The sequence below is a fragment of the Myodes glareolus genome, chromosome 1 (assembly GCF_982192425.1).
Source record: "Myodes glareolus chromosome 1, mMyoGla1.1, whole genome shotgun sequence".
Taxonomy (NCBI): Eukaryota; Metazoa; Chordata; class Mammalia; order Rodentia; family Cricetidae; genus Myodes; species Myodes glareolus.
This window is the reverse complement of record NC_142026.1, coordinates 135,080,174-135,205,658: the sequence shown is the minus strand read 5'-3', so window position 1 is coordinate 135,205,658 and position 125,485 is coordinate 135,080,174. Positions and strand designations below refer to the sequence as shown.

Here is a 125,485-nt window from a genome sequence, read left to right as displayed (position 1 = left end):
ATCAAAATACCAAAGAACCCAATTTAAAGATGGGGTATAGGTCTAAACAGAGAATTCTCAACAGAAGAATCTCAAATGGACAAATGACATTTAAGGAATTGTTCAACATCCTTAGTCATCAGGAAAATGCAAATCAAAATGACTCTGAGATACTATCTCACACCTGTCAGAAAGGTCAAGATCAAATACACTGGTGACACCTTATGCTGGAGAGGATGCAGAGTAAGGAGAACACTCCTCTACTGCTGGTGGGAGTGCAAACTTGTACAGCCACTTTGAAAATCAGTATGGCGGTTTCTCAGAAAACTGGGAATCAGTCTGCCTCAAGACCCAGCAATACCACTCCCGAGAATATACCCAATGGATGCACAATCATACCACAAAGACATTTGCTCAGCTATGTTCATAGCAGAATTATTTGTAATAGCCAGAACCCGAAAACAACCTAGATGTCCCTCAACTAAAGAATGGATAAAGAAAATGTGGCACATTTGCACAATGGAGTATTACTCAGTGGCAAAAACAATGACATCTTGAAATTTGCAGGCAAATGAATGGAACTAACAAAAAACCATCCTGAGTGAGGTAACCTAGGCCCAGAAAGACAAACGTGGCATGTTGTCACTCATAAGTGGATATTAGATGTAAAACAAAGGATACACAGACGACAGTCCACACCCCAGGGAAGCTAACTAAAAATGAGGACCCTAAGAGGGACACACATGGAGGGTGCCAGGAAAGGGAAATGGTTAAGCTCTCCTGGGCAAACTGGGAGGGGGAGTAGAAGGGGAAGGGAGAAGGGATGGGAACATGAAGGCTTAAGATCGCCCAAGTTGGGGGAGGGATGGAGAGGGAGAACAATGAAAGAAATATCTTGACAGAGGGAGCTATAATGGGGTTAGGGAGAAATCAGGCACTGGTGAAATTCCCAGGAACCTACAAGGATGACCCAAGACTCCTAGCAATAGTGGAGAGGGTGCTTGAACTTGCCTTCCCCTATAATCAGATTAGTGACTGCCCTAATTATCATCATAGAACCTATATATGGTAACTGATGGAAGCAGATGCAGTGATCCAAAGCCAAGAACTCGGCTGAGCTCCTGGAGCTTAGTTGAAGAGAGAGAGGAGGGATCAATCATGTGAGCAAGGGGGTAAAGATCATGATTGGGAAAACCATGGACAGCTGACCTGAGCTATCGGGAGCTCAGGGACTCTGGACTGACAGCTGGGGATCCTACATGGGACCAAACTAAGTTCTCTGAATGTAGGGGAGTTATGTCTGTTGGGAGGGGGCTGGCAATGGGACCAGAACTTATCCTAGGTGTATGAACTGGCATTTTGGAGCCCATTCCTATGGTGGGATACCTTGCTCAGCCTTGATACAAGAGGGAGGGACTTGGTCTTGCCTCAACTTGGTATCCAGACTTTATTGACTCCCCAAGAGAGGCTTTACCTCCTCTGAGGGTGGATGGGGATTGGATTGGGGGAAGAAGAAGTGGGAGAGTGGAGGGAGGGGGAACTGAGGCTAGTGTGTAAAATATAAATTTTTCTTCTTCTTCTTTCTCTGCTCCTCTCCCTGCCTCTCCCATCACCGCTTCAACCCTCCCCCCAGGTCCCCATGCTCCCAATTTACTCAGGAGATCTTGTCTTTTTCTACTTTCTACTTCCCATGTAGAATAGATCTATATAAGTCTTTCTTAGTGTCTGCGTTGTTGTCTAAGTTCTCTGGGATTGTGGTTTGTAGGCTGGCTTTCTTTCCTTTATGTTTAAAAACCACCTATGAGTGAGTACAGGTGATAACTGTCTTTCTGTGTCTGGGTTACCTCACTCAAAATAATGTTTTCTAGCTCCATCCATTTTCCTGAAAAATTTAAGATGTTATTTTTTCTGCTGTGTAGTACTCCATTGTGTAAATGTACCACATTTTTCTTATTCATTCGTCGATCGAAGGGCATTTAGGTTGTTTCCAGGTTCTGGCTATGACAGATAATGCTGCTATGAACATAGTTGAGCACATGTTCTTGTGGCATGATTGAGCATTCTTTGGATATATACCCAAAAGTGGTATTACTGGGTCTTGAGGAAGGTTGTTTCCTAATTTTCTGAGAAATCACCACACTGACGTCCAAAGGGTTTGTACCAGTTTGCATTCCCACCAGCATTGCAGAAATATTCCCTTTTCCCCACAACCTCTCCAGCATAAGTTGTCATCAGTGTTTTTGATCTTGGCCATTCTTACAGGTGTAAGATGGAATCTCAGAGTTGTTTTGATTTGCATTTCTCTGATGACTAAGGATGTTGAACATTTCCTTAAGTATCCTTCATCCATTTTAGATTCCTCTGTTGAGAGTTCTCTGTTTAGGTCTGTACTCCATTTTTTATTGGATTATGTAATCTTTTGGTGTCCAATTTCTTGAGTTCTTTGTATATTTTGGAGATCAGACCTTGTCTGATGTGGGGTTAGTGAAGATCTTTTCCCATTCTGTAGGCTGTCACTTTGTCTTGTTGACCATGTCCTTTGCTTTACAGAAGCTTTTCCGCTTCAGGAGGTCCCATTTATTGTTTCTCTCAATGCCTGTACTGCTGGGGTTATATTTAGGAAGTGGTTCCCTGTGCCAATGCGTTCAAGTGTACTTCCCACTTTCTCTTCTATAAGGTTCAGTGTGGTTGGCTTTGTGTTGAGGTCTTTGATCTATTTGGACTTGAGTTTTGTGCATGGTGATAGATATGGGTTTATTTTCATTTTTTACATGTTGATATCCGGTTATGCCAGCACCACTTGTTAAATATGCTTTCTTTTTTCCATTTGATATTTTTTGCTTCTTTATCAAAGATCAGGTGTTCAAAGATGTGCAGATTGATATCCAGGTCTTCTATTCGGTTCCATTGGTCCTCCTGTATGTTCTTATGCCTGTACCAGGCTGTTTTCAGTACTGTAGCTCTATAGTAGAGTTTGAAATCAGAGATTGTGATGCCTCCAGTTCTTTTATTGTACAGGATTTTTTTTGGCTATCCTGGGTTTTTTACATTTCCAAATGAAACTGAGTACCATTCTTTCAAGGTCTTTGAAGAATTTTGCTGGGATTTTGCTGGGCATTGAGTTGAATCTGTAGATTGCTTTTGATAAGATTGCCATTTTTACTATGTTAATTTTGCCTACCCAAGAGCATGGGAGATCTTCCCACTTTCTGGTATCTTCTTCAATTTCTTTCTTCAAAGATTTAAAGTTCTTGTCATACAAGTCTTCCACTTGTTTGGTTAGAGTTACTCCGAGATAGTAAAATATAAAAATTTAAAAAAAAAAAAAAACATTGCCTTAAGTCTCAGAAGAGACTTTGGACTTTTGAAGTGTTGAGATTGTTAATGACTATGTGGGGACTTTTGAAGTTTGACTCTAAGTATTTTGCATTATGATATAACCATGAAGGGTGTCAGAGGCTAAACATGGTGGCTTAAATGAGAAATCTCTCTCATGGGATTTGAACACTGGCCTTCCAGTTGGTGGTGCTGTTTGGGGAAGCAATGAAACCTGTAGGAGGTAGAGCATTGCTGGAGGGAGGGTGCCACTGGGGGTGGTCTGTAGTCTCACCCTGCTTCCTGTGTGCTTGCACATGCTCTCTCTCCTTCCCTCCCTCCCTCCTTTTCTCCCCCCCCCCCCCCGCCCCTGACCCCATATGTAGATTACAACGTGAAATGTGATCAGTCAGCTTCAGGCTCCTGCAACTATAAGCTCCTTGAGTTGCTTTTTGTTATGATGTTTCTATTACAGCAGCGGAGAAGTGATAGATGCCACCCTACACATGCACGCAGAAACACTGGGCAAATAGCCTCACAGACGACCCAGTGAGTCCGTGTTTCCAAGGCTCTTTGTTCCATGGAACTCAAAGAGTAGGTATCCACTGGCTGGCCTACTCAGAGCTTACTCAACACAGGAGAGAGCCAAAGCTCCTACCTCGCCACTATCTTTCTTCCTCTTCCTAAGAGCTCAGTCTATGGTCGTCTGGAAGAGCTCAGCACATCCCCGGAGGAGGAGGAAAGCAGGAGCGTGGGAAGGTAGGCATGAGGGATAGGGTGGGAGAGAGAGAGGGAAGAAGGGCACTTACAAGTCCCACCTCAAAGAAAGGTCAAGTGTTTAACTCTGAGTAGGATACTTGTCTTTTCTGAGCCCCTAAGATGTTCACTTTCCTGAGACGTGCCCTCATTTCTGTCGACCGGCCATTCAACTTGGAATACACACCAGAAGAGAACAGAAACCAGCATCCCCACACCCTCCCACCACACTGGGTCCCTTACCCACTTTTGACTCATCCTGGTCTGAAGAGGAACTCTGCCTCCCATTCGTTGAGCTGGCTCAGACCTTCTTTCTTCTGTTTGGACCGGGGACCAGGGGTTCTTAGCCTGTGGTTCTCTGTGTCCTTACTCAGATCCCTGTTTCCAGTCCACATGCAAATGTCCTGATATCCCAGGCAACTTAAATTGCAAGACTCCTTCCTGAAAGGGACTCATGCTCTGATGAATTCCCAGGCTAACCCCTTGAGAGGGACCCATGCTCTGATGAATTCCCAGGCTAACCCCATAAGAGGGACCCACGCTCTGATGAATCCCCAGGTTAACCCCATGAGAGGGGCCAGTGCTCTGATGAATTCCCAGGTTAACCCCATGAGAGGGACCTGTGCACTAATGAATTCCCAGGTTAACCCCATGATGGACCCACACACTAATGAATTCCCAGGCTAACCTCATGAGAGGGACCCATGCTCTGATGAATTCCCAGGTTAACCCCATGTTGTAGATAAGAACTCAAAGCCAGAAGGGCAGATGCTATGGTTTGGATGTGTTCTTTTGCCAAAGCTCAGGTCGATTTTAAACTGTTAAAGGAATGGTATTGAGGTGTGGCGGGGCTGTTAAGACATAGTGGGTATTGATTAAGGCAGAAATTCTCAACCTTCCTAACGCTTCAACCCTTTACAGTTAGTTCCTCATTGTGGTGACCGCCAACCATAAAATTGTTGCTACTTCAGAACTGTAATTTTGCTGTTGTGAACCGTAATATAAACATATGAGTTTTCCAATGATCTTAGGTGACCCCTGTGAAAGGGTCATTTGACACCCCCCTAAAGGGTCTCAATCCACATGTTAAGGACCACTGGACTGAGGTCATTCCCAAGAGACAGGTTTAGTTACTTCAAGAACCACCTATTACACAGCACCCCATACCCATCGTCCCCTTTCACATGTGCCCACTGGCTCTTCTTTCTGGCATGAGTGAGCAGTGTGGGGACACACCAGCTCGATATTCTTGAACTTTCCTGCCTCTAGTGTGAGTCCAATTGTTTCCTTTAGAAATTACTAGTCTCCAGTGTTGTGTCATATGCAAACAGACTAAGATCACAGGTCACCTGCCCTGAGTCATGTCTCAATAAATCAACTCACCAGACACCAGTGGTACATTTTCCAAAACAGTCTATGCATCAGCTCAACTCACCTAATGTCCAACTAGACACAAATTCCACATGAGTGCTTTCTGCCTCAGTGTACTCCCGGTACGGGTACCTTCTGGAGCCAAGGAAAGGACAGGAGTTGAAACAGATATAGGAGCAAGAACTGAGGCTGGGTTCCCCGGGAAAGTGAGAAGCCAGGCTGGAGGGTAAGCCTGGGTCCTATGAAGTACCGACTTCCTAGATTATTCTAGGTGTGACTAAGGAAATCCAGCTGACCTTCCTAGTAAAATGGGAATGACCTAGTTCTGCCAAAAGGACTAGTGGTAGGCTTTGGGGGACACGCTAGAAAAAAAGTCGGCAATGACTCAGCAGGAAATGGCAAACAGGCTTCACTTCAAGCCCACCCAGTGAGCCCCAGGACAAGGAGCAGTTGGTCTCCCTATGTCCTGTCATTTCTCTCCACATTTTTCTGAGACTGCCCCAGAAGCTGCTTGACCCTCCCAGGGCTGTGTGCAAAGGTAGCTCCATTCTATCTATACAAATCAGTATGAGCATTGTGTCTCTGGTAAACACCTTGCCTGCTCCCTCGAGCCATGTGACTGTGTGGTTGTGATCTGGCGTAACTATGGCCAGAATCTATAGGAAGCTCAGGCTTAGGGTGAGAGTTCAGCAGAGGAGTCCTGACCAGAGAAGCACACAGCAGGGCATGGGCTCCTCAAAAAGGCTGAAATAGGGATTCTAGAAAGTCAGTGTCCTCTATACCATATTCCCCAGTCTAAGGGCCATGATGCCGGAGGCAGGGGGGGTGCACAGAAGGGACCAATGGGCCCTTGATTCTTAACCATCATCCACAAGGTATTCTAACGGGGTGACTGTAGCCCTTCCCAAGGGCTTGACTGTATAATGTTGTATAGTGGCTGAAACTGGGGCTTCAAGTGCTTTGCAATGTCTCTGATAACCCATTGCCGCTTCTCCATGAAGCTCAGTGAGGCTTTGCCTGCATCGTCCTTAAATCCCCACTCATTCCATCAGCATTCAACACTCAAGAGGCACAGAAAACCCTGACAAAAGCAAAACAAAATACGAAGGCAGCATTCTGTTCAATAAAATTTTTTCTGAAGATTCAACTTCCTTCTACTTGTTCTTAGGCAGGTTTTGCCAAAAGATTCTGTACCAAGAGCAGGCAAGGATCACTGAGCTATATTCTGAGGCTGGAGGGAGGAGGAGGCAAGGCAAAAGCATCCACACCTCTTGGCACATCCTCTTCCTTGTTGAGGGTCAGAGCTAAGCCCACAGGACAGGAGACAGCAAAGTCAATACCTTTCTCTGCTACTGAGCTTACCAAGGGGCAATGGCCTCTGCAAAGGTCCCTGTGAATAGAGAGGAAAGGAGAATGACTAGAACACCCCCCACCCGTAGACAGAGTGCCTGAGCAATGGGCTAGAGATACAGCCCAGGGGTAGGCAGATCTTGTCCCATATCACAAAGCCCTGGGTTGGTCCCTAATACCACAAGAAGTGGGCATGGTAACACACATCTATAATCCCAGCACTCAGGTGGAGGCAGGAGCCCAAAGAATCCAAGATCATCTGTGCTACAGAGCAAGTTCTAGGCTCCACGAGATAGGCTTCGTCTCAGAAGGGGTGTCAGAGCAGTCGGCATATGCACCATAGCATCGCAGGGCTAATGCTATGTCCATGGTAAGTGACATGGATGCTGACCACGAAGTGGGTGACTGGTGCAGAGGACACATACACAGGACACAGATGATTCATACCCTGGACATTCTAATGTGACACACAAGATGTCTTCCCGTCACAAAAGTTCTATTTAAAACACAAGAATTATGTCTAGTATCTTCAACTGGTCAACAGACACTTCAGACAGCACATCGATGATGTGCCTACCAGGGGACGACTGGTGTCAACTTTCTGCTTACATCAATTCTCAGTTAAGATAAAGACTCAAGAATTTACTCGGGCCTAGACTGGGCCGCACACAAAGAGGCTTTACTGGTCACTGGAGATGAATGGCAGCTTTGCTTTGGTAGATGGAAATATAGAAGACTTCTATGCGAGAACGGAGCCCTCAGACCCAGGTAAAGCTGACTCAGCACACAAGTGGGCCAGCTCCAGGGAAAGGCACCCCAGTTCAAATGCCTTTTTAAAGTTTACACAGAAAGAAAAACCAGGCAATCAGAATGGCCACTAGCTCGGCAGGTGGCCATAATCAAGGGGGGGGTCATTTACACCTAATTAATAATTTATTTTTTATTGAAATCGAATACTTTATATTACAGTAAAGTTGATTGAAAAAAATGAACAGAAAAATCAATTTTTAAAAATACACTCATGTTGAAATCAAATAAGCCAGCCAAATTGGCATAAACCAAGAAATCTGCAGGGCGGTTCGCTTTATGGTATGTAGATACCACCTATGTACAGTTCTACAATGTGAGAAGTCATTGAACACGTCAAGAAAAGTCCACAGCCAGTGGAAGAACACCGGGCCTGCCTTTCAATCCTGGGACACTGCCCGGGCACAGGTCCACACACAACACTGGCCCACCGTGTTTCACACGATGTCTGTAAGTCACCCTGTGCAAATTAAGGCTTCTTATAGGTCAAATGGGTGATAAACACTTTTTCCCCTTAAAAAAAGAAAACAGCACAGTAAAGGTGGTATCATGAGAACCTGAAGAGACCTACAGCCCAAACTGGAAGTGCAGCTACTGTCCGTGTTGCCTCAACTCCAGTCACGTGTACAGAAGTCCACCTCTGGGTGAGCTGCTGGGAAGGCAGCACCTAGGAGGAGGCGTGCAAAGAGCTGCAGGTACAATGCGAGGCATGGAGCAGGCAGGCCTTCCCAGTCTGGGCACTCGGGGACCTGTGGATGCGTGTGCCCTACAACACGGAAAGCGAAGAGGAATACTGCAGCTCACTAGCGTGTGCATCCAGGAGCCACACGACGGCCCCAGTACACTGCCAGCTTCACCTCATCACACCCTTGCTGGCAGAAGAAACTGGCTTTTTTCTTTTTGTTTTGTTTTTCGCAAACCTGAGTAGTAATTGTCAAAGTCAATAAATAGGGGGAGAGAATTACATTGCTAAAAATATAAATGGTCAAACACCCTATAGGGTCTAAAGCAGCAAGGGTTTTTTCAAACACAGCCCTCTGTGGTGAGATGCATGTGGCCTTGGCACCTGTTGGAAGGAAGCACACTGCAGCTATGCTTGGAAGTGAGGACTTGGGGCAAAACCCTGGCACGAAGTACCGCCCTTTGGCCAATTCAAGCAACACTTGTTCCACGCCTGTAAACAATCATGAAGGAGTGGTGCCACCTCCTTCGCCCTCTCCCCCGTCACAAAAACTCTTCCCTTTGAAGCAGTTTTTGTTAAAGGCAAAATGATAGAAGCATCATCGAGTTGCAGTCTTATTTGGTTGGAGGTGCTTGGCTGTCCCATGGCTCTGCGTTCTCCTGCAGGCACCGCGGGGTCAGATATGCAAGAGATCTTCGTCGCTGTCGTCATGGAAGGACACCAGCGTGGCAGAGGTGGGGGACTTGTGCTGTCCAGGTCTGGACTTCCCTTTTCTGGCCTTCTCTCCTCGAACCAGCCCCACCCTATCGTCCTCCCTTTCCCTAAGGACCTTGCGCTGTGGGTTTCTCCTGGGCTGTGAGCTTTCTACCTCAGGTCCTCTGCCCGAGTGAACTTTCACCTCTGGAATGGTCAGGACTTCGTCCTCACTGTCCTGGTCATCCCCGTGCAGCGAAGTGAGAGCATCTGCCTTCACGGCCTTGGTGGTGATGTGGCCGTTCTCCTGTCCCTCTTTGCCCGGTCTTGGGGCTGGCAGCTGGATCTCTTCCATCAGCCATTCTGTTTCATTCTCATCTGTCTCCTCTTCCTTGTTGACCTGCCAGGGAACAACAGCAGAGACTGTGAAACCCAGCAAAGACACCCACCTACTGCTAGCGAGCTCTCCTGGTACAGCCCACCCAGGGCCTCTCTGCCTGGCATGAGATGAGAACCTGCAAAGCAGAGCCACTGGCAAGAGTCTCACAAGCAAATGAGCAGGCCAGGCGGACGGGACTTGACATGGCCCATAACTGCTAAGCCGTGCTGGCAGAGAGTGGCTCTTCTGGGCAGCTGTGTACTGGGGAGAGGGCATCTGGTGTGCAAGAGAAGACACAGGAAGGACTTGGATCAGAGCATCAAATTTCTAAATTTTCTGTATTTATGTGTATGCTCAAATGTATGCACATGTGTGTGTACACATAGGAAAATCTTGACTGTCATCCTCAGAAGCTATCCACTATGGTTCTTTTGTTTTGCAACAAGGTCTCCCACTGGCTAGAGCTCACCGAGGAGATGGGGTTGGCTGGCCAGTGGGTCCAGAGTCACACCCTTATGAATCTTCCTGGGCATTCTAGTATGCGTCACCACGCCCAGAGTTTTTTGTTTGTTTGTTTGTTTGTTTTAAAAAAACGGGTTCTAGAGGATCGAACTTGCAAGGCAAGTGCTGTACCAAACAAGCTATCTTCCCGGTCTCAATTTAATTTTTAAAAGTGATTTGGCAATACGTCTGAGGACTAGTCCTTTACAATGTCTGACTACGTATCAGTGTGATTGGTTTAATAAAGAAGCTAAATGGCCAATAGCTAGGCAGGATTTTCAGGGCAGAATCTAAGGAGTCGAGAGGATATGTAGAAAGAATCAAAATGAACATGCCGTGCTGAAAGAAGGTACCACCACATGGCAGAGGGTAGATGAGAAATATGGGCTAATTAAGTTCTAAGAGCTAGTTAGTAACAAGCCTAAGCTAGGGGCCAAGCATTTTTTAATAACAAGTCTCTATGTGACTTTTTGGGAGCGGCGGTGGGACAAGAAAATTTCACCTACAAATGTGTGAGGGCTATAAACACATCTGTGTCCTTTGGCCCCTTTTCAAAGTCTGAGAGAAATTACCCAGATACTTGGTGCACAGGGCTTCATCACTGGGGCTTATTCTAAGAGTTCCCAAACATTTGGGAATAGGTTATCAGATGATGTGAGGAGATCAGCCACAACCATACCGAGAGAGAAATTTAAAGGCAGGAGTCCAAAAAACTGGTGTTAGGGCAAGGTTTCCCTCCCAATGCCACGCTGCCAAGACACTCTATGTCAACTTGCAGGAAGGCTTGGGTAGCACGGACAGCGCTGCAGGGAGCAGCTGCCCCACGCAGCAGACAGTACCTTTGAGTACTTGTAGGATACACCCGAGCTCCTTCTGCAGCAGTTGGTTAGCTTGTTGACCACAGCTTCCCTGTCAAACGGAAAACACAGTAAGAGAACAGAACAATGAGCAGAGACAAGGCACCCAGCCGGTTGGCACAAGTCCAGTCTGCACAGACGCCAGGGCAGGGCATTTGGAATGACTGACGGCACCGTGACAGCACAACTGGGACCACTGGGCTCAGGTCAGGCAGAGATTTGCCAGTCTTGCTCCACCTTGAGACTCACAAGGTCAGCAGCAGGAACACACCTCTGTGTGCCCAGACTACTCTGATGGCGGCTTTCACAGGTGTATATGTCCATTGCTCTGCCTGAGTCCCATCCCTCCCTCCAAGTTCATTTCTGAGCATGGTTGACTCATCCACTTTCCCAGGGCTTCTCTAATGTGTGACATAAAAATCTGACAAAAAAAAATAGAATCATGTAACAAGTCCTTCCTTCACCTAGCAAAGCAAGGCAAACAGGAGAGAGCACCTGACACACAGGAGGTGTTTAATAAATGCTCACTTTGTGTGATGTGGGGGAAGGATAGTCAGTTGATCAGTTAAAAAAAAAATCCGCTTATAAGATTCTTAACTTCTTATCAGTCTTTGGACTTCATAAGTAAGGCTCACGTGTCTTAGACCCATCAGCACCAACTGAGAAGCCTGTGATGTGCACACTCAGTGTGAACTTGAACCACTTCAGCACCTATGAACAACGCCAAAGTTCTGGGCAATCTCATGGTGTGTCATGGAAATTATGACATTTAAAGGCAGTGGTATTTAATGCTTAAAATTTTGAACCTAGATGTTTGCTGTTGCCAGGTTCAAAACCCAAGCCCATAGCTAAGACTGGATGAACTGCTGGCCCGGCCCAGCCCCTCCTCCCTTGCTGCCCACTTTACCTTCTCTCCTTCTTATAAAGCAGCAAGGCCAGCAAACAGCCAGTTAGCGCCACCAGGAGAAGGCTGAGGATGGCCCCAACGGCCTGACTCCGCTCTGAGAGTCCCTTGTACTCTGGTCCTGCATTGTCACCATCCAAGGCCATACTAGAAAGACATCCCACAGAAAGGAAGCTATGTCAGCAGCTGTGTAGAGCAATATTCCAAGGAAAGTAGGTCCCAGAAGCTAGCCCCTACTCAACCCAGACCAGGACACATGATCCACTAGGCTCAGAAAGTAGTATCTAGAGTGTTCTGAGAATGTTTACGGTGGGAACAGGCCTACTGACAGAAATACTGCTTTAGGTATCAGGAAATACCAGGAGCTGAAGACATGGACCAGCCATGGACATCATCTACTGTAGGTCTGCCTGGCCATGCAGAGCCCTGTAGGCCAAGCAAATGATGTAGGAGGGTCATCTGCCTATGTGTTACTTTCATTGGTTAATAAAGAGACTGCCTTGGCCTTTTAACAAGGCAGAAAATTAGGTAGGTGGAGTAGACAGAACAGAATGCTGGGAAGAAGGAAATGTGGCAGACACCATGAAGCTCCGGCCCGAGACAGATGTAGGTTAGGATCTTCCCGGTAAGCCACCACTTCATGGTGCTACACAGATTATTAGAAACGGGTTAATCAAGATATGAGAATTAGCCAATAAGAGGCTAGAGCTAATGGGCTTGGCAGTGTTTAAATGAATACAATTTGTGTGTTGTTATTTCAGGTGTAAAACTAGCCATGTGAGAGCCGGGCAGGACGAAAAGCGGGCCTGCTTGCCTCTTCACTACAAGCAAAGGCAGGGATTCTCCTGTACCAGGCCATCTTAGAATCTAGCCTTGGGGCTTCTGGCTAGGGGGATATCTATGACTGGCTTAGGCACAAACACTGTGGAGCCCGCTTGCTGGTCCAAGAACACTACTATGGAATGGAATAATTCCACCATGCCCACTCAATGGTGCCAGTTCCGAGGGAGGAAGCAGAACATCCAGGATGCTCAGCACACAAGGGAAGCAGTTGTACATGGACACAGGCTGACTGTCCCTTCTGTTGAGGAGAGCCAGCACAAAGGCTTGACACTTCAGAGCTCTCTGGTTTCCTGCCACTCAGGGCCACCAGATGACACAACACAGCAACACAACAGCACCTTCTGCTCCAGAGAAGCTGGGGCAGGGATGAAAGGAGTGATAGGAGGTATCTGGACTCCAAAGAGTTTTGGGGAAAACAGGCTGTTCACATAATAAAGACAATCACATTTAAAGTTTGGCTCCAGAATAATGCAAATAAACTGGGTGAGCGCCACCAAGCAAGAGCTCTGACCGGCTGGTGTGCATCACAGCCACACAATCTCATACTGACACCAGGAAGCCAGGAAACAATGGAAGAGCTTGGTGTTCAGACCGGCCCTAGCCTGCACCTCTTAACCTGTGCTGGGGTGGGAATATCACATGCTAAGGGCAGTGTGGGGAGCCTGCAGACCTCCAAGCCAGGGCTGGGACAAGCACTCAAGCGCAGGTTAAGATGCTCTGGAACACTTTCATGACTGTTCACCTCTGAATTCTTTGAATTCTACCCTCGACTGCTCCTTTACACCAAGGATTACTTACAAATAACAGGTCTTAGTTTCCACATGCAAATAAAGATATGAATGGTCCCTGGACATGAAAACACCATGATTTCCTCCCTCCCTGGCCTGGAGTCCTTGGAACATTCCCCTTCCTGCCCCCAAAACTCCAGGCTCTGGAGCATATTCTAAAGACCTACAAAGTGTTCTGTTTGCCCCAATACAGAAAATGTTTCACTCCAACTGAACTGCAGTCTGCCATGTAAAGTACACGGAGCACATAGAAGGCTGAAGGAATCACAGCAGCCCTGCTCCCAGCAGCTGAGGAAAGGGAAATGGTGTGCACGATAGTGGTGACAATGGCACAGACGAAGATCCATCTTTTGTCCTCATCAGAACACATCCCAATATAACACCAAGGGAAAACACAGAGGCTTAGCCTTCAACAGTGATGGGAAAGGGACATGGCTGCCACACTCACCCCAGAGGACAAACAGCCGCAGTGTACCAGGAGAACAGGTACTGGCAGTCAGCAGTCTCGTGGCTGAACTCTGGGATCCCATCCTTCACCAGAGGGTCACAGTGGAAGAAGATGGTGGAGGAGACAGACTTGGTCTTATCCTTCCCACACTTGGAGGACGAGGCAAACACCACATCCAGATCGCCATCTGTCACCCGGGAAAGGAGACCACAGCATCATTACCACTCACCAAGTGGACACTGCAAATGTCCCACATGCACTCTGTCTCCACAGGTTTGAAAATGACTTGGTGTCCTAAGCAAGGAAAGATTTTAACCTCATCTAACATGAGGTCTGGCCCTTGTCCTTGGCTAGTGATAGGATTTACAGTGGGCTGACCAGGTCTCCTTCAACCTGGAGAGTGAGATCGAGCACCCAGCCACAAGCAATTGTGCCTAGACAACAGAATCAGCGTGCCTAAAAAGCAGTGCTCCAGCCTGTTTCCATAGGAGAGGCCAGAGTGCCTGCACCTGGCTCCCTGTCCTCCCCAGGAGCATCCTGTCTCGGGACTACAGCCTAAAACCTCAACTATAATCAACTGCAAGCAGGAGGACAACAGCTCCAAGAGAATTCTGGGAGTTCTCACCCAAATTTCCAAATGGGAGTGACCTGTGGAAACCACTGAACGAGCCCTTGGTGTCAGAAATACAGGAAGACTGAGTGGACCCTACTCTAACCTCACTCTACCAGCTCCTGCTCTCTTGAAACATCTGGAAACATCTATGTTAAAAGTTAACTGTCACATGGTTCAAAAGCAAATCACAAAAGGTATAAGGTGAAAGATGAGTTATTTCAAACAAAAAATACACACGACCTTGCAGGAACACACTCGTGTGATAACGAGAATGACTCTGGTGCCAGTCAACCTCCCAACACTTTTCTCGCTCAGCTTGAGGGGGTCCTCCAGCGTCACAGCAAATGTCTGGAGGTCAGGTTGCAACTTATGGGAGTCGGTTCTCTCCTTCTATTATGTGAGTCCCACTAATCCCAGGTCCCTCAGGCTTGGCATCAAGCACCCTTACCCACTGAGCCAGCTCCCTCATGAACCTCTTCTTCTCTAATGACTTAGAGTTTCTAAATGAGGAAGCAGCATTCATAATGCCAGGTCACAATCATACTGTGCACCAGGGCAATACTGGCTCTCAAAGGGCTTTGGTTCTGGAAGCAGTCTTGAGATTTCCATGCAGTGGGTTTGTGGGTGAGCACACAAGGCTCTCCCTTTGAAAAGCTGCACAAGAACCATTAACAGGCAGCAGCAAGTTACCTTGGATGTAGTACTTGGTCCTGTCGGAGGTGCCCACTTTCCTGCTGAAGTGCTGGTCATTGGGCTTCACCTGGCAGATATTGGCACCAGAACATGCAGGGTTAGTAGAGCTGGTGATGGAGGAGAGCTGGATTTCATACAGATAGTTGTCCCCATTGGTTCTCATGTCCCCAGAGGCGCTGAACAGCCTGAGGCAGAGGAGAACACAGTGGTTTATAATCCTTCACGTGTTTCTTTTCTCCTGCATACTTCAGCCACATGAGACTTCCATCATCTCCCTGCCGCAAAGTGTCACCTCCTGGAGTGACTACACCTTCTTATACACCGTAGACAGCACATGCAATGCTCTCTGCCCCCACATGGCCAAAGGACCCAAGATAGCCAAAGACACTGCCGAGAAATGGCCCTTTACAACATGCTGGTCAGTCCAGAAGATTCCTTGTTCCCCTATACTTCCCGAGGTCCTTGGTTCCAGCAGTGAGAGGAGAGGAGCCAGGTTTTATAAAGACGCACCATGATGTTAAGCCATGAGAAACAGTACACTTTTCTTCATTTTAAACAGTCCGTGGTTACTCCAGCAACAGATGCAGAAGCACACAGACTACTTACCTTGTAGCACCTCTGCTAGGAAAAGTCTCGTTTTTGTTCACTTTTGACTACGTGTAAAGCCAAAGAGGCAATCCCCCACTTACTTAAAGTAGATGTCGCCGAGGCTGAAGCTCTTGCCGGTCACAGGGTTGGTGAGAGTCCCATTCACCATGCTCACTTCCTGAGGCCTCACAGCACAGGCCGCCCTCGAGTCCCAGCCAAAATAGTAGGTGCAGGTGTCACTATCAAACCTGGGAGGAGGAGACGAGGTCACCACTGGGCTGAAGGGTCCTTGGGAGCCACAGCTGTTGGTCCCCACAGCAGAGTGTGAGTGACAGCTCTGGGCCAGGACAGTTATCTTGGTCCCCATGCTCCAGCACAGTAATACAGATAACATCAGTGGTATGGAAAGGTGGGCACGGATCTGGTGCCTGCTGACCCTGGGAACAGCAGCCTGTGATTCTGGCCTCTTAGGAGGCTGAAGCAGAAGGTGGGAAGTGCCTGTTACAACTACAGAGCAAATATTCAAAGCCAGCCTGGACACCTTAGTGACACCTTGTCCCAAAAATAACAAAAGGGAGCTGGAAATACCTTTCAAGAGCAGAGTCTTGTTTAGCTTGCATGAGGCCCTGGAGTCAAGCCTCTGTATACGAAAAACAAGCTCAACAAAAATGTCTTAACAAATCTTGCATCTATACTTTCAATCTTCACTTTTACAAGCATCTGAGTCTCACGTTAAAAAACCCTTTTATTTGTTAGGGTTGCCTTTCAAAGCGCAGCTTCCAAAGCAACAGCTCACATGCACCCCCTGTTGGCCACACTCCCCCTAGGCACTGCCTGGAACACACTATGTCATCATTCAAGAATATCCTAAAACCTGTTTGTAGGTTTTAGACAGGCTGCTGGTGGTGGCCCTTAGAATTCCACCATGAGTCAGGCGGTGGTGGCGCAAGCCTTAATTCCAGCACTCGGGAGGCAGAGGCAGGCGGATCTCTGTGAGTTCAAGGCCAGCCTGGTCTACAAGAGCTAGTTCCAGGTAGTTCCAGGACAGGCTCCAAAGCTACAGAGAAACCCTGCCTCGAAAAAAAAAAAAAAAAAGGAATTCTACCATGACATTCAAGGGCAGCAGACAGCCCTATACTGCCAGGCTACCATAGTCAGCTCCAAAGCCAGTTTGGGAACATGTTTCTTAAGGCAAACCATGCTAAGGAGCTGAGGCAGCCTGGTTATGGCATATCTTAGCACTCTAGTGGGGGTGGGGTGCCTCCTGTGGGGAAAAACACCACACAGGCAGGACAATCTGCAGCTCTGACCTCTAGGCCCACAGTCTCAGAGTCACAGTTGCCACCTCTGCCTACAGTGACATCCCAGACACCGTCATCTATGCACATTTTCCCACCTCCCATGTAGAAATGGGAGGCAAAGAGCCACAGTGTGCTTGCACTGAGCACTGTCTCACCTCTTGAATGTCGGCCTGCCCACGGTCTTCGCACAGGTCAACTCGATTATAGACGATGCCGTCTTATTCCCACCGCAAGGATAGCCTTTTGAGTAAGTGACAATGACCTTGTCACCTGAAACAAAACAATGAACTGGTGTTATTTCTAAGGCATTACAAAAACATCTGGAGCTTAAAGTCTACTGTAAAGACAAGTGACAGCTCTCTAAAGGTGTCTGCCATGCTCAAAGACAGCCACTGGCCCACACCACTATTGTCACAGCAAAAGCAGGATCATGAGCTTCCTGGCTCCTCAGAAATGCTAAACTTCCACAGCCACACCTACAGGACTACCATCCAACTCCATAGGACTCCCTGGTTGTGCAAAATAGGATTCCTAAGACGTTAAGTGTACACGTTAAGAATTCCCAATTCTCAAGCTGGAAATTTAATTCCTAGAGGGAGGTACCTCTCAGGCCACTTCCTGTCTGGTGACTCTGCCAATCTGTAGAACCTGGGCTTGTGACTAAAGGCCATGGTGATTTCTCAGAATTCACTCTCCATCTCAATATCCATGTCACCCTGTAGCTCAATCAGCACAACTCAGAACCCCACTCCAGCCTGACAGCAGGGCACCATATCCAAACACCCAACACAGTCTAGATATTCTTAGCTAAGAAAGTGAGATGGTCCTCTACCTTCCCCTCAGTGACCAATGGAAGATGAGCTTGTATTCAAACTACTAAAGAGTCATGATTACTTTCCAAGTGCTTGAGAAAGACATGCCAGTCCGTACCATGTCCTGATGTAGGTGGGCCTTCTTCTATGTGTTATTTTCATTGGTTAATAAAAAGACTGCCTTGGCCCTTTGATAGGACAGAAAATTAGGTAGGCAGAGTAAACAGAACAGAATGCTGGGAAGAGGGCAATGAGGCAGACGCCATGGAGCCAGCCACCAGGTCAGACATGCTGAATCTTTCCCGGTAAGCCACCACCTCGTGGTGCTACACAGATTATTAGAAATGGGTTAATCAAGATGTGAGAGTTAGCCAGTAACTAACTCTCTAGAGATAATGGGCCAGGCAGTGTTTAAATGAATACAATTTGTGTGTTGTTATTTCCGGGACTAAGCTAGCCGTGCGGGAGCAGGGTGGGACGAAAAACAGGCCTGCCGTAGCTCCTCACTACAATGTCCCATGCAACTATGGGTTTCTGAGGTGTGTGTAGACATAGATTCAGAAGCCAGAACACAATCACCAGAGGTGTTTTAAACAGACAGGGTGGTCATACCTCAAAGCATACAGATGGCATGTACATTCATGTTCCAGGAAGTAGGTGGAAATGCTTCACTTAGTCACAGAGAACAGTCTCAAGTTTCCACCAAAGCTCAGGTACATCCCCCATCACACCAGCAACAGCCTCACCTTGCCAATCTTGGTACAGCAACTGAATAAAGGATGAGGACCCCAGAGCCTTACCTATGACATTCAGCTTTTGTGTATGAACAAGCCCTAGAACCTGGACTTGACCAGACAGGCTCTTCTTGCAAATGCTGGCCCTTTCAGAGCAGTCCAGGGGCCCTTTATATACTCTTTGACACAGATTGATAAAGTACCTGTGGAAAGACAAAGGGGTGGGAGAAAGGGAAGTGACATCTCTACCCTAAGATACTCCATGCTGCCTTGGAAGGCGGCTCCTAGAGCAGCCTTGGCAGTGCAGAAGGAGCTGAGAGTAGTCCCAGGAGGCAGCTGACTGGGCAGGCTCACATGCAGAGACATGTCCTCAGGTATCCCTGGCACAGTGCAGAAAGAAGAGAGACGACTGTGGAGGTAGAGCAGACACTAGGTCCTCCATTCGCAGCCCTGATCTGCAGCAGGACCTGCAGGGCTCAGAGAGCCTGCAGAGTAAGCACTCCTCACATGGAGCAGCCAGGGTAATTAGCTCAAAAGGCAAAGGCAGAGTAATATCTGGCAAAAATCTTAGAAACCCCATACTGCCTCAAACCTGTGCACCAGGAAGCCCTCGACAACTGCCAGGGTTCCAGTCTCCATGTGAGTCCACCAGAGCTCCCCATACACTATGTCGGACCCACTCAGTGACATTCTAGATCATGTCTCACCGAGAGCCCTGAAGAACACAGTTATGTGATATTCCTATCTGCAAACTTGAGGGACCATGATATGTGCATACTCACGAGGTTCCTTCATGGACAAAGTCCCAGGACCCTGTGAGGGAAGAGAGCAACCGCAAGTCGTAGGTTTTGTGCTTCTGAACGAACTTGCACTCCATCTTCTTTGGAGGGCAGACAACTTTTGTTTTCCACTCAAATGTCACCTCACACCCACGATCTTCACTCAAGACTTCTGGCCTCCCAATATCTTCATTTTCATCACATGTAAATATGATGGCAGACATCCGGTATCTGTTGGCTGGAGAGCAGTGGCATGTAATTATCATACCTAGGGTGGGGCAAACACCTGGACTTCTCCACCTATCTCCTGGTCATTTCCCAAGTGCAGTCCTGGCGGAGATCTGTCTCACCCCTGCAGATCTATCACAGAGTCTCAGTTCCTGCAGACCCCACAACACCTTTATGGCTCCTCCTGGGAAAGCATTCAACATTTGACCATACACTGATGGTGACAAGGGTTTAAAACTTCAGCGCCACCCATGGGCCACAAGTATTATCTGTCAACACAAGCCTCAAAGCTAGTGATCTCCCATAAACCAAACACTCATCCGTGGTAACTTAGAGAGTTACACGGATTCTAAGGCGTTCAAGTCACTCTTCCTCCACCCCTCAGTCACAAAGGAGCCAGGTGCTAAGTCTATCTCTCCGTGAATACCACCCCCACACATGGTGTGTTCAATGGCTTCACACTGCAGACCCAACAGAGAGGAATGACCTGGACCAGAGCAGCATGCTGGGATGTGAGCACAGTGACTCCGCCCCACGGCACGCCCACACTCAGCACAGCTCCGCTGTGGTTCTCATATACACCTGTCTTGCCATCCCATGGAGCAACTAAAATGCTCTCTGTAGCGAACAAGAAGAAACTTACATCATAGAATCATGGCCTTAATTAGTGTGGCCATCCCTGGAACAGCGGCCACCCTCCCATCCCCAGACTCGGTTCCCCACTTACTCTGTCTGCAGAAGCCCCATTCATGGTCACGATCGTAATTTGCAGTTTTGCTACACCACAGTTTTGACCGTCCCTCTAAAGCACAGACATTATAGGTCTTCCTTTCATAGATGAAGGGGAAGACGCAGGGGTCGCCATCTTCCGTTTCTGGAAGGAAGGAAGCAAGGTCATTTAGATGTATCAACGCCTTACTAGATGCCATTGCCCAAGGATAGCCAACAAGGAGTCCCTAAGAAGCTGTCTACCTGCCTGACAGTCAGGATGCTCTCACACAAACACGTGAAGACAGCACGCATGTTCCAGGCACACTCAGTCATACCAGGGAGGGCGCTGCGGCAGGGTGGAGTGCTCAGACCTAAAGCGTCACTCCTCAGGGATTTTCCTGCTAAGTCTAATCTGTTTACCAGGAATCTGAAAATTACCCTACAGTGAAGATTTACCTGGAGGGCAAGGGTCACCATTCACATAACTCAGAATGACTGCTTCGTCCTGGTGCCGGTAATCCAGCTGCATTGATGCTAGGCGACCAAAAGATGCTCCTTTGCTCCCAGCAAGCAGACAGACGCCGCTGTCCTTGCAGCCCCCCTGGTCTAGGCCGTCTGCCGCAGTGCACACCCCTACACTGTATGTGTGAGAGTCGCGAGTAACCTGCAGGCAAACAACACAGCTGGCTGTGGACAGTGTGAGCAGAGCAGAGCTCCGAGGAAGGACAGAAACACTACTGCAGAGCACGTTCCTGTACCTGAATAATGCCATGGCTCCCAAGGCCACCTCCAGGGGCAACCTGTTGGCACTCTAAGCAGTTCCCTCTGGCCACTAGCAGAGGTCAAAATCCCCTCACCCAAGACCAGTCTCCTTTCCCTTCTTGTTCTCTCCCCTGGGCCCAGGCTGCCAATGGGTGCTGTTCAACTGTCCTCTCTAGCTAGATCTGCTGCTTGGAGTTCCAGGATTCCAGGCTGACTTCTTCGGCTGCGCAAGAAATGATGAGCTAAGAAGCTAAGCAGATGATTCCACAGGTAAGCATGAGCCTTGCTGTCTTTACTCACTGTGCACCTGGGGGGGGGGGGGGGGGGCGGCGCCTGTGCACCCCAGGTGCCAACTCCTGAGAAAAGTTAAGAACTCACCAGCTGCCAGGCACAAACAGTTGCTGAGGTGCTGTAGTCCAGTCCATACACTGGAATAACTTGGCAATAACCACGCACCCTCACTGACAGTCCCCTGTCCACAGACACATGGCTGAAGACCTTTGCATAACACTAAGTCACTCACAGTCTCTGTGGTTGGCAAACTGCGGTCTCTTTACCCTGAGTTCAACTTAGCAATTCTCTGTAGATTTCTGTAACCAAACTAATTCAACCCTGGTCCAGGGCTACGTAGTCCAAGGTATGCCCCCAAGCCACCTCCGCCTGTTATCCACCTGTGCTACAGAACTTCACTGCCCGCCTCACCAGTCAGAACCCCTGGCTACGGAGGGCAGCCTTGCCTTGAAAGTGCTTGTAGAGAGGCTGGTCAGGTTGAAGCTGTAGAGAAGCTGCTCATCCGTCACAGCACAGCCCTGTGTCTTCACTTCATCGGGACAGACGATCGGAGTTTCCCATTCAAACACAAAGTCACAGTCAGTGGTCCTTATCAGCTTAGGAGTTCCCTGTGGCCAAGAAGAGCATGAATCTTAAAAAGCCATAGGATGTAAGTTGAAGATCCACCATACTCTTGCCTGGGAGTGGTGAGGACATACACCCCTTCCACATATTACAGAAGCAAGCATAGGCAAACCAAAGCAGGTCTGCATTTTGCCACATCTGGACACCAGGAATACTTAAGAGGGCCAAATATAGTGCAGTCATATACCACACAGACTCATTCAACAGTGGCAGAGAGCGGCCAGTTGTTCGGCAATTCCATTTACTCTTGCTGATGAGACCCTTTCTGAGTGATTCATACAAGAAAAGAGCTTCTACCACAGATGACAAACACTGGGAAGGAAACCTTTTAAAACCTCTCCTGCTGCAACACCAGCAATTACCTGGGGCACTGGGAATAGCATGAGTCCCCCCCAGTGCATCCCAGATGTCACAAGTTCAGAGCTGAGAACAGTTCCACTTGCTTATCTGGTCCTGAGAGATAATAAGACTATATAATGAATGATGGTCGGTGCCCTAAAGTCTGACTTCCTACTCAGAAAACAATGTGGCTTCTCTCCCCAAAGTTTCCATGTTTTTGAGTGACAAAAAGCATCCATGTTAACTCAGACTTCCTCACACCTCAAGTACTTTTTAAATAGTTTCGAGAAAGGACTCAGGCACTCCCCACGGCAGATGCTATGGGTAAAGGTAACAGGTGGTGGCACACACGTACCATGCTGACCCCTCTCTTGCAGTGAAACGTGATGAGCGAGGTGTAGTTCATATGCTTGTCAGCTAAGCAAGGAGTACTGCTTTCAAAATTCAAATAAACTTCGTTCGCCACAGGATTGAATTTTGGAGGTCCTGTGACTCGGCCAATGTCCTAGAACAGGAGGAAGCAACAGTGGTTCATAACCATTCCAAGGTTGGCAGACGAGGGACTCCCAGGGACTGCAGTGGGTCTACATCATCAGCCCTTCGAGAAGCACTTTCTGCTGCTCTGTGACTATCAGGCAAGCAGGTCGCTGGCATGTATACATTCAGCTCATAGTCAGCTTTCAGATTCTAAGAACCAGGAATTTCTCTCCTCATTCATAGCAAGAATGCCACTGTACCCAGCCCCAGAGGAGGAGGCAGGAACCTTGGTGATGCCCCTGCTGGGGTCCTGAGAACCACACTGTCCTGAGACTGCTCCTTACTGTGGGACAATGAATGTTCTTGTACACTGTAAAGATTTGTCACTTGTACTGGTATAATAAAATGCCAATTGGCCAGTAGCCAGGCAGAAAGTATAGGTGAGGCAACCAGAACAGGAGAATTCTGGGAAAGGAAAGGCTCAATCTTTACTTGTCACCTAGATGCAGAAGAAGCAAGATAAAAATGCCTCACTGATAAAGGTACCAAGCCATGTGGCTAACACTGAAAAGAATTTGGGTTAAAATGTAAGAGTTAGTTAATAAGAAGCCTGAGCTAATAGGCCAACCAGTTTATAAATAATGTTGACCTCTGTGTGTTCTTTGGGACTGAATGGCTGTGGGACCGGGAGGGAAAGAAACCTCCATCAATGAAAACAGCCCCTTACCCAGCTCAGTAGTGCCTACTGAGTATGGCCACACAGGGACAACACTTGTTCACTACATACTGTTGCTTAGGACAGCAGCTGACACATAGTGGCTCTTTAATAAGTACCTTGAAGTAAGTAAATGAATGAAAGGCAGATGGACCAAAAACATGCCGGCGCATATGTGTACTATCTGTGTTTAAGTGATGATGAGTGTTGTGTGTGTGTATGCTGGTTCTGAGCATAAGTGTGTGCATATGGACATGTATATGGCAAGGATGTGCCTTTTCTCGTGGTTTTTACTCTTAAATCACCACTATGGGGCATGTTGAGACCACATGACATAATACCTTCACCAATGAAAGAAGGTGAGGCAAAATTTTAATCTTACAAAGGATGGCCAAGCAGTAAGACTCATTAGACTGAGCCTCTGGGAAATGATCCACAGTAAGAATGGCTTGTCAGGATGCTACTGAAGAACTTTCCAGCAAAATGTGGTCATGCCTTAGTCATCCTCTGCACAGTACTACATACACTTGACATCACTTTTAAAGGACATCCAAAGTTCACAACAGAACTCACCACTGAAGTGGGTGTAGAATTTAGAACACTGAAGGCCTTGGCAAACCATGGATACAATTTGAAAAACCCAAATCCAAAAAGCTTTCAAGGCCAAGAATTTAGTTATCATCATAATTGTTTTTCCCTTAATTACAACCCATTACTAAGGAAAGAGCCTACATGCCTTAGGTGTTTTATTGCAGACGTATTTGAAACAAAAACACAAGCTATGCTAGTGCTGTGTAAACACCGCTCCTGGTCAGGTTCCACCCTGAGGCTCCTAACATAACATACAGAAAGCATATCTGGGAGGCTGGAGGGAAGCCCGGTGGTCAAAAGTGCTCTCAGTGCTCCAGCATAGGACCTGGGTTCGATCCCAGCACACCCACCTGTAACTCCAGCTTTCTGGGATCCAGTACTTCTAGCTTCTGTTGGACACCCACTCCCATTTGCATGCACCCCATACATGGATATATACACATAATCAAAAATAAAATTAAAAAATCTTAAAAGAAAAACAATGTATCTGGGCTCCGTGGTTAAGAGCACTATTCGCACTAATCAAAAGTACCCAAAAACACTTTTACCAGCTAGCCCTGTCATGTGACCAACAACCTGCAAACTTAGGAGAGGATTCCTTGTACTTTCTTCTGGAGGATGTTCAAGTTCACAGTTGAGTGCCAATATCAGGGAGGTCACAAGTGCTTGTAACCTCCCCTGAGGAATCAAAACCCCAGTCTAGCTCCACAGCACCTAAATACATGTGGCCTACACTCACACATACACAGATTTTAAAAATGCTTATCAAAGCAACTGTTCAGTCTTCATGTAGCTCAGACTTCCTGGTCAGCACTACTGGCTAGCAGCTCCAAACACTTTTGCACTAATCCTCCTTAGCTGTCTGAGCCTACACTCTCTATCCTTTCTGTTTGAACACTCCTCCGGGAGCACAAAACACAGCACACAGGCTACAATTCACAAAGATTCCTAACCCTTCGCCTTATGCACTTACTATAGGAGGCCCGTTCACAGGAATTTTGCACACTGCAGCCCCTGCAGGGCAGGGCACTCCGTGCATGGGATTCAGAGGCTGGCAGATGTTGATGTAGAAGTCAGGGGTGGTATCAGAGGTACCATCTTCACTTTCATCATATGCTTCATAGCCACCAGTGCGATGAATGAGAGGGGACAAGTCAATAATTGAGCTTCCGTTCCGCACAGTGCATTCCGTCTGTTTAAAAAAAAAAAAAAGAGAGAGAGACTACAGTTGAGTCTGTAAATAATTTTCCTCCAGTGACCATGATGACTATTCAAAAGAACTTAAGAAGCTAACCCCAGGTATGATGGAACATGTCTACATTTCCAGCACTCAAGGGGCAGAGGCAGGAAGACTGCCACAAGTTCAAGGCTAGCCTGGGCTATACAGTGAGTTGAAGGTCAGCTTAGGATATAATGTGAGACCTCTACCCAAGAGAAGAAAAAAAGGAATGAAGATCAACTAAGGTCACCTAGCCTTGGACTGCTGGGGACCCATGAACTGAAGACCCAGGTGCAGCAGCGTGATGCAGCCACATTCTGTCTCCACTCACCACTTGCTCACAGGCCAGGGGTGTGTGCCAGGAGAAGAAGAGTGTACACGTCTGCTTGTCCAAAGAGATGAGCATGGGCCTGTTGGCAGGTCCGGCCTCAGGCCGGCACACAAAGCTGATGACACTCTTATACCTCAGGCCTGATTTGGAGGGACATAGAGACCCTTCCTCATATACCAGCTGCAAGACTTGATCCACGTAGCTCAGCCTCTTGTTGGCCTTACCCACACTGATTTTGGTCTGTCCAAAGCAGGCCCCTGCAATGCACAAAAGGACGAGAAAGTACCAGTAAGGGCCAGTGGCTAATTTCCTAGATTTCTCAGATCCACGTAAATCTGGCACCCACAGTCTGGTTTCACTTGTCATGCAGCCCGTATCTCCTAACTACTACAAGGATGGCAGTGTGGGTCTTGAAAGTAGTGATGGGGCTGAAGCCAGCTCTAGACAGCAGGGAAGGACAACAGGCAAGAGAGGCTATGGCACTCACCCACACCAGGACCACAGTTTTCATTCTCTCCACAGACGCTTATGTAGACCAACCCTTTCTCACTGTAGGAGGCCGTGGTGCCAGCTTTGCCACTTAAGGAACGCAAGTCAAACAGGTGGCCTGCAAAGTAGATGGAGATGGGAGTCGAGACTCGGGAGGGTGTCGCATCGGTAAGGGTCATTGCCACTCCTCACCACTCCCGTACACACTGGTCAAGAGCACCCTAAAACATTCCAACCAGCAGCACGTGCCTGTCACTTGACCACCAGCCTCCAGATTTATGAGAGGCCTCTGTGTACCACAGCAACTAACTGGGGTTCCTGAGGGCCAGATGCATCTCTCCAAGCATCAACAGCCTGCCACCCATGTTCCTTTTAGCACTTAGCATAAAGGAAGGGCAGAAGCCTTCTAGTAGCTATCCCGTTGGCTCTGAAAGGTGCCCAGATCTGTAGATCCTAGCACCAATGTAAGGGTGGTACCAACAAAGTTAGCCAGAAGCACAGCATAAAACAAGATGGAGACTGGCTTTCAGAGGAGAGCAAGGGGCACAAGGTAGCTTCCTCCTAGAATGAGCACAGGACTCAGAGAAAAGATCAAAGATACTCAAACATCAAATGCATCTCCTAGGTCCCTCCCTGTGCAGGGCTTCAAATGCCTGTCCCTCACCTGTGCTGGGGTTGGTGACTTGGCAATCATCATGTATGTTGCTCTTCACAGGACACGCAGCAGGCGTGGGCCAGGAGAAGGTATACTCGCAGTCCTGTATAGCACTGATGAACAGAGGCCTGGAGCTCTAGGGCAAGCAGAGAGTCTGCATTAGAGTAGCTGGTGCAGTACAGGGTGCACCCCAGGAAAGTAAAGAGAAGGTACCTGTGGGCTTTACACAAGGAAGTCAGCAAAATACCAGCGGCAGAAGTCAGCCAAGGGAGCCAGACATTTCCTAAGGATAGCCCCAGAGAGCCCAGGCAAAGGGACTCTACGAGCAAACACTGACCAAATGCTTAGCTAGAGAACTAATACCTGTTCCAGTCAAAACAAAAGGAGCTACTAAGACTAATTCTTCTGGGGCACCGGCTACAGTTCACTGCTGGCCTCAGACACACCCCACCATTTTGGAGCTGAGACCACTCACTCAACTCGCAGCACTCGTTCATTGAGGCCTCCCCGCCCTCCAGGGTATCCTGGGCCATAAGGCATCTGCTCCCTCGCAGATGAGAAGGAACCACGCAGGAGGTCTGACCTCCATCCCTCACTCTGCCTACACACAGGGGGGCAGCTGCAGCCAGATCCTACTTCCCCAGTGCAGATCACAAACAGAATGCATAGGGACTCCTCCATGTCAAAGATAAGCAACCCATGCCATCCACACCTGCTGGATGCCAATATCAGCCAACCAGAGAGGGAGGCAACTTAGAAGGTGAACCCAGCGAGGCATGCCTAATACCTGCAGAAGAGACACGGGCACTTCTGGTCTCTCTTCTACATCTTACCACAAACACAGCCAATGTTAGCTGTCCTTCTATCTTTAAGGAGCCAGACTAGACTCAAAAGAATCAGCCCTGTCCCTGAACGGACCCAAGTAATTAATTGCCTAAGGAGTCAACAAGGGGACACACATTCCCAAACCTCAGACCTTCACAACTAGTGTGCACCATAACCATGCCACCTTGAGCCCTTCAGCTTGCGCCCAAAGGAAGCCTGATAGTGTCACTAGCTCATGGTCCCACATTCTTCTGGAAGTCATTAACTCACCACTTGGCTGTCACTGCAGGTGAAGCGAATAATGGTTGACCTTTTCTGAATCTTGTCTGGACACAAGTCACCATCCACATACTTCAGGACAGTCACACCACCTGTCCACTGAGGACCATCCCTCACTTTGCCAAGGTTCACAGGCTTGGAGCCATCCAGCAAACACACGGCTGCCTCTGGAGGGCACGGCTCTGCAACACAAGACACACTCAGGGTCTGCTGGGGTGAGTGCAGTGGAGACTGCTCCAGAACTACAACCAGCACCGCTTCCTGACAACCACACCAGCACCACCACTCCTTGACAATCACACCAGCACCGCTCCAGGACAACCACACCAGCACCGTTCCCTGACAACCACACCAGCACCACCTCTCCATGACAACCACTACCACCCCCCATGACAACCAACTGTGTTTTCTACCAATCACATGGATTTGGCATTCATTTTTTTGCTCACTGAAATGCTGCATAACCATAAAGGGCTGGGGCAAATGTGAGGCATGGCATACCCAAGACCACGCCCCTCACCCCATCATCTCTAAATACCATGAGGCTAGGTGTCCTCAGTGGGGCACTGTTAGGGCCCACATTCTCACTCTTTCGTCAAGATGTCACTAAGATCTCCAGTGACTTCCTGTTCCCCACACCTGTGCCATATACCCTGAGGAAGGGCCAGGTCTGCACCAGAGTCACAGGCTACCCAGAACACAGCAGAGGAGAGTGGGCCATGGCCCCCATCACACAGTTAAAAAAGCATCACCTGAGGGGACACCATTTGTGCCATGGGTGGTGAGCCTGTACCTCACTCCCCAACACAGGTGACCTTCATTTTCAGCATCCGAGGAATTCCCTGGGAAACTATGTCCTCTTGTCTCCATCTTCATCCCAGACCTTGGGGAGCTCACCCTAAATGGTGCGAGTCCCCTACAGGATAAACAGCGGGCTACCTAAGGATCTCTAGTCCCCTCCCATCTCACAGATTGCTTTCTTTCCACAGTCCTGCCCTGTGATCAGAAAGGTTCCCTGCAGTCCTCAGCATCAGAGCCTGGGCCAGCCACATGGGGACCAGTCACCAAGGCCCTCAGTGCTCTCCCTGCTGCTTCTCTCACTGAGGTCTCTGTCTTCTGTCCCACCGCCCCACCAGGGGAGAAGACTGCTCACCATTGCCAGCCTGTGGAGACAGAGACTTGCACACATTGATGAGGTAGTGCTCAGGGGCTCCTGTCCTGGTCACGGCCTCCCAGTTGTCACTGTACCTCGTCAGTGAGGAGAGGTCAATGGAGTTTCCAGCCCCATCCCTACAGGAAACAGAATACCATGGTCACTGCCTCTAATCTCGACAGCACGCCAGAGTCACAAGAAACCAAGTGATGGAGGCCAGGAGGGCCACCGAGAGCCAGCAGGACGGAGCTACACTGTACGCTCCCTCACCCACCGTGCACCAAGGTGTGTGGTTCCCTCCATCAAACTGTAAGGGTTGAGGAAAGGGCCCACCGTTACCATGGCCCTGGCTCCTGACATAAGCAGTATCTTGAGGAATTGGTAGACAAAGGGCAGTGGACCACCCCATTCCTTACAGCCCCAAGAACCAGGAAGGCTTTGCAGCTCTGCTTCTGTCCCTGTCACCTCTCCATATGCATCTGATGCACCAACCCCAAATGTGGCCACCTGGAGCCAATGTACCCAGTGCCCAATCTACACACTCGCTGTGAAGTCAAATTTTGCCAAGGCAGGCTGACTCAAAGAGTCAACAGACGCATGAACTTACTGGGTGGAACACTCCGTCACGCTGTAGGGTGGGCAGGCGTGCTGTGTTCGCCATTCAAACAAATAGGAGCAGTCTGAAGTCTCCCTCAGAAACACTGGCTGCAAAGTTAAGGTGAACACAGATAAACACGGGAGCACATGCAGGCAGAGGTGTTCCATTAATACTGCATCTTATGGGCTCTGTGAGTAGACCAGCCCTAAAAGAACAGCAGCTGGAGCAGGGATGGTGGTAGAAATGGAAGACAGAGGACCCCTTTGTGGATGCCGCAAGGCTCACCTTCTGAGTACTCCGGTCGCAGTAGAAATAGATGGTGGTGGAACGCTGATACACCTTGTGGCAGGTGTCGCCACCGGTGTAGTTAATTTTCAACAGTCCATTTTCATAAGTCAGCTTCTGAGTCAGGAGCCCTGTGCAAGGGGAAGCGTACCTGTGGGACTCGTGACAAGTGCCCCAGGGCTGTCACATCACACACACCCATGGCGCTGGACTCCTCCTGTCTACATGACATGGCAGCCCACATGTGCAGCCTAAGAGTAACCATAGATAAGTGGCATGCTGTCCTCTACAACCTGAGAGCTGCCACCTTCACTATGGCTCCCACGGGAGCTCATGCTGTCCACAGCAGCCACCTCTGTTCCTTTTAAACATTCCTGAGCTGATTTAAATCTCATGTCCCTGCTGAAATGGCTTCAGAGACGTACTGGTTGTCAAATGGGGGGTGGAGGAACTGTTTGTTAATTGAGACAGGATCTTACTATGAGCCTAAGCCGGCCTCCAACTCAAGATCCTCATACGTCAACTGTGACAATGGCAAGCAAGCACCACCATGCCAAGTAACTCTTAATAGTTTTAGATCTATTTATTATTTTATGAGTGTTCTGCTTGCATGTATGTGTATGTACCACACGAGTATCTGGTGCCCTCAAAGGTCAGAAGAGAGTGTCAAAGCCCCTGGGTCTGTGTTACAGGAGACTGTCAGTCACCATGTGGGTACTGGGAATCGAATACCTAGTCCTATGCAAAAGCAGGCGTCTCTCCAGGACAACCTTGTCAGTTCTATAGCTAAGCCTTCTATGAAACACATTCCCTTTGAAGCAGCCCTAGGGCACACTGCATGCAGATACCCATCACTGGCCCTACAGCTGGCATAAAGAAAAAACTATGGGCTTAGAGTCAGAAATACCCTGCGGAAGTCACCCACACAGGGCCACCGTGCAGTTCACAGCGACTCATTGGAGTCCTAACTCAGAAAAGACTAGCTTACTTCTCTTTACCCTGACCCCAGGCATGCTTTCCCTGACACTCTGGGCATCCTCACACCCACCTGCTATGCACAGCTGCCTGCCTACCTTGTGCTGCCTCCTAAGCCTCCACAGCTGGACCTGCCAGCATAAGGCAAAAGGCACAGCTTTCTTTCCTCTTCTCCAATCCCTTTCTGGCAACTGCCATGATCTCCTCCTTGCCTTGCCCTGTCTTTCTCTTCAAATTCTAATCAAACTGTCTTCAGTAGGCTGGCAAGGTGGCTCGATCGTCAAATCTGCCAAATCTGATGACCTGAGTTCAAACCCCAGAAGCTACATGGTAGAAGAGAGCCGGCTCCTGCAAACTGTTCTCTGACCTCCACTTGCGCTCAGTGATACCCATCTTGCCTCCACACAAAATAAATTGAACATAAACGAAGAGAGGGAGGGAGGAAAGGAGAGAGGGAGGAAAGTAGTTTGCTTGTATTACTCAGCATGTTCTGGCTGGACGTGGCTTGTTCCTCCCATGTTAGAGAAATGTGATCTTTGGCATTATCTCTTGACATTTTACAACTCAAGAAGAAAAGAACAGTACCTGTCACTTTCTGAAATCCCTGTAGTCCTTTCTTTTCCTGGCATGAAGAGACTACCTTGGATCCATCATGGACAGAACAGACATTGGAGGACAGCTTCCCACAGACCCGGAAGTAGTAGGTGTACTCGCCAGCAGTGATGATGGTGTCATTGAAGGACAGGGGCCTCAGGTCATACAAATTGCCATGCCTGGGGTCTTTTACCTGGCAGTTGTCTCCTTCAAGAATATACAGGAAGTCAAGAGAAAATGCTATCACACATGCATTCCTATTTCCAAGGGGAAAGAATTTCTTTTGTAATTAAATTTCTTATTTACTTTGCAGTACTGAGAAGAGAGCCCAGGACCCAGCACGCCCTGCGCAAACATTCTATCGCTATGCACATTCTGAGCTCCATTTACTGATTTGAGATTGTGTCTCATTAAATTACCTACACTAGCCTCAAACTCACAGCCCAGGGTGGCAGGCTTTGAATTTATATTCCTCCTACTTCTGCCTCCTGTGATGCTGAGGTTCTAGGCCTATACCACCAGTCCTGGCAAGTATCAAAAAAGTGGGCTCCGCCCATGCTGTTTTGTTTATGTGTAGGACAGATGGAGGAAGAAAGTCCAAAGACATCAAATTTCAACAAGACAAACCCATCCTGACTGCTTTACTGGTTTAAAGAGAAACCAAAAATTCAATCCAAGTACAGGAGAGAAAGGCCAGTGTTAAAAATAATAAATGACTCAGTACAGAACTCAAGGAAAAGCAGTGATCACCACCCCCTGGCACCTACTAACCCCACCGGCAGCCACCATCACGGGGATTCCTATCTGAGACATCACATGTTAGCGTCGACTACACGGTACATTTTTAGCAACCCAGAGACAGGAACCTGGTGCTCACCTTCCTCTCTGACCACAGGACAGGCCTCCACTGTTCTCCACAAAAACACATACTCACAGTCTTTCAGGAACTGGAATATGGGTGAGCCCTGCAACAGAAGCCAACAGTTTGCTTTGTTTTCTACTTTTTAAACAAAAACAAGAAAGAGCCTTGATTAATATCCAATCTTTCACTTGCTTAAACCAAGTATTCAGTATCTATGAGTATCTCAGTTCCGAGAAAAACACTCTATTCTAATCAACCACTAGCAATGCCTCCAAACCTATAAAAACACAGAGAAGCTTTAAACAACATAGAAGACTTGAAAATGAAGGGGAAATGGAAATAGAAGAAAGGCTGTCATGCACACTCACCGACGTCTGCCCACATTCGAAGATTATCCTGGTGGAGTAGCGCTGGCTTCCACATTTGTCACCATTGACATACAGGATGCTGAGGGAGCCATTTGTGTCAGCCTGAGGACTGATCTGCACCACACCCAAGTTCAGACTCCTGTCTTCTGACACCAAACAGGACCCCACTGCAGTGCCTGAGGACAAAAGAGCAGTGAGTGAGTGGGGCTGTCCTTGACTCAGCCAGGTCCCAGAGGCAGCAGAGTGAGGGCGCCAGCACACCATGACATCTGGGGATGTACGGGAGAGGACTGCAGACACTCAGGTAGAAGATCCTCTTCTTCCCGTCCACCGAGGTGTCCACAGCAGTCCACGGCTGCCTGGCCATGCTCAGGGCACTCAGGTCATACTCGTTCCCAGCTGGGTCTGGAATGGAAGGAAACACCATGGAAAACTGTTTCCTGCTTGTCCTGGCACCACTTTTCCCGTCATGTAAAGACGGCCAGGATGCAGAAGGAGCACCTTGCAAGACACGGAAACCCACAGCAACATACCAGTGTCCCGTTGGAAAAGCCATTACAGGTCAGTACAAAGATTGAGGGTCAGGGTACAGCTAAGGAACTCTTAGGTCTTATACCTTTTTTCTTCCTTATATGAACTTCTGATATACATCTGTATTTGATTTTCTTTTTTACTTGAGTTTTCTTCTCAATTCTTAGGCGCACCTGACCCCTGAACCATATTTTAAACCCTTAATGTATGGGGGAGGGCGTCTCCTCAAGAGAAGCATTTACAGCACTAAGCAGTACTTTAAAACAGGCAACAATCACCATATTACCTATGAAACAAAGTATACAGGCCCCATTGACAAATGATTATCTTGCTTTCAAGCATGTAGACTCTCATAGACAATACACACAAACGCACACACACACATACTCACTCAAACCCAGCCTGCTAACTTCTAGGCCTCACCAGTCACTTGGCAATCTACTCGAGAAGGAACACAAGCCAATGCAGTTTCAAACTCAAAGAAAGTGTTCCGGATCCCTCGTGTAGAGTCGATGTCCTGGTGAAGAAATTTGGCGGTTCCCGGGTAAATGTCATCGTTGCAGATGAAACGGATGATGAACGCTGTGCCTGTGAAGAAGAAAGCCACTATTCAGCAGGCATCTCAGGCTCAGGACAGCAAGGGCAGGAGGAGACCTCACAGCCAACCCCAGGACACACAGCAGGGTAGCAAGCTGTCCAGAGGCAGCTGAACAGAGCAAAGATATGCTACCAGCAATACTGCCTGACATGACAGGCTTAGGCCACGGGGTCATAAAGCATTCACATCTCACACCAGTTTATCAACCTATCAGAAAACAGAGCAAGTTTTATTTCCTGATTTTTCCCCCAACAAACTATACCTACTACTCCCCTGCAAGGCTGAAAGGAGCAGAAGGTACACCCTGAGTAAGTACAGAGACCAGGGCTGGGATAAGGGAGACATTATTTTGCAAAATCATACAGGACAACAGACCACACTGGCAAAGCAAGGAGACCACCCCAGAGCTGACCGCTGTGAGTGTGCTGGCTTCCACTCCAGGTATAGCCTGGAGCCACAGGAGTACTCTAGCTGGGAGAAACACATCGAATCACACACTGTAGAAATGCCACTGGCATTCTTCTGTGAGGCCAACAGCAGGAAAGCCAAGAAAGTTGCTGTGGCAAGGTGGGTGGGGCTCTCATTCCAGAGTTCCCGAGCCATCAATCAGCAGGCCGAGTTCCCATAAAATACACTTCAGTGTCCAGGAGCATCACCACCTCCACTTTGCATGGTTAAAGAGGTAAGAACCAAACTAAGGAAGCACAGTGAGGGCCCTGGCACAGCCTTAGCCCAGCCTAGAGTCTCACAGCAGCCATTAGATGCTCCCCAAGGCTAATACAGCTCGGTCAGGAGCATTTTCAAACTCAAGCCTGAAAGGAACATGACAGAAAAATGATTAGCCAATATTATTTGAAACTAGTGGTCTGCAACTAGAGAGCAAAGAACTACAAAATGAACCACACTGTGGCTTTGTGGATACTGAGGAGAAACAGATGCTGCCATCCTAACATCAGAGACTGCCCGCTCAGAAGAGAAGAACCATGATCCCCCCATATGTCAACCTGAGTTCCTCGCTCAACCCCTGGAAAACTGCCCAAGGCTCTAGTACTAGCCCCTTCTAGTCAGGAGCCCGTCCTGTGAGGTACCCTGAAGCAGCGCTCGCTGGAGACCATGTGCTCACGCAGCCTTTCAGAGCACCCACGGGAAGGACACTGAAGGCTGGCCTGCTCGCCCCCAAGCAGCCAACATAATCACACACTTTGTCTAATTCTTTAGCCAACTATAACGATCCCTTGCAATTGCAGCCATTGGTCCGTGCCATCTCCAGTCCCCTTCCTTCTCTGGTAGAACCCCTTCCAGACCAGGCACTCTCAACCCTGCATTTACTCTTTTCAAAAGTTTATCCAAAACATTTTCAATTAGTTTTAATTTTTTTATTTCTAACTGCCACACAGTAGCTACACATTCACTGGACGCACAATGAATTCACATTTCAATCCATGTATAGGACAGGCAGTTATCAGATCAGAGCAAGTGGGGTACTTATCACCCCCTGAACCAGTCCTGCATTAGGAACACCAACGTTCTCCTCCGCTAGCTACTTAGAAACACAACAGGTGCTGCCAACTCCAACCACCTCTCGCTGTATAGAACACCATTCCTCCTAATCAACACACTCCTACACCTCCCGACCCCAGGCTCTGATAACTACTGTACTCTATGCTCTATGCTTCAAGATCAAGTGTTTGCCACGGTTTCCACACACAGGTGAGAACAGCAGGGTTTCCCTGTGTCCAACTTACTTCACTTAACAAGTTTTCTACTGCCATGCAAACTGATTCAAATGACAGATTTTTCACTCATTTTTAGCAATAGTCCACTGTATACTGATTAGACATGTGATGCGCGCACACACACACAGACACACACACACACACACAGAGAGAGAGAGAGAGAGAGAGAGAGAGAGAGAGAGAGAGAGAGATCTATGCATCTTCAAGGAAACCCTAGCTGATTCCATACGCGGGCTGTTGTGAAAAAAGTCTGCAATAAATGCAAGTACTGCTACCCAATGTGCTGAGTTCAATGCCCCAGATATATACAGCACAGTGGAAAGCTAGATAACACAGACACTGCTGCTACGTGTAACTATTTTTCTTGACTTTTGGTCTTGAGTTTGTGTGGTTGTGTGGCTGTGTGGCTGTGTGGCTGCGTGGCCTGCCACGGAGCACATGAGGAGGGTAGAAGAGAAGTTTGTGGCATCAGTTTTCTCCTTCCACCTGTATGTAGCAGGATCCAGAAATCAAAGTATCAAATCTGTGGACAGCTATTAACTAATTCAGCCAGCCATCTCTTTGGCTCAAGGTATTGAGGTTTTGAAAACAAGATCTTACCTGTACTCCAGGCTGACCTCAAACTTGCAATTTACCCACCAAATGCTGGACACTGCAGCCATTCATGATGCTCTATTGCAGTTTTGTAGAAATGTCCAATACCACTTCCCTAACAGCTCAACGGACCTACCCTTCCCCTGCATCGCCCGCTTCTCTGTCATGAGTAGCAGTCCTGGCTAATGAGAGAGTATCGCTGTGCCTTTGATTTGCATCCCCCCACTCATTAACATTTCAATGTCTTATTCCTCTTTTTAGATTTTATTTATTTATTATGTATGCAGTATACTGTCTGAATACATAGTCATACATGAAAGAAGAGAGCACCAGATCTCATTATAGACGGTTGTGAGCCACCATGTGGGTGCTGGGAATTGAGCTCAGAACCTCTAGAAGAGCAGCCAGTGCTCTTAACCTCTGAGTCATCTCTCCAGCCTCTCAATGTCCTATTCTGATCCTTGCCAATTTTTAATCAGATTGATTTTTGCTGCTGAGTTACTTATATGTTCTGAAGGCTTCTTTTTCAGAATAGAAAGTGTTCCCTTCAACCCAACTGCTTCTCCTCACTCTATTAACTGTCTTTGCTGCATAAAAATCTTTAAGGGTGATGTAATGAATCTACAGAATTTTCCTTTGTTGCCTAAACTTTAGGGATTTTTTTATCAAAAAAAAAAAATCCTTGCCCAGGCCTATGTTTTGAAGTATCTCCCCCATATTTTCCTCTGTTAGTTTTATGTCTCCCGTTTGCCATTCAAGTTTTTGACTCGTTTATTTTTATACATAGTTAAGATTAGGTCGATTCCTTCTTTGTACACAAATTAATAAAGACACTGTCTGATTTCTCTAATGTATATGCTCATACTGTCTTGGTAAAAAGTCCATTGACCATAAATGCATGGCTTTATCTCTGGGCTCTGCACCACTACTCTGTATGCCCATTTATTTGCTGGCCCATGCTATTCTGATGCAGGAACTGTCATGCCTCCTGCATTGATCCTTTGCTCAGCTCAAGACAGCTTTGGTTGCTCAGGGTCTTTTGTGATCCAACCCACCCTTCTTCTAATGTGTATGTACACACCTGACTAATTACATCCATCACCATATGAATGCAAGTGCTCACAGAGGCCAAAAGAATATCAGATCCCTTGGAACTAGAATGACAAGTAGTTGTGAGTCACCCATGGATATTGGGAACTAAACCCAGGTCTCTTTCAAGAACAGTGATGGCTCTTAACGACTGAGCTATCTCTCCAGCCCCTTTTCCTTTGTTAAAAGCATTGGAATTTAAATACACACACACACACACACACACACACACACACACACACAGAATCTGTGGGTCACTGGGTAGAACTGGCTATTTCAGTATGAATATGGACTGTCTTCTCACTTATGTATGTCTTCGATCTCTTCCTCAGTGTTTGTAACTTTCACTGTAGAGGCCATGTACTTAATTGGTTAAATTTATTCCCAGGTTTGGTTTATTATTTTATTTTTGTGCTGCTTATTAATAAAATGTCCTCCTGGTTCCAACTGTCTGACTATCTCTTCTGAGATGAGACATTTTCTACTGGAAAGGGCGGAGGCCCCTGAAACTCTCCAGGAAGTTACAAGCCTCACACAGCCCTAAATGAGAGACAGAGTCAGCAGCAACTGCTGGCAGGGGCTCTGTAGAGCTTCCTGAAGCTGCACACAGCACCTCTGGCAATGCAGTCTCCCCAGGCCCTGAGTCCACTCATCAATTCCAACAGTATTTTTGAAAGCTGAAGTTTTCCCTGTATAAAGTCACCCCAGATGCAAATGTGCCCTCACGACTGACCCTGTAACTGAATACCAATACTGAGTGATGGTGTCTGAATGTTCTGCCCTACTCCTGTTTTAGAGCAGGTTCTTTCCGTTTTCCCCATTCCGTATGATGTAGGTCATGGGTACCTACCTGCCTTGATTTCCACTTTTTGGGGTTTTATCAAGGAGATATGTTGAACTTTGCCAAACACTGTCCTGCACTGAGATAACCATGTGTTCTAGGCTTTCATTAGCTAACAATGTATCATAGTTCTCAATCTGCACTGTGTTAGCCAGTCTTGACCTGTGATAAGTACACTGTTTTAGGTATTGATAGATTTGACTTGCTATTATTTTGTTGAAAATTTGTGTCAATATTCATCAGAGACACTGGTCTGTAGCCCTGCCTTCTGTTATCGGGCTTTGTTATGGCGTCATCAGCCTGCTTACACTGGGGGATGGTGGCCTGGCACCCTGAGTAGCAAAGGATCTCTCCCATTCAGTGCAGCATTTTCAGGGTCCTCCACAGTGCACAGATGAGGCTCAGTATGGAACAATCCAGTCCTCGCCTCCTATCTGCCAGAGACAAATTCTTATTGCTGATTTGATCCTGTCACCCCTTACTGCTGTTCAAATTTTGTGCTTCACGGTCCAGTCCTACCAAGTCACAGTCCCAAGAGTATATCCATTTTCTCTACTGTTCCGATGCTGGCACGCAGCTGGCCACAGCGGTCCTTAGTGACCATTTGCCGTTTGTGGCAGAAGCTGTAGCCAAAGTGCTGCATTTCCAACATGTGTGAACTTGAGATGTGAAGCAGAAAGAAGCAAGAAGACAAGACTACAGTCCTCAGTGCAAATAATCTGGGAAGGCATGCTCCACTGCTTCCCAGTGCCCACTAAGATGGCTGCAGCATGTTGAGCAACATTACCTCAGTCCACTCAGATTCCAGTGATGGAAAGGCAGTGATGTGGGGTCCAAGGGTCACTCTGCTACCTATTAACAATGTGACCTGGAAAGTAACCACACCCCTGGGGCCCCTTTCCTCATCTGTAAGTCAATAGGTGGCAGAGCCAATAACATGATCCATCCCTCTTGGATCTCACTCTGATGTAATTCTTCATGGACCACAGGCTCTGTACCAAACACAAGACCCTTCTGTCTTCTAGTACTGCAAATGTACAACGCAGCAGTAATTGAGCACAAAAGGAGGCTAAGTCGGGTGTGCTGACCGAAGCCTTTGTTCCTAGTAAGGTAGACACAAGCAAAACTGAGTCTGAGGACACCTGGTTTACAGAACCAGGAAAGCCAAGGTCACAAGGTAAGAGCCTGTCTCAAATGGAAAAGAGAAAAGACAGAGCTGGGATGAGAATTCACCATACATACAGAATCTTAACCAAGTCCTGGCACATTTTGCTGCCGAAGCTATCCACTGACACAGATGCTGGCATTATAAAGGGCTCAGAACTGACCTGTACTAACAAAAGATGGTAACAAATAAGTACTAACAAGCTCAACATCCCCAGACTGTTACACAGAACCACCGTGCCCAAGAGAGGAGACAGGAGGAAAGGACCAACTTAGAAAAATGAGTAACTTAGATCGTTACTCATCACTTTTTTAGTACCTAAAGGAATGCAATTAACAACCCACCTCTAAAGAACTGGGGTGCAAGATAAAAAGAAGAGGTGGTCAGTGTGTACACAAGTGCCCCCAAGGGAAGAAGTTGGTAAGGGCTCTAGGAGAGAGATAACAGCATAGTTAGGGGCAGACTTGGCAGAACGCAAATCAGCTCACCTTTGTCTGAGGAAGAAGAAGATCCTTTGTAGGTCAGAGTGAGGAATCCCTCAGTAGACAACTGGAGGCTCTTTTCCATTCCCACTGGCCTTTCTGGTTTCAGGTTCTCCAATTCTGTCTGGGTTCCTGCCTCACAGCCAAAGGCTGGCTTTTCTTTGTCCGTTACACAGACAGACATTGCACCACAGATATTGAACTGGAAGCCAAACAGGAAAAAAGAAAAAGAAAACAAACAAAAACAACCATTTAGGTTCTAAGACTTAACACAGAAAAGCAGCCTAGAACCCAAAGTACTGCTGGGTTAAATATCTGGTTATCACTAGTCAGTTTATCAACTTTGGGACAGCTAGTTTTCAGACACAGAAAGGTAAAACCCCACGTCTAAACAACAATACCTGTGCAAATACCTCTGGAGTTTAGTGCATGGTGTTTTATGATCTTATTTACACAGTGCTCTGTCTGTAAATCTAATTACTACAAGCAATTATGAACGATATACTAGGGAGTGATACAAACCACTTTACAGTGTCTTTCATCACATGGAGAAATTGTATACAGTTAAGTCTTAACTAAACAACTGGAGCCCCTGATTTTTTTTTTTTTTTAAGATGTTGATTCTATTTAAAAAGCAGACATGTGGGGCTGGAGAGATGGCTCAGCAGTTAAGTGCATTGCCAGCTCTCCCAAAGGTCCTGAGTTCAATTCCCAGAAACCACAAGGTGGCTCACAACAATCTGTAATGAGGTCTGGTGCCCTTTTCTGGCCTGCAGGAATACACGCAGACAGAATATTGTATACATAATAAATAATTTTTTTTAAAAAAAAAAGCAGACATGTTTGCTGTAGTTATATAAAGAAATCAGCTCTGGGGAAGAGGCCACCAAATGTGCAGGGCAGCTGGACTCAGCAGGACGGGGGACAGGGCTGGACAGTAAGGGGCAGGAGTCTACAGCCCTGGCTGGGATGTGGTGGCCCCAGCAGACAGGTGACCTGCAGCGCATGAGTGCAGGCGCTCTTCCAGGCAGCTACACCTACTTCTGTCGCCCACTCATCTGTCACCTGCAACCAAGAGCCACAACAGCACACATGCTCCTAACAGCATGGTTGGTGACGAGGCGGGGCCTCGCTGGTTTGCTTCTGGTGCGTTCTTTATGTAGCCCGTGGTCATCTCTTAGCACACCCTCTAATGATGTGGTGCAGCATCTGCCTCTCACACTGATACAGGCTCTGACCTGCTGGAATCCTTACCAATGTGCCACTTGGTACAAAGCACACACTCTGCAGCAGCTGAAAAGCAGCTCTAACACCGAGACCCTTCTATGTCCCTATCTGAGTGTGGAATGGAGAGTCTGTGGAAGCATTCAGGAGAGTGGGGGAAGAGAACAGGGCCGAAAGGACAAATCCTTCTCTAAGTGTGGGGTGGAGAGAGCCCAGTTCTCCAGCTAGGGACAGTTGTCAGGATGCTCCTCTCACTACACTATGGTAGGGCATTCTCACTCACCTTCCTGTTTTCAAAGCCACTGTCCCTAAGATGACCGCCAGAACTTAAAGCAAATGTTTTGGAGGCTCCCTCCCTTCGAGTAGTTGAAGTGATACCTTGAGAAGACTTTGCATCTTATGGCTCTAGGCATTCGCAGAACAGTCTACAAAGGAAGTACCCTTGGAAGAGTCTAGAACACAGCCCTCAGGCCTCCCTTTAACCTCCATTTCATCTTGACTCAAACTTCAGTGAGCATCAAAACCACCTGATGGGCCTCCTGAAGCAGACTCGGAGCCCACCACAGAACTGAGTCAGGAGGCCTGCAGCAGGCCCAGGAATCTAAGTTTTAACGAGGTCCTAACTGTCACTCTGCTGCTGCTTCTTGGGAACTTCTGGACACAGCAGCAGGTGAGGACTGGTGACTGCTCCCATCTAGCTGCATCGGGCCCACGGTGATGATGTCACTTCATTACCCGCCCCCAGTCTGGAGCTTCTTTCTGCCCTGGACAAGCACTAAGGATGCAGCTCCAAGCGCCTCGGATGTGGTGAGCCTCATTTAAAGCAAACTATTGCATCAGTCTTACCAAAAAAGTCTTTCCAATGCCAGAGACCACGTATCCTTGAGAGCTGTTGAGTGGGCTAAGATTAAACACAAATCCACTGTTGGGGTCCCTTATAGAGCAAGCCTATCAGAAACAAGAAAGGGAAATAAACACATTCAAATTAATTCTATAGAAGCACAACAAACATGCAGTCCGGAAACTCACATCAACACTTAGAAGCTGTACTTGCTACTCACTTTAAATCCCTATGAAGCAACAGTGTGTTTGTGCACAGCCTATACCAATGTAGGATGTGTGTGCAGAAGAATGGAACTCACCCCATGGGGACTAAGCTACTACAATACCCAAGTAAGACCACTGTTACTCCTCAGGTAAGTAGTACAGCAATCATTTTTACATTCAAAAATAAATAAAACTTCAGAATTCTCTCTCATTGCCATGAATGCACCTCTGAGAACATAACTGGGTCAACTCACAGCCAATTTCCTCCCTTCTAAGTATACCCTCAGTCTCCCATGTCCCCCAAGTACAGGCTAGCGGTCAGAGCCCTGGGCATGGACAGGGTAGGGTGCCTGAGACGACCACTGGACCTGAGCTGAGGGCATCGCTTTGTGTACCAGTCCAGGTGTCTGTTGCCAGACTCTGCAGTCTGGTAAGAAATCAGAAGGATGGGAGGAAAACACGTCCTACTATAAAGAATGCACACACAGTTCCATAAAAACAATTTACTACAGTAGCCCAGGAGAGCAGCGAAAACTCAGAGAGCAGTGTGCTCTACACTGCACAGGGCAGGATGAGCAGCCAGCAGTGGGGAGACGCTGGAAACAAAGAGCTAGGGCCTTCGGCAGAGGATAACGTATCTGCCATACAGACTTCAGTGTGAGACCCTGGGCTACACACTGTGGGTGAGGGAGGGCACAGCACACAGGTAAGCTCTATTCTGTGTGTGAGGTGCCATGAGTCACTGAGTTCCACCCTATGTACAAGGTCACAGCAGAACACGTGTGCTAACTCTAAGATCCATGAAGCACTGGGTTCCTCCTAGTAGGTAAAGTCACAGCAGACACATGGGCTTTACTCTGTCAATGAGATCCCACGAGGCACTGGGCTTCACCCTGTGGACAAGGTCATAGCCCTCTCATAGGTCTCACTGTATCAGACACTGAAATATTCTGGAATGGAATAATGGGAATCTACAGCCCCCTGGCAGTGATGGAGAGCCCACTAGGATGCACCAGTACAGGGAAAGGATAGTGAGCTGGGTGGTGGTGACGCACACCTTTAATCCCAGCACTCTGGAGGCAGAGGCAGGTAGATCTCTGTGAGTTCGAAGCCAACCTGGTCTACAGAGCAAGTTCCAGGACAGCTTGGACTATTAAACAGAGAAACCTTGTCTTGGGTGGGGAGGAGGGGACATGGGATTTCAGTGAGCAAGGCATAAAGCTGGGGATCCTGAAAATCTAGGTACCAAGGGTAGGGAGGATGCAGAGGGTGGTGATGTGTGAATCAAAAAGCAGGACTGGAGGCAATGCAAAGTTAGTCTGAGCATGGGCAAAGTAACAGCACACATACCTGGTCTGTGTCTGTGATCGTCTGAATAGGGCAGGCAGCCTCTGTGTTCCACAGGAAACTGACCACACATTCCCAGTTGTAAGTGAAGATGGGGTGAGTGTTCTGGAAGGCCACAGCGCAGAGAGAAATCAGCAGGACAGCAACACAACAGGCCAACTGTCTACAGTGGGTCAGTACTTCCTCCCTAGAGCACAACGCTCTCATTGCCCCCTAGGAGAGGTCAGCTCACATGCCTGGACATTAGCACATCTGAGTTCACACCAGCAGTAAATGGGAAAACTGGGATCCAGATAGCTGAAACCAAGTCTACACACCCAGAGTCAAAGCAACCAGAAAGCTACTAGACAAAACTGGTTTGTGTATCAGGGAAGGGTTGAGAAGCCACAGGAAGAGGTACAAGGGGAGCTTCTAGGTGGGATACAGCGTGTTTTGTGACTTGGGTCCTGTTTACACAGACATGCTAATTTGTGGCTATTACTGGCTTTTAGTTTGTGGGTTTCAACAAGAAGTCTCCTCCACAAAACATTCCATCTCCAGTGCTGCTTCCACCCCAGGCAGCAGTGGCTCACTCTTAGCTAGTGAGACAGCACAGCAGAGACTACTGGAAAATGCACTGGAACTCTGTAACCAATAATCACACCCCACATACAAGCACTCTACCTGTAGGCCCCATCCACACTCTCCTCATCAGTCCTGAAAGCAAGCAGAAAGACCCAGGCTTTGCCTATGATAACTCCCATGCGCCTGACTTCCCTGTATCTCCTTCAGTAGTCTTGCCTAGGCCCACAGGACACCCAGCTCAGCCACTATGGGAAAGCATTTGAAAAACAAAGAAGGTTCTGAAAGAATCTTCTGGAACTAAATGGCATTATCTAAATGACAGCCAAAAAAAAAGAGTAGTCTATGACAGGGCTCCCACACACCCAGGACACGGGCTGCCAGGAGTAGATGGAAATGAAACCAGCAGCTGTCCCCCTGTGTAAGGCACGGGCGTGCAGTCCATGGATGGTCACTGGTCTCAGGGACCACAGGCCCAGGATCACTCAGCCAGTGATTTCATACCCTCAGAGATCGGAACAAAGGACAAGTTTCCTGTCTGTGCGATACCTGGATACCAGGCCTCACATCCACTGGACTGGACCCCAGTAGAATCCAAATGCATCTAATTCCTGTCAGCAAGTCAAACTTAAAACTAACAGCAAAAAGAAAAGAAAAGAAAAAAAAAGAAAAGAAAAGAAAAGAAAAGAAAAGAAAGGCAGGCAACTGGGTCAGAGAATTATGGTATGCACCTTTAATCTCAGCTGAGTTTGAAGCCAACATAGTCTACATAGTGAGTTTTCAGGCTAGCCTGAAATCCTAAAATCCTGTCCACCCCCAAAAAAAACAAAAAACAAAAACAGGGAGGGAGGGAGGGAGGGAGGGAGGGAGGGAGGGTGGGAGGGAAGAGGGACAACTAGCAGCCACAAGGTTGTCAAAATAAAAGTTCTATACATAAGACAGGCACCAAAGTCCACACCTTTAACCCCAGCACTCAAGAGGCAGAGCTGCAGGAGCTCAGGGTCAGCCTGGCTGCCAGTGAGTCACACAGTGAGACCCAAATCTCACCGACCCCCAAAAGTTCTAAGCATCTGGTGACAAGTGTGCGACACCAATGATGGACATGATGTTCTTGGTAACTCAAAAATGCCTAAAGTGACCCATTTTATGCCCTAGGTATTTTGCTGCAATTTTTTTTTACAAGCATAGAAGTGCACACACTGGCCCTGCGTGCTTTCTGCACAGCACTCACCAGGCGCCCCCGGCCACAGACGAGATGGATCCTGGTGCTGTAGGTGGTTAGCTGGCCATCACTGGTGGTGCAAGCAGAGCCGTTCACGTATTCTAAGAGGAGGCTGCCGCTCTCCTCCACCACAGGGCCTGTCTTTGCAACTCCCAAGTTACTGATGGATACAGTCTCAGCCAAGGAGCCCTGCAACGCAGTGTGGGTTAGGCTTCTCCTGGAAAGTTTTACTCCTCAGCAAGTCAGCTTGCTGCTCAACAGTGGCCAGAGCCTATGACGTCACCACTAACAACTGTGTGAGCAAGCAAACAAAAGTGAGGAGTCCCCAAGCAGGAGGACAGCTACATTCAAAGGCTGCTGCTCTGGGGAAGAACACATCCCCGTGAGGTACAGCCTCAGACACCTCTGAGCACCAGAGCACACCACTAGGATGTGCTAACAAAGCAAATCCTCACTGTTTCTGCAGAAGTCAACTTCTGGAGTCCACCTACAGCTTTCATGGCCCACCACATGTGAGGACCACAAGGAAATGTACGAAAGTCCTGCCAATGAGAGCAATCAACCAGATGATGAAGTGTTCAACAGTCAGAGTGGCACTGACGCATGCATCTGAGCCATCTCAGCAACTCTGTCAAATCCATTTTTGAGACCTCTGGGCAGCTGAGGTTCCGAGCTGTGGAAGTCTGCAGAGTCACTCGGGCACCTGAATTTGGGTCAGACATAACCAAGAGAGCTCTCTGCGATGTGCTGGACTAAAAGCTGTCAGTGGACATTTTAAGACTGAACAAAGACTCCAAGCCGGCTCAGGAGGCTCACTGTGCGGCCACTCTCCTCAGAGGCTTCAGCTGGGCAGCAGAACTGGCCTGATCAAGAGCTACAAAACAGCTAGCTACCTTCACACACTAAGCCTCAGACTCCAGGGAAAATGTGAGAACAACATACACACCTCCTTGTTTTCGTATCTCATCTGGCAAGCAGAAGCATATCGATCACAGCCAGGCACAGGATTCAGAGGCCGGCACACGTTAAGATAGTATTTCCTCCGTGTAACATGTTCCCGGGAGTTTTCCATGGCATACCAGTTTCCTCCACGGCCACCTTCAGACTTCACTAGACTAAAGTTTTAACACAAAGGTATGCTTTTAAAACTTCGAAAAGTTGGGCTGTTAATGTTTACTCATCAGAGAAATAAAGACATTCTCAAAGGAGACACACTTGAGACACATCAAGCCACAGATGGCGACTGAGCCACAGGACACGCCGTAACACTGACATCCTGAAGCCCCACATGCAGAGGACCCTTCAGAATTCACACACACACACACACACACACACACACACACACCATACACTGAGCTACCGTTTTATTTTTTTAAGTTTAATTTACAATGTTCTTAGGAACTGAGGCCTATTTTGATTTCTTTTTTTCTTAAATATTTATTTATTTATTATGTATGCAATATTCTTTCTGCATGTACACCTGAAGGCCAGAAGAGGGTACCAGACATCATTACAGATGGTTGTGAGCCACCATGTGGTTGCTGGGAATTGAACTCAGGACCTTTGGAAGAGCAGGCAATGCTCTTAATCGCTGAGCCATGTCTCCAATCCCTGAGCTACCGTTTTAGACAATGAAGCTACACATTAAGTCTTTGCTGTGACAAAGATCAATTACTGTCACAAAGGTGATGAGATCAGACCACATCCACCTCCTTTCTGCTGTCTCTCCTGGTCCTGCATCCTGAAGCCAACACAATGCCTATCACCAACTAAACCATTTGCTCACCAGTGACCACACCTGAGGAAGGTCCACGGCCAACTGCTGGCTCTGCTCACCTAGAGAGGTCATACTGTTCCATCATGGAGGGGTCTGTCACCATGCACTCCAAGGGCTCTTCTGGGCAGGCATAACTGGTGTACCACCTGAAGTTGTAGGTAGAGTTGTCCTCTTCCTAATTCCAGGACAAGAAGGAAACATGAAAGGGTATGGCTGGAGTCTACATCTGGAGCATCCCCCAAAGACCACCCAGGGAACCCTGGCCCTAGCTCAGCACTATGGAGCATGATGAAAACTTCAAACACGTGCATGAAGGAGAAGCAGACATGCACAGAGTAGCTCTCTAGCTCTCTAGTTCCTTCCTTGTTCTCTTGTGCTTCCTGGTTGTGAAGCAAACGGTTCACTCACTGTCGGGCCCAAAGCAATGAGCCAACCAACCACGGACTGAAACCTGCAAGACTGGGTGGCAAAATAACCCTTTCCTAAACTGCATACCCGTGTGTTTGCTCCAGTAACAGAAGCTGAGAATGGAAGAAGAAAATGAGATACTATGCAAAGAGTTTTAAAAAGAAAAATGACTATAAGTAAAAGTTACTAAAAAGATGGCCTCATCAAAAACCATAATGGAATCTTGGTAAGGGAAAAATAAGGGTGATTTTTTTTTTAAAGTTTTTGCAAGTTTTCTAAAAGAACAAACAGGGCTGTGGACTAACATTAAGACAGATGGGCCTTTGAATAAGCAGCTTAACATGTGACTAAATACTGCCTAGGCACCCTGAGAACTGTAAAAGGACTAATTACATGACAGTCTGGTCAGAAAAACAGACTAATAATAGCTCAGTTTCTACAGGAAGGGCAAGCAACTGGCCCAGGTCTGCTCAGGCCAACTGCCTGAGACTTTTCCCACCTGATATTCTGGGAAGCCCACTCCAGCGTCTCGGTCACAAAGAAAGGTGATCAGTGTGGCTCTCGGTGTGTGCTTTTCATTGTTATAAGGCGTGCCATCCCTGTAGCTCAGCTGGATCATCCCATCATAGTAAGAAAGGATGGTATTGCTCAGTCCCAGGTTCCAAGACTTCTTATCACTAAAGTGAATACAGAAATGTCACTCGGGAAGTGCCATGGATCAGGAGCTCACCAAGGCTGCACAAATGGGGGCAAATGCATGGTCAGGACCAAGAGACTGCAGTACCTGGGAATCTCATAAGCAGCTCTTTTGACTATAGGAGGAAAAAAAGCAACACACACACACACACACACACACACACACACACACACACACACGAGCCCAACTTTCTTTCAGCACTACTAGCTTACAGTACAGCTCAATTCATTACAACTAACACTACCCAGTAAGGAGAAATACATATATGAATATGTATGAAGTATAAGGCTCAAAGTTCAAGAAGTGGGTATCAAATGAGCCCGGACCTCTCTCCACCCCCTAGGATAAGGCTTGCCTCTACTCTGGGAAGTTCAGCTCCTGGCATCCTGCAGGTTTTTCTGACCAGGTCTCCTCAGTATTTAAATGCTTGTCAAACAATAATGTTCCAGGGGAACCTAACTCAGTGAAACACACACTAGCACAATACCAAAGAACAAATCACAATGAAAGGCCACTTGCCTTTTTGCTACCTGGCAGGCCCCTGAGTTTGGCTGACAAGGGTCCATGGATACAGGGCCACAAACATTTATGTAGAAGTCATACTTCTCTGTCTCAACTTTATAAGCACCATTCTTCTTTGTGAGAGGAGACAAATCAAAAGAGAACCCTAAAACAGAAACAGGGACGTACGTTAGGCCAGTGAGGACACAGGAGACTGGTGACTACACGTGTTCTCTGAGAGCAATCACTCCAGGGCAAAAAGACAGTGAAAAAGAAAGGTCACTCTGCCTTTATGCTGCCATTCCTGCAGTGACTGCCACCGACTCCCTTGGACGCAGGTCCTTGCCATTGCCCTTTTTCATTATGGCAACTCTGAAACCCTATTCAAGCCTGCAACTCCAGATCTCACAAACATGGCATATCCAAGCAAGATGACCAGACTGAGAGGGTTTTCTGTAAAGTCCCCTAACAAGGGGTTCTTGCCTAGGATTCACGCAAAAGCCTTCCAAATGAGGGTGTGGATCTCCTACTGCTCAAGTATATCCAGCCCAGCTACAGACTCAAGATGGGCTCTGCCACAGCTCAGACACACAACAAAAAATGCTCGGCACTCTAGTTCAGCAGCACTAACAGAGTTCTAAAACAAGAACCTCGAACAGTCAGTAAAGTGTGGCCCCGTGTTACGTCAGACAGCAGAGATATGGCTTAGGCACACACCTGCCTGGGCATCAAAGACCGTGCAGTTCTCTCCTTCTGTCTTCGACAGCACACAGGCAGCGGCTGTGTGCCACTCAAATTCATAGAAGCAACCATCAGGTCCTGTAGTTCTCAACGCTGGAGCACTTTCTAGATCACCTGTCAAAGGGAGGGGGAGATCAACCACAAATCTGTTGGTTCTAATAATTTTCCCTGTTCTAGTTGTTTAGAAAGTCCTGGGAAAGATAAGGTTACAAAATGATTCGAAAGAGTTGGGGATGTGGTTCATTTAGTAGAGTGTGTGTCTAGCATGCACACAGCCCTGTGTTCAATCCCCAGGCCTGCATAAAGCAGACATGGTAGCACACACCTATCAATAAAGCCAGTACTCAGAAGGTGGAAATATGTTCTACCAAAATAAAACAAGAAACAAAATAGTCCTAGCATGTGACCTTCTCCCACGGCTGGGAATTTATACAAAGGAAACTTTACAGGATGGATATAGAGAGGATGTAAATAAAGCATCCAAACACCCAGCAATGAAATGTTCTAAAATAGTTAAGACTGCCGTGTCAGTAAGGAAATCCCTAGAAATTATAAATAGAACTGTGCCGCAGAATGCACAAGCACAGCATTCTGAGAACAGCAAAATCAAATACATGCACAGATGCAGATCTCAGCAAAAGGATCAGAAACGCCTCAGTTCAGTGAGAGGTAATCACAGTTGAGAGGGTGAGATCAAGGAAACATTTTAAGGCATTTATGACTCCTCCCGAGGAAGTTCAGCGTTCCATACCCCTTATCCTCTCTCAGGCCTTAAGAACAGGATATCATGCAGAGAGACTCACGCCTCCCCTATGACAGTACCTGGCTTGCACACGAGTGTGATGTTAGTCGTTATCTTCTTATCATTGCCACAGCTGTCACCATCAGAGTAAGAGAGTTGTATGTGTCCTTTCTCTTTTGTAGGAGAAGAAACAAATTTTCCAAGGTTCTTACTTCCATTCTTATCTTGAAAAAAAGGAGGGAACATAAGATATGCTGGAAAAGTCTCATTGCATACACATAAAATTACACCAAAACTCAGCCAAATGCCAGCAAGGTACCACAGCCTCTTCTCAGCCAAATGCCAGCACCTCTTCTCAGCCCACCTTACCAGACTGGAATGGAAACAAGTTTTCTTGAAAGAAAAAACAAACAGTCACCTAAGACCACCTCCTGACTCCGCAGGGACAGGCTGGGACTGACATGTGGGATTCCTCCATAGACACCTTAGGGACAGGCTGGTGTGTGCACCATCACAGTCTGTGAGAAACACTAGTCCACGCCCAGGGCCTCAGCCACTTTGGGACACAGGATGCTGGAAAGCACAGCCAAACCATAGGCTTTACTCACAACCAAGAAGAAACACACATATGTGGGACCCACACTGAATTACTGTACTGGTTCAGCTGCTTTTCAAAGATGTTTATGCCTGAGTCCTTAGTAAGACAAGAACAAACACCACTTACTTTGAGACACATCTCTGGTTCTGAACACCAGGGTAATCCCCAAATCCGACTAAGCCTAATTCCGCATCTGTGTTCCTAACAGATTCTTTGTGCTCTCTTCCTGGCATTTTCAAATTGCACCATAACTGACACACAGCTCTGTGGCACATGAGATCAACAGAGACAGCAAGAACCTAAGACAGGTTGCTCAGCTGGAGGCTCCCCTAACTGTGACCAAGGCTGCTGAAAATTCAGTTAGTTTTCCGAGCACTGGAAATACTATTCTTCAGGTCACAAGATGAAGCCAGATGCTGAGCATTTCCTAACACGGCTCCTGCTGCCTGGGTACACCTGTGCCAACGGGCTGCAGGACCGCAGGGCACACTGGTTCTGACACTGAAATTGCAGAACCTTCAATCATCCTCAGTATCTACATCCAAAGGCAGGAGGCTTACGCAGACTACAACATTCTAAGTCTCTGCCAGTGAAGCGGTTATTAGAAAGAGGATTCCCCTCCGACTGACTCACCCACAGCACACACAGCAGCATCTTCAGGACAGCTCCTGGCCTGGCCCTCCTGCAGCACTCGGTGACAGACATTGATGAAGAAATATTTCTTCTCTGATTCAGCTTGGCCACTATCCACTGCTTCCCAGTTCTTCTCCGATTCTGCAACCAAACCCAACATCTGTTATTCCTTAGTGACTTTTTTCTGACAGTCACATCTTAAAACAGTAACTATGTCAAGGTCAGACAACCCTAGCACACCACAGAAAGCCATGGCATCCCCACTTTGTCACTTAGAGTGTCAGGGACAGACCATTCATTCCCCCCAACCTGCTTCCTGCAGAATTAAACCACAAACTTCTCCCACACCCTACAGAATCAATAGACTGAACCCCATCAGAAGGTCAGTCGCTGTCTTGAGCCTGGTGGAAGGGCAGTGGTCACACGGGGAGCTTCAGGTCCCACAAGGGCCTGTGCAGCTATGAGAGCTACTTCTACGCAGGCTGGCAGGAGCAGAAGGCTGGCTCATAGACGGTGAGGAGGATTCCACTGAATCCAAACACCAAGTGAACAGGTGCTGATGGGAAGTGAGGAGGGGAGGAGCTGGGGGGTAAGGACACCAGGTAAAGAAAAGAGTAGTCCTGAGAACGGGCCTACCATCCCATAAATTGGCACTGCAGAACACACAGGCACACATTCTTATCAGAAATGTTCCCTTGTCAAGTTGGCAACAAGGACTTAGAAGTAAAATGCCACAGCTTGCCAGTGACAACACACAATGCTTTTGGAAAGCTAGGCTCCCAAGTCCACAGTCTTGAAAGATAGTGTGTGTGCCCAAGTTTCCCCCAAAGTGGGCATCGGCTGGAGTGGGCTGCAGGCTCCAGGGCAGGGCTTTCTGAAGCAGCATGGAAAGATTTCAACTAAAACCTTCTGGATTCTTCCAAAGCCAAGCAGTGGTACAAGGTCTGCTAAGGGAATTAGTGTACCTCTGCATCATCCCTCAAGATTCTAATTTGTCTTGTAACAAACTAATACTTAAAATTTAAAAAACCAAAAACAACTGTGCTTCCCTCTGCTCCTGACTGCAGGTGCAATGGGACCAGCCATCCATGTTCCTACTGCCAGGCCCTCCTTGCCACGACAGACTGTATCCCTTCCTGAACTACAAGTCAATATACCCCCTTCCCTCGGGGAAAAAACAAAACCTCATGTTGCTATGTGTGGCTCAGAAGTATACCGTGAGGGAGGAAGGGGAGGGGTGACCACAGACGCCCATCACACTCGTGCTTCCTCTAAAAGGCCAGCACCTGGCAATCTTCCTGAAGCCCATATCGCTGAGCTACACGTCTTAACAGGGTTCTATTCAGAAATAAGAGCTTTTTCCACGTTGCAGAAACCCACCCTTTCATTAGCACATATACCTGGAATTCACCACGGCTTCCCGAAACTATTTTAACTTTTATAGAAATTTCCTGTGTTCCTACAGCTTCCAGGATGCTTAACTACTAAACCATGAAGATGACTTCCTTACCCCTGAAGCAATTAGCTAACACAGATCATTTACTGTGGACCCGGAATTCCTCCAACAGTCTTTCACATAGATGGAACTCAATGACGGGGCAGGCAGCTGCAGCTGGTACTGATGCAAGTTAATTCTGTCTTAGGAGATGCAAGGCTCCTACAAACCTACTCCAGAAATCCCCTAGGAGGGTCAGGTATTTCTGGGCATAAGCTCTCATCTACCTCACCTCTTTTTGGCAAGATGCCACCCATGAAGGCAGTTGGCACGGGAGGCTTCAGCAGTAGTCAGTCACCTCGCACCTTCCCAGTGCCTACCACCTAGCAAACATACACCAAACACCTTCATACTGACATACACTATGGGGCACTACACCATCCATGTTGGACGTTCCTCCCCGATCTACAGACCAGGGACAAGTTGATCCCTTTTTAGTGGAAGCAAAGAGACAATCATACGAAAGGTCAGAACACAGGCTGTAGACATGACGGAGCCCCAGTTTCACCAGTCCCCTCAGTCCCTGTGTTAAATGCAATCACTGCCCTAAAAGGCTGCTGGAGAAAACTGTCTCAAAGCACACAGCACAAGGCCTGGCACAGCTGATCTCTGAAGTTCCAAGTGAACTGGTAAGGTAGGCCAAGACAACACAACTAGAAAAGGTGGGGCTTAGACGCAGGTAGTCTACATCTTAATTCAGTGTTCCTTATAGTTTGTGTCACTGCTAGAAGGAAAAGGGGGCTATGACTCAGCTGGCAATTAAAAATGTTCCCCCAAACCATTGGGATCCAATATCTTGTGGTCCCCAAAAAGGAAAGCAATACCTGAGTGGCGAGCCAACACAGACAGGTCATAGCGGTTCTTGCCATCGGTAGCCCCGCAGAGGAGATCTTCCTTCTCTTTGACACAGGCATATTTAGTGTCCCACGTGAAGAAGTAGGTGCAGTCCACCTCACCTGTGAACACAGGCTCTCCTCTTCCATCTTTACCTGCACATGCAATGCCACAGGAGAACATTCGATGCAGTGATGTGACCCAAACCCAGGACTTCTGAAGAGCCAGGGAAACAGCAGAAATGAGGACCAATGCCAGCTGTCCAGCTAGCTGTCCAGAGACTGGAGTGACTTCAATAAAGCTGACAGTCCACACCGCCCTCCCGTCTTACAGCGGAGCGGTAGGGACTCTCCAGGCTTTACAGAACACTGCTCAGTCTCTCAATGAGGAGATGGGAGGAGAACTACTAAGCACAGGGAAGGTAACGCGGCTGCAGGCGGCAGTCATGCTGTGAAGGGCTCACCAGGCATACGGAAGAAAGAGGACAGACCAGAGCCCCAGGTCCAAGAGTACAGGATAATGACGAGCAAGACCTGAGGTTCCTCCAACACCCACACCATGGAGGCAAATGCATGGAGATCCTTTGCAGTTACTTCAGATAAAGCATGGCAGGATCTCACATGACCACAAAGTTAGGGGTACCTCCAAATGCTGTTGGCACCCACGTTTGCAACCTGTCTGTAAGGTCACACTAGAGTCAACACCACCCCTCCTCCACCCACAGAGGCCCCATCCATTGCACAGAATAGCACGGCTCTTCTCTTCATGGGCCTGAGACAGGGCAAAGCACTGGCCCTCCCTCTGGACACCCTATTCCTTGGCCGTTCCCAGCTGGTGGGCCACTGGGACAAAGCTGCCCTTTTTTTCCCTTGGTGTGAAACCCTTGGTGGTTTCACAATCTCAGCTGGCTGCACCTCCCACATGTCTGCCTGCATCCTTAAGGTGTGGTGCCTGGGCATAGTCATGTTCTAAGGAAAAGAGAAATTAGGTTTTATAGCCAAAAGCAAATGAGTTCTGAAGTGTTAATTTCTAAAAGAAAAAAAAAGCTTGCATTAATTCACTAGGATTGGAAGATCAAAAGTTAACCTATCCCAAATTAATCTAAGCACTAATACATTAAAGCAAAACAAATCTGGAAAAGCATTAATGATTGTTATAGAACAGTGGTTTTCAACCTTCCTAATGATGCAATCCTTTAATACAGTTTCGCATGTTGTAGTGACCTCCAATCATAAAATTAGCTCATTGCTACTTCATAACTGTAATTTTGCAACTGTTATGAATCACAATGTGGTGCACACCTTTAATCCCAGCACTCGGGAGGCAGAGGTAGGCAGATCTCTGTGAGTTTGAGGCCAGCCTGGTCTACAAGTGCTAGTTCCAGGACAGGCTCCAAAACTACAGAGAAACCCTGTCTCGAAAAACCAAAAAGAAAAAGAAATAAAGAAAAAAAGAAAAACAAATCACAATGTAAATATCTGATATGCAACCCCTACTGGGGTCATGACCCATGGGTTGAGAACCACCTTTGTAGAGGCAGTTACATAAAATTTCATAGTAATGTTTTTCCTACTTGCATACTGAAATTTTCTGTAATAAAAAGAAAAGATGAAAAAGAAAAGGGTTTTGGCAATGAATTCCAATCTACATGGTCAAGACCTCAGCAAGGAGTCCAGGACCCCTCCCTCTGCTGACTCATGACCCACCTTCCCAGCATCCCACAGTGAGAGCAGCCTGAGCAGGACTCAGGAGGACCTGAGCAGAGAGAGACCAGAGGAGCTGGCACCAGCCTGGTGACTGCTGGCTGAGGACACAGAAGCAACAGCAGGCTTCGTGGGCAAGGGAAGGAACAGGAGCAAGTTGCCTAAGGTCCATTCCGGTGAGTATGGAGAGCAGGAGAATAGACATGGATGTGGGGAAGAACCTAACAGATGCGGCGTTTCTCCTACTCAGCCAGAGGCACATCTGTAATGATTCTGCACCAGACACCTAACAGCCTGCGAGAGACAAACACACCATGCAGACAGAGCTTATGTGAGGAGTTTGTTGAGATAAAAGGAGTGAGGGGGTAGGGGACAGAGATCTGCTTGCCTCTTCAGAAGAACAGCAGGAAGAAAGCTGGAATGGGTGGAGCTTGTCTCTTAAAGGGGCCTTTTGCACTGTGTACAAACTATGAAGAGACCTAGCAGCCACAGGACTCTGGGCTGGCCAGAGTACTACCTGAGTGCATCCTGCCAGGTGACAGGATCAGCTAATTCCTGAATCCTAACAACATCATGGCCCTACTGAGGTTCCTCGTGACGCCACCTTATATGAGATGTGTCAGGCTCTCTGAAACCCATGACCTCCAGCAGACTTCCTAGGCTCCTATTCGGCCTATCTAGGCAAGCAGACACAGGTCTAATCACAGCTCCCCAGTTCATGCCTTTGAGGGCTCCACATCCTGGGCCCCGCAACCATTCAAGCACCAGGCTCACTGTCCCCATCCTGCAAACTCTCCTCTGGTCGCCTGTCCCTTGGTTGTCCCAGAACCAGCTATATGCTCCTGCTATACAGCACTACTGACCTGAAGGAGCTGGAGCCTCCCTGGGTAAGGGCAGATAACAACTTGCTCTGTAGACAGGGGGTCAACTCTAGCAGTTTTCCCAATACTCAGACACAAAACCCCTTATCTCTATTTTTAGTCTGCAGACTCCCTGAGAGCCATCTGTCACCCTCAGGCCCCTGTGGAGAGAGCCTTAGCAAACAGGCATAAAAACATGCAAGCACTGTGAGTGAGAAGAAGAGGCCACTGAAAGATTCCAATGTAAGAAGAGGGCCCCAGTGAGCCACAGCCCTCAGGGCCCTTTGCTTAGAAACCACCAACCAGCAGAGTTATGAGAACCTAACTCCAGGCATCGTGGTTGCTCCCAAATCCTACTGTGAATCATGCAGGAACCACCCAAGACTGACCAGAGAGACAGAAACAAACACCCTCAAGGAGCAGTCATAAGAGCTTGGGCCTGCTGCACACCGATGAGACTGGAAACCAGGCTCCATCTTAGGATGAGAGCCTACTGAGGAAGAAGGTAGCCAGGGGTGCCTGGGGCAGAGCCAGAGGTGCTTGAACAAGACAGATCTCTAATGACAGAACTTTATCAACTGTCTCCAGGTGCCAGGAATGTCTGAAATCAGAACCTGAAGAGCAGGCAGCAAGCCAGTGACTCAGGGATCCCTCTAGTCACCCAAAGGGAGCCATGCCTACAGCTGGGACTTATCCAGTGGCATCCCAAGATTCCCAAATTCAAACTCTACCAATCTAGCACTCTGTAAAAAATCTTATGACATGAAAGAAGTGGCACACACTTGAAGCTGCTGAATGAGGCTACCTCTGCTGGGCCTGCTCTGCTGAGTGTGCCTGCAGCAGAATTCAAGACACAGACTCTCTCCAGCAAGCCCAGCACTGGGCAGATTCCCAAAACAAACATGGAGAGCAGAGGAAGATGGAAACAGGATGTATGTATGCATCCTGGAGGAGTGGGGGCAGGGAGGATAGTGCTGTGACAGAAAAACCTGGGGACTGGAGGTGGCCAGGCCCAAAGGCAGCCAACTCACTCCGCTGTTCAGCACCCTCCTTCCAAGACAAGAACCGTGTGCACACGCAAGCCCGTAACACAAAGAGGGGTAGGCAGGGCCCACGCGTTCACCTGCGGTTTTGTTGCACTCGAAGTTGATGACGCTCATTCGCTGGAAGCCAGAGCTGCACTCATCGCCTCCAGAATAGATCAAGGTGAGGTCTCCATCTGAGTACCTAGATTGTCATGAACACAGTGCTTTACAGAACCAAGGAATTCGAGGTTTCAAAAACTGCTTTGTTAAGCCTTTTGCACACCACCCACAAATCCCTCCTGACATAAAACTGCAGGCTCTCCAGCCAGCTGGGCAAGCGTCCTGCGGAAATGAGTTCCGAATGTTCAGGCTGTCAGCCTCTTGCTGTAGAGTACTAAGGGACCAGAGAGAGGGAGGCCACTTTGCTGGCAGCAGCGGACTGCTCTTACTGTCACTCTGGGACTTTACTCAGAATGAATAATGTCCACAAATCAAACAGCCTCACTAGCAACTTCCAAAGGTACCACCTCTACAAGATCTGGTGTAAGACTCAATTCAAAAACTGACTCTTCTTACTGCTTTCGGGAAGCCAAATGCCAAGTTAAAGTCCTAAGAATTATGTCAAGTGAGGTTTTTAGCTATTTAAAACTTGTATATAATGCTAATGGTATTTCAAGTCCTCAAATTGCCAGCGGAAATTAAAAAAGAAAAAAAGACTTATCAAAAACATAAATTTCAAAAACAATAGCCATATAAAGTGTTAACTGCCTAAATTCCCTACGATACATTTACAAAGCAATAGTTCTAACAGATGTGCTCTTATCAGAGTCAGGAAGCTGCCCAACTGTGCAGGGACAAATGGCAACTTGCCCAAGTAGCACAGGAAAGCATGTCAGGTTCTGACTTTCTTGTGCTCAGGGTAAAGGGAAGAGGAAGAGGGGGGCTAGAGTCATGGCCTACAAGGAGATATAATGCACTTAACAATCACCCACCGGAGTGTCTGGTTCTGGTGTCTTCCTGCTATTTTGACTTGGGTGAGATCCGCCTTCTTCTCTTGACAAACAGCAGCCTCTTTGTTATTACAGGGTGGGCCCTTTGTTCCACAGACATTTATATAAAATTTATACTCTCTTCCATCAGAAACATAGGTGGACCCTAGAGGAAGGACCAACAAAAAGGGAGTGTTTGCTGGCACCTGTCAGAAAGCATGGTATTTCTTCTAAGCACACCTTAGCCTCTTCCAGCCAGGCTCCTCCAGTGAAGCACAGGACAGAACAGAGGCACCACACATACCTGCCTGCTGGGCCAAGGGACTGAGGTCAATGGTGATGTCATGCTGCTCACTGCTTAGGGAGCACGTTTCACTCTCCAAGTAATCTCTGTGGCAGGCATACTCGGTGATCCACTCAACCTCATAGCGACAGTTGGACTTGGCCGTGAGTTTGGGAATGGTGCCCTGCAGGGAGCAATCAGAGAGTCTTAGATGCAATGCATTTACACACCTCCCATGTTCTGGGAAAGTCCAAACACAGGCTGCTAGAACTTTTAGTTTTTCTGTTCCTTGTCCCTGGCACATTCTGGTTGTCTAATTCTATTACTCTTACTAAAACTCAGGTGTGTGTGTGTGCATTGGGAGGCCACAGGTCAACTTCAGATGTCTTCATCTAACACTTCCCTCCCTGTTTTTTGTGAGGTTTGCAGGAAGAACATCAGATGAGCCTGGAGAGTGCTGCTCTCCAGCTGGTCAATGAGACCCAGGGACCTGCCTGTCTCCTAACACACCCAGCACTGAGGTAAAGAAACGGGTATCTGGGGTTCAAACTAAGATCCTCATGCACAGAAAGCACTCTGCCCACTGGGCCACCTCAGCATAATCTACAACTTGTTTTTAACCTTTTCTCTCCATTTGACTTGGAACAACTGCAGTCACTGTGAGTGACACCCAAGCTGTAGTTAGCAAGTTCACTGTAAACCTTAGCACTGAGGAGTCAGTACACCCTGGTAAACAGTATGGGTGGCTCCAAACCCTGGAGCTGAGGATACTGCTCCTCAATACTGCCATGCAAGAGCACCACCATCCACTGCCCTCAAACTTCTCGGAGCCAGTTTGCACACCTGTTGTGCCAGCCCTTGAAAGGCTAAAGCAGGAGCACTGTAGGTTTAAGTTCTGCCTGAGCTAACCTACAAAGCAAGACCCTCTCAAAAGTACAAAATATGGATTGGAAAACAGCTCAGTCAGTAAAGTGTTTGCTGTCCAAGCATGAAGAGCCATGCCAAACGCCCAGACACACATAACAAGTCATGCACAGCAGCACACACTCTGTAATCACAAGGCTGGGGAGGAAGCAGCCCTGAGTTCAGTGGTTTGCTAACCTGGGCCAATCTGGCAAGACTCAGGTCCCAGTGAAACGTCTTCTCAAAATAAAAGGGTAGACAGCTCCTACGGAACACCACCCAGGGTCCTCTAGCCACCATACACAACTGTGCACATCACATGCGCGAACACACACGTGCACACAAGCACACACAAGCACACACACACACACCCATCTCAAGATGTAATGTACACCTAAATAAGCTGGGGCAGAGGGATGGCTCAGTAGGTCCCTGCTGCTAAGCTTGGCAGTTGGCCTGAGTGCCATCTCTAGGACACACATAGTGGAAGAGAACCAAGCATAGAACCCTTATACATGCATGTGCAATTGCACAAATGTAATTTTAAAAATTCTTTTAAGAAGCTGCTCTGGATGAAGCTAGGGTTTCCCCAGCTGAAGCAAATGTACTCTGCCATCTTGTGCTTTGAGCTTTGGTGGGAACCACGGAGGATGCTAGCAGGTTCCCGGCTCCTTGTTACCCTCGGAGAAACTGCTCTGGGCACCTTAACCCCTCAATGCTTTCTGCACACCTGCTGGAGGCCAGTCCCGGTGCACACATGGTCACAAGCTGCAGCACTGCAGCCATAACCCTCCTCTGCTTGACTAAAACTTGGTGCTCCTTCCTAGCATTAGGCTCCGGACAACCTGCCAAGAGGCTGCAGAGCTGAGTGCTCAGAGTCAGCAGAGACCTACGCACTACATAGCTCCATTCACATAAACTATCCAAAAAGAGCAAATCCACAGCCACAAAGTAGACTCATGGTGTGCACGCTGTGAGGAGGGGAAAATAAATGACTACTAACACGCAAAAGCATCCCGGAGAGTGGGGCAGGGTCTAGATTAGACTGTGGGAACGGATACACAATGCAAAAATGCTAAAACCCATCGAACTGTATAACAAAACAGGTGAATTTTACAGTCCATAAATTCAGTGATATTTTAAAAAGAACATAACAAGGCGAATATTTATTAGATACCAGCTGCCAAGGCACTCAACAAGCCAACAAAATGCATAAACAAACTTCTCAAGGACAACACAAGTACACATTCTGTCCAAGCAACAGCTTGAAGAAGAAACAAACAGCACGAAGAAATACCTCGGATCTCTTGAGTATAAAGGAGGCAAGAAGGCTTCTGGTAGTCAGTTATTCTGGGGAGCCATTTCTCTCCAGACACAGAACAAATAAAATGGGAGTCCATCAGCACTGCTGCCTAGAGCATCTCACCAGGATTGAGATTCTGTGTCTACAGACATACGACTTCCTCACCATACACTCAGAACACCAAGAAGGCATCCAACTAAGCTGATAGCAATAAGAAACCAGATAGAGGGCTTGATGGCAAGCTGAACCTCGACTGGCTTGTATCCCTCCAACCCCCACACATGGACTAGATAGGCAGTGACTGACCTAAAACCAGAGCAACCTCCATATTTGTTCAGCAACAGAATTCAATCCTCTTATTTCTACTACAAAAGGGAAGAAAAAAACAGTGGGTGTAGACATAGGGGTCTGCTGGGCACTGGGCCTTCAGACTGTTAATCTCCTTGGTGCCACCACCTCTACCAACTGTCCACGAGTGAACTCTGCCTCTGGATATCAGTGTCATCATGTAGAGCGCAATTGTTAGGTTGTCAGATTTATTTCATGGAAATTGTTCCTCTCTTTTATTATGTATGAACAATAAACTATGCATTCAAAAAAGATACCTGACCACCTGCCTCTCTTCAAGATTCAAAAGCAGCTCACAGTAAAATAGCTGCTGGCATGTCCAAGGTCCTGGTTTTCAACCCCAGCCACAAAGAGGTAAATAAATAAAATGAAAATTAAACGTAGCCAAGAGACAGAGTCATAAATCTGTCTAGGACTGTGAGTGAGAGGGGTAGCAAACAGGAGACAAAACGGGAGCACCGGAGTGGAGAGACAGAAGTGACTTCCTCCCTACAAGAATCCCAGGCTTCAGGGGTGGGAAGGTAATTCCATATCTAAAGTTACTGCCATGTAATTTTGATCTACAGAACCTACTTTTTAAAAAGCCAGACACTGTGGTGCACACCTGTAATCCCAGCACTGGGGAGGTGCAGACAGGTAGATCCCTAAGGCTTGCTGACCAGATCAGCCAGCATAACCTGGTTGTGGGAACCTGAGAAATGACATGCTAGGTTGTTCTCTGGCCTCCATATTTATCTACACCACATGCAAACTAAACTCATACACAGAAACACACCCCCACTAAAAGAAGAAAAGAAGTCTCAGAATTCAGATTAGTTGAAGCTTTTCAACTATTTGCTAAACACATACACACATGCACATTTACCCATAAACTACTTTACTCACCTCATCCAGGTAACAACAAACACTACTCCACACCTTCCCAGTTGGTGTGTTAAGAGAAGGGTGTGAGGGATGTACACCTGCACCCCAGCACTTGGAAAGCTGAGGAGCCACAAGAAGACCCTGCCTCTAAACTAGCACACAAGGACGAGCAAACTGGGCACCCCAGGGAGCCCGCGCTCACAGAAGTGGTCTCCCCACTGAAAGTCCTAGATCCCTTTAGTCCATCACCCTTGCATGACTCAAACACAGGCACACGATCAGTTGGGCCAGTCTCCCTGAGGATCATATCTTTAGAGTTACTTAGAGACAAGTCACTCACCTCTCTCCGCTCAGATGGGCACACAAATGTTATCGTCACTGCAGGGCTGTGACCATTACAGAAGTCTGGTTTTTCACCCTCTTCCTTCACATAAGTCAGAACAAGCCTGCAGAAGCCATGTGGAGAAACTCTATTACAGAAGGGCAGATCACGTTCAAACGGATGTACTGCCCTGGGCAGTCAGCACATATGAGGAGGAGACTAGCAGAGGGAAATAATAAACACTGTCATATTTCCACTTTAAAAGGCATGAAAGTGTAAGCTTCAGAGAGCTCCCTGTTGAAAGTCAGACCAACGTGACAATCAGTGCACACATACAAATCCTGAAGGAAGTTTCTCCATAAAGAACACTTCTGTAAAAACCAAATCAACATAGCTGGGGAGACCTAATAATTTTCTGTACAAGGTCACATGATCTTCCCCCGACATCCAACAGCAAACCAAAGAGCTTTATGTCAACCTGTCAATCTGTGGCTGGTCACAGGCTAGGGCTGCTATACCCAAAGCCCAACCAAAGTCCCTGCCAGTCAGCAGGCTCCTGCCTCAGCTGTGGGGCATGCCCTCATCTCCCATGCACCATTGCGCAGTGCTGGTAAGAGACAAGTCACACTCTGCATGGTACCCTTCATTCCCTGAGCCCTCAGTCAGTCACCAGCCTGCCGCTCTGAGCTATCCCTCCCAACTCCAAACGGTGCGGCCCTAACAACATGCTTCATCAGCTGACTACCAGACCACAGGGACGTTAAAGGGGTAAACAAATGGGACCCTCAAGCAACAGTTCTGTTGTTGAGAGGATACGAGGCCACGGAAAACTCCCAGCCTTTTCCAGTTCAGGCCTTGCTCTACCAACAGTACAAATCTCAGATGGGCCAGAGAAAAATCAGGTTCCTGAAGTTGAGGCCCACAGGCAATACAAGAACCTGTATAAATAAGAGCAGGGAGTACGCACTATATCCCGGATAGAAAGGAACTAACTGTATGCTGTATGCTGGAGGGCTACCAGCAAACTGCCCCACGTACTTCTCCAAAAGAAAGGCTAAGGCTAAAAAGAAAAGTGACACAAAATGAAAACTATGAGCAGGGTCAAGGACTCCAAGTTACTTTAAAGCCAGAAGGTGGTGGCGCACGCCTTTAATCCAAGCACTTGGAAGGCAGAGGCAGGGAGATCTCTGTGAGTTAGAGGACAGTCTGGTCTACAAGAGCTAGTTCCAGGACAGGCTCCAAAGCTACAGAGAAACCCTGTCTCAAGAAATCAAAAACCAAAAAGAAAAATAAAAGCTGTGTCACTGTACCCAGGTCATAAACCAAGTTACTCTGAGCTGCACAGCAAGACTATCTCACAAAGCCAAATGAATGTTGCCTAATAAAATAAGCGAGCAACATGTAAACCAGCTTGAGACAGGCCAGTGAACCTGCTGGAAATGGGATGTGCTTCCCTGGCTCCTAGAAGTCAAATTCTTTCTTGTTCTCCTCTTTTACCAGTATTAACTGTACAGAACAATGGGTCTCACTATGACATCTTCACACGGATCATGCCAGCACCCCCAGTACCAAGTTTCCATTCCCTTCTCTTCTCCATTAGTCCTCCTAAAAGGCAGACTCTCTTGCTGAGGACCTAAAATAAGCCACCCAGGTGGCTACAGACTGACCTGTCCTTGCTCACCAGCTTCAGTCCCTCCTTAGGCCGGCCAACGTCAAATGCCTGGTCTCCCTTCAGCAGACAGGCGGCAGTGCCAGCAGGACAGTCTCTCAGCTGTGTGCTCGGATCCCGAAGGGAGTCTGCAAAACATCACAGATGACTTTAAGGCAGAGCAAGTAACAAAAGCAGAATTCATGTGAATCCTTATGTCCAGATCTTGAAACAAACGATTTTCACAACCCACCCATTACATTCTGAGAGTCTGCCTGAACCAATCAACTTTCCGTCATGTGGGTCTAGAAATACCAGGTATTAGTCTATCTGGCACATAAGGGGCCCAGGTGACAGACATTCCTTTGTCACCTGTGGTTATAAATGTTCACATCTGTGCTAAGTCTCTCTTTAGCATTGTCCCTTTAAGTTTGAGATGCTAGAAAATGGGGCATTACAGGGACAAGTTAAAAGACTCTGGGTGAATGGAAAGAAACCACAGACAGGTCTGGGCTCACATCCCAGAGGATGAGTCCCTCCTTCTCTCTGTCTCCTGTGCCCTCGCTCCCCACTAGACCTTGGACCACACTGTGTTTGCTCCTCCACCAGGTACTTCCTCTTCCCAGCCCTAAGCTCCAAGACAGCAGAAACTTCAGGATGATGAGGTTATGATGGAACCTCTATGGCAGCCAAGGCACTGAAAGTTTTAAACAGCACTAGACATGTAAGGATGCAGCAGCACCTCCCCAGGACCTCAACAACCACCTCAGTCAGTGAAAGGGACACCCTGCCTCCCGCCGGCTACCATGCCTCCTGCAGCTCCCCAAGCCCCACTGGGGTCCAACAGCTAAAGTAGACATGAGACTTTAGGGACCTTCAAAGTTAGTATGGGGTAACTTCCTAGGGCTAAAGAAGGAGCAGCGGAAAACACGGGACCACCTTTAAAGACCATAAAGGATGATTTCTCCCAAAACTACTGGAAAATTGGAGAGAAAAACTAAAGTATTTATTGAATTGAAGCAATATTTAAAAGTTTGTTTTTAAGGAACACAACTTTGTTTTCCAAATAGAATTTAAGAACTAGAAATTCCGCTGGGCAGTGGTGGCGCACGCCTTTAATCCCAGCACTTGGGAGGCAGAGACAGGCGGATCTCTGTGCGTTCGAAGCCAGACTGGTCTACAAGAGCTAGTTCCAGCACAGACTCCAAAGTCACAGAGAAACCCTGTCTCGAAAAACAAAACAAAACAAAAACAAAAACAAAACAAAAAAAACCTAGAAATTAGAAATTTCAATGTTTTCCAGATTGAAACATCACAGTGTTGCAGTAGTTTAGGATCAAACTGAAGTTACTGTAACCTTCCATGAAAAGCCTGACATCACCACTGGTCACTGGCAGTCCTGGGTGGGGTCTAAAGATTACTTTAAACAGCTAATTAGAATACACAGGTAAGATGAATGTGCTTGTATTCAATATAAAGAACTGGCATCAGGCACATACTTACCACCCACTAAGTGACACGTAGTACTGAACTGGTATTTTTTTCCCCAAAATTTTTCTAAGACCAACATCTCATATATATTAAGAAAGAAACGTAAGGAAGACAGAAAACTATGGCCTCCTCTTTCTTTCCTTTTTAACTTTTCTTATTTGTCAGTACAATTTCTTTCCGGCACAACTGCAGTTAGCATAGCAGAAAGAGCAGTCCTGATCTGCAGGCTCCCAGTGCTGAGCCCATGAGGGAAGCACAAGAACTGGGGAGCTTAGCAAGTAATAAATAAATACGCAGTAAAACTAGACAGCCCTTTTGAGATAAAGGCCTTCATTTACAGCCTCTGGTTATCAGGGAAAGATATGCTGGCCTCTCACAGTTCTCCAAAGAAAACCAGAGTCGTTCCCACCCCAGCACACATCACAGCCACACTCTCAGAGCCTTCTCATCCCTCCATCCCTTTGACCCAGCCTCCAACTCAAAGGCTTGGGTAAACACAGCAAACTGAAACAAACCTTACCATGGAGCCCCAAATCCCAAAGTATCTAGCAGAGAAAACCTTCAGCAGAAGCAATAGCTTGAGCAGAATTTGCAGGGTTGGAGAAGGGAAGGATATTTGCTAAGGGAGAGAACGCAGCTCTCCAGAGAGAACTAACAGGCAAGTGACGACCACTTCCCACCCTGCTCCCTTAAAAGACTTACCTATGTCTCGACACACGTTGATGAACAGAGATGTGTCAGGATCAGAATCATCTACCAGGTAACCACCACTCAACTTGATCAGTGGGTTTAAATCATGCTTCTTTAATTTCTCATCAAATGCATAGCATGGCACCTAGGGAAGCAGAGGATAGTGAATCAGCCTTCCTTTACCCCACAGCTTGGGGCCAGTAGACCACAAACTTGAGATGGACACCACACAACCGTGTTTTCTATCCCTTAGGTGCAAAACAAACATGTTCTGTCAGGTGTGGTGGTGCGCCTCTTTAATCCGGCACTCAGGAGGCAGAGGCAGGAAGAACTCTGAGTTCGAGACAAACCTGGTCTACACAGCAAGTTCCCAGGCCAGCCAGGACTAAATGGTTGAGACCTTGCCTCAAAAAAAACAATTCAGTCTTCTATAGCATTCTAAGGCCTTTGCCCCTTCTTAAGGCTGCGCATCCCCTAACCAACTCCTCTCACCTCCCATCTCCACGGTTCACCAGGCCTGGACCGTGTCCTTCAGTATGCGACAAGATCCGCCTCCTTACCAGTGTCTTTCCCTACAGCTACCTCCCCTTCTCTGCACCTTAAGAGAAAAGTCCCTGAACCGCCCTGTCCTTTGTCTCTTCTTCCTAGCATTGTTTATCTGGAGCCTGCCCCTCACCCCACCAGAGTCACACCTGCCAGGTAAGTTTGCCTGTTGCCAGATCTGAAGCTCATTTCTTAGTCCTGTGATAGAGAATGACCACAGCCTGAAATCCTTCACTCCCCTTTCCCTTAGATTCCTGTCCAGAGGAAACTATTTCCTGCTGCCCTGGCCGCATCCTCACCGTCTTCTGATTCTAAATCCAGAGGTGGTTCAAGTAGGGAGGCTGAGTGGGTAAAGATGCTTAGCACACATATGCCTGACTAGAGACTATATTTAATTCCCAGAAGCCATTGAAAGGTGAAAGGTGCGAACCAACTCCACAAAGTGTCCTCTCAGGTCTCCGCAAATGCAACCCACACATACCATGCACATGCAATAGGCAACGTTTAAAACAATTATAAACACAGAGGTGCTCCCAAGTAGGCACCTGGCCCTCCTTCCCTGTGCCCCAACCTTGCTGCCCTGTGAATGGCTCAGACACCTGTCAGATGATCCAGATCTGAAGGATCTGCTGCTCTCGCCACCACCACCCGGCACAGAAACCACTTCAAAACATTAAAGTGAGCATATGGTTTCTCCCAACAGCATACTGTCCTCCACCTCAGGCAATGGGGGGGGGGGTGTCAGCAAGTAGTCTGGGGTCAAAACCATGACACTGCACATCCCATATCCAAGTACTAGCTGGTTACGTCAGTTGATTCTTCGAGTCAGCCCCTGATGTCCTCACTTCCTGTCACCTCCACATGACCACCCTTGTCCAAACTACCAGAATCCAACAGTCTCCAACAGGTTCCCCAATTGCAGCTTTGATCCCCTACACACACCCGTAGCCCATGACTTCACAACATGACCAATCTTTTGAAAACCAGAACATCTCTCCGTGCTCAAAAAAGTCCCTACTACTCAGGGAGCAACAGCCAAATTCTACAAGACTCCCAGCCTCCTTCACACAGCCAAACAGCTGAAACTGTAGGCAAGCCATACCAAGTAAATGTTTTCCTTATAGAGTTGCCGTGATCATGGTGTCTCTTCACGGCAATAGAAACCCTAAGACGGGAGGCTTGAAGTCTCCTTACTCCACTCTCATTCATGGCCGTTCTCTCATCTCTGTGAACTAACGGGCATTTTATAATAAAAATATCAAGGGGTCCACTACTGTCAGCAAAATCCTGTGCTTTGGAGTTTTGACTCTTTCATAAACAAAAACATGCACATTCAGAGATGAACACAGGAGTGAAAGGGCCCTGGCCACCAAGGGAAAAGTAGCTAATGATGAGATTTTATTTAAAATTGCACAAAAAGAATGTATCCCACAATACACTTTCCTCCCCAAGCTGCTATTAGCCATGGTGCTTTTCACAGCAGTAGGAAGCACACTATCACACTGCCCAAGGAAACAGTCTGAAAATCCATTCTCTACAGTCATTTCCAAGTACATTCACTGTAACAAAAAGCTCTAAAATTTTATCTCTTAGATGGCAGGTGAGGGTACAACAGTCAACTGTGTAACACCCAGCTCTCAAATGTCTCTTAGACATTATAGAACCTGCAGGAAGGTTCTGTCCACTACTTTTTCCCTAGACTGGCCTTGTGCGATATCACAAAGGGCTAAGAGATCACATCAAACCCCACACTCCCCTACTTCACCTCGAAGAGTGGCCGACTAGCTGAAGATCCTTAAGCAGTCTACCACACCCGCCCTGCTTCTCAGACCCAGAACTCTCTGACAAAGGGGTGGGGTGGAGGAGCCTGTGACTGGAGGGAACAGGCAGAGGGAAACTCCAGCTGAACACCACATTTCCCTAGAAGAAACGGCAAGAAGGCTGACTAACTGGGCTGCGTCAAAAGCAACCAAGGTGCTGATGCCCCTGCACTCAGAAGGCAGAGTAAGAAGCACTGCAAATGTGAAAACAGCCTAGGCTATGGAATGAGGTCCAGATTGCTTCAAAGAGCCAGAAAGAACAGAGAACTTAAGTGTTTCAACCCCACAAATCAGTGTCCCCACACGAGCAAGAGACACACAGCATTCACTCGGAGCGCAACGAGCCATGGGCTGTGAGAATGGGAACAAGGAGCAGCCTTCTGGCTAGGCGAAGACTGGAAGGCAGGAGTCAGGCTGGGGAAAGCCTGTACCCAGAGGCCTTGGGGGAGGTCTGTCCAAGAGGCTTAACCCTGAGCTACCAAGTCTGCTGTTGTTTGTCTATTCGCTGTTCTAGCTTTTGCCAGGCTACCAGCGCCACCTCTGCAATGTCTCCCCAGGTACTAGGAGAGGGGATGCACAGACAAAGTGCTTTAAACCGGCTGAAAATCCTCCCAGAACCTACTGGGTTAGGCACTGATTTAAAAGGCACCATCTGGGGCAGGCACCCCCGGCTGAGGAGGGAGCTCTAAGGAAGAGAAAGGAGAGTGGAGGGTGGCCAGGCTCACATCTGCAGCCTCGGTGCCTCAGTCGCTTTCCTCCTCTTTGAGGCACTTCAGGAAGGAGGGACTCATTTGGCTCTCAGTTCATCACGGAAGAGAACAGGCATGTGTGGCCACTGTCATATTTAATCCACAACAAGGAAGCAGACAGATGTTGGTGCTCAGTTCAGTTTCTGCTTTCTGCTCGCTTCAGGACCTGAGCCCCAGAAAGGTTCCCACCCACAGTCAGGTCCACTTTCCCACCTCAATGAACTCAATCTAGAAAGCCCCATATACACCCAGAGGTTCATTTCCATGGGAATTCTAAATCTATCAAGCAGACAATCGGGCTTAACCACCAGAGGAGGGCAGACATACCAAGTCTGGGGCCAGCCTGGCTTACATTAGACTCTGGCAATAAAAACTGGCAGAAAAAGAATCATCCAAGTGAGATCTGCCATGGGTAGGGAGCCGAAGCAGAGGAAGATGAAGCAGTTAGATCCCTGAGGGCCCCAGTGGTGGGACCCTCAGGACAAAACCTAAACCCAGGTCTGACTGTGTGTGTCGTGTACACTACCGGAAGTCAGACTAGAAGTAGCTTTTAGCAACTGAACCTCATAGCTTCTCTGTACAAATAGACCCTGACATCCACAAAAATAAAACCTAATATTTGAACTCTCCCACTGTCCCCAGTAACAACCTTCTATGAAGTTTTTTTTTCCTTTTCTTGAAAAAAAGACTTTTCTTTCAGGAAACATTCTGATTATGGTTTCCCCTCCCCTAACTCCTCCAAACTCTTCCCCACCTCCTCTCCCATCCAAATTCACACCCTTTCTGTCTCTCATCTCCAGAGTAGATTTCATAGCCAAATAGTCCCGGACTCCATTACCTCCTTATCAGCTTTAAATATGTCCTTCTTGCAGGCTGCAGTAGTCCTCCATTCAAAGTAATGCACACAGTCTGTGGCAGTCACAAACTCAGGGGTTCCCTGTTTAAAAAAAAAAGTTACCACACCACTTGATAGTGAAAGTTTGTCTTTCACCTCACAGGTAAACTCTCCCAAACTAATGGTGTGACAAGGAGTCCTAACTGCCGTGTAACACGGTTACAGAGAACTTCCTCAAACGGAAAGTTGGGATAGGCAAGTCTCCAGACATGCCATCTGACTGCCCAGCCGCTCCAATTCCACAAGCAAAGTAAACGCACGGGAAGCGAGCCCCTCTCAAGAGCCCAATGTTCTCTGACCAAAAATCAGCAAAATCAAAGCCAGAAAATATGACCTCATACATCCTGTGAGGAGGTCCCTAAGGAGCCCGTGCAGACTCACCAGACCCCGCCTCAGGCAGTCCCTTCTGGCTGCCAGGGATGACTCCAGATCAATAAACCCTTGGTAATTAACTTCCAACCTCCCCAACCCATGTGCAAAATCCCAGTTCATCTTCAAACCCTGTTTCCCATACAGTGAACACCAAACCCGTAAGAGCAATCGACAGAAGTCAGCAGCTAGTTTACTCTACAACATCACCTCCACAGCTCATGCTGCCGCCCAGAGACTTTAAGATCTCAATGTGTACAATGAGCAGTTACGGGCTGATTCAAAATTAACACTCAACCTAACTCAAGTCTCACTTCAACTCTACCATGTTTAAGTTCTGCCTACTTAGTGGATGGGCTGGGAGTGGAAGTGGACTGAGTCTGGCTGTTAATTTGAGCCATTTATTCCTCCAGGATCAGGACTTCTCTAACAAGAATGCCAGAGGGAAGACTACACATAACAAGGTGCAGGGAGGGCCCCACTCACCAGGGTCTTCCCACACAGAAATGTGATGCTGGTCTGCGTTGTGTGCTGTGAATCTGAAGGATGGCAATCCGTGGTGGTGTTGAATTCCAGGAGGGAGCTGGATGAACTTCTCAAATGAGAATCACCTATTACGAGGGAATGAGGATAAAAATAGTGAACACACATACGACATATAGGGCCTTCCGTTCATAGATAAGCTCTTAACGCAGACCAGGAGCGTTAAGCATGCTGGGTTGTCTTTGCAAATGGAGCCCAGCTTCCAGCCCAGAAGGCTAGGATCCCTTTCCATCTGAACTGCAATACTTACAAAGAACAGCAAGGGATCTCACTGCGCAGCCACACCGGGACAGTCACTCAGCACTCTGTTGCCCCAGAGCCGAGCTTTGGCCAAGCCCAGCCAGGCATGAGGGGGGGACAAGCTAAGTGCAGCAAAGCCAAGCCTGAGCCACACTCCACGCAAGGGGACTGCTCAGAGCCTAGCCGAGCCAACCAAAACAGAGTCGAGTTGCGCCGGGAATCCATGAAATGAAACCACACCACAGGAACCCAGGAACCCGCGCCGCGGGAATCCGAACCCGCCCCGCGGGAATGCCGAAACCAGAATCCCGAAGCCCTTCCGTGCCGCGAAGCCCTTCCGTGCCGCATCGCAGAAACGCGCTGCGAGAACTGGGATCTTGAACTGAAGTCATGCTGCAGAAACCCGAACCCGTGCCGCGGAAACACAAACCAGGGAATCCAGGGAATCCGAACCGGAAACCCCGAAGCCCTGCCGTGCCGCACCGCGGAAATGCGCCTCGAGAACCGGGATCTTGACCTGAAGTCATGCTGAAGAAACCCGAACCCGTGCCGCGGAAACAAACCAAACCTGCACCCAACTCAAAGCTATAAAAACTGAGAAACCAAAAGCCGAAGCCATAGGAACCTAGATCGTGCGAACACGCAAACACATGGACAAAATAACGTTTTAGGAAATGTCCATTAGGCACTAATGTTATTGTTATTGTTAATAACAATAAATTATAATATAAACATACAGTTGTGTACACCGCTAGAGCCATGCATTATGTTTACGTAATGTTATTTTACTTACCCACTGATCGAAAGGTTTTTGTCTTTAAGTCACACATACAAACAGCACTTGTCGGCCCACACCCGGGAAGATCCACATTTCCACAGACGTTTATCTTATAAACTGCATTATTTTTGGAATCAACCGCTTCCCAAGTGTAGCTAGAAAAGAAGATAGGCCATTTGTCACTGTCATTGATCTGACAATTAACTTCGCTCTGATTTGACATTCTAGCCATATTTGCTTCAACTACTACAAACAAGAAGATACTTTCATTAGCCAAAAATACCAAGTCAAATGTGGCAAACGTTTAAAAAGTGGCCAGGATAGAATCTACCAAGTACCACCTGTAAGCATTACAGCTCAGATGGAAAGGGATTCTGGCAGTTGGGAATAGCATAGGTCACTGTAAGCGAAGCAGCCTACAACCTGCCCCAGGGAAAGGTCTCCCCGGTGTAACAACCTGCTCCAGCAGAAGGCTTCCCCAGACAAATTGTTTCCACCCTGCTCCCTCCATGCTCAATCTCTGCTCCCGTGAAAGGTCTCACCCAAACCTTGGTCAAGAGATTTATTGGAAGGGAAGAACCCAGGAGAGCGGCTGCCTCTGTCGGGGTGGAAATGCTTACATAGGGCTCCTTAGGAGATTTTCAGGGTGGAACTGGTCAGATTTCAGTCCCTGAGCTCAGATTGGCACAATCTCATGCTCAGTGATTGGTCCGTTCTCGGCTTAGTTGATCATGGGCAGAAGGCCAAAGAGTGCTTCTTTCACTGGCCCTTCTCAGCCTTTCAGCTGTAATTTCAGGGCTAGGGCATATATCTTTCACCGGCTCTGAGTCAACTGTGTTTCTTTGGCACTGGTTTCAGGGCCGGGGTGGGTTTCTTTGGCTGACCCTTTCACCCCACACCACCTGGCCAGGAAAACCTGAGAATCCTCAAATCCATCCTTACTCTAAGAACATCAACTCAGGTGTGCTACTACTTAAGTCACACTGTGTAAGGTGGGCCCAGCACAGTCATCCCAGAGTGCTGAAGACCCAAAAGACTGCTGTATTTTATTTTGTGTTGAATTATTATTATTTTATATGTATGGGTATTTTGCCAGCATGTACATCTGTGTATCACATGTGTACAGTGCCCAAGGAGCCCAGAAGAGGGTGTCAGTTCCTCTGGAACTGTAGTTGCAGGCATTTGGGAGCTACCAAGGCTCTTAACTACCAGGCCATCTCTCCAGTCTTTCCAAGGGATTGCTTTTAACTCTCAAGCTTTTTCCTTGCCGACCCTGTCTCCATCTCCTGAGTGCTGAGGTCACAGGTCACCTAGACTTAACACGGTCAGGGGCCAAACCTAGGCCCAGGGACTCCACCAATCGAGCTCCATTCCTCAAGTTTTTTATTCTGTTATTTTTTTAAAAACTAGCTATAATGTGTAAAGCTGGCCTGTTTCTGGCAGACTACATTCTGGACCTCAACTGACTTGATAGCTCTGCTAAGAGTTGTTGTCTGCCTCACCATGAGACAAGATCTTCTGCAGGCTGACTCCCTACAGAGAACTCTGCAGAACCCACTCTGACTAGAGCTACTGTCAATCTGAACACCTGAAACAAAATCATTGGGGTTTTTTTGGTTCTGCCATGTAATTATGCTCAATCCTCTACTCTTCCCTGGGGGAATGCTTGCCTATTTTATAAACTGGGGTCCATTTCCTCAGCAGGGGTAAAAAGAAAAGGAAGAGAGTGGGTAAGAAGTTTCTTGAGAATGTGCTTTAAACACACACACACACACACACACACACACACACACACACACAGAAACATGATTAATAAAAACTCAAGAGAGAGAAATTGGACCTGAAGGTCCAAAAAGTAAAAACAGCCAGCCACTGGCTATTACCTCTACCTCAGTCTGAAATGGCGATCCTGCCTCCAGGAATCTCAGAATGAGACTGAGAGCTGTCTCCTCCCGTCTTATAATCCTCTCTAGTTCTGGGATTAAAGGCATGTTACCGCACAGTTTCTATGGCAACTAGTGTGGTGACTGGGATTAACAGTATGTGTTACCACTGCTTGGTCTGTAAAGCTGACCAGTGGGGCTGTTTTATTCCCTGATCTTCAAGCAAGCTTTATTTATTAAAATACAAATGAAATATCACTACGACATACACACACACACACACACACACACACACAAAACAAAACCCTGATTAACTTTGAACAGTTCTGATGGAAGGAGGGAAGAAAGACTAAATCAGACTTATTGGGATAAGCCTACCCAGAGGTAGAGGTTCAGAAGTGAGACAGCTCCCACCCATTTCTAGTCATGTGAGCCTGTGACGACTGCCCCACGGAAACACCCACAGAAGTTCCCAAAGCTACCAGGTACTGTCCGTAGCCTTCTCTGACTAGAATTTACTGCCCAAGCAGTACCACTAGTATCACGGACAAACAACTCTTAGGCCTGGACTCCAGGGTCAGAGGCCCCTGCCCAATAGAAGGGTGTGTGAGCATCTGGCAGGTGACAGAGTGTCCTGGGAATTTGTGGCCACTAAGCTACTACAAACCTGAAAAACTGGTTACGTAAGTGCCAGGCCTTTGGGGTGACATCAGGCTTTAAAGCAGGAACTACTCAACAGGCTTAGTTACCTCCAGAGCTAGGAGGAAAAAAAAAAATCACTCACGCACTGTAGCTAGCCCAGAGAAAATCATCAATAAAACCTGTTTCTTCTTCCTTGGGCTGAGGGGAGGGGGGACATGGGTGCACGCTTCGTTTGTTTCATGGTGTGTGTGTGTGTGTGTGTGTGTGTGTGTGTGTGTATGGGGGGGTGGGGATTCCAAACTTGTAGGCATCCTTCTGCCTGTGCCCCCCTATCCCCAGTGCTGGGATTACAGAGGCCCAGCCACAGGGTTTCCCAAGAGGTACAGAATGACCAAGTTTCCAGGCCCCTGGAAGAAGGAAGGGAAGTAAGTGAACAGTACACACAATATAAGCTCTGATGGAAACTAAGACAGTGGGGGAAGCAGTGATCACTGAAGACTACGGCACAGCTGTGCCAGGCTGGGGAATTACTCTCAGCCCTGACAAGCAGCAGTGACTTCAGGGGTGAAGGGGAAAAAAGAAAGAGAACAACTTGGTTAAAGCTGGAGGACTAAGAAGTCGCAGGCAGCAGGTAGGGAGGCCACAGAGGCAGGGTCAGCCACGCCCATCCTGCAGTAAGCAATCTTGATTCTACTTGAAGAAAGTGAAGTCCACAGCACATGTAAGCTTTCCTTGAAGCGGTTAGGTAGCATTTGCAGGACACTAGCAAATTTCTATTGCTATGGGGAATTTCGGAGAAAATGCCAATCTCTCATTTGCGGGCTATAATTCCAAGTTTTTCCAAGCTGGCAGGCAGGCAGGCAGGCAGTTCGCTGAAAACCTTAGCCTGACATCAGTACAGCACCTCACAGCCCAATGACCAAAGTACCCATGGTGCCACAGAAGTCTGCAATGAGAACCAAACCTAAGGAAATGCAGACAGAGCGAGATGAACAGGGTGCAGTGAGGTGCACAGGAGTCAGAAGACATGCACTTTGTATCGCACACAAATCTATCAATGGAAGTGATGACATTAACAGGGAGGGCAGATTCTGTCAGCTACTCAAGTCTCTGAACACAGCTTCTCAGAACTGATGTAAGGGCTCACAGGCAACCCTCCCCGTGGATGCCCCCAGCACCATGGAACTCAACCCCCAGCTCCCAGGCTAGTTCAGCTCTTAGTCACATCACCTAAGAGCAAAGGATCGGTCACAGTGAAACCTAACAATCTGCAGGCTGTTCGCACTGGAGATCTAATTCCAGCAAACATTACAGCTGCTTTAAAACAATCCAAAATGACAGGCCTGCACCTGTGCACTGTCACTCAGCTAAACACCACGTCGGGAGCTGAGTCAATCCTGCAGTGCGGTGAGAGGGAGCTGACCTGAGGGTGTGGACGGCTTTCAATAAGCCAAAGAGTGGGAGAAAGAAGCGCCGTGTTTAATAAGGAGGGGTTGCACCTCTGAAGCCAAGGGCGATGGTTCAGTGATGGACACTGGGCAGCCAAGGAAGGAGGATCAATAGTTAAAGGACAAACTGGCTACAGAGTGAAGCCTACCCTAGCGTGGACTAGCCAAGAATCCATTTCAGACCAAGCATAGTGGTCCATGCCTTTAATCCCAGTGCTCAGGAGGCAGGTCTCTGTTGAGTTCGAAGCCAGCTTTGCCTACATTGAGAGTTCCAGGACAGCTAGGGCTGTACAGTGAGACTTTGCCCCAAGAAAGAAAAAGAAAGCAAAAAATAAACAGTAGAAGTTGTTACATTTAAAATCATGAACTAGATGACTAAATTTTCTGGCAGGTCAAAAGCCAAGCAGTCAAATAGCCCAGGCTGTAACCATCCTTAGAATGGAGTCCGAAAAAGCTGAAAACTCAGCATGGGGCTGGCCATCCAAGCACCTGAGAATAAGGGCCCCAGAGACTGAAGTGAGCGGACAACAAACTGGCATGAAATTTTATATTTTAGAAAAGAATTCTCTATTTGAAACAAATATGGATAGTCGAAACTAAAATTCCATCCCATAGCAACAGTTCACTGCTAAGCAAGAAAGGCGCCCAAAGTCCACCCTTTCCCAAGTTTACACAGTGAAGACTGGGCAGAGGCAGGCAGGGCGGACAGTTCACTAGCTCAACGGGAAAGCAAAGCCTTAATCTTTTAACGCTACCAAGAGGTAAAGTTTTGAGCAGACCACCAGCAGCTGAGCGCACGTAAGGTCTCCACGCCCTCCCACAGTGAGGTCAAGGGGCATGCTCACAGCTCTCCACTATTTACTCAAAGTCACTGACGCCTCGCTGGGCTCCATCTCATTTGAGGGACTGCAGCAGGCAGTGAGGAGAAGAAACACCAAGGCTGGGATATAGGTGGTCAACCTAAAACACAGCCTGAAATCTGCCTGCTGTCCCATCCTTGCAAACTTCAGTCTCTCTCCTCAAATGAGGACACACAATTTTAAGTAGAACGACCCCTCTGGGCACATACATCTGAACACGTGATTCCTAGTTAGGGGTGCTCTTGGGTGGGTTATGAAACGTTAGGAGGTGGAGCCCTGCTGAAGGAAACATGTCACTGGGAGACAGGCTTTCCCAGGCACACCCAGCTTCCAGTCTGTTCTCAGAGCTCCCTGCCTGTGGAATGCCTGGATGGGAATGTCTCTCAGCTTCTTGTTCAAGACATCCACTGCCGTCTTTTTCCACCATTAAGGAGCGTCCCTCTAGAAGCCTAAGGTGAAATAAACTTTTCCTTCTATAAGTGGTCTTGGTCATCACAGCAACAAAAAGCAACTGCTTCAGAGGCCCTGAGTTCCACCCCGGCACCATATATAAACCAGGATGGCAGTACAAGCGTAGGAGGTTAAGAGTCAGGAACTCAAGGTTGCCAATGGCTACATTACGAATGGGATGATTCTGGAACACAAAACTGTTCTCTTCAGTTAAGTTCTTCAGGCTAAGTCACTAAGACCTGTCTACTTTTTTTTATGGCCAAGGCCACCTGAAGGTTAGTTCCAGGTTACCACTACTTACCAAAACATTAGGAAGGAAACGGGCTAAAGAGACAGCTAAGGATAGTGAGCCCGGCATACATGAGGGCCCTCCCCCAAGCCTCAGTACCAGGGAACCAGAGGGAGAGCAGGACATCAGGCTATGTGTGCCTCAGGACAAGGCTCCTCCCAGCGCCAACCCCTACAGAGCACCCATCCCAACAATTGCTCCATCTTCAATACTCTTGAATTCTTCAGCGTAGAAGGCAAAACACCAAGGCTCAGAACAAGTATGACTCGCCCAATGCTATGAAGTGGCTAGGCCAGAAACAAACCTGGGTTAGCTGAGCTCCAAGGATAAGAGCTATACCACTAGGGTCAACTGTCTCATTTAGTCTACATTTTGAAAATAATTTAAATTTTCTGAAAAGTATTTAGCTTCAATGACAACACTGAAAAGTTCTCACACACACGAGTGCGCACAAACTCCCACACGCACATACACACACATGCACACTCGTGCACATACACACAAAGCAATTAAGATGACAGATGTGGGGGCTGGAGAGATGGCTCAGTGGTTAAGAGCACAGGCTGCGCTTCCAAAGGTCCTGCGTTGAATTCCCAGCAACCACATGTGAGCAAGGAGCTCACAACCATCTATAATGAGATCTGGTGCCCTCTTCTGGCTGCAGGCATACATGCAGGCAGAACACTGCATACATAATAAATAAATCTTAAAAAAAAAAAAAAAGATGACAGATGTGATATAGAGACTTCCAAGTTCTTGTTTCATCTCACAACCACCCGTGCACAGTACCATCTTATCCAATAACACAACATTAAGTCATTCTTTTATAGGCACATCCAAGATACAGAAACTCCCTTTCTTGTGTATGCTGTCAAAACTCATGTGGACCTCGGAGGAGGGAGACTTCTCAGAGTGACCTGGAAGGAAACCCTGGGGAACACTAAGCCCAGACCACCTGGCGCTAAACGCAGGCTACCTGTGCCTTGGCCTAGAACTGCCAAACTGCAGACCAGACTCCTCACACCCCGCAGGTTCCTTCCCTCTGGCCAGGCCACTGGGCTCTAAGCTAGTAGACTTCTGAGTAGAGAAGCATCCTCTCCACTGCTCTCAGACTCACTCAGGCCCCTTCCTTTAGAGGGACTGTAAACACAGACACAAACCAAGAGGTCCGGAGGGAAATGGGAAGGGCAGACATCACAAACATGTTGTGTATTTGATGAGCTATCTCTAATTTTAAAGTGAGCGTGGTGATAGAAACACACTCAACAGGAGTGGTTAGCAAACACATGGGCTGAGTCTGCCCCTCACTAGAAAAACTGAGCACGGATCAGTCTGAAGGCAACAGCCATCTCCTGACCTGCCTAGAAGTTCAAGTCACCTACGCCTCAGGAGTGGCTCTGAGGTTCCACTTTAATTTCAGAATACCCTCAAGGATGTTGCAAACTTACAGACTGTGGTAGTCTGACTAAAGATGGCCCCATAGGTTCATAGGGAGTGACATATTAGGAGGTGTGGCTTTGTTGGAGTAGGTGTGGCCTTGTTAGAGGAAGTGTGTCACTAGGGGTGGGTTTGGAGGTTTCAGAAGCTCAAGCCAGGCCCAGTGTTTCTCTCTTCCTGCTGTCTGTGGATCCACGTATAGAAATAACTCTCACCTACTTCTCCAGCACCATGTCTGCTGTGTACCACCATGCTTCTGAATTGTAAGTCAGCCTCGATTAAATGTTTTCTTTTATAAGAGTTGCTATGGCTGGGCGGTGGCGGCACAGGCCTTTAATCCCAGCACTCTGGAGGCAGAGGCAGTCACATCTCTGAGTTCAAGGCCAGCCTGGTCAACAAACCAAGTTCCAGGACAGCAGGAGCTACACAGAGAAATCTTGTCTCAAAAAAACCCGAAAGAGTTGCTGTGGTCCTGGTGTCTCTTCACAGCAAAAACCCCTAACTTAAGACGGATATAACTTGAAGGACTTTCATTTTTAAAATCTTAAGTCTGTGACACTGTATGAGGTCAGGAACAGAGTGTATGTATCTTATTATCCCAGCACTGCAGAGGTGGAGGCAGGAGGAGGCACACAGCAAGATTCTGACTTCAAGGCGGGGAAGCGGGGAAGCGGGGGGGGGGGGGGGGGGGGGGAGACAACCAACAGCAAAGTGCATGTGGTAGCACACCCTGATGCTTGGGGAGGGGGTAGAGCCAGGACAGGAGGGGCATCATAGATTCAAAAGAATAAAACGAAAAAGAAAAACATAAGGGGGCAGGGTAGCAACATGGCTTGTGGGGCTAAAACATTTGCTGTCAAGCCTGACAACCTGAGGTCCCTGGGATCCACATAGTAGAAGAAGCAATTTCTACATACCTGACCTTCACACATGTGCCATGGTAAACACACATCACACATACAATAAAAAATAATAAATTGTTCTAAGTATTTTTAAATTTACACACAAAACCAAATCTATATACTCTTAGGAAAAAATCCCCAGAACCCACCTAAAAGCCAGACTCAGTAGTGCAAGCGTCGGTTAGTTCAGCCCTCAACAGGAGATAGAGGCCTGGTATACATAACAGAGATACACAAGAACCCTTGTCAAAACCAGAGGGAAGGCAAGGACACCCAAGGTTCTCTCATGATCTTTCCATTTGTGTGCCTGCCCACACATGCGCGTGTGCGTGCACACACAGGGGAGCTAGTGTGCATGCACACGAATGCTTCTATGGTCAAGTTATTTGCATGCCAATCACTTAATGAAAAATACCTTAGAAACTTATTGGGTCTCTTTCTGTCTTCTAATAGGTACATCTCTGTTAACTCAACCTCTTCCCCATTCAGTTATGTATCCTCCTAGTTCCCCAGCCGCCTATAAGTCTTAAGATGACAGTGACAGCTTGCAATCATGTAGCTGGTCAATATTTAATCACTGGCTTATAATTACCAGCACACAAAGCCGGTATGACAGAATCAGTCATAAAATTAACAAGCACATGAGTCAGTAATTTGTCTTCCTTTAAAAAATGAGAAAGTTGATGATCCACACAAGATACACACACAGTGCTAGCAGGGGTGCTTGTCGTGATCCCCAGTGAGCATGAAGCTGCCTCTTGGAGACAAAAAGAATCCTGAGTCTTTCCAACTCAACTTCCAAATATGACTCTGCTTGAGGCATGTATCCAAATCCTCCAGTAGAGTGTGAGGCTGTCACCTATCTCCAGGGTCTCAGTTCATAAACGCAGCACACTGGCCCAAAAGCCAGACCAGTCTCTGAGAGATCAAGATGAGACAGGGTCCCTAGTGGGCCTACAGCAGGCAGCTAGCAAACAGTGGGCCTCAGGGGCTGTGTACTAGAAGAGACAAAATCTGACGGGGCAGAGTGACTCAACCCTGACCAGACGATGACACTGGGAAACACATGACTTTGACACAGCAGGGCCCAGGATTATATAGGAAGTACTTCACTTCCTATTCTAACCAACCACAAGACTGTGGATAAAGATATGAAGCCAGCTCAAAGAGGAAGAGAAGATCCTCATGGAGAGTCAGCCTTTAGTCGGCTTTTCCCAGAGACCTACAGAAGATCTAGAAGCAGGAATCACCTGGGTAAGAAAGGATCCAGCCAGGCTAAGGGACCAGGGCAACAGGCAACCAAGACCCAGTGGTCGTTGAACCATGTCCTACGTGAGTGATAGCAGAGGCAGGTGGGAAAAAGAAGCCTCTGAAAAGGAGCCATGATCACAGTGGAAGACTACACAACCCTGCTCAAATCCACCCCTTCAACCCAGTCTATAGGCAGAGTGGAATTCATATACTCTAAACCCCAACTTCCTTATCCACAAACAAAGCAACCCAAAATGTTATGAATAGGGAGGAACCTGGATGAGGAACAGCATTTGAGAGCTGTGATGTAACAGAAGGATTCAGATTGCTTAAGACCTGAGTTCACACGCACAGAGAAGAACAACTGCCACATGACACAGGCAAGGAGCTGAAGAGGGCGGGCAGGGAAGGGCAAAGGCAGACCCCTGTCCTGGGCCACACTCACCATGATGCTGAAGAACCTGAGCCTCCAGGGGTGCTGAGACACGGCAAATACATGTACATGTGACAAACATGTGGGAGACGGTGTTAGAGGAAAGACCTCTTCGTTCCGACGGTCTCATGCACAGTCAGCTATCCCGCTGCTGTGCCAAGCTGGGACCACACATCACAGAAACAGGAGTATGTGATGGTAGCCACGAAACACAGGGAGGGAAAGCGGGACACACAGGCAGGCCTGGGACAAGATGGCTTCCAAAGATGTGCCCCTAATGATCCACTTTCTCCAATTAGACACCACCTCTGAAAGTTCCTATCCTCTCCCAATCATGCCATGAAATTATGAATGTCTGTGAATTAATCCCTTGATGAGATCAAAGCCCTGATGTAGGCAGAGTATCTGTGTCCCAGCAGCTGCTCCCAAATAACCAGAGACTTTATATTAATTATAAATGCTCAACTGACAGCTCAGGTTTATTACTAACTAGCTCTTAAATTAAATTTAAATTAGCGCCCCCCCCCTTTTTGTGGTTTTTCAAGACATGGTTTCTTTGTGTAACAGCATAGCTGTCCTGGAACTAGCTCTTTTATATATATTTCCCCACCCCCTGGAACTAGCTCTTGTAGACCAGGGTGGCCTTGAACTGCCATCATCTATGTGCTTTTACCTCCCCTGCACGTCCTGCTTCCTCTCCATCTAATTCATGATTCCTGTGGCTTTGCCCTTCTTCCCAACACTGTCTGCCCTGAAAATTGTGCCTAACCATCGGCCAATCAGCTTTTTGCTAATGATGAGAGTAATACATATTTACAGTGTGCAAAGCACCCTGATGAACCAGCCACCTCTCAGTGACTTCACTTACCCCTAGAGATCAACATTTCAAAAACATAAGCCTTTCAGGGGAAGGGAGAAGGGACAACACACTTCACACCCAAACCACACACACACACCAAAGTGCATTGCGGGAAGGCAGGGCACACGGACAACAAGACACCAGACCACAGATACAGACAGACAGCTTCTTCCTGGTTGTCCCCTTGGGACAGGCCAACAGCCAAGCCTCCCCAGTCCTCAACTATCTAAGTCTAAGTCCGAGCAGCTGCCACCAGAATGCCCACCTGGGTAAAACTGAACTGCCCAGCAGCACAGGAGTGAGGATTATCACCCTCAACAATTTCACTATAGCAAACAGCACCTGCCCTCCGAGACACAGCGCCCAGCTCAACCCAGCACACAGGCTGCAGCTAGGGTTTGAGTACTCAGCCTACATCAGGTGGGTCCCCTGTGCCTGTGCATCTGTAACTAGGATTACGTTCTCCTCCTGAACAGTTTACTCCTAACTTCAAGGAAGAAAGAAAGGGGCAACGGAGCCTGGTTAAAGCTCAGTGGTGCAGCATCTCCCTCAGTGTGCAATAGCCTAGTCTCTCCTTAGTACCAAAAATTAAAAGTTAAAAAAAAATAAGATATGCAATGGGAAGTGGTACACAGAATCCTAGTCCGAAGAGACGGAGTCTAAGGATGTTCTCACTTGTCGCATGCTGACCACCATGCTCACAGCCCTGGGTTCAGTGATGCCCAGCAGGATATAAACAGCAGTAGTGGCCTGCAGCTGCAATTCCTGAACTGGGCAAGTGGAGACAAGACGGTCAGATGCACAGGGTTGACCTTGGCTATACAGCAAGTTCAATGCCAGTCTGGGTGAAATGGCACACCTGGGACATGCCCTGCAAAGCTTCTGGACATAATCACTTAACCCTCACTGTCTCAAGAAGCACACAATCTCCCCCATTTTTAGAGAGCATGGAAGTAACCTGGCCTGCAGTCTTAGACCAGAAAGAGACCACCCACAGCAGGGACTCGCCATGCCCTCTGCCCCAAGCACAAGCCACTTCCCACTGCATCCTGGCAGCAAAACTGTCACCAGCCTAAGGAACCTAAAAGACACGAAGCCACTCTGCACAAAAGCAAACCAATCAGAATTTTGAGGGTTTGGGGTTTGTTTTTGAGTTCAGGCTGGCCTGGAATTCAGAGCAATCCCCCTGCCTGAGCCTGTCAAGTGCTAGGATTATAGATATGAGCCACTCAGTCCAGCTTCCTAATTTCCACATCTTCTTGATCCCCCAGTAGCTCCAAAGTCATCAGTCACGTCTGGGACCCAGTCCCAGGGTAAAACTCTTGACATCTCTCCTGTGCCCACCTACATGGGGTAGAGCAGGCTGCTCCCACAGGTAGAGCCCTGCAAGACTCTTCCCTGTCAGAGGCACAGTTTACACCCTCACTTCTCCCAGACTCCCTTTACATCATCACCTTACAAAAGAGCCTAGGCTTAGTGGAGCCCTGCCCCTTGCTCCCCTGGGAGCCCCTTGATCCTCTCTCACATTAAGGAATGCTGGGCCCCATGACACCACTGGCTCACACTGCCTCCTCTAAGAGTCAACAGGAAGAGATGTTGGCTTTCACTTCAGAATGGAAAGTAGCATATCTACAGCTGGTCAGGTGAGAGGAGGGGCCCAGAGGAACAATGACGATGACTCAGTGGGTTTTGCCCTTGTCACTTCTAAGAAACCCTCTTCTGTGTCATTTCTGGCCTGGCGGCTTGTTCTATTTGCAGGCCAGGCGGAGAAGTGGGGAGTTTTCCACACATCTGCTTTAAAATGTACAGCTGATGGCCAGGTTTGTCAGCACAGACTTGTAAAGCCAACTGCCAAGGAGGCTGAGGGTGGGAGGTCGCAAGCCTGAGGGTTGTCTTAGGAAGCTCAGTGAGACCTGTCTCAAAGTTTTTGTTGTTGTTTTAAAAAAAAGGGGGGGAGGGACTGGAGATACAAGGCCACAGTGCTTGTCACCTTAGAAGCCAAGGCCCTAACTTCAAGCCCCAGTACTGCCCACAAAAGGGAGTAAAGACTGATTTTGGAGTCAGCTGGAATTAGAACAGCCTTACATCCAGTCAAACCTCAGGAGCCACATGGAAGTTCTGGACAGCACATACCCAAAGTTCAGCCTAAAAGGCTCTGAGACTTACCTCCCAAGCCACTGCGATGCAAGGCAAGTTGGAGGCCACTGTTGACTGGTGTCTCCTACCCTAGAGCAGAGCTAGCCAGGCAGCTCCGCAGCACCTGCAGGATCAGCCCATCTGAAGACCTCGCCCTCCAGCGCTGAGTAAAGGGAAACTCCTGCCAAAGGCCAGTGGCTGATCTGGAGGGCAAGTTTCACACCCCTGGGAACAGGACCGAGGGATTTTCCTCCACTGTGATGACCCCTCCACATGCTATCAGAGACCAACATAGAACACAACAGTCCTTGGCACCTCAAAAACCTTGCCAGTAACAGCTGGTTTGCAGTTGTAGAGCAAGGTGAAGTGACCAAACATTTTCTCACTAACCTCTGGGGCTCTATCAACAGCAGACAATCCCAGCCCCAAAGGAATGAGCAAAATCCAGCTGATGGCAGGGACCACTGGTGGGTACCTAAGCCAGTCGGGCCTTCCGGCCTCCCACTATAGATAAACAAGCACAGGGCTTGGTGGCTCATGGCTCACGCCTTTAATCCCAGCATTTGGAAGGCAGAGGCAAGCTACCCTAGTCTATATAGAGAGACACTAATTAAAAATAAATAAATAGATAAAAAAATAAAGAAATGGCACAAGGCCCAGTCCAACATGGGGCACCTGGACCTGGCACCTGCCCAAACTCCACACCTCCTGTGCCAGGGAGTTTTGTGCTGGGAAAGTCTTGCAATCTGCTAACTCAGATCTCAGAACTGAGTGTGAAGTGGAACTGCAGAGCCACAAACCCACAGCTTCAACCCTTTTCTTCCGCAAAGGGAAATCTCAACCAGCAGACACTCGCCAACTGAGGCAGCGACTCCTGGGCCACTATGGGTGTGTAACACTGAGACAGTGACTTCTAAAGGAGACTCCCAGGTGAGCACCTGCCTATAATTCCAGCCCTCGGAATGCTGAAGCAGGAGGTCCACACATCTGGGCTACAGAGAGCCAGTCTCAAATCATAAGTAAGGCAACTGTGTGGAGGACGGCCTGGCCCCAGCTCCATCATCCAGACCTGTCTCAGCAGGACTCATCCGGACTGCCAGCAGGCAGCACCAGCACTCTGCCAACAACTGTCCACAGGGCCAGCAGCTGCCTCCCACAGGAACAGCGCGGCTGGGTGGGTGTCTCACAGGAGAATAAGAAAAGATTTCAGGCTCCACAACCAGCCCCTGGCATGTCTTTCCCATCTCCCTAAAAACAATTTATAGCCAAGTTCCAACGAATGCTTCCAGCCCTGCCCTGAGCAGCTGCACAGGGCAACAGATGTCCAAGATGAGATTTACCGTAAAGGGCACCATCAGGAGTCACCAGGGGTCAACGCAACATGAACCCAAGATAACCACCAAAGAAAAGATCCAAGGGAACAAAAAGATAAGAGCCAGGCAAGCCAGGCATGGTACTACCTGCTTGTGACCCCCACATTCAGAGACTGAGGTAGGAAGATCATAAGTTCAAGGCCAGTGAAACCAGGTCTCAAAAAAAAAAAAAAAAGCTGCATGGTGGTGGCACACACTTTTAATGCCAGCATTCAGGCAGAGGCAGGTAGAGCTCTGAGTCTGAGGTCAGTCTGGTCTGCAGAGTGAGTTCCTGGACAGCAGGTGACACACAGTGAAACCCTGTCTCAAAAAACCAAAAAATTATAAATAAATACATAAATAGAAAAACGGGACATTTAGGAGGCAGAAGCAAGTGGGTCTCTGTAGGTGAAGTCAGCTTGGTCTCTACAGTGAATTCCAGGACAGCCATGGCTGGGTAAAGGTGATCCTGTCTCAAAGGGGGGATAGGGGTGGGGGAGAAGAATGAGGTGAGGGCAAAGGCTGGGGATGAAAAAGAGTACTAGCTGCAGTTTGAAAAAAAAATGGCACCAAAGGGAGTGACATTATTAGCTGTAGTCTTTTTTTTTAAATATTTATTCATTTATTATGCATTCAAAATCTGCCTACATGTGTGCCTGCAGGCCAGAGAGGGCACCAGATCTCATTACAGATGGTTGTGAGCCACCATATGGTTGCTGGGAATTGAACTCAAGACCTTTGGAAGAACAGGCAATGCTCTTAACCACTGAGCCATCTCTCCAGCCCCCTTAGGTGTAGTCTGGTTGGAGTGACCACAGAGGCGAGCTTTGAGGTCTTATACACACTTAAGACAAACCACCTCCTGTGAATCAATATTGGGCTCTCAGCTACTTCTCCAGCACCATGTTGCACCATGATAAGGGACTAAACCTCTGAAAATGTAAGCCACTCCTATTAAATGTGTTTTCCTTTATAAGAGTTGTTATGGTGTCTCTTCATAGCAACAGAAACCCTAAGGCAGAAGTTGGTACCAGGAGTGGGGTATGGTGTGACAGGCCAGGCCATGCTTTTGTTTGAAGGAATATGGACCTTGGGAATGTGGGTTAGGAAAACAGTTGAATATTTTAAGTGCTGCTTAATGGGCCAAACTAGTAGGAGCATGGAAGGCAGTGGTGCTAAGAGTGATTACAACGGTGGGGGGAAGGAGGAGCAGCTCAAGAGGTTTCTGGGAAAAGAATTTTAGCATTATGCCTAGAGATCATTCTTGCGGTATTTTGGGGAAGAATACAGTGGCTTTTGCCCTTGTCTGAAGAGTCTGCCTGAGAGTAAAGTGAAGAGTTTTGGATTAATCCCATTAGCAGAGGAAATCTCAAAACACAGACTCTTTTGTGTGGTTACTAGAGTTAACTGTAATTAAAATACATAAAGAAAATGAACAAGCTGAGCAAATAAAAATACAAAATGTACAGAGTGAGAAAAGGGGCACCAGGAAGTAGAACAGAGCTAAATCCTGTATTCAAGGAAATAAACAGATAAAGAAATGGACTAAAAGAATAGTGACCCCAGGGCAAGATTCCACTCAGCTAAGTTTCCAACTTATGAAAAGGAATTAATGAAAAACTTAGAGACAGGTGTGGTGGGGCACACCTGTAACCCCAGCACTGGGGAGTCAGAGGTTGGCAGATCTCTGAGTTCAAGGCCAGCCTGGTCTAGAGTTCTTCTTTCGGGACAGCCAAGCTTAGGCAGTGAAAGACAGAAAGCTGCTGAAGATGTAAGTGAACAAGGGGGTCATGTTCCAGCCCCTACAGAAGGCTGCTAGCCACATGGTTCTGGCTTTAGGATTAAGGGAAGAAGAAATAGGTTATGAAATTTGCTTCAGTGACAAAGGAAAGTCACTGAGGACAGGCATGTGTTGGGGTGTCCCTGAATGGAGGCCTGGAGAGGCCATTGTGTGAAACTGAAGGAGAAGTCTGGATGCCTTGGAGAACCAAGATGTTAGAGATGCAGAGATGTAGGACACCTGCTGAGGAGAGCTGCTAACAGGGGGTGGAGCCTGTCCAAGAGAAGGGAGTGTGCTTCAGTCAACAAAGCTGAAAGAAACTGGAGATCTAAATAAAAGCATTTCAGTATCAGACATGGAGATAAGTTAGGAGTTTGCTCTGTTTTTTGGTCTTGCTTTGGTCCAGTATTTCCTCACTATGCTCCCTTCCCTACATTTTGGAATGGTAATGTATATCCTGTACCATCATATGTTGGAAGTATGTGGTCTGTCTTTTTATTTTGATTTTATAGAGGATTACAGTTAAGAAATTGCATGAATCTCAGAAGATTTTGGACTTCGGACTTTTAAGTAAATTTGAGACTATGATATATTATGAGGACTTTTGAAGTTAGGCTGAATACATTTTTGTACTATGATATGGCTACAAGCCTTTGGGGGCCAGGGAGTAGAAAGTGATGGTTTGAAAGAAAATGGCCCCCGAAAGGGAGTGACAACATTAGAAAGTATAGTCTTGTTGATGTAGGTGTGGCCTTGTTGAAGAAAGTAAGTTACCATGGAGGTGGGCTTTGAGGTCTTATATATGCTCAAGCCACACCCAGTAAGACAGATCCCTTCCTGTGAGTCAAGATGTTGGGCTCTCAGCTACTTCTCCAGCACCATGTCTGCCTGCATGGCACCATGTCACACCATGAAGGTAACAGACTAAACCTCTGACAATGTAAGCCACCCCAACTAAATATTTTTCCTTTATAAGAGTTGTCATGGTCATGGTTTCTCTTCACAGCAATAGAAACCCTAACTAAGACACTAGTTCTTATGAGTTACTAAAATGTAAACAAGCCTTTGACATAGTGAAGGAAGATGTGCACAATCTAATGCCAAGAGTTTCTTAGGGGCTGGAGAGATGACTCCGCAGTTGAGCGCACTGGCTGTTCTTCCAGAGAACCCGGGTTCTATTGCCAGTACCCACAAGGTGGCTCACAACTGCTTGTAACTCCAGTACCAGAGGATTCAACACCTTCTTCTGGGGCCTCCAAAGACATTAAATACATGGTGCACAGACACATATGCAAACAAGACACCCATACACATAAAATTTTTTTAAAACATCTCAAAAAAAAAAAAAAGCCAAGTGTGATAACAAAACCACTGACTGCCGGCACTTGAAGACAAAGATGGTGGAGCACAAGTTGGACAGACTGGGCTAGACAGTAAGACTCTGTCTTTAATTAATTTAACTCTTAAAGAAATCTTGAGGAAGGGAAGGTGTCTTTGCCAGTAAAGTGCTTGCCTTAAAAGCATGAGAACTTAAGTTGGAGCCCCAGACCCCGCATTAAAAGCCAGCAGCACATACTTATCCCATAGATGAAGAGGTTGGGAGTGGAGGAGGAAGATTCCAGCTCAGAGGCCAGCAAGCCTGGGTGGAGTTCACTCAGAGAGATCTTGTCTCGAAAAGAAGGCAGCACACGAGGTTGCCCTTTGACCACACGTGCGCGCACACACACACACACAACACAAATATAAAGAGGCACACACATACAATAAAGAGGCATAAATACACACACACACATTTATATGTGTGTGTGTATACACACACCCCATATAGTCACATACATACACACACACATGTACACCTGTACATACATGCATGCACACCTGTGCGCTCTCTCTAGAAAAACACAATTTTATCAAAACTGGCTCAAGAAAAGACAAGAAATCTGAATAGACAAAAATGGAAACGGAAACCTGAAATGTTGGGAAAGTGACAAAATGCTGCTAACTCCAGAGACTGAGGCAGGAGGATCCCAATTTCAAGGCTACCCTACACATGAGACCATGCCTTAACATAAATAAATAAATAAATAACAGGCACCATACTCTAGCTCCTCCCCCTTTTCTACCCCTCCTCCCCCAAAGTCCAGGTTACTAGAATATTACTGCTAAGTTGTACCAAAATGTACGAAAAAGAAAACATTTAGTTCATACAAACTGATCCCAATGCATAAAAAAAGGTTGACTGATTCCACAAAACTGAGAACACACTCCTAATAACAGAAATGAGCTGAGAACACAACAAAGAAAAATGACATGGTACCAGTTAAAAACTCAGCTGCTGCCCAGCATTGGTGAGGTAGAGGCAGGCAGACCTCTGTGAATTCAAGGCCAGCCTGGTCTACAAAGCAAGTTCCAGGGCAGCCAGGGCTGTTACACAGAAAACCCTGGGGGGGGGGGGGGGTAACCTCACCCAGCATACCACACCCAGGACAACAAATAGCAACAACACATTCGGGGGAAACGAACCTTCCCCTTGCTAACAGGAGAAAACCTCTGTGACCTTGGGGTACCCAGTGACTGTCAAAGGGAGAATTTTTCACGATTGGGGGTTCATCTGAAATGTTAGGGAACATTTTCCTCTCTCTATGTCACCCAGGTGAGGAGCATGGGGTGAAGAGTCTTGGGACCTGCTGGTTACAGACCAGGAGCACTGCCTAATACCCTGCAATGCACTGGAAGGCAATGCTCTTCCAACAGTGAAATTCTGCCACAAGCTAAGATTTCTTAGCTTCTGTGGTTAGGAGAATGGCCCCCAAAGGTTCCCATATTTGAAGAGTTGGTCCCCAGCTGGTAGTGATACTTGGGAGGCCTAGGAGGTATGGCCTTGCCAGAGGAAGTAAGGCAGGCTTTCCTTCAGGCTGCGGTTAAAGCTGCCGCTTGCTGCCATGCTAAGCCCAGCCAAGATAAACTCTTTTGGCTATATAATGTCCTAGTCGTGGTGTTTTATCACAGCAGCAGAAGGGGGAGGGAGGAAAACAGCACACATATCTAAGGGTTTGACCCTGAACACCTTAGAAACTCCTAAATTTCTGCAAGTACATGATTAAAAACAAACTGCTAAGGCGTCAAAAGACAAAATATTATTTACAAAAAAAGAAAAAGAAAAAGGTGCTATTTTAAGATCTGACAGAAGGTAGAGGCTAGAGGACCAGGAGCTCAAGGTCACCCTCAACTCCCAAACAGTGAGTGCGCAAAGGAAAACAAAAGCCATAGTGTTACCATAATTAACCATCCTAGGCTAACACACACTCATGGTTAAAAGAAATGCATGCACACAAATGGATGTGATCAAGGCTAACATGTGGCCCAAATTAAACATATAAGCATTGTTCTTTTGGAAAATTTGCAGGAGGGGGGAAAAAAACGCCTTAGAGATAGCAACTAAACTGACTGCAACTCCCAGCTGGCTTCATTATTCTCTTGTCCTCAATATAATAAAGACTCTCCAGCATTCATACCCACACAATTTGGAGAAATCCTGTGCTGTATAAATTTCAAAGTAGTTAACCACCAGACCAAGCATTTTACAATCAGTTCCAACTGTTACACTTTCCCTATGAAGGATACTGTAAACACCTAAATCAAGGGTGGAAACAAGCGCTTAACATATGTAACATGGCATTCTGCAAAGTTTAAAGGAATAAGTTACTCCACTGAATGGCTATGCAGGAGCATGACTCAGTCCCTGCCAGTGGTTCTGCATTGCCCAGCCTCTGCCCCTCTCTTCTCACTTATCCTGCACCACTGACCTTCGCATGTTCCCTACCCCAGACCTTATCCAGGTCAGTGCCACCAACAGGCTCACCAGTCTCACAAAGTAAGTTCTTTATACGAGCCTGAGAGATCCCTGAGTAGCTTCATCCACAGCACATTGTCTTCCAGACATCTGACAAATATGTATTATCAGCCAGGTCTAGTTTGCCTGGAATCCTGACTACAACAGAGACAGGGCAGGACAGGGCAGCCTGGGCAACTTAGCAAGCCTATGTCTCAAAATAAAAAGCAAAAGAAAAGGGATGCAGCTAAGAGGTAAAGCACCTACCTACCACGCGTGAGACCCTAGGTTCAATGGGTGCTCACTATCTGTGGGAAGCAGGGGTGTGTCTGTGTGTGTACAGTCTCTTCAAAGAGCAGGCTGTTGTGTCAAGTGCTGTTGCGTACACTTGCCTCTGCCACATCTGCTGCACACATACATCTTACAGAGCAGGCCTCTCCACTGTGCAAACACCCTAAGACCGGCTGCTGGAATGGTTCTCCCACCTCCCACCTGGGTTCCTTCACCCCTCCCCAAGGCTAAATGCAGTAGGAACTGTGCCCCGTCCCAGCAGTCAGAGCCCTAGATCAGGTCAAAGCTCTGGACCAACCTGAAGTCCGCACAGGAAGCTAACACTCCAGAAATAGGCCAGGATTTCCCTCCTGTTCTCTGGAAATTAGCCTCTCTTGGGAGAGGCTGTCTGAGAACCTATAGAAAACCTTAGAAAAAGCCCCGTGAAGCCTGGACATGCCGATACCATTACAGAAATAACTTCCGGAACTGCCCTGGGCACCAAACCATTTGTTTTTCCAAGCAAGGAAAAAGTAGTTCGCTTCCGTTGGTTTACAAACACCTGGAATAGTACTTGCCATACAAGGAACTGCCTCTGTGACCAGGTGACAGAAACAAACACAAAAAGTACCAACTGCAGGAGCCTACTGCTCACACAAGAGACCCATGCCGGCTATTTACACCGCAGCCATGGGGCCTCTGACAAGAAGAAGTAGGCGATCAAACACTTCATGCTCCCTTGATACTGATGAAACTCATACTGGATTTAGAAAGAATTACTAACCTCCGTCCCTGTACAGGTACCTTAGGGACTGGAAGGTCACTTTATCTAACAGTACACAGATAACTGCCCACACTCCCAAGGAAGTGGTTAAAAGCGTGAAGAGACTCTAAACTAAAGGGCTGTGTAAGAAAACAGCTGCTTAGCTTGTCCTAGGCCGGGTTTGATCTCGCAGAACACAACACTAAATGGCAACACACATGACAAACTACACTCTGCAGATACTAAGTTTGGAAGAGACACTAAAATTGATTCCAAGCAAGTTTTAATGTACAAATGGAACACAGTGACAGGCAGGAGACAGGTGTGAAGGCCTGGAAAGTTCACCGCACCTGAGGAAATCTAGAGGAACCACCTTTGAGGCTACGCCAGGCACCCCTAACCAGGCCTTACCAGGGTCTACTTCTCATGGTGGCCCCAGGATGCGGCTGCAAAGACCATTCTACTGGGCTACATACCAGTGCTCCCCTGGCCCAGATGAGAATGAACACAAGTTCAAGACAGTGAAATGACCACGCACAAGTGAGCGGTCCTGAGACACCAGTGTCTTATCAGTCTTCTTGCCAACTTCTAACCTATTAAGAAATAAATTCTAAGTCAGGTGGTGGTGGCGCACACCTTTAATCACAGCACTCAGGAGGTAGAGACAGGCAGATCTCTGAGTTCCAGGCCAGCCTGCTCTACAGAGTGAGTTCCAAGGCAGCCAGGATTACACAGAGAAACCCCGTACTGAAAAATTCTTTAAAAAGGAGGGAAGGAGGAAAAGAAACTAACTACACTATGGGGCTGAAGAGACAGCTCAGCAGTTAAAAGGAGGGAAGGAGGGAAGAAACTTAACACTATGGGGTTGAAGAGACGGCTCAGCAGTTAAAGGCACTGTTGCTTTTGCAGAGGACCCACCTTCAGTACCCAGAACCCACATGGTGTCTCTCAACCATTTGTAACTCCAGTTCCAGGGAACCGGACAGCCTCCCAGGACACCATGAAGGCATGTGGTCAACAGTCACACATACAAACAAAATACTAACGCACACAATAAAATCAAAATAATTTTTAAAAAAAAAATTTAAAAGAAATGAATTCTACTACAGCTGGAGAGTGACCTGGCTAGAGGGGACCCAAGTTCAACTCTCTGCACCCAGACAGGCTGCTCACAACAACCTGTAACTCCAGCTCCAAGAGATCTGAGATCCTGTTCCTGCCTCTGCATGGCAGATACAACACACACACACACACACACACACACACACACACACACACACACACCACTTTAAAAATAATAGTGTAAAAATAGAATCCTAAGGAAGGGGCTGTAGATCAGTGGGAGACAACTTGCTGGGCACATCTGACCTAGGTTCCAGCCCCAGTATCACCCGTCTCAAAAGAAACAAATTTCAATTAACTAGCAAGACTACTTCCACACTAGCCCAGCTGTGTTAATTCTTGGTCACTGCAGTACTTAATCCAAAATTTCCTGTTCTAAATGCCCAGAATTGTTGAAGGGTCACCCTTCCTCCATATTATGGAGGGGCAGCAATTTCTCTTCGGGCAGCTAATTGGTCTATAAACCGCGGTGCAGCAGGCTCTGCCTCCAGATACTCTCTCTCCAAAGTGGGAAAGAGAAGTCTGGTCTGCCTCATTCCCCTTACAATAACGATGCCTACAAGTTGTGAACTCTAGGTGAGAACAAAACTCTCTGACACAAGCGGGGAAAGAGGAGCCTGTAACTAACATCAGAAACTTGAAGATTGGCTCAGAAATATCTGACTCACTTCTGAAAGTCAGGGGTAAGCCTAGCTTCAAGATTTGCACCCCGCTTCCTCCTTATCCAAGTTCTAAAAACAAGAAAGACTTCCTATCACCCTAAAGAGTCCAGAGGACTCAGGGAGGTGGTAGCCACGTCTTTAATCCCTGCACTTGGGAGGCAAAGGCAGGTGGATCTCTGTGAGTTCAAGCCCAGCCTGGTCTACTAATTCCAGGGCAGGCTCTAAGGCTACAGAGAAACCTTGTCTGGAAAAAAAAAAAAAAAAAAAAAAAAAAAAAAAAAGTCCAGAGGAGGCCAGGAGTTCCCAAACCCCTGCTATTGGAAGTTCCCTCGGCCCACGAACCTGTGTCCAACACTAACAAACTTTAAAAAGACTGGAGATTATACAACCTCGGTTCTCAGAGCAGAAGACTCCACTAGAATAATCCACTCTGGAGACAATGACATCATGTGAGCAACCAGACAGGAAGCGGACTGGGTAAAGTCTTTGAAAGCCAACACAGATGACCACCCCTCAACCCCCGTCAAAAGAAGAAAAAGCGTCACCCACTGACAAATAGCTACTCTAAATCAGGAAAGAAAAAAAAGAGAGAGAACTGCCACAGACGGGGTCAATCGGCAATCGAAAGCACCACTACCCAACTCCAAAGCCATCGCGTGGGCTCGCACTCCCTGGAGAGAGTCTGCACACTGGAGGGGGACTCCTCCCGAAGCCCCGCGGCTGGAACTTCAACGAAAACGTGCAGTGGGACAAAAGCCCAGCCAGAGCTCTTGCCCCCTGCAACTTCCGACGGGCACACCCCGGCCGCGGGAGTCGCACAAAGCCGCCCGACTTATGACAGCCACAAGTGGCCGGGCACGGGGCTCCGTGGGCCAGCCCCACGGCGGTGGATCCCCCCCGCGCGTCGCCCCGAGGCCGCCGCAGCCACCACGCGGGCAACTTTCCCGCGGGGGCGGGGCGGGCGTCTGCGTGTCCCCCCGGCCCGCGCCCGCCACGCAGGACACCTACCTGCACAGAGCGGCCAAGTCCGGGGCCGGGGCCTGGGCCTGCGCGGAGCCCGGGGCCGCCACGAGCAGCAGCAGCAGCAGGAACGGCGGCGGCGGCAGCAGCGGAGACAGGAGCGCGACGCGCGGCCCGGAGGGCACAGGTCCCGGCTGAACGGCCCGCATCGCGCGTGGCGTGGGGCTCCCGGCGGCTGGCCCGTTCGAGGCCGAGCCTGGGACACGGTCGCGCCGCAAGAGCGGGGGCGAAGCTGCAACGGGAGCCGGAGAGCGAGAGCCCAAGCCTGGGGGTGGGGAGGACGGGCGGGGGGGGGGGAGTGCGGCGAGGAGGCGCTCGGCGGCCGTCCCGGACCGTCACGTGAGCAGAGACATCCCGCCCCTGCCCCGCCTCCCGTCACGTGACGTCCTTATTCAGGTGATCTCCGCCCATCCCCGGGTCACGTGAGCGCCGCACCCGCGCGGGACAGGAAGTGTTGCGAGCCGGGCCACGAGCGCCAGGTACCTACTCGAGGCCTGGGTCGTCCTCGGAGCGGCTGCTCACGGCGGGGTAAGGGGTGTCGCCTCAGAGCCCAGACCTCAGTTTCCCCGGCCAGCATCCTGGTCGCGTCGGCGCATGGGCGCCCCTTAACTATCTCTTCTTCAGGCTGAACCGGTACGGTGGCCGAGGTGGAGTTAGGTGGAAAGGCCCAGGTTGATGCTTAGTGTTGCAAGTCGATGCGGGGTAACTGGTCAGTGCTTCTAGAGTCCTGCCCTGTACGCGAGTTTCCGACTCCTGCCCTGGAGGGCCTCGCAAGGAACTCTGTGGAAATGTGATTTCCCAAGCAGGGCTCTCTGCGGCCAGTCAGGCGACAGTCACGGGCCAGTATGCAGTGTGCAGTAAACGGAAGGGTAACCAGCGGGTGACACTCAAAACTTTTGCGACTGCTTCACTATGTAGCTCAGGCAGGACTGGAATTCGGATCCTTCTACTTAAGCCTCCAAGCGTCTATAGACAACTTTATAGACAGTGGTGGTCTGTCTATAAAGTTGGATTGTTTGCTCAGAAATGTGTGCCCGTATTATACACAGCGATGACCTAGTGAACATAAAATAAATGCGGGGCTTAGGAAATGGCTCAGACTGTAAAAGGCTGCATAAGCTTGAGAGGCTGAGCTCAAGCCCCAGCACCCACATAATGAAGTCTGTGGCTGCAAACCCACAGAACCTCGGTGGGGAGAGGGAGACAACAGGACCCCTGGAGTTTGCTGGCCAGCTAGGCTAGCTGAATCTAGCAAGGTTCGGGTACAGTGAGAGACTGTCGCCATAAGATGAAAAGGCAGACGGAACTTAGTCCTCTGGTCTCCGTGGTAGCGTGCTAGCATATACACAGGGAATCATAAAATAAACCTACTAGCTGTGGTGGCATACACCTTTAATTTAATCCCAACTGTTCGAAGGCAGGTAGATCTCTGTAAGTTCAAAACTAGTCATGGCTACATAGTGAGACTGTCTCAAAAGAAAAAGAAATACGCTCTACTGTATGGCCCATAGCTCTCTAGACTTCTGCTGTGATCAGGAAGTGGTCCCTGAGCCTGACTGGCGGCGCCTACCTTTGATCCCAGCACTCGGGAGGCAGAAGCGGTCAATCTCAGAGTTTGAGGCTAGTGTGGTCTACAAAGCTAGTTGAGGACAGAGCTGTTACACAGAAAACCCTGTCTCAAAAAACTAAATAACCGGGCGGTGGTGGCGCACACCTTTAATCCCAGCACTCGGGAGGCAGAGGCAGGCGGATCTTTGTGAGTTAAAGACAAGCCTGGTCTACAAGAGCTAGTTCCAGGACAGGCTCCAAAGCTACAGAGAAACCCTGACTCGAAACCCCCCGCAAAAAAAAAAAAAAAAAAAAAAAAAAAAAAACCTAAATAAATAAGTGGTGGAAAGACTTTTGACTGTGACCCATCACCTACATTGCCCACCAGGGTTGATGAGCCGGTCTAGTTAACTAGGCAGATATTCCCTTCTTTCTCCGCATCCCTCCTGGAGCTACCTGCTGGTTGGAAGAGAATGAGCTGTCCCTGATCAAGAAGGCCCTATCTTGGACCAAGGACAAAGGAGTAGTTGCCCTGCTAGAAGCCGAATGTTCGTTCATGTGTTATAATTGATGCAGGCAAGGGTGATCCCTGAGAAATGTTAAGTGAAAAGCTACTGCAGACCAGAGTATTTACTTCCTCTCAGAGTACTACTCCAAAATACATTTTCTTTGGATGACTTGGAAACGGAGAATCCATAAAGACTCACGTGTTGACGGCTTGGTTTCCAGGTAGCAGCACTATTAAGAGGCTATTGGGTCAGCCTGGCAGTAGTGGTGCACACCTTTAATCCCAGCACTCAGGAGGCAGAGACAGGTAGATCTCTGTCTCAACACACACAGATCTGCCTGCCTCTGCCTCCTGGGTGCTCTGCTGTGATGATAAAGATGTGAGCCATTGATGTGGGATTTCCCTCTATGCAGTGAATATGCTTTATTCCGTTGGTTAATAAAGAAGCTGCTTTGGCCTATGGCAGAACAGAATAGTGTTAGGTGGGAAAACTAAATGCAGGGGGGAAAGAAGGCGGAGTCAAGGAGACACCAGGTAGCTGCCAAAGGAAAAGGACACCATAACCTTACTGATGAACCACAACCTCATGGCAATACACAGATTAATAGGAACGGATTAATTAAGATGTAAAAACTAGATAGAAATATGCCTAAGTCACTGACCAAACAGTGCTACAATTAATAAATTCTTGTGTGACTCTTCGGGTCTAGGTGGCCGGAAACTAAACTGGTCTCTGTTTAAAAAAAAAAAAAAGAAAAGAAAAGAAAAGAGCTAGTTCCAAAAGAACACTGTCTCAAAAAAAAAAAAAAAGCAATTGGGTCACGAAAGCTATAATCTAATCAATGGAGTGACCAGTGGAGTGATCTTGCCTTACCACAGTTTTAGTTTTTCTTAGATCATCACAGATTAAAATTATTACATGGAAAGCTCCAGAATTAATAATTTGTAAGCTTTCAATAACTTATTAATATAGTGTTATAGTTGTTTTAGTTTATGGGTGTGCTGTGCTGCTCGTATTGGGCCTGTTTTATAAATAAACTTAGGGGCTGAAGAGATGACTAGTCCTATTCTTGCAAAGGACCCAGGTTCAGTTCCCAGCGCCCATAGCAAGTGGCTCACAATCAATCTTTTTTTTTGGGGGGGGGGGTAATCGAGAGAGAGTTTCTCTGTGTAGCCCTAGCTGTCCTGGAACTTGCTCTGTAGACCAGGCTAACCTCAAACTCAGAGGTCCTCCTCGCTCTGCCTCCCGAACGCTGGGATGAAAGGTGTGTAGCCCAAAACTAAATATTGTTTCTAAAAGGACAGAAACATTACTTTAAGGCCAATTTTGGTAGCACATACTTGTAATTCAAGCACTGGAGAGGCGGGGGGGGGGGGGGGGGGGGGGGCAGGAGGATCAAGTGTTCAAGGCCAGTCTGGGATGTGTAGCAAGACCCTGTCTAAAAACTCTGGATGTGAATCCAGAAATTCTGCCGGGCTAGAGACTGAACCCAGGGCCTAGTACAGGATAAGCACACAAACTATCATTGACTTCAGCCGCCAGATTCTCAAATGTAGTCCAGGTTCACCTTGAAATCACTGAGTAGTCAAACACGACTTTGGCCATGAAAGCTTCTTCCATTCCCACCTTTCAAGTGCCAAGACTACAGGAGCCATCACTCCTAACTTCAGGAAATTCTTATGCACAGGAAAACACTAAAACGGCTGTCCTAAATTAAAGGAGGCTAAGTCGGGCAGTGGTGGCGCACTCAGGAGGCAGAGGCAGATGGATCTCTGTGAGTTCGAGGCCAGCCTGGTCTAAAAGAGCTAGTTACAGGACAGTCTCCAAAGCTACAGAGAAACCCTGTCTCAAAAAAAAATAATAATAAAAAAAATAAAAATAAAGGAGGCTGGTGTGGGAGAATTGTCTGTATTCTGTCAATCATGTATTTTAATAAAACGCTGATTGGCCAGGCAGGAAGTATAGGTGGATCAACCAGACAGGAAGTAGAGGTGGGACGATGAGAACAGGAATATTCTGGAAAGCAGGAAGCTCCCTCAGCCAGTTCTGCCCAGACCGCCGGAGAGGGAAGATGTAAGCTGCCCTGGAAAAGGTACTGAGCCATGTGCTAATGTAGATAAGGATAATGGAGTAACATAAGTTATAAGAGCTAATAAGTAGCCTGACCTTATGGGCCAGGCAGTGTTTAAATGAATACAATTTGTGTGTTGTTATTTCCGGGGCTAAGCTAGCCGCACGGGAGCTGGGCAGGACCAAATGCAGGACTGCCCGCGGCTCCTCACAACAGGAGGCTAAAGATGTAGGGCAATAGAAGACAATACAGGATCCTTACCTGGGGTCAAGAATCAAAATGGAAGCATGTTAGCACAATTTGTTGGACATAGTAATCCCAGCTCTAGTGCAAGCAGGCGAATCAGACATTCAAGATCATCCTTGGCTACCTAGCAAGTTCTGGGGTAGCCTGAGTTATATAAAACCCAATATTTTAAAAAAGAAAAAAAAAGGTCAGAGTAAAACAAAAACCATTAGAAATGCCAGGTGTGGTACATGCCTTTAAACCCAATACTTAGGAGGCAGAGGCAGGCAGATTTGAGTATGAGGCTAGTCTGTTCTACAGAGTGAATTCCAGGACATGACAGACAGGGCTACACAGAGAAACGCTGCCTCAAAACCAGAAAGGAAAGAAAAGAAATGCTATCACTGGCAAGTCTGGAAGATGTTGCCACACAAGAGCCTCTTTTACAGGTTGAACTATGTCCCCTACTGGCTGTTAGAGCCCAAGCCTTCTACTGCAGAATGTGTGTGTATTTGAAAGTAGGGCATTGTGTTGGATTAACCAAGAGAACGTGTTAGAATAGGCTGGGCTCTTCAGTCAATATGGCTAGCGTTCTGTAATAGGTAGGGAAGAAGAGATATACTATGAGAACGAACTGAGGATGTCACTCAAGGGGAGGCATGATGCCTCAGGGAGCCACGGGATAATGCCTCAGATCACTCGTAACCCAAGAAACTCAGAGAACGGCCTGAAACCAATACCTCCCAAACCTCCAGGGAGAGCCTGGGGCTTCCAGCACCTTAATTTTGGACTTCCAACTTCCAAAACCCCGAGAAAATAATTCTCTCTTGTTAAACTTCCCCTCCCCCAATGGTGCTTTGCTGTTACAGCCCTAGGACACAAATAGTCCTCCAGCCCACAAGCAGTCAGACTCGGAATCCAGGTGGCCCAACCGCTGTATCATTCTGCTGGCTCAGTCATTTTGTCCCTGCCATTTTGACCTGACTCTAGGCACACAGCTCAACTGGCAGATCACCCCAGTTTCATGTGGGGAGCAGTAGCAGAGGCAGGCAAAGCTAACGGTTGCCTCTGTGGAACACTAAAGCCCCAAGCTGTCAAGCTGACAGTGTCCAGAAGACACTGTGAATCTCAAGCGGAAGCTTACAGAAAATCCCACACATTTCCCAGAACACCCAGGAGGAACCTGACTCTACCAAGATTCTCAAATCACTTTTCCATTCCTTTTGTCGTTCCTTGCCGATCGTGATAAGTGAACTTCTCGAGATGGAGTTGGAGGGCTGGTGGTGTAGCTCAGTGGTACAGTGCTTGCGAGGCATGTATAAGGCTCCGGTTCAATACCCAGCTTTGCTGTGAAAATTCCATAGCCGGTAATATTTCATCAATGTTAGTGTCCTGAGATATCAGTGCTCAGCTGTGCAGAAGAATGGCCGTGTTCTTAGGTGATACACACCGAGTATGGGCAATCAAAATATTGGCAACTTTTGAATGCTTTAGGAAACATATTTAAAAATACTTAGAGTTCAATGTAGGAGAAACTGTATTGGTGACCTTGTACGATCATGTCACCTTTTCTGAAGGTTTAACTTTTTTTTTGAATGAGAAATAGAGAAGAAGAAAAAAACCTTAGTGTAGAAGAAATAGCTTTGAGATGAGCCCAGGAGAGAAGGTTGAAAATACAGAGAAAGGACATCGCAGGTGAGTGCAAAGTCACAGGAAAGAAAAAAAAGCAAACATGAAAGACATATCTTTCCTACAAGGCCTTTAATGTGAGAGAAGTCACACGGGAACAGAGGGTAACTATTTTTGGCTGAAAACAGTGCTAAATCCTGAGCTTATAAAACATAATCCTTTCCTCAAGCCGATCAGGTTCAGCTGATAGTCCATTTAATATGAATTTGGAGAGAAATGTATTCTAGCTATTCCTAGAGGCTCTGGTTCTTTAATAGAGGCGCATTAAATTAGCCATGAAGTGGAAACAGCGGCCGATGACAGCGATACCTCCTGAACGCTCACTGTCAAAGCCGCTCTGATGGCACCGTTAACCCAGTGGCACGAGTCCTTTCGTTCTCTTCGTTGACTTCACCTGAGCTGGCGTGAGGCTGGAGAAGCTGACCACCTGGCCAAGGCTGTACAGTTGAGAATGAGTTTTTTTCAACTCACCAATTTCGACTTCTGAGAACCCAGAAGTTCTTTTTCCTGGGTCTGTGCAAACACCTTTAGTTCTAATCTGAGTTCAAGGCTAGCCTGGTCTCTGTAGTCCTAGCACACGGAGGTAGCCAGACCTCTGAGAGTTCAAGGCCAACCTGGTCGACAGATGGAGTTCTGGATCATCCAGAACAACAAAGTCAGACCCTGCTGGAAAAAGAAAAGGAAAAACAGTTGAGAGACTCAGAGAAAAAGAGAGAATGGTCACCGGGACGCAAACCGTCTTGTTACACGACTGACCAAAAGCTGCTTCTTTAAAAGGATCAGGATTAGCTAGGCGTGGTGGGGGCACTCTTATAATCTCAGTCCCAGTACTTCCAGGCTGGAGGCAGAAGGATTGCCTTGAGTTCAAGATCACCTTGTGCTACACAGTGAATTCCAGAAAAGACTAGGCTACAAAGTAAAACTGTCTCCAAAAAACAAACAGGTGGTGGCCTACACCTCTAATCCCAGGAGGGAGGCAGAGGCAGAAGAAGCAGAAGTTCAAGATTATCCTTGGGTACACAGTGAGTTCAAAGCCAGCCTGGGCTATGTGAGGCCCTGTCTTTGAAAACAAAATTAAAAAAATTGCTGGATGTGGTGACGCATGCCTTTAGTCCCAACAGTAGGAGGCAGAGGCAGGCAGATCTCTGAGTTTGAGAATAGCCTGAACTACACAGAGAGTTCAGGTCAGTTGGGGCTACATAGTGAGACACTGTATCAAAAAAATTAAGATTCTTTTAAGTGTGTGTGTGTGTGCATGCATGTGTGTGCGCACGCATGTGTGCATGCATGTGTGCTTGTGTGTCTGCGTGCACGCGTGCGTGTGGGGAGGCATGTATACACATGCAGGTCAAAGAACAACTTGCAAGAGTCAGTTCTTTGCCTCTGCTATGGATTGTCGGAGCAAATTCAAGTTATCGGGCTTTCAAGACAAGTGGTTTTACTGGCTTATGCATTTTGTCAGCCCAAAGCTATCAGAATTAATATGAGAAAATGGAATATGGGTATGCTGACAGTTTTGTGTCAGCTTGACACAAGCTGGAGTTATTCGAAAGGAGGACTCTCAACTGAGAAAATGCCTCCATAAGATCTGGCTGCTGGTCATTTTTTAAACTAGTGATCGATGTGGGAGGGTCTAGTCCATTGTGGGTGGTACCATCCCTGGGCTGTTAGTCCTGGATGTATAAGAAAGCAGGCTGAGAAAGCCATAGGGAGCAAGCCAGTAAGCAGCACCCCTCCATGGCCTCTGCATCAGCTCCTGACTCCAGGTTCCTGCCCCATTTGAGTTCCTGTTCTGACTTCTTTCAATGATGAACAGCAATATGGAAGTGTAAGCCAAATAAACCCTTTCCTCCTCAACTTGCTTTTTGCTCGTGGTGTTCTGTTTCATCACAGCAATAGAAATTCTAAGTCACCAGGTATGGTGGTTCACAGTTGCAACAGAAATATTTGAGAAGCTGAGGCAGGAGGATTTTATCTGGTTCCCAGCCTAGCCTGAACTACATGGTTTTAGGCCAACCAAGGATACAAAGTGAGACCGTTTCTCAGAGGGGGAAATGTGACAAAATAGAGAGTCAACAGCTGTTTCTCCTCCAATAGCATCTGTTTCCTAGTTGGTGAACCTCTGGCTAGGACTAGAATCCTGGCCTATAGCATAGAGTGGAGAGAGGAATGGGCAGGGGCAACTTGCTGTCTTCCTGCAAAACCCCTTATCCCCTCTGCAAAGGGCAGCTCCAGATGGACAGTGTGAGGTCCTTTCTTTACAGTCCTGCATACATAGTGAGACACTGTATCAAAAAAATTTTAATTCTTTTAAGTGTGTGTGTGTGTGTGTGTGTGTGTGTGTGTGTGTGTGTGCACATACAACCAGAGCCAAAATCACTGCCCTGTCCTGGCCATAGGACTTGGTGGCAGTGACCTGGGGCCTGCTGTCATGGTTTTTTTTTTTCTCCAATAGGATAAGATACAAGAATGTGTGCTATATATACTAAAGAATTGGCTTGATCAGATTGGCCCGTGAGCGTGTCCCTGTGGGCATTTTCTTGATTGCTAGTTGACTGTAGGCAGTACCATCCCCAAGGAGATCGGGCCTGCACTGTGCAAGACAGAGGAGCGAGCCAATAGGCAGTGTTCATTCGTGGTTTCTGCTTCAGACTCCTGGCCATGAGTCCCTGCCTTGATTTCCCTCAATGACGAACTGTGACCTGGAGGTGTAAAACAGACCCTTTCTCCCCAAATTGTTTTTGGTCATGTTTTATCATAGTAACAAAACCAGAACTAGGACAACAGCCAACAAAGTAGGAACAAAATGAAAACACCAAGGTCCTGGACCACACTGCTGACCACTTCCCTCAAACCCTGGAACCTCAGAGCAATTTTTGCCTTGCAGGAGAATCAGTGCATTTGCCAAAGCCACACATGCCAGTCATCAGTTGCAAATACAGCCCTGATGGCCAATAGCACACGTGCCTTTAGTTTGCCTGTTAAAGGAACGTGATGCTGAGCTTTCCAGCTTTCCAAAGGCACTGTGAAGAGGGTCTCCTGCAGTGCCGGGCACGTCCATCCATACCCTCGTGTGCTGGTCATCTGTTCCAGACTTGATGCTACCCAGTGGCTGTTGTGTGGCTTTTCCTGAGGCGATATGAACAAATGTCTGCCCACCGGGATAGCGCACTGAGGACAAACAGACGTTACTGCACTGAAGTGTGGCTTGGAGAGGCAGTGACTTTATAGTAGGGCTACCTACAGGACCTTGGGGGACAGGGAGCAGCTGTGTCACCAAGCCCACGCGACCATTAAAGTTCATCCCTGGATCTTCCTGAACAGCACGCAGGCAGCCCCACTGGACAGCCCTCTCCAAGTCTGTTAAGTGCTCGGAGGGCCTTGGGGTGGGGCCTTATGAACCTTGCAAGGACCAGAGCTTTCTAGATCTTAGGAGGCCCCATCCTTCCTCCGGGAGGGCGTGTGCCAATGCAAGGAAACAGCTAACAGCTGAGCCAGCCGCAACCACGGAGCAGCTCCACCGCATCTGATGCAAGGCACTTCTGTTCCATGTTGGGATGGCTACAGCTTCCTGTGAGATCTGAGCCTCTTCTAAGCCGTCCATTTCTGGGCCACCACTCTGAGCTGTATCAGGAGACCCACATAAAGCTTCTTTGTATCTTCATACATAGTCTCCAGTTAGTTCCTTTTTTAATGACTTATTTGTTTTTATTTTATGTACACTAGTGTTTGGCCTGCATATACGTCTGTGTGAGGGTATCAGATCCCCTGAAACTGGAGCTATGGACAGTTGCAAGCTGCCATGTGGGTACTGGGAATTGAACTTGGGTCCTTTGCAAGAGCAGTCAGTGCACTTAACAGCTAAGTCACCTCCCTAGCCCTCTCCTTTTAGTTAAGAATTCTCTTGGGGATTTTAAATTTGAAAAGAAACACTAACTTTAATTCAGTATCTACTCAGGTTTCCACTAGGTTGTAGCATAGAAAGTTCTCATCCAGCTTTCTGAGGTTTAAGGAGACAGTTTGAATCTTCTTCATATCTGAAAATGTACTATGTAATAATTTGTTATTAATCTTTCCTTGGGAAGTCTTCATATATCCTTTACCTAGCTTCCCCCAATGGTACCAACTCACTATTTCATAATTTTGTTGCAAGGAGGCCTCTTATTTGTCCCAACCACCCAGAACCAAAATAACCACACAGAAACTATATTAGTTAAAACAGTGCTTGGCCCATTAGCTCTAGCTTCTTAATGGAAGCTATTATATTTATTTAACCCATTTCTATTAATCTGTATATCACCACATGGCAGTGGCTTACTGTCAAAGATTTGGCATGTCTGACTCTGGCGGCTCCATGGTGTCTCTCTGACCCATCTCCTGTCTCCCAGCATTCAGTCCAGTTTTCCCTGCCTACCTAAGTTCTATCTTGCTGTAGGTCCAAAGCAGTTTTTTTAATCATTAATGGTAATCACAGCACACAGAGGGGACTCCCACATCAATCTACAGATAAAGAACAAATCCCCCAGCTTTGTGTGTGTGTGTGTGTGTGTGTGTGTGTGTGTGTGTGTGTGTGTGTGTGTGTGTGTTTCTGACAGGTACTCTCCTGGACTCCCAGCACTTGAGGGACTTAGATAAGAAGATAAGAGTAAGAGTTCAAGGCTATCCTTGACAGTGAATTTGAAGCCAGCCCGGGATATCTGAGACTCTGCCTCAAACAATACAAAACAAAAAACTAGTTCAAACCCTTCGAAGAGCCCTTTTATGACTGTTTCCCCCTGAATCTCCTGCCACAGCGCTAACCTCTGCTTATCGCTTATCTGCTTTCCGTATCTAAGGCTTGTGTTTTTTTTTTTTTCTTTTTCCTTTTTTTTGAAAACTATTCTGCAGGGCAAGCAGTGCATACACGCAGTCCCAGCTTCTCAGGGCTGAAGACAGGGGACCACTGGATCCCACAAGTCTGAGACTAGCCTGAGCAACACACAGTGAGATTCTGGTGTTTTTGTTTGTTTGTTTGTTTGTTTGTTTGTGGTCTTGGTTTTGGTTTCTTTGAGACAGGATTTCTCTGTAAAACAGTCTTGACTGTTCTGTAGACAAGACTGTGTAGACCAGGCTGGCCTCCAACTCACAGAGATCCGCCTGCCTCTGACTCCCAAGTGCTGGGATTAAAAGTGTGCACCACCACCCGCCCACTCGTAGTGAGACTCTGTAGAAATGCATATGCACCAGTAGAATCATAGCATTGTCAATATACCTGTTTAGACTTGCTTCCCACTCAGAAGCGTTCTCCTGAGGTTCACACAAGTTCTCTGTTATCGCTGAGTAGGGGTTCCGTGGTGTGGCTACAATGGGGTTCACTCATCGTCTCCTACTTTGCCATTACAAATAAAGCTTTGTGAATGTTTCTGGGTGACTTTTTGTAAGTACATGAGATTTCATTGACCTGGGTCACCCAAGAGTCACATGGTACATAAACACTTTTATTCACTTGCTTGTTTGTTTATTTTTGAGAGAACAGCCCTGTGCTGCCCAGGCTGAGCTGGAACTTACTATGTAGCGCAAGCTAGCCCCAAACCCATGATCCTCCTGCTTTGGCTTGAGGCCACAATTACAGGCGTGCATGCCCACATCTAAAATGAATGCTGTTTTATAAGAAATTGCAGTTTTTAATTTATGCCATTCATTGTGGTGCAATGCTACACCCCAGCAGTTGGGAGGTAGAACTAGGAGAACCAGCAGTTCAGGGTCAGCCTCAGCTATATAACCTATTTAAGGCTAACCTGAGCTACCTGAGACTCTGTCTCAAACCACTCCCCACCAAAGAAATTGCAAATCTGCAGGACTTGGTAGCACACGCCTTTAATCCAAGCACTCAGGAGGTCAGGGCAGTTGGATCTATGTGAATTCAAGGCCAAGAGGCCAGCCTGGTCTACATAGTGAGTGCCAGGACAGCCAGGGCTATGTAGAGAGATCTATCTCAAAAAAAAGAGGAAATTAATTGCAAATCTATAATCAAATACATGTAAATTACGAATTTATATATCTAGTACACTGTTATCCCTGTACAAATGGAAGAAATAAGTTTAACACTCCTAGGCCAATAAAATTATGGTGCAATAGCAAATCAATATGGTAAATTGGGAGACTTTTTCCAAAGCTGAGAGCATGACTGAAGTTTCTAGAAAAATCTGACTCTCAGAATAGCAGTTCTGACGTTTATTCTGAGGAGTGGTGTGTGACATATTTGGTTTTTCACATCCTTATCAGTACTTGTCATGTTTTTTATTTGTTTCGTGGTTTTGTGACCTCAGTTTGGAAAGTTCCCCATTGTGTACTCCAGGAGTTCCCAAGAGCACATCTGGGCAAACTCGCAAACTTCAGCAAGAGTTAGGTGGCCTATTAGACATCCATACTCACCACCCCAATCTCCTTTGTTTACACAACACCACAGATCATTCAGCAAAGCCAGTGATGCTCTCTGAGCAAGCACAAGCTGAAGACCCAAGTGTGTTGTTACTGAACTCCTGGCAGTGACAGACAAGAAACCACGCCCCCCTGAGAAACTCACAGGTATGAGACACAAAAGGAAACAAGATTGACATGTCAGGGTGCCAGGCGGGTAGCTTTAATAATTACCCACCGGGAAGGCAGGGAGACAGCCACCTATAATTCTAACTCTGTCTGCAGGAAGCAGAGAGATTCCCAAAGGAGGGTCTTTTTATCTAAGGAGAAAAGACAGGAAGCTTAGTTTCTAAAACTTCAAACTTCATGAATAGGGGAGCAGGAGATGGCTTGGTAGGCATACACACACACACACACACACACACACACACACACGACATGTAAATAAACAAATGTAATAATTTTTTTAGAGTCAATGGGAACATAGACAGGAGTAGCCTTAGAAGCATGGGGGCCAGCCAGCCTGATGCATGCGGCAGCTAACAGGAGACTGTCTCACAGGATGGAAGTCTAACGCTAAGGACTGTCCTCTGACCTCCACATGCTGTGGCATGCACACCATATGCTTACACACACACACACACACACACACACACACACACACACACACACGATTCATGAAGGGAACAGGTTGCCTTGGACCGATGTCTGTGACAGATGTGGAAAGTGGTCTGGTGTGGCTAAAACAGACAAGAGTGGGGGCAGGGTAGAGTGTTTAGGAACTGGGAGTTTTGTTAAAGGAAGTGAAACGCTGGAGACTTTGAGTCAAGTCACCGCATAATCCAGTTTTTATCATAAGTAGATCACGGTGGTTTTGGGGCTCTTTCCTCAGCCTACTAGCTCATTTATTCTCGGGTGCTTTTTTCCTAGAGTGTTGCCCCCAACCCAGCTGTTATATAAGTTCTGCTGACCCTCAAGTGATACTAAGGTTCCGAGCCCCATGACATCAGAATGTGACTATATCCATTACTTTCTGTGGCTGTGATACACATCCTGACCAAAAGCAACTTGATAGGGGAAGAGCTTATTAAAATAAAACTCACACTTCCAAATCATATTCAGTCACTGAGGGAAGTTGACAGGAACTTGAAGGCAGGAACTGAAGCAGAGGCCAGGAAAAACATTGCTTACTGGTTTGTTTCCTCATGACTTGTTCAGCCTGCCTTTTTTGGAGGGGTTGTTTTTTATTGTTATTTGGTTAGTTGGTTGGTTTGGTTTTTTGAGACAAAGTTTTTCTGTGTAACTCTGCCTGTCCTGGAGCTCACTCTGTAGACCAGAATGGCCTTGAATTCACAAAGATCCACCACCTGCCTCTACTTCCCCAATGCTGGGCTTAAAGGCATGCATTAATAAAACTCAGGACCAAACCCTAAGAGGGATGTACATGGATCCCTCAGGGAAGGGGAAGTAGACAAGATCTCCTTAGTAAATTGGCAGTGTGGGGGAGGGGTAAAAGGGAGTGGGGAGGAGAGCGGGAGGGATCAGGAATGTCGAGTTGGGTGGAGGACAAAGAGGGAGAGCAAGGAAAGAGATGCCTTGAAAGAGGGAGCCATTATGGGGCTAGCAAGAAACCTGACACTAGGGAGATTGCCAGGAATCCACAAGGATGACCCCAGCTAAAAATCTAAGCAATAGTAGAGAGGGTGCCCTAACTTCCCTTCCCCTGTAGTCAGATTGATGACTACCTTAATTGTCACCATGGAATCTTCACCCAGTAACTGATGGAAGCAGATGCAGAGATCCACAGCTAAGCACTGGGCGGAGCTCCTGGAGTCCAGTCATAGAGAGGGAGGAGCGATAATATGAGCAAAGAAATCAAGACCATGATGGGGAAACCCACAGAAACAGCTGACCTGGGCAAGTGGGAGCTCACTGACTCTGAACTGAGAGCTGAGGAACCTGCATAAGGCTGAAGTAGGCCCTCTGAATGTGGGTAACAGTTGTATGACTTGGGCAGTTTGTGGGGTAACTAGCAGTGGAACCAGTATTTATCCCTAACGTATGAACTGGCTCTTTGGAGCCTATTCCCTATGAAGGGATACCTTACCCAGCTTAGATATAGGCAGGAGGGCCTTGGTCCTGCCTCAAGTGATGTGACAGACTTTGTTGACTCCCAGCCAGATTCTCTGAATGAGGCCGGATTCTCTGAATGTGGCTGGCCCGGAGTCTTTCTGAAAAGCCATTGACAATGACACTGGGACTTGTTTCCTCTGCATATACTGGATTTTTGGTATCCAGTCTGTTTGGATGCTCACCTTCTTGGACCTGGAGGGAGGGGGGAGGAGCTTGAACTACCCACAGGGCGGGAGACCCTGACTGCTCTTGGGGATGGAGAGGGAGGAGGGGAGGGAGTGGGGGGAGTGGGAGGGTGTTGGGAGGAGGGGCGGAAATGGAGACTTTTGTATTTTAATAAACTTTGAGAAAAAAAAAAGAAGACACATGATGTAAAAGACACATAAAATAAAAAGAAAGTGAAAAATAAATAAAAAATAAAACTCAGGACCATTTTCCCAAGGGTGGTACCACCCACAGTAGGGCTGGGTCCTCCCACATCAATCAATAATAAAAAAAAAAAAATGTCCCACAGACTTGCTAACTGGCCAGTCCGGTGGAGACATTTAATTGAGGTTCCCCTTCACTAGATGTTTTAACTTTTGTTAAGTTGACAAGTAATAGTAATAATTCTAACCAGCACAGCGACTTTATTTGGAAACACTCACCAGCATGAGAAAATACCCAAACTCAGGTCAAAGTATGACTGGATTTGGCAGCCCATATCTATGAGCCAGGAGGGTGAGGCAGGAGGATCTTGAGTTTGGGACCAGCCTGGGCTATACAGGCAGACCCTGTCCTTAAAAACAAGTACACAGGGGCTGGGGAGATGGCTTGGCAGGTAAGAGTGCTTGTTAGTTAAAATCCCCAGTGAGAAGGTAAAAGCCTAGCACAGCCACATATGCCTATAACCCAAGCGCTGGGGGTAGGTATAAGAGGGTCTTGGGAGCCTGATGCCCATCCAGCATAGAAAACAAGGCAAACTTCAGATATTTACACACATGTGCATGCAGAGATACAGAGACAGATGTAAAATAATCGAGGGAAGCATCAGATCTCTCCTCTGACCTCTGCATATATGAGTATACACTCATGTGTACACACACACACACACACACACATACACACAAATAAAATAAATAAAAAACAAAATTGGAAGTCACACCTAATGTCAACACTTAAGAAGCAGAAGTAGGTGGAATTCAATGAATTCAAGGCCAGCCTGGTCTACATCGTGAGATCCCTGTCTCAAAAGAATTTTTCGGAAGTGTGGTTAATACTGAATAGATATTGTTTTAATACCATCAAAATAAATATGGATCAACATTCTGTCTGAAGCAGCCCTGGCTGCTCTAGAACTCTTTATAGACCAGGGGCCTCAAATTTGGAGTTATCCTCCTGTCTCTGTTTCCCAAGAACTGGATTGCAGGCGTGTGCCACCACACCTAGATAAAGTTGTTCTTTATATTTTTCATTCCATCCCACTAGTCATTGAGATATTCCGACACTCCAGGTGGTATTTGTGGTTTTTAAAAGTTGGGTGTCAGTCTCTACCATGCCCCAGCCATTAGTGTAAGCAATGATGTCCTTCCCCCGGCCATGCTCTGTAGAACCAGGCACATGTAAGCCTGCATGTAGGAAATGAGAGAGAACATCACTGGAGGCTATGGGTCATAGTGGACATCTTTTCCCTTTCCTCTTGCCCTCTTCTCAGTCTCCCCTCTCCCTTTTTACATTTATTTATTTTACATGTTTGAATGTTTTACCTGCATGTATACACACCATGTGCATGCCCGTTGCCTGAGAAGGTCAGAAGATCCCCTGAAGCTGGAACCGTTATGGATGGTTGTGAGCTACCATGTGGGTGCTGGGAACTGAACCCGGGTCCTCTGCAAGAGCAACTAATACTCAACCACTGAGTCATCTCTCCAGCCCCTTTGCAGATTCCCATGGATTTCTTTTCTTTTGGGTGTATGGATGTTTTGTCTGCGTGTATGTCTGTGTACCGTGTGCATGCCTGATGCCAGAAGCCTGGAGATGGCCCTGGAATTGGAGCTCCAGCTGCCAGATGGGTACTGGAAATCAGACACAGATCCTCCCAAGTGCAGCCAGCACTCTTACTTCTCTCTGGCCCTGGAATAGTTGTTTCCGAGAACTGGATCCGTTGTCGAAGACATTTATTTCAACAGGTTTAAGTCAACATCATTCTATCTGTAAGGCTCTATTGGTAGACATGGCAAAAATGCCATGTCTTTCAATCAAAGGAAGTCTTCTGGCAAACCTGGGACAGTGAGTATCTGGGTTCCCATCTCTGCCCTGGGAGACCAAGGGACAGTGAGTGTCTGGACTCCTATCTCTGCCCTGGCAGACCAGGAGACAGTGGGTATCTGGGCTCCTATCTCTGCCTCCAGTCAGCCCTTTGACTTTGGACTGGTTATTTAACCTTCATTCTACTTCTTCATCTAGAGCAAAGGTCAGCAAAGTCACCAAAGGGTCAGACCATAAATTGTTAGGGCTGTATGGGTCATATGGTGTTTTGTCATAGCTAGTCACCTCTGCCCCCGTGGCATGAGAGCTGCCATCAGCAATGAAAAGCACATGTGCATGGCTGTGCGCCAAGAAAACTTCAGCCAGCCTTCCAGATATGATCCAGTGTCTGTAGCTGGCCAAACCTCGATCATATGATGCCCCCACCCCAACGAAAGAATGTGGAGGACATTATGGTTGACTGTTCAGTGTCTGCCAGACTCCAGCTGATAGCCTAAGTCCAATGAAGATGTTCCAGCCCCCGGACACACTTAAGCCTGTGCGTGAGGGATGTGGGGAAAGGATTAGCAGAGGCTTCTGGGAAGATAGCTTCCATACTGCCTTGGGAAGTTGGCCTCTCCCAAGACAGGCATGTGCAGGAAACTGACAGGGTTAGGAGGGGACTGGCTCTACCGTCAGCTTTGGACACTTGGATCACAAGGCTAGCAGAGAGGAATCTCCCCGGACCTCTTTTAATGTGAGCTAGAAAATCTTCTGCCTTCTCTTTATTAACTTGGAACTGGGTCACCTGTTATTTCAGCTAACAGCCTCCCTGGTGAAAACCATGTTGGAAGAGTAGTTCTGAGACCCCGATGGGAAAGTGTGTGACTGTGGCATGCTAATTAAAAAGCCTGCCACTGAGATAATCAGCAGGCACCTCACCGCAGGGGCCATGCGCGCATGCCTCTGACATGCGTAAGTCTTTCATCTTCTTTTCCATAATTTTTTTTTAGTTGTAAATTCTTGGTTCTCTTTGCTTGAAATTCCCAAGTCATGTAAGAAATAACTTAGTGGGAAGAAAACAATGATTATTACTAGGAGGAAACAGCCTTGACCTAAAGGCCACCACAGGTCTGTTCCTTTCTCCCTCCTCTTTCCTCCCTCCCCCATCCCCAGGTTGGCCTCTAGCTCACAGTGAGACTCCTGTCTTTGCCTCCTGGGTGCTGGGGTTACAGGCATGAACCACCACATCCAGGTTTGACTACCAAATTTCTGTTTCTACATAGTCCGGCATAATGCCAGCTCTTTCAAGGTTCTTCTCACTGTACCCCATCGTGGGTGATATCCTGCAAGAGTGTGTTAGATCTGGCCAGACAGGAAGCCTGAGAGAAGAACAGGCCCAGGCTCATACCTTCATAATTACACTCCATCAAGAGCCAGCCAGGGTATCCTGAGCCCTACATGAACTCCTTCCTTGAGTATCGGCCCCACGTGGCGAGGTTCTGCCTCCTATGGAGCCCACCACACTAAGCACCAAACTCCCAACGCGTGAGCCCTTCAGGGACAAATCGGATCCAAGCCACAAAAGATTGAGGTTGCTTATTAAACGAAAAAGGTGAGATAAGCCAGGGCCGGTGACAAGGCTGAGGCAGGAGAATGGTTTCAAGTTTAGAGGCAGTCTGGGCCCTAGAACAAGTACCACGTTAGTGGGGTTATAACCCTGTCTTTTTTCTTTTTTAAGAAAAACAAAACCAATAAAACGTGTTAAATATAAAATTAAAGTACATAGCCTCACCCCAAATGTTTAACAGAAAAAAAAAACCAGTATTTTTTTCCATTTCTTTTAAAATTTTCCATGATGACCTAGATCCACGGGCTTTAAATTTTTAAGCAAGGAAATAAATCTAGCATAATATGTCATAATCTGCATTTCTTGCAACCACGTTGGACAGGTCCTATAACCAGGGATGAAGAACAAATCACAGCTCCAGTTTAGTTTGTCAAAGTCTAAGAGCTAATAGCACCCTGAGAATATGGGTGATTGAGTCAGCGATACCTGCCAGGGATCATGACCTTTATCAATGATGTTTCCTACAAGTTTGGGCCACTTGTGTAAGGTTGTGTAATAAGGAAGTGAAGGGGTCCAGAGTTGCATCTGTGGCTGTGAGACTTCAAAGACATTTCAGAACGCTCAGCTCAGAGCCGAAGCTTTGAGAAGTAGGGAGCCTCCCGCGGGTCTTGTTTACAGAGCTCTGTCAGCTGCAGAACTCAGTTCAAGGGTTGGGCAGGGTGTGCGAATCTAGAGAGGCAGTGCTGACCCTTGAACAGGCCAAGTGACAAGCCACCCAGCCAGTGAGACTGCGGGAAGAGCTAGGATTAGGGCACAGGACTCGGGTCACCAGCTTTGGTCCCCAGAGAAGGGTGGTGCCAAGCTCCAGTTCAGCCAAGCCTGATTAACAACAGAGCGAGGACCCAGTGGAACCCTACCTCCTCACTCACATTTTCTCCTCTCCATTTTGCACATGTAAACCCCAAGTGCTCACCCCATCCGTTGTCACCCACGCTTGCCATGCAAGGGCTAGGAAGCTCAAAGAAATCGTCCAGGCATCCGGCTAGGCACAGGAGAACAGGGTTTCTAACCAGGATACAAAAATAAACGTTTCCTCCTTTGGACTGATTTAGAGTCAGTGTTTTTCCACAGCAATGAGACCTGAACAACACAGCTTGGTATTAACCTTGTGTCCTGAGAACCTGAAGAGTTGTTTGACCAAGGCAAACAGGAATTTGCTTCTTTTTTGTATTGCTATGATCTCCCCTTTCGGTTTCTTTCTTTCTTTCTCTTTTTTCTAGATAGAGTCTCAGGTGGCCTGGACTGGCCTCAAACTCCCTACATCGTGAGAATAACCCTGAACTTCTGATCTCCCGTCTCTACCTCCTGGTGCTAACCTGATAGGCATGTGCACAGTTCCCGGTGTCGGTGTTTGAGGAGCAAACCCAGAAAGAACCTTGCCCACGCCCAGTCGGCACTCGACCAATGAAGCGTCCTCCATAACCCTTATCAGACAGTCTTCTGGTGGGTAAGTCAGGCCCATCTTTATTCCTCCTAAAATTACTTGTTTTTTTTTAAATATTTACTTATTTATTATGTATACAATATTCTGTCTGTGTGTATGCCTGCAGGCCAGAAGAGGGCACCAGACCCCATTACAGATGGTTGTGAGCCAACATGTGGTTGCTGGGAATTGAACTCAGGACCTCTGGAAGAGCAGGCAATGCTCTTAACCTCTGAGCCATCTCTCCAGCCCCTAAAATTACTTGTTAAGTAAGCAAGGGTGGAGGATTTCTAGCAGGGCAGACCTCCCTACAGACAACAGGACAGACCTACAGACATTTTCATGAAAAAAAAATAATGTTCTATCTAATTTTTAATAACTTTTTATTTATTATGTATATGTGTGTGTGAGCCTGTGTGAGTTTATGTGCACCGCATTTGTGCAGAGCCCATGGAGACTAGGAGAGGGCTTTAGATCCCCTGGAAAGGGAGCTCTAGGTCTTTGAGAGCCACTACCTGGATGCTGGGAATCTAAGGGAAGTTCTCTGAAAGAGCAGTGAGCGCTTTTAACTAATGAGCCATCTCTCCATCCCCGAGATTTGTCTTTTATGTAGAGATACCCTGCACCAGTCCCTGCAAGCATTGCCTCCTTGCTTTGCACCTGGGAGCAGCACTTTGCAGTTGAGCAATCCTGCCCTAGGGCTGGTGAAACACTCCAGGGTAACCACCCAGCAGGCCCTCAGATTTCCTGTTTCCCAAGAGTGTGCAACAGGGCTGGCAGTTACAGCTCTTGCAGGGCTGATGATCCATGTGTCCTGAGTGCTTTCTGTCCACAGACTCCATGCAGATGGTGAAGCTGTTCCCACAGCAAATCTGCCACCAAAGGCATAGGACATCTTGGCAGGAGGCACTGGGGTGCCAAGGGAGAGTCTCCCCATGACCTTGGCCTCCAGCCAGCCCTTCCCCTCTACTGAATGAGGAAGGCATCTTCAGCCAGACTCTGCCAAGATTGATGGGGCTCAGGCTTTCTCAGCACTGGAACTTGGGGTGAAAGAAAGAAAGCAGACACATTTTAACAACTGGAACTAACTGGCTTTGGTGCTGTTTAATCATTGACAAGGGAGTGCCCCTTCCTGGAAGCTCCTGGCATTGCAGGAGACCTGCTGTCTGGAGTGTGTTTGCTGTGAGCATTCACTTTCTCGGGCAAGATCCTATCACTAACCAAGATTTCCACGGAATGAACAGTCCTTAGCAGACAAAACACAGAAGCAAGATGACCCCCCCAAACAATCAAAGAGACTCATGGGGCTGGCATGCAGTTAATCACTTTGCACAAATACGCAGAACTGGTCCCAGTGGGACCCAGAAGCAATGGATGCAGTTCCGGATTAGAGGTGCATGTGGCAAAAGGGGGTCCACGCAGGCAGGGCACAAAGGATCAAAACAGCCACTGTTGGTCTTGGCCTCCAGACTAGCCCACCTGCAGCCACTAGAGATGCCTTAGGGAGTCTGACCCACTTAAATCTGAGGGTGTAGCTCAGGGTGGACTACACCTAGTGTTCAGTACTGTCTGTATAATCCGGCTGTGGTGGCTCGTACCGATAAACCCAGCAACCTGTACCCTGGCTGGCTTCGAACTCCCTAATGGAGTTGAGAATGGCCTGAAACTCCTGATCTCCCTGCCTCTATTTCCTAAATGCTGGGATCCAAGCTGTGCCGCCACAGTCTGGTGTTCCCAAAGGGCCATCTCTGTCAGGACACCTCCCCACAGAAAGCCTTAGCTCAGAGTTCGCCCTCAGGCCACAGCTTTCCGGAGGCAGCAGCATCTTTAGGGATCTGTTGTTGCCTCTGTGGTTTTCACTTTCCCGTGTACATCCTGGACTCTGTTACCGATCCCCAGTTTGATGTCACCTCTCACCCAGATATTCTGCTCTACTGGGATGTTTTTCTGAAGCTCCTAGTTAAATTTTCAGATTCCCGAGGACAGACAAACAGGGCCACCTGGGGCTTAGAACCCAGTTTACACAGAGCAAACCCCTCTCTTTCCCCAAAGCCCGCCTCATTCCTGCATTCACGTTCAGTCGATGTTCCGCAGCATTGGCGTTTATTTACCTTACTGGGCGTGTGTGTTCACACTTACAGCTCCTGTGCTGAGATCAGAGGGTGACTTGCAGGAGTCATATCTCACCTTCCACCACACAGGATTCAAACGTTCCTTCTCCTCAAAACTGTGTGTGAGTGTGTGTGTTTATCTCTTTATTTTGTGTGCATGCCTGCATGTGCACGTGCATGTGTGTGCATGTATAGAACACTGACAACCCTCGGGGATGCAGGAATAAAGTGCCAAGGCTAATGCTCACACTATATAAAATCATAACATCTCCCTTCCCATTTGTGTTTTCAATTACACGTGCTATGTTTTACATATAAAATGTTTTGACTGAGCAGTACCTGATCAAAAATTCTTGCACCAGCCCACAAGTGTTCTGCCACAGGACCCTCCTGTGTGTCTCCTATGTTTTGTTTTTATGACAGGGTCTGGTGTACTCCAGGCTAGCCCTCACTCACTATGTGCAATGACTGGGTCTGGTGTCCTCCAGGATAGCCCTCACTCACTATGTGCAATGACTGGGTCTGGTGTACTCCAGGCTAGCCCTCACTCACTGTGTGAAATGACTGGGTCTGTTGTACTCCAGGATAGCCCTCACTCACTATGTGCAATGACTGGGTCTGGTGTCCTCCAGGATAGCCCTCACTCACTGTGTGCAATGACTGGGTCTGGTGTCCTCCAGGCTACCCCTCACTCACTGTGTGCAATGACTGGGTCTGGTGTACTCCAGGATAGCCCTCACTCACTGTGTGCAATGACAGGGTCTGGTGTACTCCAGGCTAGCCCTCACTCACTATGTGCAATGACTGGGTCTGGTGTACTCCAGGATAGCCCTCACTCACTATGTGCAATGACTGGGTCTGGTGTCCTCCAGGATAGCCCTCACTCACTGTGTGCAATGACTGGGTCTGGTGTCCTCCAGGCTACCCCTCACTCACTGTGTGCAATGACTGGGTCTGGTGTACTCCAGGATAGCCCTCACTCACTGTGTGCAATGACAGGGTCTGGTGTACTCCAGGCTAGCCCTCACTCACTATGTGCAATGACTGGGTCTGGTGTACTCCAGGATAGCCCTCACTCACTATGTGCAATGACTGGGTAGTGTGGGAGAATTATCTGTATTCTGTCAATCATGTATTTTAATAAAATGCTGATTGGCCAGGCAGGAAGTATAGGCGGGAAAACCAGACAGGAAGTAGAGGTGATGCAATGAGAACAGGAGTATTTCTTCTGGGAAGAAGGAAGCTCTTCCTCCATTCCTGTGCAGACCACCAAAGAGGCAGTATGTAACCTGCCCAGCTGAGAAAGGTACTGAGCCGTGTGGCTAACATAGATAAGGATAATGGGGTAATATATGTTATAAGAGCTCATAAGTAGCCAGAGCTAAGGGCCAATCAGTTTATAACCTAATGTAGACTCTGTGTTATTTTCTTTGGGAACTGCTGGTTGTGGGGTACCGGGCGGGACAGAAACCCCAACAAGCCAGCCTTCATGTTACAACTGGCTCTGGTGTACTCAAGGCTAGCCCTCACTCACTGTGTGCAATGACAGGGTCTGGTGTACTCCAGGCTAGCCCTCACTCACTATGTGCAATGACTGGGTCTGGTGTACCCAGGATAGCCCTCACTCACTATGTGCAATGACAGGGTCTGGTGTACTCCAGGATAGCCCTCACTCACTATGTGCAATGACTGGGTCTGGTGTACTCCAGGATAGCCCTCACTCACTGTGTGCAATGACTGGGTCTGGTGTACTCCAGGATAGCCCTCACTCACTGTGTGCAATGACTGGGTCTGGTGTACTCCAGGATAGCCCTCACTCACTGTGTGCAATGACAGGGTCTGGTGTACTCCAGGCTAGCCCTCACTCACTGTGTGCAATGACAGGGTCTGGTGTACTCCAGGCTAGCCCTCACTCACTGTGTGCAATGACTGGGTCTGGTGTACTCCAGGCTAGCCCTCACTTACTGTGTGCAGTGACTGGGTCTGGTGTACTCCAGGCTAGCCCTCACTCACTGTGTGCAATGACTGGCCTTGAACTCCTGATCCTCTTGTCTCTACTTCTCGAGTGCTGGGGTTTCAAGCAAGCATCACCATGACCCTGTTTTCAAAAGAGAACATGGTGATTTCCTAGAATCCAATGCTATCTTCCTCAGTAGATCTTACCCTATTTCTAAAGTGACTCAACTGTATTCCATTTATTTAGCTCTCTTTCTAGAACATATACATGCTTTTGGTCTTGCGATTTAGATTTATTTTTTTTAAGACAAGTATCTTTGTCTAGGCAGGGCTGGCCTCAAACCCATGATGTTCCTGTCTCCATCTTCCCATTGTTGGGTTATAGGGGTGTGCCAGGCCACCATAGAGGGTGTTAGACGTAAATACAAATTGTCCTTATTTCAGCATATTTGGAGCTCACTGACAGTAGAGATCGTATTTTATTTTCTCTGGAAACCTAACATTGCTCCACACAGCAAACAGACAGTTATTGAATGAACATTTGAGGTTTATCATACACACAGCACCAAGATCGATCTTTTTGTTTCTGAGACAAGGTCATGTCGTGTAGCCCAGGTTAGCCTTGAACCGCCATTCTCTTACCTCCATCTCCCAAGTGCTGGGTTATACGCATTCAGCCCCATTCACAACTTTAAGATTGATCTAAGGGGCTGGAGAGATGGCTCAGTAGTTAAGGGCTGTGACTGCTCTTCCAGAGGACCTGGGTTCGATACCCAACATCTGCATTGCAGCTCACAACTGTCTGTAACTCCAGTCCCAGGAAATCTGTTGTCCTCACTTGGCTCCAATGGCACTAAATTGTTTTTATATAAGTAAATATAAATATCTCACTTATAGAAACCAGGTTGGCCTCAAACAAGCCTCTGTCTCCTGAGTGCTTGGGTGTGTGCTATCACATTCTTCTATAAGTTGCTATTTGAATTACCTGTTCTTCATAGAGCTTAATGGTTATTAATAAAGAATCCTGGAAGACTGAATGTTTGTTCTTTTCAGAAAAGAAAGTAACCTCAATCGCGTTCAGGTTCCAGTCCTAAATAAATAAATAAATAACCTGATAACTTGATTGCCACAAGATGGCAGAATAACATCGCAGTTCAGGTCAACCTTATGGCAGCCTCTTCCCAGACATCACAGGCTACTTGCTAGCCGTCCAGAGAACAGGAAGTGACCACAGAGAAATTTTGACCAAAGTTGGTGTGGCCCATACATCACCTGCTCCATGTCTGCTGGTCTTCGGCAAGGGTGTTGGACAACAGGCAACGCCTACCTCCTGAGCATGTGATGTGGGACTCTGGGTCTCCTGCAGAGAGCCAGAATACCACTCTCCCCAGGAGGAACACGTGAACATGTGTGGAGAGAGAGAGAGAGAGAGAGAGAGAGAGAGAGAGAGAGAGCGCTACCTAGAGAACATTGCGAGAGACCATCTCAGCAGCAGCAGAAGAGAACACGCATGGCGCCGACACTGGTGGGCAGTCCCAGTGCCTCACGTACACCCTGGGGAACCAGGGGAAGTTAGCTTTGGGAAACTGGATTTCCCCGTGTTTCTCTGTGCCCCGCAGGTCACACGATGCATCTTGGTTGCCTGTGTCCGGGATTTAGCAAGCAGATGACAGAAGAAAGCAGCTGGCAAACCTGTAACCACTGTGGTTGGCTTTGGGATTTGAGAGCCTGGTCAAGGTGCTTTCTTTCTTTTCTTTTCTTTTCTTTTTTTTTTTTGTGGTTTTTTGAGACAGGGTTTCTCTGTAGCTTTGGAGCCTGTCCTGGAACTAGTTCTTGTAGACCAGGCTGGCCTCAAACTCACAGAGATTTGCCTGCTTCTGCCTCCCGGGTGTTGGGATTAAATACATGCGCCACCACCGCCCAGCATGAGAATGAATTTTAACACATGGGAAGCTGGGGGTGGAGGACAGCCAGTCTGGGCTACGTAGTGAGTTCTAGGCAAGCCAGGATTGATAGCAAGACCCTCATCACAAAACAAGAGAGGCAGAGAGGTAAAAAGAGAGAGAGAAAGAGGGGGGTGGGGGAGAAAGGCTTGTGGACCTGCCCTATAGCTGCAGATTGTCAGGAATGACAGTCTCCCCATCAAACCCAAACATGCATGTCCAAGGCTTGCGACTGCTAAGTATGTGCTATCACTGCAGGACTCAGAGCACACTCGTGCTTTAGGAAATCAGCCTGCTAGGAAGCCCTGGAGGCTAGAGACAGTTTTTGGGTCCTGTATGGGAGAGGAAGCGCAGCGAGAGATGGACAAGCCCTCAGGATGGCTGCCTGCACTCCGCCCTGAGACACACCCTCACTGTCTCACTGACCTGACCCCTCTGCAGAAGGCTGGCTCGCAGGACGGCTGCCCGCACTCCGCCCTGGGACACACCCTCACTGTCTCGCTGACCTGACCCCTCTGCAGAAGGCTGGCTCGCAGGCAGAAAAGCCTCCTGCTCGGCACAGCTAGCTCTCTTCGGGTCTGCTCTGTGGCTTCTGGCACCATCTTATCTTATTTTGATAAAAGGAATTTTGCAATAAAAATTTCTTGGCGGTGGTTCAACAAAGGATCTACTTATTATCATTTGAAAAACTGTGAGGGGTGGAGCTGGAGAGAGAGCTCAGCGGAGAGCACAGGGGTTCTCCCCCAGAGGACAGGAGCTGGATTCCCAGCACCGACATTGGGTGGCTCACAACCATCTATAATTCCTGCTCCAGGAGATCAATGCCTTCTTCTGGCCTCTATATGCAGCCACACATGTATGTACATTCACACAGGTAGCCACAAATACTCGGACAAAAACGAAGTACATCTTTAAAAACGAAACTAAGCTTCAGAGGGATGTGGAGATGGTTCAGTGAATACATTCCCCTGCTATGGAAGGATGAGGATGGATCCCCAGCACCCAGATTAAAAAGAGCTGGGCATGGTCCACACAGGTGCTGGGGAGGCAGAGATCGGGGATACTTGGGTTTTGCTAACCATCAGCCTAGTAAAAGAATGAGCTCCAAGTGCAGTGAGAGACTCTCTCACATAAGTATTACAAGAGAGTCCATGGTGGCGCACGCCTTTAATCCCAGCCCTCGGGAGACAGGCAGGTTGATCTCTGTGAGTCTGAGGCTAGCCTGGTCTACAGAGTGAGTCCCAGGACAGAGAAACCCTGTCTCAAGGGGGAAGAAAGTAATCACAAGATAGTCGATTGTATTACTAGAGTTCCAAGAAAGGCCCTGCTTCAAAAAACTAAGGTAGAGAGTGATAAAGCAGACAGCCAACATGTGCAAACACACACGTACAGAAACATCTGAACACACACACACACAATTTTGGGGCTGGAGATGTAACTCAGCTGAGGGCTTGGCTAGCATACACAGGTCCTGTTTGATTCCCAACGTCATAGACACTGCACCTGCACACACCTGCAGCCTCTGAGGAAGACAGAGACAAACGGAGGGCCAGAAGTTCAAGGTCAGGAAGACTGAGACAGGAGGACCGGAAGTTCAAGGTCACCTTCTGCTACGTGGGCGCCTCGAGGCTACTTGACATCCTATCTCTGCAAACAAACCAGCCAAACAAACCAGAGATCAGTGAAGGATCACTAGTATGCCATAAATGATCAGTGTGCATTCCATTGTCTTCTGAAAACAGATGATGATAGGGGATGTTTTGAAGCAAGCAGCGGCCCCTGAGACCATCAGCACAATCTAGAGAGCTCACGTGTCTATCCCCTGGAGTGTCCCTGTGTCTGCCCTGTGCAGTTCTCCCTCAACCTCTTCCAAGCAGTCACTGATATTTCCATCACTTTCAGAGTTCACATCTGTAATCCTAAGTCATTTTCCACCGTGTGGATGTTCTAGGGCGGATCCCTCTGCCTGTCTTTGGATATGTAATGTTCTTTAATAACCTGGAATTGGGTGGACTGAGCGTCTGGTAGGCATGCCTAAGATACTGTTAAACAATTATACCTTTAAAAAATGAAAAACAGTGTCCCCATCATTTTTCATTCCCAGGATCCCATACATGAGACAGAGCTTTTCCACATCTTTGTCAGAATGTTTTGACTTCATTTATCTTACTGAGGGTGTAGCAGTATTCCATTGATTTGGGTCTGCATTTTGTTTAATTATGTCTAATATCAAATATTCTTTTTTGTCGTCCACATATCTTTTGGGGACAGGAGTTTGAGATGGGTTTTTACCATGTAGACTAGTGTGGCTTCAAATGTATATTAATCTTCCTCATTCTCTCAAGGGTTGGGGTTATAGATGTGCACGGCCATGTCTAGCCATATAACTTCCAAAGTCAAGTATTTGCTCAAACCTTTGCCCATTATGAAATCAGATTAATAATAATAAAAAAAAGCTGAGCTCATCAGGGCTGGAGAGATGGCTCAGCAGTCAGGAGCATTTGCTGCTCTTGCAGAGGACCCACAGTTGATGGCATTGCTCTGTGCAGCTGGCACACTGGCCTAGAAAGCATTACACAAAATGCCAGAGAAGTGGAGTTTATAGAGATTTCTAAATGATCTGTGCAATTTGCCAATAAGCACACAACTAGTCTGAAATAAGCGTCTTTAAAACACCAAAGTAGCCATTTAGAAGAACAGCCAGGGAAAGTTTATTGCAGTTGCGGTAAACGCTCAATTCTAGAAAGGATCTTCCCAACCACAAAACAGACATTCTCCCTCGGCCTTCCCGATGCTCTTGTCAGATCCTAAATGTGTGTTTATTTCTTCAAGCTGTAAAGTGGTTCTTGTGGGGCTCCACGAAATAGAAGTGTGTTAGATCCTCCCTCCCTCCCCCGCACCCTCAGCACACGCACCCTTCCTACGCTTCTCTTCCACACTAATTTGACCATGGCGCTTTTACTGGTGTTGTCAGAGATCCTGAAAGTCCCTTCAGAGGAGGACCTGGAGATGCTTAGTGCCTGTGGGACGTTTGAAAGCACGGAGCGAGATTTACAGATCGCAGGCCACCCCATGAGTCACTGTGCTTTGTGTACACATGGAGCGTGTGTGCACATCCACCAAGAACTGAAAGTCGGAGTCCTGCTGACGAAAGCATTCTGATAACACATTTCCCACATTTGGGATGAACCCTCAAATTCAAGAATTCAAAAAGCACAAGGCTCTGCCCCATGTGAATACCAATTGGGTTTCCAGGTTGCTGGATATAGGTTTGCCCAGAAAGAAGACCACCCATTATACACAGTGTTAAAATGCACGGTACCCAACCCTGAGTACAGCAAGGCTTCTAACTGAGTGAAACCCATGACATGGTAGCCTGCCCTGGATCTCAGCACTGGGCTCATGACCACAACCAAACAACAAGAGACTCAGATAAAATCAATTCAGAGCGTGTAGAATGAGCACAGAGTCATCCCAAGCCTTGGAGGGCTTCTTGGATGGACCAAGAAGACGCCAGTTATTCACTCACTGGCCAATCCATCATCCACCTATGGCAAAGGTCCAGTGGAGAGTGTGCTGAAGGGGCTTGGCTGTTGTGTGGGTAGGATGTGTGACACATTGCACCAACAGACTAAGCCAGAAGTGACAGGGTGTCTTTCCATGGTCAGGCATCCGTGTAAATTAAACTCCGTTTTGTGAACAGACATGCAGGACTCTCCCTCACTGGTCTCAAAGAAGCTGTGGTGGAGCGGCCATGAGGGAGTGGGCCGACCTCTTTACCACGGTAAGGAGCCATGGGCAAACTAGTGCCTGAGAGCCACTTCCCATCAGAAACTAAAGCTGTTGCTCAAAGCTAAAAATGAACGTCCGAGACCTGCAGGACCCCAGGAACAGATCTCCACTATTGTGTCTCAGATGAATGGTAGCCTTTGTCAAGGCTACAGCCCAGAACCCAGCCGAGCCACGCCCAGGCTCCTGCCTACAGAGACACTGAGGAAGCAGTGTGAGAGGGTAAGCAGCTCAGGGCATAATCATCTGCCCTGTGGCAAGAGCTGTCTCTCAAGGAGAGTTAGAAATAACACGGTCTGCTGGTCTCGCCCTTGCACCCACCTCGCTCCTCAGCTCCCCAAATGCTGGTATTATAGATGTGCACCTGCCCTTCCCCCAGTGGGTGTTTTCTTGTTCTGTTTTGCTTTGCTTTCTCACCCAAGGCTCTAGGGAACCCTGGCTGTTCCAACTTTTTGTGTAGACCAGGATGGTCTCAAACGTGACGATCCTCCAGCCTCTGCCTTCTCGGCGCTGGGACTGCAGGTGTGCGCTGTCACTACCTGCTGTCAGTTTTTCCTGTTGATTCTCACACACTGTGAGATGCACCCTCTCCCACCGTCAAAGAGCAGAATCAGAAATCTGAAGGCCGTAGGGCCCTTCAAGTTTTTTT

General features: G+C 47.7%; 1 protein-coding gene and 1 long non-coding RNA gene across 6 annotated transcripts; one reads left to right on the top strand and one right to left on the bottom strand.

The window, feature by feature from the left end:
- Positions 1 to 7,696: 7,696 nt before the first annotated feature.
- Igf2r (insulin like growth factor 2 receptor) lies at positions 7,697 to 95,434 on the bottom strand. The gene is made up of 48 exons (XM_085687557.2): positions 95,173 to 95,434; positions 71,809 to 71,948; positions 70,719 to 70,843; positions 69,807 to 69,905; positions 65,869 to 66,001; positions 63,695 to 63,824; positions 62,046 to 62,151; positions 58,309 to 58,471; positions 58,008 to 58,170; positions 57,114 to 57,217; positions 53,418 to 53,582; positions 51,099 to 51,239; positions 49,948 to 50,091; positions 49,102 to 49,239; positions 48,403 to 48,550; positions 47,686 to 47,863; positions 46,838 to 46,953; positions 45,948 to 46,116; positions 45,011 to 45,190; positions 43,222 to 43,323; positions 41,671 to 41,772; positions 39,607 to 39,802; positions 33,519 to 33,683; positions 32,826 to 32,969; positions 32,565 to 32,740; positions 32,212 to 32,299; positions 31,326 to 31,541; positions 29,766 to 29,896; positions 29,490 to 29,587; positions 28,883 to 29,019; positions 27,721 to 27,911; positions 26,635 to 26,761; positions 25,969 to 26,088; positions 25,482 to 25,738; positions 24,905 to 25,123; positions 22,504 to 22,653; positions 21,632 to 21,793; positions 20,589 to 20,796; positions 20,149 to 20,295; positions 19,197 to 19,431; positions 18,481 to 18,617; positions 17,024 to 17,138; positions 15,669 to 15,815; positions 14,977 to 15,164; positions 13,674 to 13,860; positions 11,598 to 11,741; positions 10,673 to 10,742; positions 7,697 to 9,353 (listed from the first exon to the last, which is right to left on the bottom strand). Exons 1-48 carry the CDS (start codon positions 95,331 to 95,333, stop codon positions 8,937 to 8,939), a joined length of 7,479 nt encoding a protein of 2,492 aa, XP_085543683.2. The 5' UTR covers positions 95,334 to 95,434; the 3' UTR covers positions 7,697 to 8,936.
- Positions 95,435 to 95,476: 42 nt separating this feature from the next.
- Positions 95,477 to 121,711, top strand: LOC125391379 (uncharacterized). Of its 5 annotated transcripts, XR_015734611.1 has the most exons (6): positions 95,477 to 95,712; positions 99,194 to 107,793; positions 114,835 to 115,061; positions 117,179 to 117,270; positions 120,724 to 120,841; positions 121,306 to 121,711. It is a non-coding gene; the product is annotated as an uncharacterized LOC125391379 (long non-coding RNA). The 5 variants fall into 5 exon arrangements; XR_015734607.1 differs by lacking the exon at positions 117,179 to 117,270; XR_015734608.1 differs by lacking the exon at positions 117,179 to 117,270 and having other exon boundaries at positions 95,486 to 95,712; positions 99,194 to 99,333.
- The last annotated feature ends 3,774 nt before the right edge of the window (positions 121,712 to 125,485 follow it).

Coding starts and splice junctions, on each gene's coding strand:
- Igf2r (XM_085687557.2), bottom strand. CDS start 95,333: ATGCGGGCCGTTCAGCCGGGACCTGTGCCCTCCGGGCCGCGCGTCGCG. Junction 63,825..65,868: donor CAACGTGTGTCGAGACATAG/GTAAGTCTTTTA, acceptor GATGTTTTGCAG/ACTCCCTTCGGGATCCGAGC. Junction 29,588..29,765: donor GCGACCGGAGTACTCAGAAG/GTGAGCCTTGCG, acceptor TTAACTTTGCAG/CCAGTGTTTCTGAGGGAGAC.